Below are 144,179 nucleotides of genomic sequence, written 5' to 3'. Positions count from 1 at the left end.
TCAGTCACATTGTCGACGCATTTTGAAACAGAGAAAAGTAGTTGTGCCTACCCAACAAAAATCTGCTGAGGAGTCAGTGGTGCAGGATTTCAGTTATTTTATGGGCACATTATCAAGATAGTTACTGTATATGCACCTTTATGGAGCATACCGACACTCTATTTGTCACACACAGATGGTCTGCTCCTGCAGAAAGTGAAACCATTGCCACTGCAGAGAAGCATTCACTCCACCAGCAATCGTGACCAACCAACCTGGCTGTTTAAAGGGAATGACATAAGTGGCTTTGCACATGCCCTCACTGCATTTGCATTGCACCAACTTTACAGTAGCTTGCTGCTGTGGAAAAATATTCACACCATGTGCAGCATAAAAAGCAGAATCACAATTACAATTTTGACTGACATCTTAATTAAAAACAACATGTTTGTTTAGTTGCTCTCTATAGCTTGTATATAAAGCTCTATTTTGACGGTATAGCTGCTGTGGGAGTGTGTGGATGTGGATGTCAACCAGAGCAATATAAAAGTAGCTTTGTTCCAGCAGCCATCGCACAATTGAACAAGTAATGCAGTATATTATTTATGTACTTGTCGTACGTCTTTATTCAAGTATTGGTTCAGTGGTTCTGTTATTTATTTGCATTTTTACATCTTAGCCTGGGGCACTTCATTTTTCTTAGTTGTACAACATATTTTTTGTGTGTTTGTATTTTTGCAGTTGTTTTGTGTGCTGTCTGTAATACGATGCAAAAAACTGCCACACAAATCTGTCTATGGGTACAAATACAATTATTTGGCTCAATTTGGACCTCTTTTTGTTTAACCTGTAGTTATTTGCCAATATTTAGGTTTGTTTGTGTTATTTTTGTGTGATAAATAAATAAATATTCCCAAATCTGATTTGAATGAATCACAGGTAGTCCCTTTAGTTTCACCCAGGAAAAAGAAGATTTTTTTTTTTTTTTTTTAAATAAGACCATATGACCTACATTATGATAAACTAAACCGGAGGTGATGCTACTGTGCAGAAGAAGAAACATTTATGTGCCAGAGAAACCCATGCAGAGACTTACTTTATAAGACTTTTACTTTACTTTATTCAGAGACTTTACTGAATAAGGGTCAGAGCAAAAATGAATGGATTTTTGAAAATGGGATTACTTTAAATTAATCCACTCATGGTGACACCGGCTCTGTTGTGTTTCTGTCTGTCCTGTGTCTTTTGCTTACTGTCCTGTCAGGACTTGTCATACCACACCTGTCCACTAATCACCTTTCTACCCTGTGCAGTATTTAAACACATTAGCTCACCACCTCACAATACCAGATGCATCATATTTCCAGGGACACAAGAGGAATGTTTGTTTAATTGCTCTGCATGCCCTGATAACAATTAATTTCTATTACACTACATCAGTGCATGTATTTGTAATGTTATTATTCAATAAGTTTAATTTAATTGAATCTTTGCTTTCTTGAATTTCTTGCTTATAATGTCTGTGCACGCACAGAGTTTTCTTACCACCAAGCTAATTATGATCATCATCATTTGTGGAAATGTATTTAAACCACAAGCTACAGGTCTTGCCTTACATGGTTGTTTCCAGTTTTTGTCGTACTTACTCATAATTGTCAGATTTATATTAGTTTTTTAAAAACAACATGTTTGTTTAGTTGCTCTCTATAGCTTGTATATAAAGCTCTTTTTTGACTGTATATTCTGTTATACGGTTGTACTGTATATGTACAGTTTATGTCTTGTCCAAAGATGCATTTGAAAATCCAGTTCTCTTGCAACAGAAGATTTCTGTACTTTCCTTTTGTAATTTAAAGAAACATGGTTACATATTATCATGGTGTTTGAAGCCAGGCTATTGATATACACGCGATGCTGTAAATGCAGTAACTGCCTGTTATGCGCAACCACATTCAATCCATGATTTTTGATTAGTTTTTTGGATTAGTGTGATCACCACGGACGTTTTAAATCCCTGCATTAGGATTTAGGTTAAGCCGTGTTTATTGTCTTAAAATATACATATACATTTGTAAATTTAATACTGCCCCCATTAAAATGGTACTGTACTAATTTTGTAATATCATTAATACATACAGGGGACTTCATAGACCTAAAAAAGAGGACAGTGTTGCATTTTATTTCCTACATTGGGTCGAGTTTCAAAACATAATGCAACCAAGTACTGCATTATGAGACCCATCTTGTATGTATTGTATGTATTTATATGTCACTCCACAGCCAAAAATGATAATAAATAAAGATATTTACAATTGAATGAACATGGAATTAGTGCAGTGCAACTTAAAGTTATAGTGGGCCCAGTTTTCACTGATGAGTAATTCACTGAAAACCTTTCCAGAGTAATAATAATATAATAATCTCATGATCTGAGAGAGATCAACACTTCACAATCTCAGGGCAGTTCAGAGACAGAGAGAGCATGTGCTCATCAATAACTCTTCCTCCACCACATTAAAGCTGCTTCCCTTAAGTGGAATAGTTGCTTCTCTGTGATTGGCAAAAACTTTGTAGGCTGTATTGGAACAGTAAATGCAATAAACACAAGTCAACATTGACTTAGTGGTTCAGAGACTGAGAGACTGCCTCAGGTGCATCCGTCTGTCTGTGCTCCTCTGATGAGCAGAGCTCAGGACAAAGAGTTGTGATTCACTTTAACAACGTGCTGATAAAACTCAACAATCGACCATTTTTTTTGTGATCCAGTTTACTGCAGCTTTAAAGGCAACAGACAACTTTTGTGTCGCTACTGGTAATATTTTTTATTACGGTGGGAAGACTGTCAGTGCTACACCAATAGGTACTTTCTTTGTAACACCATCAAAAATAAGCAGAACTATAAATTACCAAATGTATTTAACTTCTGCCCATCACTGCTCCTACATTTCTTGTGCAGGGAGTGTTGGGATTGTGGGTCACTCATTGTCAACAGCCTGGCTGTCCAAAGCAATTTGAACAAACACCCTTTAGTTAAAACTGCATGAACTGTTGTAAATGCACAGAATTGGACCCTGATGCAGCAACAAGTTAAAATGGAAAAAAAAAACAGGGCAAGAATACGCTGACTAAGTATGAGACGAATCAAACAGCGTGCTCAGTGTACCAGTGTTGTGTGCACACATGTGCCACCAAATGCAGGAAGCTCCACAGCTTAAATGCAGGAGTAGATGAGCTGATGAGCAGCAGGTGTGTTGTAATCATCCAATCATCTTCCAAGGGCCAGATAGGGGGTGGAGCCAGCAGACACACCCACACACACAGAAAGACAAAGAAAACCCTGATTACAGTGTGTGAACATGAGTTCTTTTTCAACAGGATTTTTTTTTTTTTTATCTTGCAAGTCAAATTGCTTTTGTTAATTCGGCTCTCCTACTGACTCCACCATTTCCATCAATGACAATATACCATGCAATTATCTGCAATGTGTTTTGTGCTGTCATTTTTGTTATTATTATTATTATTATTGTGAAAACATTGGCCCAGAGAACTTTCTCTATGTAATACAAAGCACATGTGGTGTTTTTTAATCACCATTCATTGTCAGTGATAATAACCCAAAAAGTAGTTTATTTAGCTTTAGTAGATTTAGATTTCTCCAATACAGAAGGAGGCTCAAAGCTGAGCCCAAATATAGAATTTGTGTTCTGCACCATTTCAGGCCCTCAGGTGTTATATGTGTCCGTGCCCGAGTCTGGATTCAGTGTCAGCAGCAGTGAGACATCAGCACATGGCGCCATAGCTCGTAAGGTTCTCAGTAAATGTCAAGTGCCAAAATGGGAACTCTAGGTGACATAAAAAGGGACATCCCTTTAAAGAATGACTGTGTACGGATATGACAAATGTATCATCACATCACAGGGTTCATTCATAATTCAGTGTTATTGTGTGCATGAAAAAGGTACAATGTGCCAAGAATAGGAAACGTATGGCGGCAGACAAAGTGGGGCAGTGAGTAGAATGAAATCTGGACGTGCTCCAGCAGTTGTCGAGGGAATGAATTCTACTTGGTTTTTGAACATTTAACTGCTGTTCTTTGTTTGACGTAAGAATATTCTATTTTGTATGTTTGTGCAGTCACACATCATTTGTTGGGTCAAAGAGAGACGGATATTGAAGATGATTCCTGTCGCTCACAAACTGATGTTTTCCTAAGCGGGAGTGGAGGCACTGTCTGCGAGCTTGTCTTGCCTCTTGACTGGGATGTCAATCATTCTTCGAGTTTAAGTTTACTGTTCCCCCTGACTACCAGCATAGCTCTGTAGCGATGCTCTTCTTTTTGTTTCTATTCCTGTCAAATGTGATACAGTACAATAGACAGCAGCATTACATTATAAATGCATACAGCAAAATTAATTATCACATTTTAATTTGAGCAAAGACAAAGAAAAGTGGCTTCCCAGAGAAGCTGTGAGCAAAGTAACATCTCTTCGAAAATATCAATTATAATTCCTCTATTTGATTTAGAGCCTGTGTATAGAGGCAGATAAGCGTTCGCCCACATGTGCTGCAAACTCAATTATATGTTCAATACACCGATAATACATATCACTCTTCTTGACAGTTTAAGTGGCAGAGGATATGAAAAGCAAATGATAGAGAAATATATGAATAAAACATCAGCATTTGGAAAACATATAGACAGGATGGATATGTCTTATGTAAATATGCAAAACAAATAGCATTCCAAGGTATATACATGAATGGAATCTTCTCTAAGAGTGGGGAGCGAGAGGATATGCTTTGAGAAGGGAAATCTCATTAGTTTGATATTAAATAAAAGCAGTTATCTGGAGGGAATTGCAATGACAATACTGTGAGGGAGCACAAGACACAGAGGGAGAGTGAAAAATGTCTTTGAAGTCACTTGTATTCATAAGAGGAAATTTTGAAATGTTTCAAGCTGTTTTTGTCCTGAAATGGAAGCATGGGTATTCTCTCAAAAATATCTTTCCAGCCTTCTCCAGCTTTCCCGCCTGCAACATCTACCAACACCAAACCATACAATCCATTTTTACATCTGCTAAATTGTCTACCAGACTCCCATTAACATGAGCTAACCCATCAAATATAATTAACAACAGTACAGCCTACACAGTCGGTCACATCAAACGGCGTGGCTACAGTAACTCTGGTGTCACAGGGTTTCACAATAAAGAAGATAATTGTATCTGATTTAGCTTCCTTTAATCTTATTTAGATGTTAAAAATACTGCACAAACATTAAAACACATCATAGAAGAAAAATAACTACTGCCACCTTGGTTTAATCTGTCTCTTCTGACCCTAATATTGCCCCTGAGTGTTTTTCACAATTATGGAAACAGAGCATAGCAGTACATGTTCAACTTTTGGATAAACTGTCCCTCATCCTACACTGGAGAGCGCTTAATCATCACAAAAAAAGCATGTCAAACAAACATATTCAAAGTAGTAAGTACTGGATTATGTACCTTCCGTGAAGCAGAATCTGTTGCCTGCATGTTCCCATCTCTCCGTCTTCTTTTGCCTGGGCAATGTTTTTAATGGCAGTGATCCACGTCTGCTGCTTTGGCATCCCGGGCACAACGGCTTTCCACCATCTCCACTTGGCATTGCCATTATTTTGCTTCCTTTCACTGTAGCATAATGGATTGCCTGTTGGATACCCAAGGCACATCCTGGACAGGTCACCAAAATACATAGACAAGCATTTACGCCTCCAGTCAGTTTTGAGCGTCCAATAACCCTAACCTAAATCTGCATGTCTGTGGACTGTGGGAGGAACCTAGGGAACCCAGAATAACCACCCCCCCACCCCCACACACACACATGCGTAGAACATGTAAAGTTGACACAGAAAAGCCAGAGTCAAAGTTGTCATACATGTGTGTCTCACATTAGGTGCTCTGTGCAGTACATTAATGCAGAGGTGATTTGCAACAACAGCACAGTATCCCTTGTAAAGTACAATTGTTAGAGCATCTCTCCAAATGAGTGGTCGACAAATGATGACTCATGTTAACTCTATGTACTTATATATCTTTCATTACATGTAATCACAATAATACATTGTATTTACATGGTGTGGATTTATATTCAACTGTCTCACAGCTTCCTTCGCAGTATGTGCCGCTGATGACAAGGCCATTTGACAAGACGGCCTTAATGAGGTAATCTGTAAAGAAACATTTGCGCAAGATGAGTTAATGCAGATGAGCAGATTAAAATCAATAATTACATCTGATCAAGCAAGTGATTAATGGAAAAATATCATTAGCATTTCCGAGTCATGTGTGTTGAATGAAGATCTGATGATGGAGGAAGGACTTCATCATTTTGCAGTAAATTGACTGAAATAGTCAGTATTATGTGTTTGGTGTCTCTGCTCTGTGTTTATGTTTTCATGTCTTCACGGTGGGTGACAACTGTGGCCTGCAGCGTTATTATAGGTTGCTCATCTGTCCAAATGTCCCATTCTTGTGAATATGATATCTAAAGAACGTCATGAGGGAATCCTTTCACTTTTGGCACAAACAGTTGCTTGGACTCAAGGATGAACTGATTGTATTTTTGAGGTCAAAGGTCAAGGTTAGTGTGGGCTTCCAGGACATATTTTTTGTCCCCCTGAACATTCCATTTCTTTTAAGTCGACATGTTCATGTTACATGAGTCTGGAAAAAAAGTGAATCTGTTGGTCAGAGGAGGCATACAACCACAGGGCGGAAATTCTATTTATTTGATGTGCTGTATTGTGGTTTTATGTCTAAATCCATTTTACGCCTGTAAAATGTAATATGAGAAATTGTATTGTTCCCAGTGGGACGCAGGAAGGACACTAGGTTTCCTGTTCAACCATCTCTTATGATGATTATTCCTCAGAGCAGTAAATTAAAAGGGTCTAGCTCTTGCTGTTGTCATCGCTTCAGGACATTGCATATTCCATATAATACATTATTCACCACGTTACAACCTTGACACAAATCTGAATGATGAGTGCATCTATTTATTTATTTATTTATTAATCAAAAATACTACATACATCGAACCTTAATGAAAGGTTCTGTATTCATTTTTGAGAGCAGCAATACATCAGCCATCATCGTCATCATCACCTCCAGCGGCTAAAAGCAGCGGCCACATCATCCACTATGATAAAGAAAGCCCAGAAAGGGGCGTGTTGTCACAGCCCATGATAGATTCAGGGGGCAACACTGAATGTTGATCAAGGTGAGGCATGGAGGGGGCCCTGTTTGTCAGGGACCCACCAGCATCCCCAGGCAATCTCTGCAGTCAAGAGATGGAAAGAGCACTGCTCTGAAATCCATCATGTGCCACCTACGAATGAGCACTGATAGAGAGGAGACTCAATCTCACAAGTAACAGCATGTGAATGATTTGGGATTTCAGAGCTCTTGGCACAATTTCAGGAGGGATAATTAATTAATGGTGCATGTTTGCTGACACTGGATAACGTCGTTTCCCTCCCCTCCCCAAAATAGTAACAAGCATTGCACATAAATGCGAGGTTGTGATTTTGAAATCACCTCTAGCATATTATAGTGTAGGCTGTAATTCAAATAATCCCAAACCTCTTTCATATTCCTTTCTTTTATGCAGACAAACTCACCTTCAAAAGGGATGGACTCATTTTCTAGTTAGAGTTTTTGTTGTTCGTTGTTCTGTTGTTGTTTTTTTTCTTCCAGTTAGTCATGTGTGATATCACGGAAAACACATCAGAAGAAAGCACCATGGAAACCGGTGACAGCATTATGGTTGTTTATATCTTTCACTTCAGTCACGCTCAGCGGTGAACAATATTTGATCGCAACTTGACTGGTGTGCATCATCAAGTCTCACTGGAAAAGATGCAGCATCAGCGTCGAGACTGCTACAATAAAGGAAGAAAATCTGAAGAAAAAGCACCAGGGTGTGATGTTACCATCACTGCCAAGCGATGTGTGTCTACTGTCAAGTCATTTGAATGCCGATTGTTTCCATCACCATTGCACACAAAGCCAGGTGTGAGAAAAAAGGGAGCTTGGACTGAGGTTTAAGATGAAACTTTCACTCAACAGTAAACATTTCTGCATTAAGTCGACATGTTCATGTTGCAAGACCTTATTACATTGTTATTCTGTTATTCTCATGCAACAGTTAACTACATGTATAGTCACTTCAACATTTTTGATCGATATCAGACGTTTTCATCGCTTATGTTAAGTTTCCCATGCTATGCTACACAATGTGTTGTACAATCTGTTGAATAATTAATTAGGTCATTTACGAGTTAACTGATCATCAATTAGTTTGGTTTTATTTCCCTTAGTCTTCGCTTCTCAGGGAGAGGGAATAAGAACCAGTTTTATGTTATAAAAAACAGAATCTATGCGGTTTAAGATCATTTCATCATGCTGAATGTTTAGTCTAGAAAAAGGTTAATCAATCTATTTAGAATGATCATTATCTTTTATACAGTAATATATGATTGTACCTGATTGTCATGTTCTGTCACTTCGGATGCAATTGCAGGAACATTCAATCTAAATAAATTGAAACAATACACATGGGGGACATCATAATTTTGTTATAATTACTCTCATTAGATTCCACTTAGTCTGATTTATTTGCTGCTTCTATATTGACGCTGAGGCACGGTACAAAGATGTGTACCCGAGGTATAATAGTATAATGCTGCCAAGTCCATCCATCCATCCATCCATGCATCCTTATTTTGTGAATTGGTGAAGCAGTCTCCACTTTACAGAGATAGAATGCTGAAGATGTTGCACTGTATGGAAGAAGGTGTCCAACAAATGCATGTGGCTTGAGTCTTCTGGTTTTGTTGTGAATGTTCCAGTGGGAGGAGATTGTGCTAGAAGCTCCGCCCTGAGCACTGTTTAGTTTATGTGGTGCATTTCACAGTGAAGTATCTGAACATAACAACACAGCTCATTTTTTATCTTGAATATGTTGAATATGTGTTTTCAGCAACGGTGGCCCCAGAAACTGGAGTAGCCAAAAAAGGGCAATGTGATGTATAGGATGATGATGTCAGATAACCTTAGATGACCTTTAAAACGAATGTTTACGATGACGGAGGCCAGAGAGTTCTTGGATTCGGCTGAAAGTCTCTCAAGCAAACTGCAGTGCATGAACCGATGCTGGCTTGTAACGATAAAGTTCTCTTTGTTCAAACAGCATCACACAGTCTCTTTCTGCACCATCATCTCACCATCTGTTGTTATTTAAAGAAGGAAGGCCCGGTAAACGACAATATCATTCATCATCATCATCATCATCATCTGTTGCATGAAAACACTGGCCTTAATGCTAGCAAAAGGAGGCTAAACATGACTGTCTTGTCAAAGCTCTGCCTCCGAAACCCTGAAAGTTGTTGTCTCTAGGGAAATAATTGCTTTGTATTTGGCTTTCCATGACTTACTCACTAACTTCTGGCTAATATCTCAGCTCCAGTGGTTTGTGTCCCTCTGGCTTGTTGTGCAGACTCTGGTTATTATGTTACAAGAGCACTTGCAGTGTGTGTATTGTGAGGGCGACAGATGCCATGTTTTAATTTTCTCCGACAACGTCGTATGTGTATTTCTTTTAATTACTAACTCTGGCTTTAAATGCAAACAGCTTGTTTATTTATATGATAACAACCTGTGTGGGTCAGCAAAATGAGGACTCAGCGGTGGCGTGAATATTCATCAGCACAATCACAGCACATGAAATGTCTTGCAGATGGAACAAACCCAGATCAAAGCATGTAATTAACCATCAAAGGACAGTTTCCAGTGAGGGTGGAGAGCCAGAGATTAATGGAGTAAGTGAAGACTGCCTTGATCGTGGCTGTGTGAGGAGCAGTACTCTGCAGCTTCTTCATTACAGGGTTGTGTGTGCACAAAAAAAAGATGAACAGTATATGTTTTTTTTTCTTAGGTGCAAACATGGCTTGTTTTTCAATAAGTGCATCCTTCAGAAGAAAATACATTTTCTCCTAAACATTGTTTTTAGCCATGAATTATCAAATGCCAAAGTGGTGAATGTCCTAATGTCAGCTCGGCGACGAGTGACTCACTTTCAGTATGAAAAAGAACAAGAAACACAATTCAGCCTCACATGATTTGGAGGAAAGAAAGTTGAGGTGTGTGTGGGGGGCGGGACTGCTGCTCAAGGTTGAGGTTGTCAATAGAGTCAGAGCATTGTTAGGCAGGAACGGGAGAGGAGCCAGCCAGAAATAGCATGGAGTCGAAACCATTGTCATGAAAGTTGTCTCTATTTCCCATGGGTCGCAGAGAGATATAGAGATCTGAGAGGCAGCGCCTTGATAAAGATCACAGATTGACTGGGAAGCCTCCCTCAGGATTTAATTGAAGTCAAACCAAGTCACAACATCTCAGATCTAAAAGATGACCTCAGCACCATTAAATAGTTCATTCTCTTTCTTTCTTTTTTATCAGCACACAACTCCCTCACCTCATGCATTTATTTGTTTATTTATTGGAATATACAATTTCCACAAATTTATTTTGGATTTATCCAAATCTCAGTTCTTGTGCTGTGTGATGAATTATGTGTCGTATATTTAAGTTTCCATGCAAATATGCAACATCATTATTTTAAGAATTCAGGAAAACTCTCACCCCCACATTTTTTCCCCCTGATTTTTAAGTCTGTGTAAATTGTGTGCTTGCACAGGGTTGCATCACAGTGCCAGCAGGTCAAGCACATCTATGTAGTTATTCATTTTAGCAGCAAGGTTTAGTATAATATAGTTGAGGGGGGCTCCAAGAGAGATAAGCCATAATTCCATAATAATTAATTATTTTGTGATTGTTGTTTTTGTTGTGTTAAATCAAGTGAAAGACAGTTTAAGGGATTGCTGCAAACAATCCCACTGTATGTTGTTATATGTTTCTTATTCTGCTGTGTTTGTTCATTAACTAGTTCCACATACTTTTTAACAAAAAGGCTTAATTCAAACGTCAGTGTTCAGTCATTCTTCAGCCAGTGTTACACGCTGTTGGAATGACCTACCAAGCGACCAACAAGAAGCTCTTGAAAACCTAACTCTCCCAAGAGAATCTTCTGTCCTGGCACTTGACTTAACACCCTCCCCTGCATCTCCTTCTGCACTTGGATCCACCTTGGCACTCTCACCCTCTGTCAGACCACTGCTCCTATCTATTGGAGTTATGTTTGACTTTATGGACATAAGACATAATGAGAGTGAGAGTGAGTCGCCATTGCTGCAAAGCTAACCTCTATAATTTACATGTCATTACATTACATTACATGTCATTTAGCAGACGCTTTTATCCAAAGCGACTTACAAAGTGCATTTAAACATTTGGGTACAAATAAGAGCTAGAAGTAAGTAAGAGCTTCATGAGTAAGCCAATAAGACATGGCCATTATCCATAATAATGGATAATGGCCATATGTGAATCTACGTGTATTACAGTGAATTAGTGAGAGTGGTAGAGAGTCGCAGAGTCAGATATTATGTAGCCACAGCATATCCTGCACCAGTGCTCCTAAAGGGACACAGCACCTGTTTAACCACCAGTGCAGTGCCCATGGTCTCTGCCAGAACCAGTTGTAATACAAGGTAACATCATATGCGGTTATACTGTGTCTTCGATAGTTGTGTCCCTCATTTTCAACTTCCTAATAAACATTCAGACATTTATTTAGTAACTCATGATTTTAACTTATTCATACCAGTTCAATGCAGCATGCCAGATTGGCTTCAGTTCTGGCTTCAGCTCGGGCAGAAGGCAGCAATCCCACTGCAATTTCTTCAGAAATTGTCTCCTCTCGTTGTATCATAGACAGAACTTGGTGAGACTTTAGGTTTCAGGCACTTCTGCATTGGCATCACTTTTCAGACTCAGAGCCTTTGTACATTTTTATAAACAGTCTGTGGTAAAATATGTATGTACTCCTTTTTTTGATTATTTCAGTACACTGTAATGCTGACTGGTAACGTGCACACAATTTGATCCGATCCGTTAATCACTGGCCAGCCTTTGTCCTGTGCACAGACATGTGTCATTTATTACTCCAGTGTTGTCCTCTCCTGTTGCGGGTCCTAACACCTCTCTCCACTCATGTGCTGACAGTTATGCCCACTTCATCTATCGACATTGTCACAGCACATAGAGGCCTGACTGTCATTCAAGCAGGTATTGCTGCTGTCACTTATGCAGTCCCTAATCTTAATTACCCGCTGTATTACAGCCTGAGCCTGATTGGCAAATGCAGCTCAGGTTCAAGTGCACACTTATGGTGTGGTACACAGCAACTGTTGTGTCTGATCTGAGCTGTCAGGATGGGACAAGGAATTGGTGATTGATGCATTTCCCTGAGTGGCGGATTGTTCCGCTGAGTTGCCTCATGCACCAATAATGACACATGATGGAAGCCCCAGTGAGCCATGATAGGAAATGAAGATGGATAGCATCTTGGAGAGGAAGTGATTTAGTCGAGCAGGAAGTGAAGAACATTTTTTTTGTAGTGATAATCTAAACTGCCTGCAGTGCGACAGTTTGCGATACCAGGGGCAAGTAACAGATAACATTTTTGAAAGTAACATTTTTTAAGGATTGTCAATTTTCCAAGAATCTTTATACTTTAGAGGAAAGGTATGTTTTCCAGCACTGGTATTCTTGCCTAATAAAATTGCCATGTTTCATGGATATATAAGATATTGCAACTGAGACTTTAACAGAGATCTATATGGGGCGAAAATAAAGAACAGGGAGAATTAATAAGCCTCCTCTTAGGTTTAATAAGCCTGTCACACACATGCTTTTTTATATTGACAGGATCCACAGTGTTTATTATCCTCAATGGATTACTCCTCAATCCGTGTTGCATGCCTGCCACCATCACACACATTTCTACCTATTATGAAAGCCCAGGAGCCTGAGGCGCTAATCATCATATGGGGAACTCCAGCACAAATGGCACACAGCAGAAAAAGGCAGGGTTTCATTAAAGCAATTTAATGTTTATCGTGCCAGCCGGTTACCTTAGCATCCTTAACATGGGTGACACATTTGCGTGGGTTATTGTCTTATTGGCTTACTCTGTAGATTTAGGTGAAATAAACCATTTTGTGGCCACAGCTCACTGAGTAAAGCTGTGAGCGCATTTGGCAGCTGCACAATGTGCACTTGAGGCTGCCTTGTTGTTAGCAAACACAGCCAGCACCCTCCTTCTTCCCTTGGTTTACAGCTTTAGCCTCTTCACTTGAGCTTGGTGATTTTAATTTGTCAAAACTGTTTACCAGCATGCCTCCAGGGCTATTACTGGTATGTCATGAGGGAGTAGATGGGTAATGATAAGCATACAAATAGAAAAAAGAGGGGAGCACTGCAGAGAAGGATAAAGGTGTTGAATGAATAATACAGGTGGAGTGCTGGAGCGTCATGTAAAAGAAGGGCAGCAGTGATTTATTATTCCATCTTTTCATGAGAATCAATTAGGATCAAATGCTAAACAGGGAGAAAATAATAGATTCAAATATGTATTGCTGTGCTCGACCATTTCAAGCAAGCTTTGTCTTCGGGATAATGCAGAACCTGAGGCGGTGATGTTTTATGCCCTCTTTGCACTCACAGACAGGTAATCATCTGTACCTACTTTAATAAAAATAAAGGGGGTTAACTGTGTGCCTTCACCTGCGTCAAACAAAACTGTATATAGTATAGGAATGTTTGTGCTGCGTGCGTGTGTGTATGTATGGGAGGTGTCACTGGGCAGAGAAGTAATGAGGCCACACAGACACACGGATGACAAGGACACGTCTGGCTGGCTGTTGTCATTTAAGTCCCACAGAGCACACCATCACACAGTCAACCCACATTAATGTCACACTGGCTCATCATGGAGAATTAATTACACACCTGTTAATGACAGGCCGCTGGAACCGTTCCCTCTAATATCCATCTAGGTGCGATACCTGATCACATGGTGTTGTCTCACTTGTTACATCTTATAATCAAAAACACCCTAATGTAAACCGTGATTACGTTAACTCTTGCAGACATATGCAGTTCCTAAAGATGCTGTTATCTGAAGTGCCGCAGAGGCACGACTGCATCTATTTAGCATGAAAGCAGGGAATCACACCCCTTCACATAGCCATAGCGATGTTATAACCGCTATTTATACTGTCAATTAACTTGTTTAGTAGTTTATCAATAAACCCAATAACTGGTTTGTTGTTAAAATGGATATTGCTCTTTTCACTATTGCTTGTATAAAGCTTCACAAAATTTAAAAAAACATAGTGGATAAGAACGTCAACAATTTCTCAAATGTAAATATGTGTCCTCAGTTTTATATTGGCGTAAAGTTTCTAAAATTAAGTATTTATTCCAGCATTCCAACAGTCTTTACCTGTACAGTACAGTTAATTTTGTACAATAATTGATAAAGCACTTATTTTAATACAGAGTTGTTCCCCCTTTTGCAGCTATAACAGCTTCCACTCTCCTTAGTAGACTTTCCTCAAGATTTTGAAGTGTTTCTATGGGAATTTGTGCCCGTTTATTCTGTAGAACATTTTTGAGGTCAGGCACTGATGTTGGACGAGGGGACCTGGCTCACAATCTCCGTTCCTGTTCATCCCAAAGGTGCTCGATGGGGTTTGAGGTCAGGTCTCTGTGCGGGCCAGTCAAGTTCTTCCACACCAAACTTGTCAAACCATGTCTTATAGTCCTTGCTTTGTGCTCTGGGGCTCAGTCATGTTGGAATAGAAAAGGGCCTTCCTTTAAGCTGTTGCCACAAAGTTGGAAGCATAGCATTGTTCAAATTGTCTTGGTATGCTGAAGCTTTAAGATGGTCCTGTTTTGGAAATAAGGGGCGTAGCCTCTAGCCTGATTCAAACACCTGAATTCAATACTTAACAGGTGTGGCCAAATACTTTTGTCTACAGTTTGTATGTAACTAGCAGACTATGTGCTTATTAAATATCTTGTTTAATGTTATCCCACTGAACAGAAAGTCTCACTCACTGAAAGTTTGCACCGTTATTTCTGACCACACTCCCTTAGCTGCTTGGGCAGCTTTACTGTCCACTCCTCTGAGTGGACAGCTTTTTTTAGCATTATAAGGCTCTTAATTATAACGGGTGTAAATGAGAGGACTGAAGAGAGTCTTGGCATGCCTGGCCACTGGCCCCATGTGAGGGTGACAAAGCTGAAAGCTTCGCTCTGGCTCGCTCAGCCTTAGGCTCTGCACGGATGAAAAGAGGATGTAAAAAGAGACATAAGGTATGCATGCAAATGTTTTAACTCACGTGAGGATGAATTCAGCTGCTTCATCGCCAGCAAACAGGAGGCACACATATTACTCACTATAATGTATGCATTTCGTTTCAAACATTGTCTCAGATGTTGACATTACATTTTGCCTACATAAACTACAGTCTAGCATTTGATGACCTGCAAACAAAACCAGTCACTCAAACTTATTTCGACAGCAAGGTAGTTCAGTACTTAATAAAAAAAATAAAAAACTATAAGTCATTCTGCAGAACTTATATGTGTCTTTTGGGAGGGATCCAGCTACTTTTTCACTGTAATATATGCAGAACCCCGATAAAAGTAATGCTCCTTCAGTGGTCAATTGAAGTGGACAGAGTAAAGCCAGAGAAAAATCAAATGCATAATAAAAGCTTTTAATTTCACAGCGCATACTAATACGTCATTGTATCAGAAGTCAGGCTAAGGTCACTGTGTAAAGGACACTTGCAGAGGAGTATTTAAACCAGTAGTGCTTGTTTTCAAATACAAACAGATGTTTATTAACTGTTTTCAAATAAGTTTACACAATGCTGAATAAGCCTATCTGCTCGAGACAAGTGAAAGTCCACAGAAATTGAATTATTTGTCACTAATTTCCAATTATTTTACGCTGTGTGTGAGGGTAAATGAGTGTGTGAATGGTTGAATAGAACTTATACTGTAAGGTGGCCATCAGGACTAGAAAATGCTGCATAAATGTAGACCATTTACCATTTATTTCTAACAAAACAAAAAGAAGATTCTCTTCCTTTGAATTTGAAATAGTTCAAGGTGACATGAGCATGTCTGACTGAGTGGACTCAATCACCCACTTTATTGAATATGAATGTAATAGAAACAGGGCTCTCCACATCTTTGTTGTGTTAAAATATCAATCTCGACTTGCAAACACAAAATCTGTGTGTTACAAACTCTTCCAGACAAATGCTGGATTCAAAAGCGTGTCGTGAGCAATAGTCAGTCAGTAAGTGGCTGATGAAAAGGTAGGTAACTGTGGTGGAGACTTAGACACAGACAGAGAGAGTGGGAGATGGAACAATGGATAGATATAGAGATGCAAGAGAGATGACGAGAGACTGAGAATTTAAGAGAAAATGAAATTTGGTCTGGACGTTTTGGGCTGCATGCTACATTTGCTCTCCCTGACAGAGAGGGAGAGTGACGGGCATTGACAGGAATTGAATCAGTAGATTAAACACCCCCTCCTCCTCCTCTCTCCTCCCATCTCCTCTCCCCTCCCCTCCCGGCTCCCTCACCCCCTCTCTTTTCTCCTCTCCACCTACTCACCCGTTGCAGTGACGGGTGAAATGTGGCGGAGATTGAAGGGAAAGATGTTCTTGCCAAGAGTGGCCAAGCAACCTTTGTCACAGGTGAGATTGATTGGGTGATTAAATATCCAGCAGCACAGTATTAGCAGCCACTCTTGACCATTAGTGCCAAGCAGCTGCAGAGATGCATTAAGAAAGTGTCTGTGGCAAAGGCAGAACCTCCACTCCACGTGATCAAATCCTCCATGCTATCATGATTCACTCCAGCTGTGTAGCAGCGAGATCGAAGAGTCACGGTAATAAAAGCATAGTCCTTTAATCGAGGCCATCTGTGAGAGAAAATGATAACCCCCAGGACCTTAAAAACAAATGTGAATATTGATGTGTTGCCAACAAGACGTGGAGATGCTTTGGTTTTCTTTTTCATATGTGTCACCATGAAATATCCGAGCATGTGAACGGTAGATATGAGAATTTCTGCTCATCGCTCACAGAGCTGCATCCCCGCCACACAGCCACTGCACAATTCTCCACCGATTACCGCTCCCTGCAATGAACAATTTCAACCCACTTCCCACTGGCTCCAAAGAAGAACTGGGTTTCTTGTGTTCAAGGGAATTTTGATTCACACTTTTTTACAAGGGGCAATCAATGTTGTCATGCTTACGTATATCTAATCACCAGCATGTGATCAGGAAAAATAAATCATGTCTTAAGCAGTGTTAATACCAATCAATTAACGTATGAGCACTGATTAGTGCATCAATTCTGTGAAACTGCAGCAGGTCAGAGGACATCAGCTGTCTTTAATGTGTCCTGAGGACCTCAGGTTTCCACAGGTGGTACGTGCTTCATAAGCAAGGTGTGGACGGAATTGGAACGACATAGACGTAAGGTGATGCTCTTGTATTTTTGTTTTAAATGTGCTGCTCCTTGCTCCTGTCAGCTCCCACTCTGCTTCCATGTCCTGGCAAGGAGGAGTATGCATGATGACTAGATACAGATATGCTTACTGTGTAAAAAGGATGTAGTCGCTGCGTCGGAAAAAGTGCCGCTAATGTGGAAGTGACTGAAATCAATATGTCCATTAGAGGCGGTGACTCCAGTTGTTGAGCCCCAGCATGTATTTGACGGGAAGCAGTGAGACACCTCTGACGTGTCCAGTCATTACAGCAACCAGACAGTGCTGAAAATGGCTCCAAAATCCCATTTGTTTCCAGCAGAGCTATGAGTCAAAGTGCCTGATGACTGTAATTAAATGCCACAATCCATTCTTCATAACCTGTTAGTTTAAAATGTGTGGTGATGTGACATGTTTGTGTTGACGACAACAATAGGCACTGTGTAGTCAAGCATTTTGTTTTGTTCTCTGCTGACCTAAATCTTGAATTAATTTACTTTTTTTCATTAACAACATCAAATGAATAGATGTGTGTTCATGGCTTTGTGCTAAACCTGTTCCAGACTGAAGCAGTGGTGGATAGAATTCAACAACACTCTGATATCACTGCTTGGGATTTCTATCTGTGAGGTGCAGTGAGAGACATCTAGTTGCAAATCGATGGGGCCATGCTGTGGAAAGTTCTACACTCTCTTTTAACCCTTATTTCACAAGATTTACTTCAAACACAGTCAACTTTACCTGTACATGTTGCCTTCATTCAATATAAAAAGGAAATTAAACATTTCAAATTATAATGTGAAACATTTCACATTCATAAATTCAAATACATTGTGTACTCATTGTCTAAATGAGTTTCACATAACATGAAATACTATCATATGACATGAAATAACATTTTCATGACATTAAAATAGCGATATTTAGTTGAATAATTTGTTTAATACTTACTTTTAAAATGATATAATAAACAATAGACAAAAAATGCTTTGTTTAACCATATGTTAGCTGCAGCAACATTTTCATTATTCATCATTTTCATTATTTTACCATATTTTTCAGAAGACTTTAATGATAAATACAGTGTTTATAATACAAAAAAAGTGTAACTATAAAAATCCTCGATTATTTCCCTTTGTCATATACTTTGGTTAGAAATATATAGGAGATATAGTTTTACTCTATTTAGTTCATTCTGTATCAGTACATTTTCAGATAAATATGAATTCCTCAAACAGCACTTTTTTGTCAAAAGATAAAATATCACTTTTTCTGCAGCCAGCAGTAACTGACTAAAGTGGACTTAAGCCACAGTGAGGTAATATGTCATTTGTCAGGTAGATAAACCTCTTCACCAGACGCTGTCTCCAAGTTATTGTGGACCCTTGATGTTCCATTCTGACCTTTTCTCTGAGGTTGTTACACTGACCCGGAAATTCCACAGTGCTGATTGGTTGAGAGGCCGTAGATCCAATCTGGTGATGAATACTGAAAAGGTCAAGGCAGCCTTTCTGAAGCAGAGCTGGGTTAGCTGATGTCCAGAATGCATCTGATAATAACCCTTCCTCTACCGGTGTCTTTCTTGCTCATTCATTTCTTTTCAATCTGTTTGTTGAACATTGCGTTTAAGGTGCCATGTGTGCATCTGTGGCCTCTAGTGACTGCTAATTTGCCTCTGAATGGAGGATACAGATAATACAATTAATCAGATTTAAAAAAAAGAGATTTACAATACACATTGATTAGTCATAACATGGAAGGTCAAGGGATTTTCAAGCCCCGCTAGTCTACATGCTGATATGTCCCCGGGCTCCTGACGACATGTGAATCGGTGTATGATAGAAGAAGTGGCAGCTTTGAGTGGTCATCAAGACTAGAAAAGCTCTACATAAATACAGACCAGTTAACATTACCAACAAATGAAGTGCATAACACTGAATATCTGTAATGGCTCCTGGCAGTGGGTGGGATATAAAACAAAACTATTGTTTCCTCCTACTGAATAGTCAGGTTTATTTTTAGCAGTAGACTCCACTTCAGAAACATTATGTGGGCATTTTTGATGTTTTTAGACTTAGTGCTGCTGTATATGAACTTGCATTGACTGCTTCTTCATGCCGGACGTTGTGATATCACTCTGTGTGGTGATGGAATGATGCCAGAGACACAAAAATAACCAAACTGACGTACTGAGAAGCACATAGGGAGTCACATGGAGCTGATAAGCTTAATCAGCCATCAATGAGTAATTGAGTATTGATCCCTCGCAATACCAAAATAAATATAATGAATCATTTCAGTCAGACCACATGGAATGATTGGTTGGCCTACCTGTCAGTCATTAACCAACTCCATGACTGCATGTGCTCTCACAGAGCACGAGTCTTCACAAAAAGCAGAGATGCTTCTGCTATTGTCTCTGAAGCAGAGGTAAGATGCAGGTCCAGGGCTTCAACATGTGGCGCACACAAAATATGGTACACAGCCCAAGTGATATGGCTAACAAACAATACTAACACCCACTAGTCAGCTAAACTACAGGAGGCATGTAGTTGCTCACACAAAGTCATCTGTCAATCTTGATGTTTGCCACCTTGACACACACTTAATGTTTTCCTAACATTTACATAAAGGCAGAAAAATTATTCCTCACCATTGGCAGCACATGATATTGATATGATATTATATATCTTACTCTGGGCCTAAATGTCAATCCAAGAAAGTCAAGACATATTTGGTAATGGCATATGGTTGCAAATGTCAGGAAAAGTGCATGGCTGATGACTGACTATTGTCTGGCAATTGGCAAGGCTCTGCAGCAGCCACAACCAGAAAGTCTTTGATGTGGGAGAAATACTGTTCCTTTATGTGATCTGGACAGTATGAAGATGAAAGTTGGTCAGACCCCATACTCTTCATCATATACATAGGCAGGCATTCCAGATGTTTCTCCTCATCTGTCTGGAAATTGACGAGATTGAAGGTCAGGGAGAGAAATATCCCAGATGAAATGAACACGGCACACATCCTCTGCATTCATCAGATTCTGCACATATGGTCCTAAAAAAAGAGTCCAAAGTGATATGAGCCAGTAGATTTGTATTGTACATAGAATTTTCGATTTAGCCTCTAAAAACAAGCACAGACAAAGTTTGAAATAAAACATCCTTATTATTTCTGTATTGTTAATTGAGAAATTAAATACCTAAAAATATCAGTGACATCACATGCAGCTATAGTTTATGTATCTTTCATTAGTCTCATACTGATATCAACTTTAATAATAGCATAATAATGATGACAGTACTACTACTACTAATAATAATAATAATAATAACAATAATAATCACAGCTTCCTATCATTGTGAAGCAGAATTCACCAAGCGTTGGATTGTTCACCCACTAATAGGGAAGGTGAGCTGGGATTAGACCGTCGTGAAACAGGTTAGTTTTACCCTACTGATGATGTGTTGTTGCAATAGTAATTCTGCCCTGTGTGTGGCCCTGTGATGGACTGGCGAACTGTCCAGGGTGTACCCCGCCTATCGCCCGATGTAGCTGAGATTGGCACAGCACCCCCCGCGACCCTCTGGTGGAGGATAAAGTGGTAGATGATGACTGACCTCACAGCTGGATCTGGATCCTGCAGCCCAGGAGTCATGGCTACCTGCAGAATGAGGACAGGTGGGAAAAGCAAGAACAGGGTTAGTTTCAAGTAATAATGTGATCGTCATACCCTGAGTGTGAGGCAGCCCTAACCATAAGCTTTATACAACAAAGGGTTTCCTTTCACTTGTTTCCCAAGCTCCTCCCTCTCATCCAACCACCATCAAAACCGCAGTTTCCAAAACAATGGGTGATGTCACGGAGGGTTGCTACTTCTTTGTAGGCAGTAAACTTGATATATAGTAGACTGAATTATTGTTACAAATTATTACACAATTATTATTAGAATTGTTTAAAATTGCCCAGCACAAGCAAAAGGGATTTTATTTTCAGTGTAACTTTCTTTATTTATTGTCAGTTCTTCAGGCCTTCCACCGTGATCAAATAATTCTGCCCAATCCGCTGTCACATGTGTTCGAGCCCATCTGCCCCTTTTTGCACACCACAAGCATCAGCTTTCTTCTTCTACTGCTGAATGCAGCCAAAATTATCATCCACATAGGAGGAATGATTTTTCTCTCTTATCCTCCCACACCTTATCGCTCTCTCTCCTCACTACTCAACTTGCCCTCCAAGGCCTGAAAATGATTCTGACTTCTGAGGGATATCTCCCCCTCACATCCATGGTGTGCACCCTGCCTATGCAGAGTTAGCCTTTCCTTTCAAGCTGTGCCCCTGGGATTATCATATCAATCTGCGTGACCTGATTACCAGGCTACTGTTGGCTGCCAGAGCATTGGATCAAGTGATCCTTCCATTGCTACCATCTAATTAACACTACTGTGTCATTGCCACACTCCCTCTGTGAATCCTCCTCAAAATCAAGTTTGGCAGCCATTCTCGTCTCATCTGGAGGCTTCTGATGCATCAGAGTTTGCAGCATTGATACAGAATAAGAAAATTACTATGGAGTGGATTACTTTTCCTATGCTCTCTGTTACAGGTATGTGTAAGGATACAGGGATCAGTGGTAGAGTGGGTCATCTTCTAACTGGAAAGTAGTAGCTGTCTTGGACAAGACACTTAACCCCAAATTTAACGAGTGAACGGGAGCTTGTCAAAACTGTAGTGTAAAGCAGCTTTGATCATCAAGACAAGGAAAGTGCAATATGAATACAGACAATGTACAGTGTAATTCCTCTGAAATTATTATTTGATTTTTCTGTAGAAATTAGCCTTGACGAATATTAAAAATGAATAAGCTGTAGAACTTGTGTTATGAGCTCCGAAAACTGTAACAAGCATTTATCATTTTTTCTTGACTGGGCACTTAATCAATAATAGTACAAAATTAACTACAAGTAAAGACTGTTGAAGTCATTTATGAAGGAATACTTATTTAATTTGTGAATTATTGTAAATATTTGATCATTACAGTTGACATCACAGCTACGATACTGCAGCTAAACAGCAACCAGCATATATATAGATATATATCTACATATATATCTATATATATCTATATATATATAGATATATATATAAATATATATATATAGATGTTTCCTCTTATTGTATGTACATTTTATGGGTAACATATTTGTCTTCCATTACTGGGTCAGTGGCAATTGAGGTCAACTCAACAGGAGCAGTTAAAAATTCCACTTACTTCATTTTATATTATACGTTCTTTGACTTGGACGTGGACATTGATGCGACTGCAATTGGATTGAAAAACTGACAAAAGTTTGTTTTTTCAAGACTAGTTTTTGTAATATAGATCATCCACCGTCAACGCTGGGCGATAATCTGTAATCTGCTGCCGCTGGCATGAATTTCATAAGCGATTAATTCCACAGCTCCAGTTCTCAGCAACATGGCCCTGGTGAATGCTTGATCGCTAGCAAACAAAACTTTTTATCCTGAATGATTTATCCACCTCCTGTGAATTGAATTTCCTCTGTGTGACTGAAACGTGCCTGATTGTTAGTCCAGTACTTTCTCGACTCACTGTACATAATTATGTTCACACTCCAAGGACATGAGGAGGATTAGTGACTGTTTTTAAGAGCAATGTTAAGTGTAAAGTTAGGTCGCTCTTCCCTAGTACTGCACGGTGATCTACCAACCATCTGAATATAATACATACTTTATAAATGAATTTTCCAATTTCTTGGCCAAATTAATGCCTAAATATGATAGGATCCTAATTGTTTATGTGCTGTCTTGATAAGCTGCTGGCCAAAGACTTTTTGAATCTTATTGACACTTTGAATCTTGAGCAGTCTGTGGCTGGTCCCTCACATGAATATGGGCACACACTTGCACTTGGCACTGTTGCATGTTTACCCCTTCCACTGCAGGTCAGTTCTCGGTTGCTTTTAATGTTAACATTGCAGGTTTTTGATGTGCAGGCTAACATTTTGTAATATCACATTACTATATCACCAACTTGTTTATATAGAGATCCTATAAGCAGTTGTTAATCTACACACTGAGTGGTTTTAGAGAAACAATTTAATGTGATGTGTTTCTGTCCGTCTTGTAAATGTAAGTCTAGTATTCATGCTGTTTTATTTCTCTTTAAGGTCTTTACCGTCTCCTGGGGAAAATGTTTTGCTACTTTATTGAGCCTGTTACTACTTCCATCCAATCTAAGGAAATGACTCACTTGGACAAATAAATTTAGGACAATTAGGTGCAAGCAGGAAGAATCTTTAGTCAAGTCTGAAGTAAACCACCCATTGTCATTCATCCAGTGATCCACAGGAGAACCAGCAAGGCTAGAGCTCTGTTTCTGCAAATAGTTTAGTGGAACTCAAAGTTTATTAATCCTGAGATGAAGAACAGGGTTGGTGGCTTGTGTTGCAGAAATTAAGATCACTTAAACGCAGGTAACATGGTTACAAAGTATGTGAAACAACCTGCCACCCTGCTCAAACTTCCGGCTCAGCCTCAGTGATATGGTACACCTGCTTTCCAAAAACCGGACCCTGTTACAACACCCCTGCAGGTTTTGACCTTCCTTATGATGACATCGTCAAGAGAGCCAGTACCATAAGCTTACAGAGAGCACATGTGTAAAAAGAGCAGTTGGCAGATGAGCTTTATAACCTTTGGAATAACAACGCTCTTACACAGGCTGGAGAGATCTCACACATTGGAGACTGAAGAGATGACCCATATTTCCTGTAGGAGCACTTACACCCCCTCTGAAATCCCAGCTGAATTGATGATCACCGCTGTGGCGGCGACCTGGTGGATTGAGTATAATCATTCCTGAGAGAGAAGAAGAGAGGCTGTGTCCTCAGACCTCCTTTATCAATTTAATGGGGGGTGTTATTTCTTAAGCAGGTTGCCAATATCCATGTGATCTTTTAAGGGCAGACACAAGGTGATGGAGGTGAAGAAGGAGAGAAAGCACCATGTCTTTGTGGGTGCATATATGCAGAAATACACAAACCCACACATAAATGTTAATCTTGACGTTGCACATTTGAACAATTGAGGGATTAAACACCTCCATTACGCAAATCCCATGTCATTACACAAGTTTGATTAAAATCGCAAATGATTGATTTCATGACGCCACTCAAATCACAGCAAAAAGGTAACTGATCGCTGACATCATCAACACCGTCTGACACCTTTCCCCGGGAGCAAGAATAAGTTCATTCTCTCCTCCACACAACTGTCTGCTAGTGTTGATTTATAATCACAGAAACATCTGCTAATCACATTTCATTTACCTCACATTGCATCGCCATCATTGTCCTATGGTTAACATAATCCAGCACAACTGTAAACATAATAATCCACATGAACAAGCTTCTTGGTTTGATGACATAAATCTATATATACAGATTATATGTATATATATATATATAAAAATAATATATATATTGAATGGTCTTTGTTATTTATTTATTTAAAAATTAACCAGTTATTTGGGAAAATATGAGAAACATGTACAAGCACATGATGTTACATTGCAGACCAGGGTTTACATACTGAGTCTGTGGTTAGTTTTATGCAACAAAAACACACATCAGGTTGACAACATCAATGGAAAAGCTGCAACTGAGTTGTTTAAAATTAGGAGGCACACATATGAGTTGTATTTATTCTCAAAAATCAGTGACAGATGTGTTGCAAGCAGGAAGTTTGAGATCAGAGTGACTTTTGCAAACATATCAAATCAAAGCATCATTATTTAATTGTTGGTAGTCATGTTGTCAGTGTAGCAACTTATTATACATAATAACAGTAGAATTTCCATGACTTCCACGACTGGTGTGTTTAAACTAAACATTCATTCATTCATTATCTACCACTTCCGGTGGGGGAGGGGGCAAGAAAAGTTTACACAATTTTGCATGATGAGAATTAATGCAAAGAGGTTAGTAGATGTGAATTTCACTTCACTTTTATCGGGTGACACGACTTCTCTACACAAATGGATACATTTGAAAAGTTAAAACATTCAAACTTCTGCTTGACAAAAAATGTGTGGAAAAGTTCTGAAAATATGTGTTTTACGTGATTCAAGCTATTGGTCGCACATCACTATCACTGTAGTTAGATCTAGAGAGCACCTTTTGCTTACTCACAAGAGTAAAGAATATGTCTAAAAACAGTGAATCACCCAGTCTTTTTAACTGACCTCGGTTTAGCATTAGACTTAAAGTTGCTGAGCCACAAAGTTACAACATTCTCACAGGATTCCAATCTACTATTACACAACTGTTCCACTATGCAAGGTCAGAGGTCCTGGTGCCAACACTATCCCTACTCATTTCCAGTGACCCATCAAAATTTGAAAGCTGGTGGTGTGAATATTGTTTGTGGAAAATGGAAAGCATCTAAAGCTTGCTGGGAAAAGTCACTTTAAATATCATTAGATGATGTAATGTGGCGATTAGCATATTCATGATGTTGTATTTGCATTCTGCCTTGTGTCAGCTGCTTTCAGCCCTTCAACTCCTACTCACTACATGTGCTCACACAAACTGTCAATTAATACAGCCCCGTTCCCAATTAAGCTGTTCTCATTTACACGTGTTTCAGTTGTCAGACAGTGACACAAACATAAAACAGTGACTGGAACATTACCCATTAAGACTGATGGTTAACCAGCAGTCACTTTCAACCCAACTCCAAGCTGCTGCTTTGCACCGTTGAAAATTCTGATCATCTGAGACTTCACTCCTTCACTGTGTTTGATGGAAAAGCTGTGTTTTTCCTACATGTGGGTTCACAGTATTAAATCTCATTCCTTTACTAACTGGCTCCTGTTCCTTTCGTAGGTATTTCACCCTCTCTTCGAGGTTCTAAAAGGTCCTGGCTTCACTGTGAGCCCCCTGCATGACCTCAGAGGAGATCATGGCTTTGCCCCAAGCTTCTGGAGTGGTTCTGGCCCATCCCCATTAGGGATTTTCCACCGGGATGACTCCAACACAGTTCCAGAACCAAATTTTGAACTGGCCGGCATGTTCAAACACAGAAAACAAATTGGTTTGGAATCTCAAAAGCTTGTTCTTGTTCTTGCAGAAACTCAATGTGATCCACAACTTAACTACATCTACTACTACTCTCCTGTTTACTGCCACCCGTGTTGTGCAAAGAGTAATGCAAACCATGGATGATGGTTAATGGTTAATGTCACATAACTAGGACACAAACAGGAACCATGCTGGTGTCTGTCAGTGTGAAAGGGCTATGTGAGTACTGGGCTATGTCTATGAACAGCCCCACTTTGCTGTTTTGCTCTAGGGCCATGTGCCAGAGTCCCTCTTCTCCATCAGACAGTCCCTTGAGCAGAACCCCCCTCCACCCACCTGCTCTGATAAACAGTTCTAAGATGACCCTTGGACTCTACTATCTGTCTTGAATAGCTACTATCTATTTTGGAATTGTTGTTGGAGTATTTTATTTATTTTACTTAAGCAATTGCCTTATGCAAGACTTGTTGAAGGCTTAGGATATAGAAAGCGGTATATGTGGTCATCAGTTGGCCCAAGTGCCCTTTGGTTTATTGGCTGGGCCACAGGGAGATCTCGGGGGCCGGTAGAACTGTTGTTGAAAGTCACAGCTTCATAGATTGTTGCTTCCACCTCTCTGACCTATACGGCACATGGGTGCATAGCTTTGGGCAAGAAGACTAGAGAACACCAGTGAGTATACTGTGTATAGTTAGAATGTAGTAAACATGTCCAAGCAATGCATGTGTCTTCTTTCATTAATGTCTACTGTATGTAGCATAATTAACAACATGAATTATCCCAAAAGGTTCCATTCAAAATGAACCAAACCTTTTACATGGTCTTCTCTAAAATAGAGACTAAAGCACATAATGACCTGAACATTGAAGCATATTTTGTGCAATGGCCACAAAGAAAAGAAAAGCCTTTCACACAGTTCCTCAAATCATCATGCAGAAGCCCAGCGTCCGCACCCACCCACTGCTCCACTGACTCCAAAAAATGCGGCTCAGTGTGACCTGTCTACAGCTCTCCAACTAAACAACACTTTGCAATCAAATGTGCAGTGCAGCTCAAATTCATTAAAGTAAATCTTATTGTACTCATGTGATTTATTTTATGATGCACGGTGCAATCATTCACATAATATTAAAGGATATAGCATTTCATCAGTGAGCATATTTGTTTAAATTTTTGAGTGTTCTGTGAAAAACAACACCATTACATTTTATGGCGATAATAATAGAACTAATACGTTTCGGAAATGTGTATTTCCAGTGCTCAAATGCCTTCAAGAAACAAGTTTGACACATTCTGATTTATCTTTAAATGTGACTTAAGGCAGTTTGGGATTATAAACAGAGGCAAGGGCATGATGATGTGAAATACATTCATGTGAAGCCTGGTGGCATTTCTGCAGATGTATAATTCATGGCAAACGCCTGTTTTCATGACAGTCGTTGCCCCACCACTCTCTGTTTGCTTGGTATTCCACCATGTGTGTTCCCAATACTACAATTATTCATTACAAGTGCCTTCAATCCACAGTGACAGAGCAGCATAATGATCAAGTGGGCTTTGTTGAACCTGCACAGCTGGACAATTGGAATGTGGGCTAAATCTCTACAGGTTAAACAGTGCTGCATTTCTGCACCTTCTTCTCCACTTCATTAATGCAATACATAACTGAAATGAATCAAACTATCAAACTTACATTTTTGCAACTCCTGTTGGATATAGTCTATGCAGATCATGTAAGGCCCTTTAATCGGCAATGGCTATTCTACTTCTGCAATGCCCCTGCAGTTCACATTAGTATTGCAACTTCCAGACACATTTTATTATGTTCGAGGATGCATTCGACCGGCAAAAAAACAAACGGATACAGGAAACATAAGCCAGCCATGGTCAAAGCAAGTAAATCTCCAGCCTCTGGGTGTTTTCTCAAGTGTTGGTTTGATTTTTTGTTCCCCTACAGTGACAACTTGTTTTCTTTGACATAAATTCAAACTGATTTTTAAAATGCCAAAGCCTTACAAGCCTTCAACGTCTTTGATAATGACAGAAAAAAGAAATCAAAATCTAAAAGGTTGTTATTTAATACAGTCTGCTATTATCCTGTCCTTGCTAGGTTGTGTAGGCCCTGCAGAATTAACAATCTACCACTTTTATATTTTACTTTTACATTATTTAATGTGACTATTACTACTCCACTATAAACATTTAACATTGCCAGATCATTTGCTGAGGCGCACATACAGTAATGACTTGTTTAAACCAAAGTTTAGACTTCACTTTGGACTTCAGAAACCTAAAGCTCAACTTTGTAATTCCCAAAGTCATCATTCTGTTCCACCTGTTTTTATGGTGTAACTGATAACATATCCATAAAAAACATTTCACAGCCCCGAGACAAAGCCAGAGTAGAAAAGTACTGAACACTGGTCCTAAGAGCAAATAAACTCCTTTCATTGTTATTTATTGGTATTCATTAATAGTTAACTTTTTCGAGGTATTGGATTTCAGTAGGGTGCTGCAAGACTTTCAAGTTGATGCACTGTGTCACATTAATGAAATCCAAAATAAAACATCAATTCGACTGACTACGAAATGAGTCATCCTGTGAGAAACTGGAGCCGCTGACGTGTTGGAGAGCTGATAATTAACTGTTAGATTGAAAGAATATGACGGAGAAATCTTCCAGCCACAAACAGCTGAATGACAATCTATAGCTCAAAAGTGTGGCTCCAGAAAAAGAAATCCTAAACTGTATGTTATGTTTATCCTATGTCCACATCTACTTGGCCAAATGACCATCCTTTTATAACAATACCAATATACAATGCACTTCTCATGGGCTTGACAGATATTACAGACTGAATTTATACATTTAATAAAAGCAGTATATAAATGATTAATCTATCACTTGTTTCTGAAGCAAAATGTTGTGATGCACATATTACACACATTCTGTTTATTATTCAGTTATATTATTGTTATAACACTTGTACATTGTTTTGCTTTCCTTATTCTTTCTTTTTTTTCTATCCAAACAATGTTGTACGCTCACAATTCATGTCAAAACTGGTCAGCCTGTTCCAGGCTTAAAACTCCACTGACATTTTCCTGAAATGTCAGTGGCTCCTGCAGAAAATTCCAGTTCTGAATGTGATTCCAACAGTTTACAGAACAACGGGTTAGCTTTTGAAAAATGATGTCAACACAGTGTTTTGCAGGTGTTGGAGTATCAATGGGGGAACAAAAAAGATGATGTGTTCACGCATTTTGTGTGAAAGCTATGAAAGATGATCACTGTTTTCACCGTGGGCAAAAATACATAATACCAAAAACCCCACTCATAAATGAATTAAAACAAACCACACCACACCACACCGTGTATCAAAATAAAATATTGTATTTGTGTATTTTCAAAATACAAAAAATGACTATGTGACTTCAGGTTTTGACCAATGCATGTTAGCCTTATTAAACTGTGTTATTTTTATAGGATACAAAGAAGATTACCCTTAAAATCTAAAATTTATTAAAGATAAAAGATTGTCATTTATGTTAGGTATTATTTCTGACTGAGACATAATTGTATGATGGACTGAGCAGCATGTATGTGCAGACAGTGTGAAGGGATTTGAAAAGGTGGCTTCAGTACTGACAAATGCTTGTTCACAATTAAACAAAAAAACAACTTTAAGTGCTACACAACAGCATACATTCTTCTGAGTCACCAACTGTGTCAAAGGCAGGTGTGTTCGACATCACTGCCAACTCCGTGCTTAGTGAATGTGAGAGGTAATGAGGAGAGAGGGCAGGGTGCAGGAGGTGTAGGAGGGTGATTTGTATTCTCCACAGGCAGCTAAGCCCCTGGACCCTTCGTATGAGGTCACACAGATCAGAGGCTGCCTGATGCGGCTGCTGCTGCTTTGTAAACCATGGCTGTGGTACCTCCATTAAGGCGAGTAGCAACAAGGTAGAGGAGGGTTAATGTTCTAATGGCTGCATATGAAAAGGTTTATTAACTTTCTGTTGGTTCATCAGTGCCTTAAATTCCTCATCTGGGTGGTTTGCCTGGGAGGAAATTGAGGAGGGTAAAATGAGTTTGAAATCATATCAGCTGTGTAAGAGCAATCTTACATTAATGTGTCAAACAAGGCAGCACTGATTACTGGAAGGAACTGAAATGAGTGTGGGTAGTTTGTCTCTAAACCAACGGCAGGGCAACCTGCATTCAACCGGCATTCATGAATGCCCCCGCTTTTAGCCATGTACATCAGACAGCCAGCATGAAGACAATATACAACTTAGTTTTTTTTAAGCTGTTTATGTAATTAAGAGTGAGTCAATGTACAGACCTGGTCTCAGACCACACTCCATCCTCACTGTAACATTTCATCTAAACAGCAGTGACTGACATAGTTCTGTTATGCTCTGTAACTGACGTGTAACACCTCAGTTATTATCATTGTTTCTGCAAATCACAGCTACAGAGCTTACATTTCTTAAACTGTATTAACATGAAGTATTGTATGTTCTTTATTTATATGTCTACAGATATGAATTGATGCTCCCACATTGAGATACATTTTATGTTATTTTATATAATTATTTTGCTTTATTAATCATTTCTTGCTCTGGCTTAAATATTCTATTCTAAATATTTTGACTGCTTGTTGCATTTTTTTGATTATTTTGAGGAAATTAGAGTGATGCTAACTTTTTCCTGGATATGAAAAAACAAAGATGTTTAAGCTGACAGAAACAACTTTTTGGCTTTAACGTGTGACTTTGATGTACAAATCGATTGCACAGTATATCGGTTATATCAAAGTGATGTCATCAGCATTTATAGTGGTCCCCTTTAAACCTTGCTGTCACCTATCTCATTGCCTTGGTGAACAAGAAAAAAACGAAGACCACCTAATACTACCAAGCTGAGAGGAGGCATATCACCACCTAGCATAGTGGAGATGGACACACTTCATCCAATAAATCGATTCCCCACTAGTGCTTGTATACTGGGGGCAAGGACAGGAGCCCATCTGTGCATGGAAATGTACTGATTGAAGAAATAATAATACACCTGGAACCAAAGGGGACACAACCATTGTCTCTTGCTTCTTTTTTCTATAAACATTTCCTTGTAATGTTTCCACTTTTATGGAATGACAATGCTATGAGTAACCCTCAATCACATTTGGACACAAAAAACACCTTGTTACATCCACATCCTCGACATAAAAACACACTCAAACCTCCTGATTGCACGGCAGCACATCATCTTGGTGTTCTGGTTGGTGTCAGACACGGTGGCTGTCTTGTCATGTTTTATATCATGCTCCACCCGCCACGAAATATTGCCCTATACGTCCAGTTACTTGCACTCACGTTCTAATTATCGACTGTAAACAGTATGAGCTGTCAGTTTTCTTATCCCTTCAACATTACTACTCATTAGTACTTTCTGAGCAAACATCTGCAGAGGGGGAAATCTGAGCACCACCCAAACATACCAATGATGTGGCCTGTCTTCCTGTTTCTCTTTTCCCATCAGGCAAGACTCTGACTCTGACCTCATCAGCCAATGAGCCGTACCGAGCATCACATTGAGTTACTTGAAGAAAACATAATCTTCTCAGGGTGAGTCTATTTAATCAATTTCAACATGTTCTGTGGGTCCTTTTTCATCTAATAATTGATGCTTTACACACATGTACCCTTGATTAAAAAATCTGTATCGGCATTTAAACTGCTGTGAGATAAAAGAAAATTGATTAAAAGGGGATAGCTGAAATTAAACACAGAGGGAGGGACCCTTGGGGACATGGTTAGCATATAAATGGTAACGGATGAAAAGGGAAACTTCAGCAAAAGTTATTGGTGCAATTATTTCGCCACATTCCTTGGGGTTTAGTGGTTTCTATTTATTATAGCAATCAGACCTTTTATCACTGACACCAAGACGTCTGTCACATTTTAAACAAGAGTGCTCCAGTGATTAAAAGCGTGGTAACATATTTATTTTATGTTACTCAACGTAATACAGTAATGACCCGTCTGCTAGAGGACCAGAAACATGACGGGTCACTGAACAGCTGACTGAGATGACATCCCCACAGCTGGGTATTAAAGCACTTCCCAGTTCTTCCCGGTGAGTCAGAAAGTCACATTACACTGTGGTGTGATGATGGTACTCAGTCACACGTGGTTTAACGTGCATAAAACCAAACTCTTGCTCTCTGAGACGAATGTCTTTTTTATTTTTTAAAGAAAAACAGCGTATAACAGCCTATTTTAGACAGAATTGTGGACAATGCAGCCTCGGATGCAGCTGCTTCTTTTTGCTTTTTGATGATATGCAGCAGGACTGGTGCGGCTTGTCCTTGGGGTCATTAAGATTCTTTAAATTATCTTTGCAACAGGGGCAATACAAGGCTTTTAATCAGGATTGATCCTTTTTCTTTTTCTTGTTTCAACCGGGTACGAGCCCCAGTTGAAACAAGGGCCTTTCTGCATGGAGTTTGCATGTTCTCCCCGTGTGTGGGCAAGCAAAATGTTCTTACACTGTTGGCAGATTATTTTCTTAAAACGAGAACATTTTCATCAATTTAAGAATATTTGGCTCATTTCCAGTGGGGCTGTTTTTGCGAGACAGTAATGTCCAAGATTAAAAATCCCACTGAACTTTGTAAATAATTAAAATATTTATATTTCTTCATTTGAAGACGTGTCAAAAAAAATTCTGGCTTTTAATACCAGAAGGACTTTAACGACATTTCATCAAAGTCTTGGTTTTATGGAGTTACATGTACATTTGGTTTGTCTTAAGCCTTCTCACCTTTTTTTCCTCAAAGTCAGTTCAAAGGAGACTTGCTGCACCAACCTTCACCGCTCACTGTAAAGCTACCTTGTGTTATTGAGGGACATCCAAAGGACAAACATCAAAGTTGCCGTCCCAACTTGTCAGCAGTGGCTGCACTTGTACCGGCCACTGTATCATTAAAAGCAGAGGGCATAGCGACAGGGACATTAGGACATGCAGGTTACTGCAGACACATAGGCAGTAAAACTCATTTCACCTCGAACTGAAAGTAAGTTTTTCATGTTGGAGCGAAAAAAAAAGGCAGCTACAATTGACTTTGTTATCTGCTCTGGATGCATCTTATATCACAGACTAATAATGTATTTCTCTTTAAGTATGTGGTGACGTTGACAAACTGCTTTTTTATTGGAGATGCCAGTTTAAACAAGAGGATATTAAGTTTAATGGCATATATGACAAAAAATTTATTAACCAGCTAATTTTGGGGCTATAAACGCCAGAGCAGGGGAAAAAACTGAAACTGATTATTTCCATATACAGCAATTAAAATAAAATTAAAATTATGCCCCCAAATAGTTTCACCATTTAATACATCTTTGCTGCTCTATAATTTACCTAGCCTACAGTGACTGGGGCAGTGACACAAGGTAACACAAACATCAACAACAACAACAACTACAGGCTGATGAAAGGCTGGTGAGATGAAGGAGGGGATCGAAGGGATTGATCTGCACCCTGCTATCTCATCCCTGTTTTTACCCTCTGTCAAACAGGTGCCGAGGGGAGATGGATTTTGTCTGCCAGAGGAGTGGATTAATGGCAGAGAGAGAGAGGGAGTTCTGGCTACACCCTGGAACCAGCTGAGTGCAGCTCTCCTCTGGGCAGAATGGGGGTGGCAGAGGTGTTATTGACAAGGCTCCAGAAGAAGAGGAGGTGCCAGTGCCTCAGGTGGAGTGGAGAGAGGATTGAGAGAGAGGAGAAACTCGTACTCGCCAGCCAACAAAGGCACACACGCACACATACATGCACAGCACTGCAACCACCATCCCAGAGTAGCTCCTGCAGGCATAATGATGGATGGTTAAAGAGTTCAGTGTCTCATTCACCTTTGTCCAGACTCCTCGCTCTGTGAATTGAGTAGCCATGTTAATGAATATGCATGCATGTGTAGATGTTCACAAGCTCAGCACGGAGCATATAAATTGCCAATTGCACTGGGTTAATGACACAAACATAACCCTTTGTTCAATTTCCCATTGACTTATTGTGTGTTAAATTAATTGTCTGGCTTCCAGTTACAGTGTATTTGTTTTTGTATCAACAGATTACATTACTCTAATTGAGGGACAAGAGTATATCTCTAAATTGTTCATCACATCAGTGCTAATGGCAAAACGAAAGGAGTGAGCACTTGTCACAATGGACCCATATAAATGTAAAAATAATAACTGAACAATGACAATATTACATTTTACACATTTACAAATATTAACATTCTGTATATTACCATTTTTTTTAATGATTGCCTTAGTTTCATCATCTTGCTCTAGCTCACCATGTTTCACTCCATCACCTCCTTCTAAGAATCTTGCCTCGTGTACTTGAGAGTTACTTAAGAAATATTGGTATGATGTGTGAAACTATTTGCTAACATGTTACATTTGAACATTTTACAATGTGACATTTTTATAGTTTGTTAAGCACTTTACATTTCATTTGATTAAAGGTGCTTTCTGAATGAAGTTTGAATGATTGATGGATTGATTGGACGAGTGGTCACACTTGATTGATATGAGTTACACTGTAAACCGTGAAGCCCAGAGTGCAGAAGCTCTACTTGTGTGAAATTCACCTGCTGGCGAGGAGGTTCAAGTGTTGTGAAGTGGGAGAGCAGAGAAGCTCAGTATGCTACAGGCGTCCGTCTCTCGCTCACTGCACATCTCACCAGTGAAACATCATTGGATTTCTCTATGCTGCAGAAGTGCTAATGCTGGTTTTTATAAAAGATGCTCAGCAAGACAACAGGGTGTGTGCCCTATCTTAGATTAATGAGCACTCAAATGCAAGTAGACAGCAGTGGAATTAACAACCTCATCTCCTACCGCCTTCCCCACCTTCCCTCAGCTTTTTGTTTTCTTGAAACTCTGGCGACTAATTAAAGATACTGTGTCATGAAATGTGTGCTTCCTGCTGCCTAGTCTTTCATCATTTTGTAAACAACAAAAGAGCAATTGCCAATCTCTCCCCTCATACATATCGTGTTTCCTGCACTGACACAACTGCAGCACTTGTCACACATGAGAATTAAAAAGGCTATATGGTCACCCACTGTTATTTACAGGTGAATTATTTAAAATCACTGTTGAAAGAAGTCAAGGTTGTGGCTAAAAGATTTAATGAAAAGGATCATGCATCAGTTCTGCTTAACCATAAACTATAACCCATGCATTAATCATCAATTATAGACAATTCAATTATTTTACAATTGATTTTGTCATTGCAACCATTTTACATTTTTCTTTTTATTTATAAATGTTCTCAAATATTCGATCCAGAAAAGATTCAGAGGAAACCCATAGATCTGATCTTCTGCTGAAGTGCAAGCACCAGTTCACCTGAATGTATCTTCAAGCTCCTCATGCAGAAATAATACAGGGTTGTGTGTCGAAGATGGGCCATTTAGATACGTGACAGAGCTTCAATAAAGTCAGCTTGGATCTGTGGCTGAACCTGGGATTTGGATTTATGCAATTTGCAGACAAGGCACAGACACAAGCAGAGGGGTCGGTGGGTTCCTGATGGATTGTTCTCGGCGAACAGGCGAGAGGTACTTGAAGTACTTTCTCTACTGTCCCAGATTGTCCAATTTGTCTGTGTCAAAGCCAAATACAGATGTGTAACCACAGGAGAGGAGTTTATTCTGAAGTCAATTTCAGAGGAAAAAAGAACCAACTGATTATTTCCATCTGCTACAGGTCCATGAAGAAAGCTCGACCATCTAATGTTAGACTCTCTAGTGGGGAAAGCAAGAAAAGAAACTAGGAAGCGATGCCTCAAACTTATTTTGCATGACAGAGAACGTACGTTTTTTTTCTGTACAGTACAACAATTATTATAATTAAGCATACAAATTAGTAATACATTTGGGATGATGCCTTTTCCAACCATTTCAAATAAAACTCCAATTGTACTACAATTGGACTTAGTTGAAAAACATTTTACATACACTGCTCAAAATTAAGGGAACACTCAATAATCCCACTCGTTTTCTGGTTCATTTTTAATCCAGCCCTCAACAGGTTATTTATTTTGGTTTGGTTGGTGGATGTTACGTTATGTTTTTGTCAAAGGATTTATTTATACATGATAAAGGTTGTTTGCAAGAGTTAAATATATAATTTAATTTATTATCTTTGTTTTGTTTTTTCCTCAGTTTAGCCAAATGAACTGTAAACTTTTCATTCCTCACCCCTCATTTTCTATGTCATTTTTCACCTCCTCAAAAAGATGAACTCTTTAAACTCAGTCATAAGACTCAGATTATTAAGCATAATAATTTACATTAAAGTAAAAGTAAGATTGCGTGGATTCATCTTTTTTCAATGTAAAGTAGTATTGATGGCAGGAGATGAATATTACTAAATGTAAATGAGCACCATGTTGCAAGGCAACTCTTTTAAAGCCCCATTAAATGCAGAGCTGGGGCTCAGCAGTTTAACTGTTGAGTGATCTGCCAACACAAATTCCGTTGTTTTGAAATGAAACATTTCTCTAATGTTCACTTAAACCTGAAGCGTGTGGGGAAAATGTGAATGTAGACTAACCCCCTGCTATGTCTGATGAATGCCTCCTGAGACAGAAGAAGTACAGTCAAGTTTAATCTCCCAGTATCGCTTAAGAAAATAACCATTGCTTAACAAACCAGCAAAATCTACAGAAAACGCAGCAGCAGAAGAAACGACAGTATATACCAGAATGATTTAAAAAAAAAAACATAGTGTCTGCACACATGCTGGTTTTATCAAGGGATTTCTGTCACCACTGCTATAAATCATCAGCATGAACATAACACAGTGCATTTGAACAATTAAAACAAAAAGAGCTACAATTTAATATTAAGATTCAGCAGATCAAGATACACAAGAAACAGTGCTCAAGATTTGCTAAACAGCTAAACTAGATATTATCCAATTGGTTTTAAAATTATTTATTGTTCTGACATTGACACTAAAAATACTTCATATAAATAATGTACGCTGAAGTCCCAGTTTTATAAAGCTGCAGAACAACACATTTCAGTAGCATATTGACATTTATTTATGTATTTATGTGTTTATTGTGAGCTGCAGGTGCACAACAAATTACACAAGTATTAATAGCATATAATATATAATGTTTTGGTTAATTAACTTTTTGGGCAATCACATGAATTAAGTAAAAAAAATCACACATCTGAAGTTGAAAATATGAGCTCTATCCATTTTCTGATAGTATTTCACAAAAAGAGGGCATTCAAATTTAAATTTCACATTTAAACTATTTGATATGTTTAGATTATTTAGTTTTTCCGTTACATTGATGTAATACACTAGTATTTCACTCAAGTGACTCAATAAAATGGAATAATCCAAGTGAAAAATACGGTATACAGTATAAGGACGTGTTAGGGAGGTGAATACTCTGCTTGGATCCAAGTGCACGAGACAGGAGGCTCGATGAAAGATTTGAGGGTTTTTATTGTCCTCTTGGAAAGACAAACGGAATCAAAGAACACTTCTCTCCTGAAGCAGAATTAACAAGACAAAAGCATACACTAGAGCTAACTTAGCAGAAGGCGAAACAGACTTGGACTCTGACGTGTTATCAGGAAGCATAAACAACACACTGGCACATGACAGAGGGACTGGGGACGCTATATAGGGAAGAGGGAATCAAGGGCAGGTGCGAGTGATTACTTAAGGATCCCCAGGTGAAGTGCATGAGGGAATTAGGGGAGATGTGTCAAGACAGATGAAGGGACAACGCGACAGGAAGACATGAACGTTTACCAAAATAAAAGGGGAAGTGAAAATCAAACCCAACACCAAAAGTGACATGAAGTTAACGTGACTTTAAACATAAACTAACACAAGAACTAACTAAATAAGAAAAAAACAGTAAGTGACAGGAAGTTGTACGTAACATACTATAGCGGTTGCTAGTCTTCTCCTGGGCTTCTTTTATATTGAACTACTTGTGTAATATTTCCTTCCCTTTGTGGCTGAGGGCAAAAGAAAAACAAGCCTCACTTTACTGCAGTGCAGTTTACTTCAAATGATCTGCAAACTACAACTGCTGTAGTCTACATATTTTAGTTGAATTTACACCTTTTGGAAAAGTTCAACAGAAGATCATAAACCATAATCTAGTCTTCTCATCGTGTTTTCATTTGTTGCTGCAATTTGGGGAAATGTTCTGTATTCCTCTGACATGTGAAACCCCAACACTCCCACCTGCCCGTCTCTGTAAAATTATGCTTCACGTGAATTACTGGTGAATTATGGGTGAATTATGGGTGCAACTTCCTGTCACTGAAGCAGAACCAGCATTTTCCATGGTAACTGGACGCTAATCACAGAGAGCAATTGTGAAATCGAACATGTGGGAACATCACCTGTTACACCTCAAAAGGGATGCTGTGATCATACCTCTGCTTTCTTCTGCACAGTAAATCTCACAGTGTGAATTCTTATTAGGACAAGCTACAATTGAGCTTTGTGAACAATTTAACTAATTTAATGTTGATATAATGCTGAGAGTTATATCAAGTTAAATTGACTCTTTTTGTGTTACTGCCAGACTGCTTTACTGTGTATAAATATCACATTACAACAATATGATGCAGCAGTTAGTATTAAAAGTCTGTTTTTATTTGGAAGTTAGGACTAAAATCAAGCTAGTCATAGTCGGACTAACGTACCTTCGATTCATAGTCGTATTCATGTATAAACTGCTGTATTGTTGCCGGAAATCATATTGCATATGGCGTCCTTCTTTGGACAACACAAGAGCCATGCTCGATCTAATTTGTATCACGATTAACAAGTACATGAAACATATAGAACCACATCACAAGCCATCTCAGGTCAACAGGAATTCAATGTGCACTAGCTTATAGAGCGATACAGCGCCACCTACAGAGGTACACTGCCAATAAAGCCTTAGCTTGATTAAACTGTGCATGTAAACGCACTGACTGTCTCTGAACAGCACTCAGCTGCATTTCCTTTTGCCACAATTTGCCACGAGAAAGAACAAGCGTATCGCCACTTCCGCGACTACAGGATAAACGTGGATAGTCTTAATTAAGTTGGGTTTGGGAATTCTCTTATTTTGTCATAGGAAAGGTTTCCCAGTCTTTGTGCCCTAGAAGCAGTGTTCTCTCAACTTGACAATTTAAACACCAAGCATGTTTTGTTATATCATAATTCCCCATGTCATAAACACACATTCTTGAGTCTCATTTGAATGCACCACTGACTGACAGTCTTTCTGCCGCGTTTGTGACAACATGCTGATCTTTGCCTAACTGATCATGTTTTTGTTTTTTTTTAACCTTACCTGGTTTCCTTAGTCATAAAGCGGTCATTGGTGTTGTGATTTAACAGATGACTACTGACTCGCCACCTACAAGAGGCTGATAAAGTAATGACCTCCACTTGTCCTCTCTGTCTCCAGCTCAGATCTCGCCTTTCTCTGATCTCTGGCGCACATCAGCTGAGGTGTCCCTTGCACGCCCCATGTCACACAAAATAAATTGCCTCTACTGTGAATGGGTCAAAACAACACACAGATGTCATTATTTTACTACAATTGATCATACCTTGGGAAACACAAGTCAATAGATGCAATGATTGCAGTGTCTCCAACCCCTCACATATTAGTATTTTAATGATGTAATTTTCACCTAATTTATTTTCATTTTATGATATCCTTAAATATCTCACATACTTCAGGATTTTAATTGGACAGTACTTGGACAGTAGAGTTGAGGTTCACTACCCACCAACCTTTATTCTTAGCTATTCTGATCTGAACACTCAATTATTCTGACTTGAGTGCATATTGGGGTTTTTTAGGCTTTACGGTTTAGACTACCAAAATCAGACAGTATTTCAGGACAAAGAGGAGTCAATGTATAACCTATAATACTGCAATAAACCAGTATTTGCATCAGTAGACATTTAATTAGAAAATGCCTGGCTGGTAAAACTGTTTTTTTTTTATGTGTATTCATCTTCCAATTGATATATTGATTTTCAAACTCGTCATCTACTGTAAGATGTTGACGTCATTGATTTGGAATGATACATAGCTTTTATGAACATTTTCATCGCTAATATTATTATTTTCTTTATTATTTTGCTTTTAGAGGTTTTTCCACACTACCATGGGATTACTCTGGGGGTTTATTAAAATGAGTGTGTTCATGTATGTGTAAAAGAGTGAATGAGACTTACAGTGTAATGTAAAGGATAAAAAATAAATCATTTACCATTCAGGCTGAACACAAACCCCTAATGAATCACGCATTCACTGTTGATACAGTGACTATATTAATCGATTTGTCGATTGACAGTAAATTATTTCACAAGCAACAAATCATTTTAAAAGTCACCTGGAATTGAAGAAAAAGGCTAAATCACCCCTGTTTCTCAAATGTAGAAAACTGGAAATTTTAGACTGTCGGAAATCACAAATATGATTTTGATGGTAAATATTTGTAAAGTTAATTGATTGAGATGACACACTAATCTATGACTTTTTTTCACATTTTGGACGACATAATAAACTATGATTTTTTTTTGTTATCACATCCTGGATGACATACTAATCTATGACTTTTTTGTCATTCTTTTGGACGACATACTGAAGTATGACTATTTTGTCACATTGGATATGAAGCCCTCCAGTGTGGGGCCAACCAATCCTTCTGTTATGTGGCAAAAATGTGACATCTTCATAAAATCATAAACACTCCTCTTTAGGATCCACTTTTTGTTCTACCTCTGCAGTTGTGCAACATCAATTATTAGCGATGGATTGTTAAACCTGGCATACTTCTCAGTTAACAGAGAGAGGGATCTTCCTTGTAAAGGTGTGTAATATGTAAAGGTCCCCAATCCAGCATGGTTGCCAACACTGCAAAGCTACAAAATAAGTGCGCAATAAGTGCAATAGAACACATGTTAATATGACAGACAACCCACATAATTTCAACTGTTTTAATAGCAATGTGTGTTTGCAGGACTTCATCTCTCACACACACACACACACACAAGGCAATGGGATATACACACACCATCACTCTCTACCCTAATATAGAGAACATGTAATTTATTCATACCCACGCACAAACATAGATATTTTCACTCCCTGCATTGTGTCAGTATCATCAGTCCCTAATGTAAACATCTGCTCCACTTTGTGTTTCTTTTATGAATAAAATGCTAAGCAACACTTGGCAAGGAGCCCTCACTCACCATCTCATATGCATGACCACAAATTAATGAGTTACCTGAGAGAGAACATGAATAGAGCTTTTGTGGTTGTAATGGGAAATTAAAAATGGCTAACAACCTCAATTCAGCCAAAATAATGAAGAGTGCTGCTGAGGACTTTCTGTGCTGTGCCAGAACTGGAGTTTAACTGCCAACGAGAAACAAACAAAGACGCCTGCACAGCAGTTTCAAAGAAAAAACTGGGAGACCAGACAGAGAGAAGTTTGTGATGAAACGAAGTGAAACAATACTTGGATGAAAACCTGTCTTTTAAACAAGGTTCATTTGTATGCATATAATTAAAGAGGTCAACACGGAATGTCAGCTGTTTAAAAATCTAACAAAGAATTGTGGGTGTTTTTTTTTTTCTCTACAAGATCCAAGAACGTAAGAATTCATCAAGCGCTTTCAGCTAATTTTCTCCTAACAATGTCACTTTAGAATCTTGAGACAAGCCATCACAAGGGATCACAATGTTTGACACAAAAAACAGGAAACTAAATCAAAGGATACAATTAAATATTATTTTCTTGAAGCTGCTGATATTTATCTGTCAACCAATTCTATGAAAAGCCAACTATTGACTTATCCCATGTTTTATCCCTGAGCTAAATCTTTAAAAACTTATCTTAACTACAGACATTGGCACTGTAGTTTATTTAAAGACTAAAATGATGACCTAAAAAACGAAAATATAGCACCTAAGAAATACTGTTTTCACTTCATTTTAAAGTGACTAAAGTACTGGGGCCATTTGAACACTTTTGAAAATAAGAACTGTAGATCTGCTCTTTTTAAAGAATATTATTAAAAACAGAATTACTTTTTGTTGAGCTCCACAAACAAGGTAACACCTAGAGATTTAGTAGTTATAGAAGTGCAACAAACCTTTAGGTTCTGTTGCAGATATATATATATATAGATATATTATGGCATGTCTGTATTTTCCCCCTTGATGGTGTCTTTTGTGTTATAAAAATAATCATGTGAGTCTTGATGACCAAGATCTTTATTTATAAATAGAATATCATGTCGCTTAACATTTGACACCATGGGTCCAGAGGTGCGAGATTGGCAGGGACTTTAACAATCTCTCATCAGGCATCTTTGAAGATTCTTAATTTTCCAACTTGTTTAGAGGAGAACACTGCCAAACAAAAGGTGGTGGTGGTGGTGGCATTAACACCCTTCAACTCCCTCTTTTACACCACCTTTGACTTCACCTCTTCTATCAGCCAACATGGATTAATCCAAAACAAGCCTCAGGTTGCAAACGTCACTCGACATCTTGTCAGTGCAATATTTTCGCTGCCTCCTTTTCCCAGCAGCGATGACCTTCCCGTGTCTCTCTGATCTGTGCTGCACAGACACCCAGCCCACATTGACAGTTCTGCAAGAGGCAGCCAAGTATATCTCAATCCATTCCAGCTCTGCTTTGCTCCGGCCGGGCTTGTGTAAGGTGCGGCTGAAGTTCCCTCTGTTTTCCCAACCAGCCTGTCCATTAGTCCGAATGGAGGATGCCAGTAAAGGTTGGGGAGTGTTAGACAGCTTACAGAAGAGCAGAGCGATCCCGTTGTTCATTTATATAACTAAACTTGACTCTTTTCTCTGGCCATCCTTTCTGAAACATTCAGACGGTTTGTAAGCGTGTTTCAGCTCTCCATGTAAACGCTCTGTTATTTAGTTATTCATGTGCATTCAATGTGCTAACATACTCATCAAAGACAATATTTTAAAGATGTTAATCTCAAATGCTACAAACTCTTTTAATGGATTAAAATGTACCTAAATCAGCTAAATTACATCCCGCCACCCTCCTGCTGACCCTTTCATCAAAGCCTCACCCCAAACCACTAAAAGGCATTGTCTGTGGTAAAGAATGGCTGTACTTTCATTACCATTTTCGTGACTTGTTCACCAACATCTGGCTATTGTTTGTGCTTCAACAATTTGTGCCTCTCCAGCTTGTTGTGAAGACTCTCGACACACACACACTGTGAGAGAGCATGGACATGGAGGGCTCACATGCAGTCTCTGAAAATGCTAAAGAACGAGAAAATATGTTTTCAACCTTATGAGTTTGCGCTTCTGTCGCATCCATTCAAAACCTCTGAGCTGCTGGAATGACTGAAGTTGCTGTGGCTTTAATAAATAAATGAATGCAGCAAACTATGAACAAATCTAAATAAAAGACAATAGCTCACCATCGCCGCTTTGCCCTCATCCAAGCTTTCCTGTCAGGAGGAGGAAAAAAAAATCAGGCCATGTCTGTGTTAATCCTTCACTAAGTGGTTCATTGCTTATTTCAGAAAGGACACCGACCATTTTGACCTACTTCTTTGGCCAGAGTATAAAAAGATGTGCTTTATTCCATATAGTGTTAATAAAATGATTGCTTATGAACTATGAAAAGTATGTCACAAACACCTATCTTCAAAGGGATGTTTGTGTTGTGAGACCAGCAGCTTACACCATGATGCAAATCATTCTCTAACATCCTGCAACAGATGTAGACTGTTGCACTTTTTATAACTCCTTGCCCATTGCGTTTTCCAACAGGAAAAAGGTGTGTTTGCACTTGAAAATGACTGCTAAAGGTGTGTGTATGGCGCTGTATGTTGCTGGTGGGCTTGTCTGTGTGTCTCTGCAGATTCCTTCACAGATGGAGTGGAGTGCCCCAGGTAAGTGTAGACCAAGCCAAGGATATGAAACAGGAATGACCAGGCTCCCTCCGGAAGACAACAGAGCAACTGAGGGATTGTGGGATCTGTGCTACAATAGATAATTAGTCAGGAACATCTGTTTGAGGAAGTTCCCTCTGCACCTCATGGGCCACAGTTCTTAAATCACTTTTTGGCTCAGAGTAAAGTAGCTATTTACTTGGATAAACCATTTGTATTAATCACCTATCCCTAAAACCAGTACAATTCAATGTGACTGTGAACTCTGGTGGGCACTTATGATGCTGAAAATGTTTAGTAATGCTGAACTTGCTGAAGTGGATTTTTTTATGTTCTGAATATCTTAGACCTGATTTAATTTGAATATAATTTGTATAGTTTCATTAAACCTGATGATGGTGTTAAATTTTGAAAGACAAGTGTGCATTTTGGCCATTTTGGCACCATGTTGGTTTTCTGAGAGCTGAGTAAACCTTATTTGGAAGAGCGGGGTCTGGGCTGGAACCATACACCTATTGGATGGCACTACTTGTCATTCAAACAATGTCCACGCCCCCAATACCTGCCATGTTTATCGTATATATGGACCATCATTTTCTGACACAATGCTGTGTTGAACCTGAAACTAGTTATTAAAATATCAACTCCTCCTTGTACAGTTCTGATGTTTGATGCTTTACAAATGTATTGGATTTATGTATTGGATTTATCTGACTTACTGACATAATAAATCAAGTGAGACGTTATTTTCTCAGACTCATACAAATGGGGTATTTTTCACAATTATAAGGGACACAACCCCGTGGACATTCAAGAGAATACGGCTTTCACACACCTTCACAGACAAACGTCAGTTTTTTTAATATTCATTCTATGATAAGAGGCTTGACTGTTTATTACTCATGTTACGAAACACTTTAAATTGTTATTGCAATGTCACAAGTGTCAGTTTTATGACAGCAAAAAAAGAGTCGGTGGATCAACACATTCTCCAGGACTTGTTCTCTGCGGAGCATGAGTGAACAACATCTGAATGGTGATGGATTCATTAGTTGCTGAGACATTTCGCTCAGGATTGCTGATGGTATTCTGACCATGTGGCTAAAAACAAAAGCACTCCGGCAACATTCAAAGCAGTAAGAGACACTCACATAACACAAACATAACGGTGGATCCCTTTTAATAGAATGACAGTCCATTGACCCCACCTGCCTCTAAAAGAAACTATAAAAGAACTCAGCATCAAATCACTTATTCACTGCAGTGGGACTGGCCCCACTCCTGTTGTATAGTGTAACCCAACCATTAGCAAATAAATGGATGCTATTTACAGCATCAAAAATGTGTCAAAAGAAGAAAAAAAATGCACACAAAATAGGCCAAGGAGAAAAAGACAGTTTGAATCCATTAGAATGTAATTTTCTAACTCTCCATCTCTGTCCATCCAGGCAGATATCAGCTCATTGTGAGCCTGACTCCCATTAACCTGTACATAGGTTGCCAAGAGAGAAAGTTGTATTTTTCACCCTTTTATCAATGGTCTCCTGCTTACATGGACACCCACTCACTCCACCTTCCTCTTCTTCTTCTTTCACCCCCCACTTTTGGGGGGTCTGACTATAGGTGAGTTCTACTAAAGATCATTTCCTTTTCAAATTACAGCAGGACTTTTCCTTGACCGGAGGGCATTGTGATAATGCAGTGTGGGAACAGAGAGTGTCTCTGATGAGGAATGAGTGCAAATGCACTGGCCAGCACTAATGTCTTGTCAACACCCCAACTTGGACATTGGCGTCTGCAGGGTGCTGCTCTGCTACAGACTTGCTGAGCATTGCATAGTCAGATTTCTCCACAGTAAAATCTCCGCATGATTTGCTGACACTTGAATCAAGTGTTGGAGTGCAGGACAACAATGACTTGGACTTTTCTTGAGCATACATGATGTGGACCAGGACTTTAATTTGATCTGAGCATTGAATGCATTTGGACGTTTGGAGATGAGCTTTGTCTGTGTTTTTAAGCCATATAAATTTCCCGTACAATATTGATATAATGGGTATATTTGTAGGATCAGAAAGTAGGATAACCCACACTTGCAGGAACGTTAACCCACAACATATCAGTGTGGGTATGTGTTCACAGCCTATGTTAAGATACCTAAAGAAACCTTTAGGTTTTATTGCTTTTATTTTCTAGCTTTCATTTATACTTTTTCCCCCCAGTTTTATGTTGCTTTGCAACTTAGGCAGTGGGTGTAACTGCAGGTATATGGCCCAGAGGCCTAGTGGCAGAGGTCTCTTTCTCTTTCAGATCACTTGATTTTCATCAATCTGAAAGGGTTGTTATTGTATTATTGATTAATAACAACAAAAATATGCCACGTCCCCTGCAGCTTTGATGGTTCACTCACACATATGCTTTAATGCTTGAAGGTGGGCATGGTAACACATGGTGCAGGAGGTGCTATTGTGAGAGAATGGCCTCATGTGACAGGTCCATTTGGACGTGTAATGCTTGAGCCCAAATGCATATGTGATGTTGATTGGCTAGTGCCTGTGCTGGTATAGTACATCATAACAACTCCTGCCACACAAAGCACGAGCAAAGCAAAGTATCAGAGCCGTAATGTAGCTCTGCAATGCTTGACACAGCACCTTTCAAAGTAAATAAGAATTGTCTAGGTTGATGCCTCTACCTGGTTTATCTCTAATGTAGATCTTTTTTAATTCAATGTCATCTCTACACAGGACACTTGGGACCATCTCAGATGCAACCTCAGTGACTCAGATTTGGTTAGAGTTTATGGGGACTTGTGACTCTTTGTTTGGTGATTTAGACTCAAACATGGGTACTCAAGACTCAGATTTGAGGATAACTGACTCAACTACAACACTTGATTTACATAGAACGTGTTGGTTTCAATTGTCAACAGGATATGTAAATGACATGACTGAGGCAGCCTTGTCGGCTGTCATGATATATCGGCTAAGTCCAGTCAGGCATGAGAAGCACGGAGAGAAGGTGTCAGGTACAGCCAGAGATACTTTGAAATTAGAATTCAAGGCATCTACATCTCGCCTCGAGCAGGATAATCCCATTATGCCTCAGGTCACAGCAGTACACACAGAGAAAGAGAGGCATAACTCACTTCAACATAAACTGCTTATGGTTGACGAGAATAACATAAACAGCCATCAGAAATAACATCACATTCCAGCCCAGACTGCATTAGGACATCCAATTTAGGTACAAAGAATACCCCAGATATTGAGAATGTACAACATATTAACACAATTAAATAACAAAAGCAGGAATGTTGTTTTTCTTTTTTCATCCGGACGTTTTACAGTTCTTCCTTGGTGTTTACAGGATGGAGCAGTTTTTAATTTAAGTCTGTCAGCTTTCATTAGGAAATGAGAAAATCTAAATTTGCGTGTTGTATCTGACAGTTTTGTTTTTTTCCATCCTGTTGAGATAAAGCCCAGGCGACACCACCGGATGGTGTTTGTGTTACTCTGAGCTTTGTTTTTGCTGTGCGAGTTATGTAAGGTGCAAGACCCCCTTCTTGATTTAGATCTAAATGTGTTTTACTTTTGGTAAAAGGAAAATTGGGTCCTCGTATCTCTGACTATAATCTTTTCCGACTTAGATAACATTAAAAAATTGATGATTACAGTTATTTTTATAACATACTCTTCCCTTCTACAAATTAGAAGGTTTTTCCCCACAAATTGCTGCTACTGCAGGTACAGCTAGGTTACGGATAGGTGTAATAAAAGAATCACTTTCCAAGATTAGGGGCACCATTACTGATATTGCACCTGATTATTACCTGACCAACTATTAATAATGTACATGTATTAATGGTATTTCATGCTGACCTCCCATGTAGTTCTCAAACTGTATTACAATTTGTTCTTGATTTATCGATCGTTTTTTGTATCACAAATTGCAGCTATGAATCTGGCAGCTTAGCGGAAACAAAACAGAGAAACTCCTTGAAGAACATCTTTCAGTCATAGAGTGGACTTATTGGCAAGGAAACAGGCATAGTAAAGGCTTACTGAACGATGATGCATGATGTTCCCCTGTTAACTTTTATATTCACTACAGATATGACGAATATGTGTTTCAGGTAAAACCCTGTTTGTTACAAACTCTCACAAGGCTTGGATCCAAATGCACAAGGCCAGAAACAGGAGAATGGTTTTAAAGAGCGAAAAAAAATTAGAAAATTTTGTATGCTTGTTATGCGCCAATGACACCAGAACAAATTCCTTGTATGTGCAAATCGTACTTGGCAATAAAGCTCTTCTGATTCTGATTCTGATTCTGATTGCCTCCTTTAGACAATAAACAAAGAAAACAAGGGGAGAGCTGGAATACCTCCGAAACCTCTAAGCTAGACTTGACTTTAAATAACTGAGAAACAAACAAGAACGTAAGCTAGACTAACTCAACAAGAGATCACTGACTTGGTTCAAGACCTGACGTGGCACGGACGCTGACAACACACGTAAGACGCACACAACAGAAAGTGGGAGTAAATGTAGGGAGTGAGGGTAAGGAGCACCAGGTGAAAATAATCAGGGAATCAGGCGAGGCACAGAACAAGGCAGACGAAGGTGCTCACTTCCACATAAAACAGGAAGTGACACTCAACTAAAACACAGCAGACGGTGCATGACACTGTTTGTCCCTTGCATCTTTTATAATTGCATCTGTAGCAGACAGCGTGTTAGGTTAAAAATATGTGTGTTGCCTGTGTTTCATTAATTAAAGTTGGGAAATTATAGACAAGTTATGGTTTATTGTATTGGTTTATTGTGTAGCTGTAATATGTAAATCCATAAATAGTGAGAAAGTCTGGCTTTATTTGAGATTTTACAAAAATAATTCATAAAAAAGACCGAATGATAATACTATATGACTACATGGGCTTGCACAATCATACCACCAATAATCATATGTTATTTAGCAGTAGGATTAAGTCGTGAATAACTAATGCTGTATTCATCATGATGAACAACTCTTGTGATTCAGCATTGGGTGTTTGTTTGTTTTCCTCTTGTCATTTTACCTACGAACTTCCCTATAAAATCATCATTAACACCATGAATAACTTATTGTGCAATACCTTAAAGAAGTATTGTCATGTGCCATCATGAAGTCAGGCATCAGGTTATTCAGTGATGACTTCATGTATGGACAGAGACTAGCTTTGATGTAGCACCATGACTGAATCTATAGACGTAAAATGAATAATGATGTGTTTACTGAACAGAATATACTTAAGTGCATTTGAGGGTTCATGTGACCACTTATACTGCCGAACCATCTGCTCAGTTAACATAAACCCCCATTCCAAATTCCACCATTATTAAGTCTCAACTTTCTCCTCTAATTATGCAGAAATAGACAACTTTGAGGCCTAAATTTGCCATTGTGACATTCAAACTGATGGCGAAATGACACCGCCCATGTTTCCCCTTTTGTACGCCTTGCTTTCACCGTGTTATTCTCTTGGTAGCTGTGATGGAGTTTTCACAGAACAATGCAGACTCCATTTACAGATGGCTGGCCTTTTCTCCTGCTGCTATATCCTGATTTGAACACCCACAGCTGTACCAACCACTGCTAATTTTACTCATTTGTGCTGAGCATATTTCTGGTTTTATGTGATGCACATTTTTATATTACACAATTTACCCCTACAGTCTATGTGCTTCCTTCTCCTCAGTTATCTCCGACGCAGTGTTAATATCTTCCTCAGGAGGTTATTGTGCCATTAAAAAGGACTCCTGAGTGAAAAGTACCCTCCTTACGGAGTCTGCCGTGCTCATTTACATTGTGCACGGTAGGGGTCCTTTTGTTAGGGGTGCCTATTATGGCACGACACCTGCTCTGAGGAGAAGTACCTGTGTCCTTACCAGCGTCTAATGCTACAGTAATTGAAATACACCTGGAAATGTCAGGAAAATGTACGCGTTAAACTTTCCTGAATACATTCATATCATTTAAGCAAGAAAAACTGGTGACTTATCTACAGGGTGTGATCTGTGGCCACTGCCAAAGTGATTCAATGTGCATCCTGCTCTCCTCATTTTGCTGTGGTGAATTCATTGCAGTGACTGGAAAAAACAAAGTCGTCAGCCGAACACAGGCATTGTCAGGCAGACAACCCTCAGATGCTCAACGTGGTTTCCAAACACACACAAGACACGGCCTTTCAACTTTTCTGAGGGTCTTTTATGGCAGAGCAACAAAACCCAGAGGAGGTACGGAATGAAAAGATCTTTCAATATTAATAGAATATTAGCCCTCATAAAGGTGAATGACTGAGGGATTATGTTTCAACACTGCCGGGGCTCTAAAGAGCACAGAGGTTAATTCTCTGATCCAAGGGTAGATTTGTATCATTGTTTGTGGATAGAAAGGGCTTTTCCAGATGATTCGACTTGTGTCTCCTCTCTCTGTTCCTCAGAGCAATGCGGTGGATTGGCTGGTCTGATTAATCTTAATGAATTATGCAAATAGCCTTTATCTCAAATGATTTAGCAATGTTGCTGTATTGTTTTATTAATGCACTTTTGAATTACTCTGTATAATCACGTAGCCACTCGCTGTTTGTAATTCATCGCCAGCTCTTTATTAAATCCATGGTGGTCTCAGGCGAATTGCATGCAGGAATGAGAAATTAGTCATTACTGTAATTTAATGATTTCTAACCAAACAAGAGGCAACCTGGATCCCTAATCATAGCAGCGCTGCTCACTCCTCCCTTTCAGTGTTGGTGCCTCGAGCCTGGTCTTTTGGAGAAAGCCTTCTACATTTTTGCTTAATTAATTTTATTTAGAATATGAGAAGCGTTCTGAACTGAATGCACTGTTTCAATTACAGACAGAAATTGACTTACAAAATGTTATACTCCCCTTAAAGTGGTCTATTTGGAGTCTAGACGTGATACGACTGGCTTTCTCTGCTTCAGTGTTCTAATATAACAATTCTTTTCTTTGTAAAACTGCATTTCCATAAACTCTTTGTCATTCTCCAGATGTCATGTTGATATTTGTCCTGGAGGCACAAAAATAACAACTATAGATACATATTAACACATCAGAAATGGCACTTATTATCACACCAAAGGAAGGGCCCCCATAGTATGTACACAAATGTCGTAAGCAGGTGAAATATAAATACATCTCCCACAGTTCTCCATCTCCTCACACACTGCTGCCTCTGACCAGCTCGGCCTCCTCAGGGGGGAGTGGAGCTGCATGTTGATACCAGTAATTATAGCAACTATAGTATATGTCAGAATGGATGTACATGTAGTAGACTTTGCTGTGTTTGGTTTCTGTCTTTGTTTATTTTCTCCCTCTACTTTATTTCCTGTGAACTAATGGCACTCACTAAATTATTTCCATCATGGGGAATTACCCTGTCCGACAAATAACAGATAAACACATACTGTTTATAATGGCTTACCACAATAAAGCATGAGGCTGATGATAATAACCAGGTTTGTAAATGAATGAAATAGTCTTGTTTTAAGTGCAAGCCATTCATCAGTCTCTTCTAAAGTCTAAATCTAAAGTGGAGAATTAAATAATGTTGAACTTACATGTGCAAACAACACAAACAAAACACTGTGGGATGCTCTCCATGTTATCAATTTTAAAGAAACATGATCTTTTGCATTGCAGTTCCATCATAAAGGTAACCTCATGGCTCCCCTTCCTCTTTTTTGAGCTTGAGATTTTAAGTCGTGTCATGTCCTTCCTGTGACCCCATATATACAGTGCGTCTATACCAGGATAATTCCACCATGACATCACCAGCTGGTTTGTGAACTGCCGTTTCCAAGGCTCGATTTTGGCCCTTTGTGATCGTATTGTTTTTAAAAAACAGAACAGACGGTGGAGCTGGAGAGGAAACAACGGATGAATCTTACTGAGAGTGCTGGCAGATCACTGAACGTGACATCAATTTCAATCACATCATAGCCTTGTCCTAAAGCAAATCCTGCTTTATTGTTTATTTGACTCTAAATGGGACAATCATTTACAAAATGGACATCATGCTGTATGGACGAAGACCTGAAACTAGTGACTGAGACCATTGTAACTGATATAAATTAAGCTAAGAATTCATTGTAATTTCCTCATAGACTTGCATACAAACCGACTTCTCATTACAACCAGTGGGGCTGTCCTCTGAAAGACATTCTAGAGAATACGGATTTCAGTTTCTACTGCACTCGATTCACTTTCCTGACCTAAATTCATCACACAACCTATGACTCATACCAGCTTTAAAAACACCAATATTTTTTTTCCATACAGTGATATCCATTGAGTTAGATTTATTGAGATATTTATGACATTTGTAATCAATGGTTATCACCAGGCATCAAAAACAACAAATACTATTAAAACATTTTGGCAGAACTCAGCTGCATTGACTGTCAGTGACTTGTAGTCAAACAAAGGTATGTTATTTTCTGGGTTGTGTGGTTGTATTGTTGTCTTTTGTCTTTGAAAAAAAGACCTGGCATCCTAACAAATCTAGGAAAGCCAAACACTTGATGGTTTCAAATCAACAACAAAAGAAACAGAAGATATATCTGCTCTGTAAGGCTTAAAGGAATGAAAATGCTTTTGTTTTCACTAGATGTTCAACACAGATATGCATCAAGAGTCCTGGGGTTCTTTGTGGCAGGAAAAATAACACAAAAGTTTTCACATCACACCACTTTTTAGGATGATTTTTTTTTCTAAAATAAACCACAGTCTTGTATTCCAATAATTATCTTTATGATAAAGTCTTCTTGTCCATGAGAACAAAACTATAATACAAAGAGAGATTTGGTGGGCAGTAGAGATCAGAGGCTGCTACTGTTGATGCTGCATCTACAGTACAGAATCATTTAGGATGTGTAGTCTTATATGATGCTCCCTCATGTCCATGATTAAAGTCTTTGTTGGTCCCTGGTTTCCACCAAATTCTCAAAAGACATGATATCCAATTGTCCAATGGTGTCAGTCAAAGATGTCATGCCTTGTTCCAAACTGGGTAAATCCTGGGAAAAAGAAGACTATCGTGTGACCTAGAAAGAAAGCAGAAGAAGAAAAAGATTTAAGAAAAGATCAAAGTTGTGGTCTGAGTAAATACTTTTTTGACATTGAGAACCTTTAACATGGTCGTCCATTCATCTTTTTATCTTGTGATTCATTGCTTTTATCTATTTCATCCATTCATCTTTTATTCCCTTGTACTTGCTCTTGCTTGATGTTGTTTCCTTGTTTTTAATTCTATTTTTGCTTTTATTTATTTTGACATTCTATCTTCTGAAGTTTGGCACTGTGGTTATCTTATCTGTGTCCTTGAGAAGTCTGTTTTTGTTTTTTCCATCAATGCACTTTGTAAACTTGGGTTAGGGTTAGGGTTATTTGTATTGGGTATATATAGGGTATTTTGTATTGTTCTACATAAACATCACCTTCTTGTCTCTTATTCTTATAATATAACTATCAATCAACATAGTAAGTTAGTATTAGCAGTTACACAAAGGACTCAAACAGTGACCACCTTCACAAAAGTGTTCTTGTTGGTCCGCCTGTCCACCCTTTATTCCAGAGTTGGGGGACTAAAGTCGGACTTAACTCACAAATTTTAGGACTTGAGACTTGACTAACGCTGGTTAAAGTTTCAACTGGACTTAGACTTGAAACTCATGACTTCAGACTCGAGTGAAATGACTTTTTGTTTTCTCAAATATTGAGGAGTTAAAGTCACAATTTGCTTTTGAAACATGGAAAATAGGCTCCAAATGTGACGTTTTTTAGTCTAATATGTAAAATGTAATTGTGCTTCTGTGAAAAGATAAAACTAGCAGTTCAAAATGACTTTTTTGCATATTTAAATGTGGAATATGTGGGGAATCATCTTCTTCTATCATCAGACGACTTGACTTACAACTTTCTGGATTCTTGCAAGCATTACTTCAGACTCGTATGAGACATGCTTACACATGTATTACATGCTTAGTTTGTTCAAGAGAGCCTTGAAAAGTAGTGAATACTAGCATGAGTAATACACAAAACTACAAATGCAGAAATTGTGAACAAAAGCAGCTAAATAACTTTGTCCTTGTGCTGCACATCTAGTATCCGTGTAAAAGGTGCGACAGATATTCCCAGCTGTCACATTTAGGTTTCGAACATATGTGAAGTCTGCAGTAAAAGTCAGAAGATTATTCATGACGGCACACTGCTGGAATAAGTATGCTCAGTATGAACATTTGCATTAATATTAATTTGAAGGATTTGAAGTTGCAGTTGGTGTTCCTTTCACTTTTTAAAATAGCTAAAAAAAAAAAAGTTTGCCCTTTTCCCCTTTAAAAGTCGAACAGACACACATAAACACATAGATGCACAGGTTATCATCATCTCATCAGTCAAACCAACGAAGGGGTTGCCGTACAGTATGCAGATTACCACCTTAAAATATGTAAAAATCATAATGACTGGCATTATGACGTTGATAATCTTTGCAAAATATGAAGTCCTAGTGAGGATATAAACAATTTATCACATCATTTCATTCATGATTTTAATGTTTTATTTTGAATGATTGGGTGAGAAAAACATATTTGACAGGTGACAGTGACCTTTAAACGGCAAAAGCTGTGGTCAAAGAGACTTTATGGCACATCTGCTCCGTCTGACAGAGACCACTGTGGACTTCCTTTACATGATTTGTTAAGTGCCTGATACTGTGTTGCTGTGAACAAAATAAGTCCCCAGTTTTGAGATGAATGGATGAATAAATGGATGGATGGTCAAACAACACAAAAATAAAGTGTCCATGTCCCTGTGTGTCATCACCCAGAGGCTGTTTTATGTATGGCGAACAGAAACAAAGTGTGAAGCACAGTAAAACCTTATCAAAGCAATTACCATGCCCAGTTGTTGTGGGAGTCAGCGTGAAGGTGAACAAACACAGAAAAGGAGAACACAAAGCATCTCTTCAAGGTTTGGTACTTAAGCTGAGCACAATTGACTGGTCAACTGTGGGTTCAAAGCTCCACTGACAAACCAAGAGCCAGTCTTTGATGAGGACACACTGAAGCAGTGAGTGCACGCACATACATACATAAGATACAGCTGTAATATTTAACAGAGAATCTACAGTTACAACATACACTATCTATTACAGTTCATACATACTATTCACTGTTTTAACTGCACAGATTTTGTCTGATTGTTTTTGGCATTCAGTGAAGTACAGAAAGTATGAGTTTAATCTTAAATCCTGCTTCAAAATAACAACTAAATGGTCAATGTCAGCCTTCAAGCAATATCTTAATGGGCTATGGAAAAAAAAAACAAATGATGAACAGAATGATTTTGCTTCTCTTTTCAGGCTTTTCATTGACTAAATGTCTGTATTCTCCTCTCAGGCTTTTAATGATGTGTTTCACTCACAAATGTTTTGATTGACAATACACTGCATACACAGCACGCAGACCGTCCCAAAAGATGGTTGATTTTACCCAACTCAGTGTCATATATTGATTTGAAGCATTCATTATTTGCTTTCATGAATATATAAGATATAACTATGCTGCAGTCACTAGAAATGTATATTTTACTGCAGATATCTTTTTGACAGAAAACAATTACTGTGTATTTTGTCTGTACAAAGGGTAGTATTTTTTTAGAAAACTCTATTGGGTTTGGATCCACAAAGATCATATTGATGTCACTGTGTTCTAGTGGTGATCCAGAGTTAACATCACAATTTTGAAACATGGAAAATAGGCTCAATATGTGATGTTTTTTAGTCTAATATGTAAAATGTAATTGTGCTTCTGTGAAAAGATAAAACCCTAGCAGTTCAAAATGACTTTTTTCTCCTTCTATCTTCAGACGACTTGACTTGTAACTGCTGGATTCTTGCAAGCATTACTTCAGACTCGTATGAGACTTGAAGGTTAATAACCTTTTGCATATGTGTGACTAACTCCCATCTCTGCTAAATTCCTTCTAACATATAGACTTTCTTTGAAACTTCTTAGCTTTATCTCCTCATTTACTCCTGCCATATTTACTACAGCCACTAGGGGTGACCTAGCAATGGTCGTAATTACATGCTTACACATGTATTACATGCGTAGTTTGTTCAAGACAGCCTTGAAAAGTAGTGAATACTAGAATGAGTAATACACAAAACTGCAGAAAAAAAATGCAGAAATTGTAAACAAAAGCAGCTAAATAACTTTGTCCATGTGCTGCACATCTAGTATCCGTGTAAAAGGTGCGACAGATATTCCCAGCTGTCACATTTAGGTTTCAAACATATGTGAAGTGGGGCCTTACGAAGAATGGTTCAAAGACCTCAAGCCTCTCCGGGAACCATCACCTTACCGTGGTGGAGAGGTTTGAGTGCCCCTGTGATTCTGAGAGCTGTGTTGTCTGGAGCCTAGTGCTCCTGGTAGGGTCTCCCAAGGCAAATTGGTCTCAGGGGAGGGGCCTGACGAAGAATGGTTCAAAGACCTCATGAAAAAACAACAGAGGAAGAGAGTGACCCTGCCCGGAGGAAGCCCGGGGCCCCCGCCTGGAGCCAGGCCCAGACGGAGGGCCCGTGAGCGAACGCCTGGTGGCCGGGTCTACCACGGGGCCCGGCCGGGCACAGCCCGAACAAGTCCCATGGCCTCTTCATCGTCCTCCTGTGGACCCACCACCTGCAGGGAGATCGACTGGGGTCGGGTGCGCTGCCACATGGGTGGCAGTGAAGGTCGGGGATCTCGACGTACTGGACCTGGGCGGCAGAAGCTGGTTCTGGGGACATGGAACGTCACCTCGCTGTGGGGGAAAGAGCCGGAGCTTGTGCGGGAGATGGAGCGCTACCAATTAGATCTGGTGGGGCTTACCTCCACGCACAGCCTTGGCTCTGGAACCACACTCCTGGATAGGGGTTGGAAGTTATTCTTCTCTGGAGTTGCCCAGGGTGTAAGGCGCCGGGCGGGTGTGGGGATACTCACAAGCCCCCGGCTGAGCGCTGCTGTGTTGGAGTTTACCCCGGTGGACGAGAGGGTCGCCTCCCTGCGCCTTAGGGTTGCGGGGGGGAAAGCCCTGACTGCGCTTTGTGCTTATGCACCGAACAGCAGCTCGGAGTACCCTGCCTTCTTGGAGGCCCTAGATGGAGTCCTGCAAGGGGCTCCGTCGGGGGACTCCATAGTTCTGCTGGGAGATTTCAATGCGCACGTGGGCGACGATGGGGAAACCTGGAGAGGCGTGATTGGGAAGAACGGCCTACCTGATCTAAATCAGAGTGGTCGTTTGTTATTGGATTTCTGTGCAAGTCATGGACTATCCATAACAAACACCATGTTCGGGCATAAGGACGCTCATAAGTGTACTTGGTACCAGAGTGACCTTGGCCGAAGGTCGATTATCGATTTTGTGATCGTTTCATCTGATCTAAGGCCGCATGTTCTGGACACTCGGGTGAAGAGAGGGGCAGAGCTGTCAACTGATCACCATCTGGTGGTGAGTTGGGTCAGAGGATGGGGGAGGACTCTGGATAGACCTGGTAAACCCAAGCGTGTAGTGTGGATGAACTGGGAACGTCTGGAGGATGCCCCTGTCCGAGAGGCCTTCACCTCTCACCTCCGGCGGAGCTTTTCCTGTATCCCTGTGGAGGCTGGGGACATTGAACCTGAGTGGGCAGTGTTCAAAGACTCTATTGTGAAAGCTGTAGTGGAGAGCTGTGGCTCCAGGGCTTTGGGTGCCTCAAGGGGCGGTAACCCTCGAACATCGTGGTGGACACCGGTGGTCAGGGAAGCTGTCCGACTGAAGAAGGAGTGTTTCCGGGATATGTTATCCCGGAGGACTCCTGAGACAGTTGCAAGGTACCGACAGGCCCTGAAGAGTGGCAGCCTCTGCTGTGGCAGACGCAAAGCAGCGGGTATGGGAGAAGTTCGGAGAGGACATGGAGAAGGACTATCGGTCGGCACCAAGGCGTTTCTGGAAAACCATTCGGGGCCTCAGGAGGGGAAAGCGGGGGACCATCCAAGCTGTGTACAGTAAGGATGGGACACTGTTGACCTCGACTGAGGAGGTAACCGGACGGTGGAAGGAACACTTTGAGGAACTCCTGAATCCGACATCTGCACCCTCTGTGATGGAGGCAGAGAGGGAGGCTGATCATCGTCAATCTCCCTGAGGGAGGTCACTGAGGTGGTTAAACAACTCCGCAGTGGCAAGGCCCCAAGGGTTGATGATATCCGCCCAGAAATGCTGAAGGCTCTGGGTGTGGAGGGGCTGTCTTGGATGACACGTCTCTTCAACATTGCGTGGAGGTCGGGGTCAGTGCCGAAGGAGTGGCAAACTGGGGTGGTGGCCCCCCTTTTCAAAAAGGGGGACCTGAGAGTGTGTGCCAATTACCGGGGCATCACACTTCTCAGCCTCCCTGGTAAGGTTTACTCCAAGGTTCTGGAAAGGAGGGTTCGACCGGTAGTCGAACCTCGGATTCAAGAGGAACAATGCGGATTCCGTCCTGGTCGTGGAACAACGGACCAGCTCTTTACTCTTGCAGGGATCCTGGAGGGGGCCTGGGAGTACGCCCACCCGGTCTACATGTGTTTTGTGGACCTGGAGAAGGCGTATGATCGGGTTCCCAGGGAGATACTGTGGGAGGTGCTGCAGGAGTATGGGGTGAGGGGGGCACTACTTAGGGCCATCCAATCCCTATACGCCCAAAGTATTAGCTGTGTCAGGGTTCTCGGCACTAAATCAGGCCTGTTTCCTGTGGGTGTTGGCCTTCGCCAGGGCTGCGCTTTATCACCAATCCTGTTTGTGATTTTCATGGACAGGATCACGAGGCGTAGTCGTGGGGGAGAGGGGTTGTGGTTTGGCGGGCTTGAGATCACGTCGCTGCTTTTTGCAGATGATGTGGTCCTCATGGCTTCGTCGGCCTGTGACCTTCAGCGCTCACTGGATCGGTTCGTGGCTGAGTGTGAAGCGGTCGGGATGAGGATCAGCACCTCGAAGTCTGAGGCCATGGCTCTTAGCAGGAAACCGGTGGATTGCCTTCTCCGGGTAGGGAATGACTCCTTGCCCCAGGTGAAGGAGTTCAAGTATCTCGGGGTCTTGTTCACGAGTGAGGGGACGAGGGAGCCGGAGATGGGCCGGAGAATCAGAGCAGCTGGTGCGGTACTGCATTCGCTTTACCGCACGGTTGTGACGAAAAGGGAGCTGAGCCAGAAGGCAAAGCTCTCGATCTACCGGTCAGTCTTCGTTCCTATCCTCACCTATGGTCATGAAGGTTGGGTCATGACCGAAAGAACAAGATCGCGGGTACAAGCGACCGAAATGGGATTCCTCAGGAGGGCTGGCTTTTCCCTTAGAGATAGGGTGAGAAGCTCGGTCATCCGGGGGGAGCTCGGAGTAGAACCGCTGCTCCTTCACGTTGAAAGGAGCCAGTTGAGGTGGTTCGGGCATCTGGTGAGGATGCCTCCTGGGCGCCTCCCGAGGGAGGTATATCAGGCACGTCCAGCTGGGAGGAGACCTTGGGGTAGACCTAGGACAAGGTGGAGAGATTACATCTCCACTCTGGCCTGGGAACGCCTCGGGATCCCTCAGTCGGAGCTGGTCAATGCGGCTCGGGAAAAGGAAGTTTGGGGTCCCTTGCTGAAACTGCTGCCCCCGCGACCCGGCCCCGGATAAGCGGAGGATGATGATGATGATGATGATGACATATGTGAAGTCTGCAGTAAAAGTCAGAAGATTATTCATGACGGCACACTGCTGGAATCATTATTTGCTTTCGTAAATATAAAACATATAATTATGCTGCAGTCACTAGAAATGTATATTTTACTGCAGATATTTTTTGACAGAAAACAATTACTGTGTATTTTGTCTCTACAAAGGGTAGTATTTTTTAGAAGACTCTATTGGGTTTGGATCCACAAAGATCATATTGATGTCAGTGTGTTCTAGTGATGATCCAGTGCAGGGGGAAAAACAGCAGTGTTGTGGCAAGCATTGCTGCCTTGCAGCAAAAAGTCAAGGGTTTGTGACCCTTTCTGCATTTGTATGTTCTCCACATGTGTGTGTGGGATTTCTCCGGGTTCTCTGATTTCCTCCCACAGTCCAAAAACATGCAGAGGTTAATGAGACACAGGTGTGAATGTGAGTGTGAATGGTTGTTTGTCTCTATCTGTTTTCCCTGTGATGGACTGGCGACCTGTCCAGGGTGTGACCCCGTCTTTCACTCTATGTCAGATGGGATTAGCAGACAATTAATGAATACATTTGTGCAAGACTAAATGTGAAGCTGCTCGTGATCATGATGAGTTACGTGTGTTGTTTTAGACCTATAGAATACTATATTTAAGACATTATGCTGTGAGGTAAATGTCTCTTGACATCTTAAAGACAAATCTCCAACAGACAGCCATTTGTCACTGTCTTCCCCTCTATAAGGTCATAAACCTGTCCAGTGGAAAACCTTGACGATTTTTTTTACCTTCCACCCTCTGACTGATAGGAAGTGAAAAGTAGGAGCTGTTGGGGTTATAGTTCCTGACATTACCAGCAGAACTATAAAACAGCTGCTAGTGGACATGCAGAGATAGATGGAACAACTGGAGTTGTCCAGGAAAGGAGCCTGCAGGGTATTAAGGCATCTGATTCGTTGATGTGATTTCATCGTGAGGTGAAACGACACCATCATTTTTTATCAAAAATGCCACTGGTGGACATTGAAAAAGAAAGGGTTTACAGTGTTGCAGCGAATCAGGCATGTTATGCAACTGAGGAGTTAGTTTGTAAGATCATCATTACAATGCTTTGCTGAGGTGATGTCTTACTAGGGTATTCACTGATAACTTATAGCTATGTAACGTTACAGTAACAAACCTGATAGCCAAGACATTAGTACATCAATGTGTCATAGACTGACACGTCATTCCAGTTCCAAATTACAAACCAAACGGTGAAGATGCAGAAATTCTCCATAGAGTCAAGTGACACTCTCTTCTTTGTGGTTGGTGAATCATGTTTTGTATCCGTCTTTCGGGAGAACGGGAAGCTTATGTCTATTATATTTCACATACATGCACGTGAAAAAAATGCACAAAGCTAAAATTCCCATTTATGCTACAGTGGTGTTGTGAACTGGTATATTATAAAAAAAAGAGTATAATATACATGTCACAAAAATAAGTGGGTCTTATCTTCCAGCAAAAGACCAACACTTCAGCACCTGAGATCGATCCTCAGTGGAGCCCACCGCTCCTGATGTTAACCGTCTGTGCCTACTAGAATACACAGTCTTTGCTCTCCTTTGTGGGAGGTAGCAAGGCCATGAGCATGGAGTGACCCCCGCTGACTCCAAAATCAAAAAAGAGTGGAAGCTCTGACGTGCTCTGGGAGCCACCTGGACCCCCTCTTATCTATGCCTCTGTTTTTGCGTTCCAATGGCTGTGTGGGAGGCCATGAATTATTAACGATGCTAAAATAAAAGGCTCTGATTTTTCTAGGCCTCCTGGAGCCATGACTAATAAAGAGGCAGTTCAACTACTGATGTTTGGTGAGTCAAACACTGTGCTGTGAGGAATGGCTAAGGATCCACTTTAGCCGTGTGGAGCGATTTGGTTTGGAACATATTTTTTTGTGTTTCCATTTGGATTGGTACTAAAATATCCAACCCCAACCGTTCCAAAAGTGTCACTCCCTTGCGACGGAGCAGCTAATTTTGTTCTGCCCAGTGTTTGGGTTATTTCGCATTCAATGTCGATATTTGTTGTTGGCACACCAGTACAACGTTGCGCTGTGTATCTCACTAACGCAGCTATTGGGCACAGCACACATCCGCCTACCAAGGAAAGGTATGTCGGGGGTTTACCATTCCATATTGCACCAAACCAAACTGTACATGATGGAAACACGTCATCTGTGCCCCACCCATGCACCTTAAAGCTACTTCAGGTTCACCCAGAAACTGAAAACATGTGAATTTGTTCTCTGAAGGACTGATACCTTCTTACCTAACTGGAAATACTCCACTTGTTTCCTGGAGGGATTTGTTAGTTGTTTGATATAAGATTTCTCTTTCCTCTATGCCAAAACAATGATAATGATGTGAGCAAAATGTGACCTGGATATTTGCTCAGTCAAAGAGACTTGTTATTTCCGTTCATAGAGGCTGAGTTTTCCTGTTTGTACCAATGAAAGTCACTGGTGTGCAAGCACACGGTGTGGTACAGAAGTGATAATTAATTTTCCATTTGCAAAGTTGTCATCTGCTCTGTGCAACCACATTTAATCTCACAGCTATGTCACCAAGTGAAAAATGTCAGTGTTATGGTGACATTTTTGTTTTAATATTAATTTTTATCTATTTGTATGCTTTTCTTCTTCACATACAATTTACTTTGGGTCTTAATATGCAGAATGGTGCGGCAACAGCGGTGGATGAAGGCTTGGACTGACGGACAGGAAGCCTCCTTCTCCAGTGCAGGAAAAAGGGGAGGCTGGAACCCATAGACGTACTGGAATGGGGACAGGCCTGTGGCAGAGCTGGTCAGGGTGTTGTGAGCATATTCTATCCACGGGAGTTGCTTGGCCCACAACAAGGGCTCTTGGGAAACCAAGCAGCGAAGGGCTGTCTCCATCTCCTGGTTCATACGCTCGGTCTGTCCATTGGACTGGGGTGAAACCCGAAGGACAGACAGACAGACAGTGGCCCCAAACAGAGCACAGAATTCCTTCCAAAAAACTGAAGTGAACTGCGGGCCCTGATCAGACACCCCATCTAGGGAGACCATGGAGACAGAAAACGTGGAGCAGGACCAGTTGGGCTGTCTCTTTGGACGAGGGAAGCTTGGGTACATTACATGTAATATTAGCAGACACTTTTATCTAAAGCGACTTACAAGGGAACTGAGTACAACCAACCAGGGGTGGAGTTGAACTTGCGACCATGATGTCTTTGCACACAGGGTACAGGTCTTAACCACTGAGCCACTCCACTGGCTTTAAGTCGGTCCACTACAGTCAGGATGTCTGTATTACCCTCAGAAGGAGGGAGGCCAGTGACAAATTCCACAGAGATGTGAGACCAAGGATGATGAGGAACAGGGTGGGGCTGCAGGAAACCAGCAGGAGCCAGGCAAGATGGCTTGTGTTGCTTGTAGACCGGACAGGCATTGACGAACCCCCGGATGTCCTCGTAGAGAGCGGCCCACCTAAAACGTAGCTGAACCACGTCTCTGGTTCTCTGGATTCCCAGATGACAAGAAATCTTGGAGGCATGAGCCCACTGGAGGACGTCGGATCGCAGAACCGGAGGAACAAACAGGCAATCGGGAAGAATGTTGCTGGGACCGGGCTGGTCCTCCATGGCGGACCTCACACTATTCTTGATCTCCCAGGTAAGGGTAGCGACCATGCAAGGGTCAGAAAGGATGAGAATGTGCCCTGGGGTTGCATCCTCCCTCTCCTGAAACTAGCAAGACAAGGCATCAGGTTTGATGTTGCGAGACCCTGGTCTGTAGGGAGAAGTTGAAGTGGGTGAAAAAGAGTGACCACCGGGCTTGTCAAGAGTTGAGTCTCTTGGCTGTGCGCACATATTCCAGGTTTCTGTAGTCAGTCCATACCAAGAAAGGAATCTTGGTGCCCTCCAGCCAGTGGTCCCACTCCTCCAGGGCCAATTTGACAGCAAGTAACTCTCTATTTCCAAAGTTGTAGTTTTGTTCAGCAACCATGAGTCGATATGAAAAGAAGGCACAGGGGTGAAGCTTCTGGTCAGAGGTCAAGCGTTGGGACAGGACAGCCCCTACCCCAACATCTGATGCATCCACCTCAACGACAAACTGCTGGTCAGGATCAGACACCTGGAGGACGGGAGCTGATGTGATGTTTAGGGTCTGGAAGGCCTTATCTGCAGCAGTGGTCCACCTGATGGGCACCTTGGAAGATGTGAGACCCGTAAGAGGGGCTGTGATGGAGCTGTAGCTGCAGATGAACCGACGATAAAAGTTGGCAAAGCCCAGGAACCTCTGTAGCTGCTTGCGGGTGTTAGGGAATTGGCCAAGACAAGACTGCTGAAACCTTGGCTAGATCCATCTGTCTTGCGCCAGGATGTACCCCATGAAAGAGACAGAGGAGGCATGAAACTTGCACTTCTCTCCCATGACGAAGAGAGAGTTCTCCAGAAGTCACTGGACGTGGTGAACGTGTTCTTCATGGGACTGGGAGAAGATAACGATATCATCCAAGTCGACAAACACATATCTGTTCAGCACGTCTCAAAGCATGTCATTCACCAAGGCCTGGAACACTGCCGGGGACAATGCAGTTCAAAAACATGCTTAAACACAGAGTTTCTTGGGGCTGAGTAAGTCCAGTAAGTTGAGGAAATCCAGCAGTGTAGCAGCAGGATGCCACACCGGCAGGCGAACACCAGGAAGGGTTAAGACAGAGGTCGTGTTTGGAGACAGAAACCTGAAAAGCAGGTTAGTCAGAGGCAGGCAGGGTCGGCAACGGGCAATCAATCCAAGGGAGAATGCTGGAGAGTCTTGCATGGAGGCTAAGACCAATCTGGCAGTGAGTGTGTGAACCAGAGAGGCTTAAATAGTGGCTTCATTACTGATGAGGAGCACCTGAGTGCACAGGTGAACAGTGTTGGCTGATGTGGGAGTGGCAGATCAGTAGAGGAATGGATGTGACAGTAAGCTGTGCTATTTAAATATATATAAATAAATATAACAAAAAGAGGGCTTCTTGGTCAACACTCGACTTAACTAACTAATCAAACAGGAAATAAACACTGAGAAACAACACCCTTGGATGAGTGGGCTTGATAAAACAAAAGAAGTCTGCACACAGGCCAAGGGCTGTAACATTTTCCGGAGAACTTTATCCATTGATGGCTATCAGGATACGGAGATAATTTCAACAAATAAAAAAGTGTTTCAATAACAAAATAAGGACTCAAGTATTAACAATGCAGGTTTAAACACGTTTGTGTATCATGTGAAAAACTTTTCAGCTTCATGAGTGGATGACATGATTGATTTTGGTTTGAGCCGGTTTGCTCTAAAATGGGACATTATTAGCTCATGGATTCTTTAATAATTGTCTAGTTGCTCTACTAGGTTTAAACATTAGTACAGTAAAAGTGAATAGCATCCATTGTGAGATGTAACTAAAGAGACTGTAAATCAGAGACACTTTATTTCTATCTCCTCAGATTAACTAACATTTTGACAGCATTCTTTTGGGTTTCTTTTGTTGTCGTTTTTATCACTTACCATGTGCCCTTTCATTACTCTAGGACTGTTTTGTTAAAATGCTAAATACTAAATGGTTATACAGTCCAAGGATGATCAATCTGCAGCTCTTTCTTGTATGGCCCTTCAACTTCAAAATTCTTATAAGCACGATTATATAATTATACCTAGCATTGGCTAAATAACAAATGTTTTTTTTTTTTTTATTATGAGTTAAACCCACCTTGGTTGTCTTAACTTTGTTCCCTGTACTGCAGCTCCATCCTTTGAGATCTGGCAGCACTTTACACTCTTCCCCGTCCATACAGGGATGCATCTGGCACCACCACTTCTGTGCAACTATGGATGCTGTGAGGAAAAATATACAAAGGAAAATTGTAATGATAAAAAGTCACCGCAGGTAATCAATAACATGCTGTTTGAAAGAGTATTGTGTTTTGACTGGAGCAATAATAAATGTCTTTAGGTTTTTCGTTCACAGTGATTGCAGAGACTGTCCTTTGATCTCTGGCTGGCTGACAGTAGAGACCTGTCAGACCCACCTGGTGTGTTTTCAGGTATGAGTTACTGGGCACAGGTCAATGTCAAGCTAGTGAGTGTTGTGAGCAGGTGTGTTCAGTGTGAGGAGGGTAGATGTTTGTATGAAGGCAGGGTAATAAAGCGTGCAGCAGAGGTTGTGCATCAAGGTCTTGAGGCGCTCCGGGGAGGCCTACGGGGGAGAAACAGCTTCATCTCTGAAGTGAAAAGAGAACTGTCAAAACTGAGGAAGCCCCTGTCAGAACCATTACAGTGAACGGAGAAGATAAGGATCAATTCGCCTGCACAGGCCACTTTTGACATAATATTAAATGACCTGCCTTTCTGTCTGCTCTGCTGAACACAAGGTCTGCAAATCTCAAAAGTAGACAAAGAATGAATGAACTGGTGGGCAGTTGGATTTTAAAGCTAAATTTTTAAACCCAAACAACACAAGGACTGTGAAAATCTTAGTGAAAATCTAAGTTGTTCTTCTTTCCTATAAGGAACCTCTTATACCTGGTTTATCACTGAAATAAACACCAGGGGCACAGTGACAAGTGCAGCTGTTTTTTTTTGTGTGTGTGCCATGTGTCTACTTTAATCAGTAGTCAGTTTTATTTCATGAGTAAAACTGGAAAGACAAGTTTGTCTTACCGTCTACACAAGACGGAGCCGCTCTTGTTGTTCCCGCCACCTGTCCAGGGAAGCAGGAGCATTTGACAGTCTGAGATCGCTCTTCAATCTTGTTCTTGTTGCAGCATCGGTGCGCTGCAATTACCTCGCAGGTTCCCGCTTTCACATGAACTGCAAGAACAAACAAAGGGAACAGTTAGAAAGCACATGACGGCACTCTCAGTGAAACTTGAAAGCAACAATTAACAGAGGCATGTGTTTTGCTTTGTTTTTATATGCTCAGATTTAAGGGCCTTAGCCCCAAGTGTCTATGTAGTATCCTAGGAATCTACCATCTCTCTCTCTCTCTCTATCTATCAATCTATCGGTAAATTACCTGGCTTTGACAACACAAAAAACACCTCTGAATCAGGTTAATTCATTGTTGTCAGGGGATAGCCAAAAACACCCACTCATATTATGGGAAATGTTCATTTTTATTCATTTTTTTTATTAAACCTTTATTATATTATCCTGGTAAGGATAATATTCCCATTGGGATTGTAAATATATTTTCCAAAGCCAAGAGGCAGTAGCAACAAACACATACATCAATAAAGACAACTCATCCAAATTACAATACGACACTGACCGACATTAGAGAGCCTAATGACAGAAACCTAAAAGCAGTGACAGACCAATGATCTAGGTTATATGTCCAGAATGAATACAATTTGGAGTGTGAGGGAGTTCTGTAGACTAGTTCTTCTAGTCTTCTTCCAGTCTGAAGGAGCACAATAGTGGAAACGCTTTGTTACCGTATTGTTTTTTTTTGTCTTCCTTGCAGACTGGACATATAGGCGTTCATAATGCATAGAACATTCACTGCTGAGATTGTTCTTCAAGGGAGAGAGACCCCTGGTTTGTGTATTAACAGCAAGTGGTAAAACTTAACTTGGTATAAATGTAGCACAGCAGAAGGTCGAACAAGGTTTCCCCAGCAGTGTGCCTCCATGTCTCCTTTGTAATAAGGAAAGCTCTATGAGAGCAATCTTTCGACACAGTCTTGCTCCTAACATCCAGATGAAATGCCTCGTTGAAATCCAGGTCATCCCCCAGGTGGAAGACCCTGCCTTTGAACCCTAGTGCAGCCCCAGTGCTGTCTCACCTGTCCATGTATCCTTGAGCAACATGCTTAATACACTGACCCTGCACCCTAACCATGATGAGAGGACGAACAGAGCACAACTCTGTTGGGACACAGCTACAAAGTAACATTAAAAATAACACATTTTCCTTCACAAACATCGTCAAGTACTGCATGAGAAAGCATGACTGTTTACACAACAACAACAACAACAACCAAAAGCATTGAGATGGATCATTGGACTGATACGGCTCTCCATCTTATATCCATTACTTTCTATGTGGACTCATCACTATTCTGGGCATGTCTGTGTATTTACACATCGCAATAAGAATTAGATGGGAAAAAATGTTAAAAGAAAAAAAAAAGCAGTGAAAAAGTTTTGACATTCCTTACAGATAAGCCTTAATTATGCCCACAAAGATTTTCAATTTGGAACTTGACTTGAAAATAGATTGCAATGAGCTTCTATCTTCCCATTAGCTAGCAATCCAGAAATCTCATCTACAACATTAAAAACATTTTGCTTCCAATCAATAAGGTGCTATTCACATTCCCACAAAAGGCAAGACAACAATTGCCTATCGAGTGCTTTTCACGGAGAAGAAACCTACTGATGCAAAAACAGGTCAGGCTCCGTGCCCTTGATGTGATTATCTCTAAGCCACCAGCACACCTCCTCAGTCAAAGTTAATTTCAAAAGTTGGAATAGCTTTGATAGAATATTCACACTTTGTTTAAGGGACAGACGCATGTGAACAATAGGTAATCACAAGAGGTGAGACGGGCAAAGACTATCATATTAAATCACCTGATTATAAGGGAAAACAAATCGTGTGTGTTTGCAGTCAGAGCTGAGAAAGAGCCCACTAATTACAGCAGGCCGTTATAATGTCATACATAATGTATGTTTTTCTTTCTTTTACAGGAATTAAATGGACTGTTAGAACAAAAAGTGCCATGAGACAGACCTCCTAAATGAGATGTGCATCATTGGATATTGTTTTTGCCATATACGTGCGCTCTTTGCTGTGATGTGAAAAAGGCGGAAAGAGAGCTACATCCTGCTCTGCGAGCAGGGACTCTCAACTCATTAAGGTGCAGGAATTGGCTGGCCCAGGCAGCCCGTGTGGAAAGAACTGCTGATTAAAAGTGGAGCTGCTGGCGAAGGTCGCTGACTCTGAGGCTGGACCCAGAATCAACGCGCAGTGTGTTCAGGATGAGAGGTCAGAGACCAGGGCTCGGCGGTCAGCCTCAGCTGGTAACATTCTTTATACGAAGAAACAACCATGAACTGTCTGACTGTCTCTACTGAGAGTGAGAGGCTTTTATGGAAATTTCAACAAAATCACACTCACTCATTGTCTCACACTTTGTCCTCCACACGAGGGTCACGGGGACCAAATCAATCTATTTTTCCTTGACTATTTATGACATTTGTCTTTGCAACAATTACACCCAGCAATAATCTTTCCTCCCATCTTCCTGTTCTATTTAGCATTTAAATGAAGGCTGTCCGAGTCATTACACAGTCGTTTATTGTGAAAACCTTTTAGCCACATCCACACTGTATTCTGATTATTTACATAAAAGAGACATGGTATGCATGTAATCCAGTGCAATTTAATCTCACTAACATTAGCCACAATCCTTTTCTCTCTCTTTGTCCTGTGTCACTGGTAATTAATGTTCAAGGTGATTTATTACATCAATCAGTCACAGAAAACACAATGCACTTGTCACCTCAATTAGGTGATATCTTCAGAATCAGACATGAACATAATTTGATTGTTTGTAGAAATTATACATGACAGTCCAAATGTTTAAGCAGTAATTTGTATTTGTAATGTTTGGACAGCACGTTGGTCACCTGAGTTTGTTTGTTTTGTTTATCTATAGAAATACACTTAAAAGTGTATTGAGTAACTTTTAAATCACAAATCATTCCAACCATTGCCGAATGGGTTTCCGAGTTTCAGCCCTCAGCCCCATGCTACCGTCTCTGTGCTTCTCAAAATAGCAGTGTTAAGATCTCATGACGCCCAGGGACATTCCCAGGCTGCACACAGGACGTTTTATGTCAAGACAGTCAGAAGCAATAGTAACATTGTACTAGTAAAATGAGACGGCTGAAAACAGGATGGAGTATGACTGCAAAACACAAAGAAGCACCCATGGAAACTATCAGAAGTGAATTTTACTGCTCAAAAAAAACTGGTCCATCAGCAGTTCAACAGAATGAAAGCATTGTGCCCCCATCTGCTCCCTCTGATAGTATTGCTTGACACAGTCTGTTTTTAGATGAAGAACACAGAATAATAACAATGTTACATCCTGTTCACAAAGATCAAACATTGGTAGAATAATAACTAGGGGTGTAGCAAAGGAGTGTGTGGCAATGCCCACGATGATTCGTTTCGTCTAACATCCTCTCAGTCAAAACATTAACAAGCAAATACAAGTTGACGTCAGTACTGCAGCTCTGAGCAGGTAAGAGGTCAATGTGTTGCACAAGGACATATTGTCATTGTAGGGACGACCATTAAGACTCTGATTATGTGGTTGTAAAATGGTTTGTTTAACCACTAGTGAAACCCTGCTGTCAACCTGTTCATAATACAAACCAGCCCTTCGTACCGTGTCAGCCTACCGAGCGCCAGGGTCGTAAAGTGTAAAACACACGTATGGAGAGACACAAAGCTGTGTACATGGCTCCATCAAATCTGTAATCAATACTTTTCTATTTTAGCGCTGGAGGAATGTGATCAGTTAGAATCACCGGGCGCCCGTGTCAGCAGAAGGTAGAGATGAGAGACAAAGAGAGGTGAAAGGACAGAGACTGCTAACTAGAATTGGCATCAGGCCCAATCCTTCAGCCAATCAATACCATTCTGAAGCAAAGCACTCAGCGCCACAATCATATTCATTGATCCCTGACAGATAAATGTCAACATGAAACCTAAACCTTCACAGAGCTGAAGAGGGGAAAAAAAGAGAGAAAATGTCTTGTTCTTACTTTTTATTTGCACAGACATGATACTCAGTTCATCAGTTTCACTATAGCATTACAGCGGTAAAGGCCGTAAAACACTTGCATCAAATAACCTAGGGTTGTCTACAAGCTGATATTAAGTCATAAATAATTTGTTACCATTTTTTATTTAGTATTTAGTAGTAAGGTTTTATTCTAGCATCTACTACTGTATATTATATTTGCTTTGGGGTGTCCCATTATGGCATGAACATAACCTATACATACTGTTGCATGTATAGAAAAGGTAATGTACATTAGTAAATATGAATAAGTATTTAGCTTTATACTACACATTCACATCCATCCCCACGCTGTATGTAATTTAACTGTATGGAATTTAACAGTGATTATCATATAATTGACCTATTTAGTGTCTTTGAGAAAGGGAAGGTCTACAAGATGGTCGTCAGAGACTATGATGTATGGGTTGGTGACAGTGGCACTGTCTAAAAGACAGGAGGCGGAGCTGAAAATGGCAGAGCTGAAGATGCTGAGATTTCTTTTTGGGGGGGAGGAGTGACCAGGATAGAGAGTCAAAGGTTAAGATGGTCTGGTCACCTGCAGAGATGATCTGCTGTGGTGACCCCGTAAGAAAAGGTGTCTTAGTTGGGAAAAGTATTGCTTTATAGTACTATTTATTTATTAAGTTGTAAATATTTATTTAGAGAAGTAAAAATAACCAAACCTATATGTTTACCTAAACATAATGTGCTCAAACCCCACATTGCTATTATTGATGCAATATGACTCATAATTGGAGGAACTATTATTTGTTCTTAACTTTAACACTTTCTAAAAAAGTAAAAGTCATGATGATTTGACAGTTTTTGCAGTCTGCCAAAAAACAAAACATGTTTTATCATCTGGAGAGAGCAAGGTTTTGGGGCCCATGAATTCCTGCAGCACTGCAGAATTTCATACTAATGTTGTTTTTTCCACACATTTATTTTCATCAAATAATCTTCCGACGTGGATATTGCGCATAGTCATATTGCGTTTTAAATTATTTCGCAATTAACTGTGCAGCCCTAGTTCACACTGAACTACTATGCTCAATGCCACTTCAGCACAAATTCTGAGAGAGACCCACTGCCCACTGTAAGTTATATTAAAACAATATCCACTATTATCAGTAATACAGCTAATTTAATAGGAGTGATAAACAGTTTGTTGCCAGTCTGTTTTTATGTAGGGCTTTTATAGTCTTGATGGTGCTTTACATTCATCCATCCACACCCACACACACATTCATCCAGCTGATCTATACGCAGTGCTCTCACACAAAGCTGCCAGAAGCAATTTGGGTTTAAGCCCAGGGACACATTGGCATGTATATAGCTGTTAGCTACTGAGCCACAGCCACCCCATCTGTATCTGGTTTTACTTGTTAACAAACAAGCGCAACCACGGAACACGGCAAATGTAGGTCAACGTAGAGTGACGAGCAGAGGAATCTTATCCCTGTGTGCGTGGGGATTTTCCCCATGTACTCCAGTCTCCTTCCACAGTCAACTGGAGACTGTCAATTGACCGTAGGTGTGAATGTGAGAGTGAATGTTTGTTTGTCTCTGTGTGTTTGCCCTGCGATGGACTGGCAACCTGTCCAGGGTGTGACCCACCTTTCGCCCCATGTCAGCTGGGATTGACCGCAAACCCCACCAACACCACCACCCCAGAGATTTCTTCCAGAGTTTTTTCTCCCCACTGTCGCCAAGTGTTTCTCTAATCAGCAATTTAATTGAATGGAATTCTGCAAATTTGTTTGGGGACCCAAAACATATGTGTGGGTCCTGACTCAGCATTTGGAAATCACTGTTTTACTATTATGAGTTGTTATTATTGTATTGTATACTGTAATCGAACCTGTGTAATTTAAATTACATTTTGTTAATTACTGCTTAAGTGAACAAAGTAGAACATGAACTTCAAAAAACATATCACCAAGTGTGTTTAAGTGTTGAAACGAGTGTATGACTCTTGTGCAAGTGTAAAAGAATAAGCTAAATTCAAATAGTGTTATTTAATTCTAACAGGCAGAAGGCTATGTTTATGACAGGCCATCAGTTATTCGATTTATATAAACTACTGTGTATCAAGCATTGAATTACACAGTACACTGTGCATTCAGTGGCGGTAAATGGTGTGGAGCTTCTAAAAGCAGAAAACATAAACCCATCATTAGTTTTATGAGGGTAGAGGGCATTTATAAATAATAGTGTGCAACGTGTGCATCCTCCAGCTCAAAGAAGGAAGAGCTGACAGTTGCACTCTCCTTTCAATTTGCTTATTATACTTGTCACATTGCCCACTGCACTCTCTTTTGACTTAGCAGCATATGTGTCATGCAGGAGTTTGTGAATTTGAATAAATGCAGATAGGAAAATAGGAAACCACTTTCCATGAGTTTATTTATATTAAAAAAAAAACCTGTCTTCAATGGTTACCAAGGCCACATGTCTTTCTTTCTCTCTCTGTCATTCTCTCTCTTTTATATCCATCGACATTACATAAATGTAGCTATACAGGTTACATTATACAATATACATATATATACAATATACATATGATCATTGTCATTGTACATATATATACATACATATATGTATGTATACACTTTTTTTTCTTTCTTCTTTTTTAAAGTTTGATATTTGCTTCTAAAAACTGACTTAACTTCCAAAGTCAGTCAGGTCAGCTATTTGGTATATTTGAAGGGGATCTGTGCCAAATTCCCTCACACACATTTTCATAAAAATTTGGGTGTGCTTTATTCCCTCATTCACAAATGGCAGGTCCAAACCCGGGACAAACATATGGGACAGATCTGCACATGCAATCCTCCACTAAAGAACATTGTCCTTATCACGGGAACAACCACACAGGTTTGGAACAAAACCACTGGTCTTGTTACCATTTTTCAGCAACCTAACAATTGATGTCAAGTACTATTCCAACTGTCAGCAGCATGACTGGCTGTATATCAGCCTCAAATGGCTAATCAAGTACAAAATCGTTGCATGCCAATTTCATTTCATTTTTCAATTGATGTGGAACTGTCACAAAACTGGGTCAAAGAGGAAGGACTCAAATGCACAAAAGAGTTAAATCAGGTCCAAAAGGTGAAAGACAACATTCAAAGTCCACAAACCAATTTGTGTCATAAACACACAAGAAGAGAAAAGGCTGGAACACTGGACGCACAACACTCCAATGAACTGACAGCTTAGGAGCGCAAGGGAAGGGGTTTATATACACAGACAGGGGGTAAGACAACTGGGAACAGGTGAAAAACATTAGGACGGGGCAGGCGCTGATTACAGGCGGGACACAGAACAGGAAGTGAAGCTACCTGAAACGAGACATTAGTGCACAATAAACAGGAAACACGCGGCCATCACTGAATACCATGAATAAAAATGGATGTGACAGGAACAATGTCAGATGTTATTTTGTATATAAGTTAATAATTACATATTCAAGAAAATAACCTTATACTCACTTAATTTAAGACATCAACTTTTTCCTGGGGAGTTCTTCTTCAAAACAGCTTGATGTACATTTTGTAAATCATGGCTCCATTCAGAGTCATATAGAAAATCAGACATGGTGGCATGGATTGGGGCCTGGACATTGTGTGATTGACAGCTAAAATTGTCCTATGGTCGCATGTGATAGAAAACATGCAAGAAGACAATATAATAACACCAAAGTACAAAACGGATTAAGCTGATCTATGACTTAACATCCAAAAAGCCAGAGCAATTAACGTCACATTTGCAAACCCTTTTCAACCTTTTTCCCATGTGCTTTAACACCATAATGTCAATGCAATTCAATTATCTGCAGTATAGATAAAGTCGGATCACATCAGGTACAACTTGTAAAACCCAATTAACACTTCTCTACAACAGTGTGTTACTGTCTCTAACAAGATCATATGTGCTATTTCATGATGACAAAGCCTAAAATAGACAACACAGGGGCAAGTATCAGCTCATCACGTGTGTTTTATTATAAGCATACATGTGCAGGGTGTACCCCGCCTTTCACCTTATATGTCAGCTGGGGCATACACCAGCGACCTCCGCGATAAAGCAGTATAAGATGGATGGATGTCAGTTGGTAAGAATACCTATATCCTGTTTGATCACCACCATGAGGCCAATATTAAAATTCAGCTATTAATTAATCAATTTAAGAGATGCTGATAGACATTTTAACAGAGGCTAGCCAGTCTTTATAGTGTAATAAAGAAGCAAGCTTTGTTTACATTCAAAAAATTAGGACAAACTTAATGTTCATTTAACATTAGACTTCTCTGTCAAATTACTTCATTTTGTAAAAAAAAAAACATGTTAATATCAAAACTTTTTTTTAGGCCAAAAAGTACCTTTTATTTGAATGTCTGGCCCCCAAAGTATTTTTCATGATATAATTCTGGCCCTTGTTGGTGACCCTTTTTCTGTATGGACTGAGCTCATCTTCACTGGTTCCATCTTCACATTCAACATTGTTCCTGTTTAAACTCTCTCTATAACAATCATAAATTGTGGTGTAATTTTCTACAGAAATGTGTTTAGATTAGGAATTCTTAAAAAACTGTCATTGGTAGCCTTTTTCAATGTATTTCTGTCTGTAGCCAACTCTACACAATGTCTTGACAAACTACACACTTTCTCACTTCAGACATGTCAATGCAAGGCAAAAAAAATAAGAAGGAAAAGCGACATGCACCACTGACTTTGGATTTGTTAGTTTCAAGGGACTGGCACTACAGTAAACCAGCATGCACAACATCAAAACAGTAAATCTGAAGCAGCTAAATGGAATTCAGACATTATTTATTTCCATCTGTGCTTCTCTGACTCTGACATATCAAAACATCTGCAGTGAAAAACGCCTGACTTTTTTTTTTCCACCAGATTTTATCAGTGTATTTTAGTGTTCCCATATCACTGCAACAGCTGCTGACAGAATAGCTTCAGACTTGCGGCAAAGCCTCCAGAAGATTTCCCTTACAAAAAGGCATTATATATTCACCTTTCTTTTGCCAAAAAGACAACTTCTATCATGTTTGTGCCACTATGTTGTCTTAAATCTTTTATGGGCTCATGTGGGAGCATTGGGCAACAGGTAAAAAATAGAAAAAGGACCATTGTGGGGGATGTCTGTGCAAGAGGACAAGACTTTTTTTCCTTTTGTTGCATGTCATAAAAGTGTGGATGACCCAAAGAGTGAGGAATCTCTCAAACAGAATCAACTTTCTGTTTTTATGATACTTCTACCACCTACATTTCTCTCCCTGATATTTAGGTCCATCAAGGGGATGCAAGAATAAAAGTTACAACCTTGAAGAAGCAGTCTCAGGATGTGTGGCTGTCCCTAATTTGTTTGTGCTCTCCAAAAAGGTCATTGCATGTATATAAAGACCGGGACTCTGAGGTCCACTGGCATACTGTAGACATAAAGATTACTATTATGATTACTATCATGCAGAGGCACACTCATTTGAATCTGATAAAGGAGCATCATAACCAACTATGTATAAATGTATGTGCAAAAAAAACACAGAAAGGTGTTGGGTTCAGACATCTCTATTATGAAATAACTTTAACTTTCAAATCAATATGCTGACTTTCACCTTTTTCAAATGTCACATTTCAATTCATGATGTTTAATGATGCTGTACTCTGCAGTACACTAGGTAAGGGTAGAATATTTCTCCACTTATGGAGTTTTCTAGAATGGGTCTTTGTGAATGCATCATATGAATGAGTGGATTTGCGCATAAAATATATAAAATAATACGGTATAATCATTTCTCTCTTTATTGGAAAATATACAGGCCATTGCCAATTTGAAACATTTTTCTTTTTTTAAAAACTAAACAACTACAGGTGTCAAGTACTTAGTGTGACCTACCCTTACACTTGAACAGTAGCACAACACTGTCTCCCTTAAAACCTGGGTGGAACCCTTATTAAAGTTATTGTAAACCCTGTGTTTGTCCAACTAATTCATGTTGTGAAATGTCTGCTGTGAAAAAGGTCTATTAACACATGTATGAGTTAAACTCATTGACAGCGTGCTGATATATGAACTTTCAGTCACATCATTCCAATCTAACTGGCAATGATCACATGATGTGACATAAAAACAACAAAGTTGGTGCTGCCAACATACCTCACACTATCAACAGCAGATGAAACTTGGCAGCTACAGTTTGACACCTGAATGGAAAACTATATTGTCTAACTTGAGCGGGACCTGCACTTATTAAATGTTAAAGATGAATCTAGTTGCCAATCCTAGCTGTACTCACTGCAAAAATCTGGTGCCAGCACCAGCTTTCTTTCACTGCTGTCAAAGGATCTACAATTGTACCTTGTTACTGCCTTGTCTGCTCAATGATCACTCATCTCTGACTTTCAATCTACAGTATGTAGAATACTGCTGGCAGGCCTTACAACATCACAGAAGATTGTACTGCCATTCAGGTTTAATCCCAGTCGTCCATTGTTTTAATGCTGAATGGCATCCTATCAGCGTGTAACTTTCCTGAAATAGGAAATAGGGGCTGAACTTGCCATTATTTAGGCATGGTCGAATAAGTGATCGTTTTGTCACTTAGAAACCACATTTGAAGGTGGGTTTATGCCGCTCCCCCACTCTCAGTAATATTGGACTGCAGGCAGGTTTGTCAATTAATGGAGGTGGGTGGGCTCCAGTGATTTTGCATTATCTAGCCATCCATCTTCTACCGCTTTATCATCCACATGAGGGTTGCAGGGGGGAGCTGTGCCAATGTCATCTGACATAGGGCGATAGGCAGAGTACACCCTGGAGCATATAGAGACAAACAACCAAGCCGGAGAACCCGGAGAAAACCCACGCACACACAGGAAGAACATGCAAACTCCATGCAGAAAGGCCCTTTCTTTTCTTGCTGCAAAGGCAAGAGTGCTAACCATGACACCAACCGTGTGGCCCCAATGTTGCATTATAATTCTCATAATTGTTTGATTTATTCTTGTTTTTTTAATATTTTTAGAAGAAAAATAACATCTTGATTTTGGATGAATGTTTGTCATGTTAGTTCCTTAACAAGAAATGGTGTTTAGACAAAGTATGGATCCTGGGTAAAAGGTATAGCATTAAAAGTTATATTACCTCAGACACAAGGAAAGCTTGTGCTTCTTTATTTCTATTAATTTTTTTTAACATTCAGTGTTGATGCTGATTAAATCACATAAAACGCTTTAAAAGACTGATCGGCTAATTTGTTTATTAGCTGCTAAAACACAGAGAGGAATCAATGCATGGAAAACCAACGATTAGGTGACACAACAATCATCTGAGGACTTACAAACAGCCCGGCTTCTGCTCAGAGAGTTGAAATTGCTTGGATGAAAAGAAACGTTGAATCAGCACATCAGTTATAAAACAGAACTAATCAAGTGCAGAGATTAAACAAGGCCACTTGACACACAGAACGGTGACGGGAGGTCGCACTGAAAGATGTTCAGTCGAATTAACGTCAAATCAAACGCTACTTCTCAACTGCTTTGTTGATATGAGTGGATGTATCAGCCTGACAGCAAGCAAACTTCTTCTCTCCACTGGGGCGTGACGCAACAAGTCCCGCTTCTGTCAGCTTTCACCACAGAAGGACATGAGGGCAAAACATACAATGTGTATTTTCTGTTTCAGCCTGGCCTCGCGCAGCGTACTGTCAACCAGCCTTTTTCAGTCAACAAATGCAGAGGCAGATCAGAACAGTGAAAACAGCCAGGCTGTGACTGTTAGGCCATTCAATAGAGACACCCAATGAATGAGTAAGGATTCAAATTGTACCCTTGTTTCCACAAACAATAACCCATGCACAGTAACTGCAGCATATTGTACAGGTAAAAGTTGAGCATTTTATGCTAAACACCACAGCGGCCAATTTATGTGGAGGTAGTAATTGAGTTACAGTCAAAGGCTACAGTTTCTGATGATTCTGCTTGAGCTGGGTCAGCCATCTCCTCCCCTGGAGAGGATAAGCTTAAACAGGTTGCACTGGTAACACCTCCAGGGACTATGGCTGAGAGTGACAACCCTCCCGCTACTCTGCATCATTTTGAGGCTTTCTGCCCAGAGCCCCATGGATCCAGTACTGATCACAGACTGAAGGTTTCGCCTTGCTTGCCGTCAGCTAGGCACACAGGAAAAGGCGAGGGTGCGTAAAACAGATTATGACCTTCAACTGCAAGTGTGTGAGCTTGAAATAGAAGCTGAAAAGGAAGTTAATTATGACAGCTTGAAGAAGAAGAAACACTGAGAATTTCAGCTGGGCAAACATCACCAGGCTCTGCACCTTCACACGCATGGTTTTGATGTCAGTAAATATGTAGCTTTGGTGCCAATATTTCAGGAGTCATGAGTTCATTCCTACTTCCGTGCATTTGAGAGAATTGCAATGGTGTTACATTGGCCCAAGGACATGTGGCCTATTTTGCTTCACTGTGAGCTAGTAGGCAAAGCAGAGAGCCTGCAAAATTAAGTGCTGATAGAGTAAGGCAGATTTGGGTAAGGAAGGTTTGTCAGTTAACTTAATATGATAGAGATATTAGTGAGTTCCTTTAACTCCCAGAGCTTTAATAATTTCAGCTTTCACAACCCCTGATAATTTCCTCCAGTACATAGTCATTTGGAATGTGTAATGCTCCTTACTTGTCGCTTCCTGGCTATAGCCTCACTAGCTGCTTTAACTAGTCCTTCCAAGCCTTTTGTGTGATCAGATGAGTGTCAACATTCATTTGAGAACCTGTGTTAAAGGTGACATTGAATGCTTGTATCACACATATATGTTAGTTATGGAGGTCTACTTACATATATTAACTTGTTTTCATGGTTAAAAACCTACTAGTCGCTGCAAACGAGCCGATCAAAATATCTCCTCACTGACGCTCTCGTCAGCCACGCTGTTTCAGACCAAAATCACACCCCCAGAACGTGGACTGTGCTGTGATTGGCCAGCCAACGAGAGCTTTCCCACTGTCCTGTGATTGGCCAGGTACCTGGAAGTGACGTAATAGATAGGCCAGCTCTCAGATACACAGCTCCCCCTCTGGCACGGTGGATGCTCTGCATCTCAGCAGCTACAACAAGAGTAGTTCTTCTTCTTCTGCGGTTGAATGTACGCAACCGGATGTGCCCGGGCTAGTGCCCGCACCAGGAGGCGCTACGATGGTGAGAGGAGTGGTGAGGTATACTGATGACAACGTCAACCGACGGAAGTGCCGATCCGCTTCGCAGAGCCCAGGAAAACAATAAAACCCTATTTTCTCAGCAGTGGCTGAACTGTTTGTTCTGAAAAATGTAGGGTTTCTTAAATGAGGTAATGACGCAGATACACACACAAATGCAGCATTAATTGGAGCTTCTGGTCTATGTGGCCTTTAAAAAAATCGCTTGCAAATTTAACAGATTCCAATTGAAGTACTCCACCAGTGACAAAGAAGCTCTCGTGCTCTTGTTGGCCCTCCAACATTTTGAGGTTTACCTGGAGTCAAATGTAAAGCCTATCAAGTGCAAAACCTTTTTCTTCTTTTTTTAACAATGACTCATTCCAGCACTTGATTGTTTTACTCTCTTTAAAAACTCCCAGTTCCACCTGAAGGGTTTCAACAGATGGGTAAAACAATTCAATGGCCATATATACAGTATATATATACACACACACACACACCTTTTAATGTGGCAGAAAATACACCAGAGACACAGGGAGGTACTGGCTTATGAAACATTCATTACTTTCTTCTAGCAAGAAACACGAAGAGAAGTCTCACAAGACCAGTGTTTAAATGGATTACTGTATTCAGAAAAGCCTGACTCATTTCTTCCCAGGTGTAAACCTGCTGAGCTGACAATCAGGACCAGCAAGACCCATGAAATAAGCTCATGTGTAAAAGACATTGAAGAAGGAGTTCAGTCTGAAGGGAAATTAGTACCTCCACAAGGACATTTTTGCTATTGACACATTCTTTTGTCCTTTTTGAATATCGGATATAATTATAAATAATTACACTTTACCTACTTACTCAGGTTAAGAAATGAAATCTGAAGTAGGTGACATGTTTTGTCATTACTGATCTACAATGCCATACTAACCTTTCAGCACAATCTAAATTAAATGATCTGAGAGACTCTGTTTTCAGCTTTGGACAAATGTGACATGTGACAGGAGACTTTGACCAATCACATTTGAGAGAGAGGGTGGTCCTATTGGCTGTTCTACAAAGCAGCTGCAAGTACACAACACTTCACATCGGCAACAAATGCTTATGTTGCAAAGCAACCGAAAAACGCAGTAAGTCATGTGTCTGTGCACCTCTGGTAGGAGGGGCTTAGGACAGAAAGCTGTGATACCAAAATATGTTCTTAACAAAATATGGACGAGAATCAACAATGACCTTTTTCTCTATCAGTCCATACATACAACAACAATGAAGTAATGTGTAATGTGGTAGGAATCACTAGTGATGTGCCCTTAGAGAACTGTAACAAATGTAATCCGTAAGGGTAAGAACTGAGGAATCAATAAATAAGTTGAGGACTGACCCCAAAGACAGTAGGGGATAGGGGTTGACGTAGAAGATGTAAGCACAGCATATGATTAACTTATTTATGTATTACTTTATAATAAAAACTGTAATTTCATGTAAACATAAAATAATGAATAACACATTCCTTGGCTAACAAAGGGCAAAGTACAAGGATTATAAAAATACATTAACAAAATCTAATTACAAATGCCAAGAAAGACTTACAACGAAATGTTTATAGAAAATAAAAATACTGCAAAGGGTACTTTTGAAGAGTGTACTAGAAAACAAAGCTTGCCTGGTTACTTTATTGGTGTGGAAAACAGGGTCTTAAATAAATAAATAAATAAATAATTAAATATCAATTGAATTTATTCTTTTTTTTCTAAACTCGGGGCCTTACTTTGCAAAATATATGAAATTATAGATGAATGATTATAGATAAAGACACTGTCATGGAAATTATATATATATGTATATATATATACATATATATATATACACATACAATATATAGAAATCTGTTGGAAAATACAACCAAAACAACATTTTCTTGGGGTTCCTGCAGGGGTCTTAGTGACCAGATTTAGGTTTCCTGTAAAGTTAAAACAATAAAGCAGGGTAGGCTTCAGGGCGTGGCAATGTTCTTGCTAGTGTCCCAGTTTATTCAAATATATAACAGGAGAAAGCATGAGGGAAAACTAATGCTGGCAAAACAGCATACAGTTTGCTCACTTGCAGTAAGTGGTGCTGTATTATTTTTAAAATTTGAGGTAACAGCAGAAGGGAGCAGCATGGAGACTTTTAGTTACCAAAATAAAGTGAAAATGTTGCTGGGTCATCAGTCTTTAGCCTCACAGGCCTGTTTATAGTACAAGAAAAGAGAGGTTTCCTTTACTTTTAATCTTTTACTCACTGAGTACAGTCTGCAGAGAGGAGGGATGCAGAGACAGATGAGTGGGCTCTCACATTTCCCTGGTGTAAGCTTTAGTGGTTTAGATCAAGTCCATGTCAGTGCCATTCATCTGGCTGCCACCATGTTAGAGCAGCCACTGACTGATCAGTTGGTGTCCCTCAAGGAATCATACAGCCTTATAATAGAAAGGCTACTGAAGTTATTAAATCCAGGGAGCAGAATACAGACTCAAAGTCCTCTGTGAAGAATGTGTTGTTGTAACACGGTTACTCAACCTGAGAGTCACCAAAAATATAGATCATGGTGTCCTTTCCATTTAATCATATATGGTTTTCTGTCAATTTGAGCATGAGAATGGATTCACCCGTTTTCAACAATGAAACAATCCATATGTCGTTTTGTTTTTCATAATTTTATGATGTAGTTGGTGACATCCTAGTTATCACTGCAGGTATTTGGATGAACCTTCAGATGTGGGGATATTCTCTGGCTGGTAAGTGCAAAACAATATTATAAAGCAATATTTACTTTTATAAAGCTTGAGACAAATTGACTTTAAGGAAAACATTTCACAAAACAAAGATGCAAGATGCGAAACAGTCCTGATGGAAAGGGAATGTACCAAAATCTACGAGTCACCCAGAAGTGAAACAGTGAGAGTTCAATAATTGTATTCCTCTATGGAGTTTCTCCTGACTGAGCTTGGACTGTGACTTATGACGTTTTGCCCATTTTGTGGAAAACCCATGAACCACTTTACAACAGCTGGATAATGCTTTAGTGAAAAGTACTATTGGTCATTTAGCTTCTGCTAACGTTCTATTTTGAGATAAAAGTCCATTCATTGCAGCAGAACAATCATGCCCATCAAACAAACAGTTCTTGGAGGACAGAAGCTTAAAGTCAAATGAATGAGTAATTAAACACTTCAGTACAATAGGAAAGATATTCAAAAATTCTAACTTCAAGGATTAATAATAATCCCCTCTGTCTGCAGTAGTTCTGATCTTACAAAATGTATTTCCCAGTGCAAAATGGCTGTGTATTATCATTACTTTCTATAAAAAGGGTTGTAGTGGCTGTACAAAAGTCAACAAAACTTCAGTGCAGTGTGTACAATTCTGATGAAATTGATTTAATTTGACAGAAACCCAGATATAAAATAGTTATGCTTTTTTATTATTTAGAAGAGCACAACCTTTTGTGTGTGTGTTCTGATGTTAACTGAAGGCTACATAGGCTTCCCAACACATTTGGAGGGGAAGGGTGAGGTGAGGGAGATTCAGCTGCTTACATTCAACTTCACCAAAATTCAAGTTAGTATAATGAGCAAAAAATACACATGTTCTGATAAATATATTATAAAACTCATGTATTTCTAAAAACGTCATCAAAACCTTCCATGCTCAGCTTCATCACATCTGCATTGGGCTCCACAGAGGCAGACATGAGAGGAGACAGAGATCCTCCACTGTCTCTGATGTCTTATCCGACATGCACACTTGCAGCTTATCTGTCAAGTGGATGTCATGTCTGCTCTAAATGGCTGACATCTCCACTCGCCAACTGGATCCCCTTGTTTTTTTCATCTCGAGCTGATTCCACCAACGCCTTTCAAAAGGTGAGTGACAGGCCCACTGTCACGAAACAGAGGACTGGTTTAACTGAAAGTGGAGAGGTGAGGTTTGCCACAAGAACTGTACAACTCTGAAACAATGACAGAGCCACAATGATTTCCGCTGCAGACAGATCCATCTTCATTAGATGGAGGAGACAACAGACTGTGGTAAAAGTAGAGCGAGAAGCGGAGTCTAGAAAGAATATTTGAAGAATGGTCCACTTAAATTACTCATAGCCGAGCATCAGAGATCCTTCTCCTCTACATCAAGCTGTCATGTAATCACATTAACAATGCTGGTAACAGAGAGGTATATTTAACCAGTGGCTCTGAATCAACCCTTGCCCTAGAAAACAATATTATCTCATTAGTGGTGCGGCGGCCACCGGCACTGATCCCCATGTTGAATTGCAGGCTGCCTTAGGACACTATTAAGGAGCGTCTGACCTGTCCAGTCACTGACAGCTCAGTATATATGTTCCCCTTTTTAATAGACCATCTTGCTGAAAAATATGTCGACAAACCTTTTAAAAAAGCCATTTCACTAGAAGTCCAATGGTTCCACCCATTACATTTTATGCTCCAGTCCATTCACATAAACTTGATGCTGAGGCTCAGTTGCCATTTTTATGGTCTGATATGGACACTCTGCACTGCACTTTATTCGTGGGGAGATGTGAGCCAGAAGGCAAAAAGTCATGGAGCGCAGCTGGAAGACGGAGGTAAGCAATTGATAGACTGCATTTTAGAAGCTTATATTTCACTTGATTCAGTCAGCATCCAGACTGGTGAATAACCATCAGGCCATAGCTTAGAATTACTTTAAAAGAAAAGAGAAAACTGTACTCAAGGCTGAACAACTGACGAGTTTGCCTTCCACTTTCTACCCAAACATCACCTGAATACGAATGAGCACCCGTAAATGTCTGTTAGGATTATGTAATTCCCGATCGGGGACTACAATTTGTAGTCGTAAGTAAAGGGAGTTAGCGTTTAGGGAGGGCATGAAACTTTTCTGACATGTTCTTGGACATTTTGAAGTAATACACAAATATACAGACAGCTGCTGTTTGAGTCATCACTTGTGTCGATAACAGCAGAGCAACAAGCAAGAAAGAAAAGAAAATCCCTTGGAGGAATTTACAGATTTCAGTGATGACATTATGAATTATAAATGTGTTTCCATGCACATCTGAAAGATGACAAAATCAATAAATTGACCAAATGTTTAATGAAGCAGCTATTAATAATATAACAGATCAATGGTGTGCAATCTTTGAGATCACCCAATTCAGCATCTTACAACTCATTGTTTAGTTTTTTGGGTACTGCTGTTAGTTCACACTGGGTGAGAATTGCAGGCAAACGCAATGCTACACAACATGCAACACACGGTCCACAATAAGAATAGTATCATGATGCAGTTATTCTGCAATAACTGATGTACTGAAAGACAGCCCTGTGACAGTGTTGCGTAGTAGTGAAGCACCGATAAATAAATCTCCCCAAAAGTTCTTCAACACATTCAACACAAGTTTCAGCAGGGCACAGAAACCCCAGGATAAAAAAACTAAGCTGTGGCAAATTTGAAAGCACTGTACCTCCTCATGTTAAGCTTCAACCGAGCATAGACCATTAACAGCAATACAATTGACTAACTTTAAAGGAGGTTGCTCTAATTGCTGGGTAAGGGCAGGCTTTTAGTTTGGAAGAACCAATTACCGCCATGCTGTTAGCACTCAACCACTAATTGCATTCATCAACTCAAATCGCTATCACCGGGCTCTCCTCCGATTTCTATCAAAATCCAAAATATATATATATGTATCCTCATTTCTTTGAGTTTTACAATGGCTAGAGGTAACTCATAAATGGTGCGAGATAATGGTTCTACATGTGAGCTGTAATTTGAGAGGAAATGGAGATGGACAACTGCTGGCATATCTGATTCTGACACAGTGTGGATCTTCTGTGCTGCAGAGACACACAGAAGCAGATTCTACTGTCGTCCCAGTCAGTGTTAAGACTGAGAATCACGATGTTGCATTACAACAGTTTCTAATCACTAATAAACACTGCTTTGTGCGTGTGTGTGTGTGTAGTCGGCTGTGAGGACACATTTTGATTTGAACCTGTTTTTGTGAGGACATTTTGACATAACAATGACTTTAATGGACTTTTACAGGGTTATGATTTGGTTTTAGGGTTAGTTGTAGAATTAGGTTTAGATATAGGTTAGATTTAGATTAATTAAGTGTTAGGTTTAGGCATTTAGTTGCCATGTTTGAAATCCTATATTGTGTTACTTTCAAGGTCCAGCATGTAACCATTTCTAGGATTGATTAGCAGAAATTGAACATATAAATATAGGTATATAGTATAACTTATTTGTTTTTCATTGCCTTCACAATATAAGCCTTTTAAATCATTAAGGCAAAACCTTGCTTTACAGACGTGGCTATCGTATTCCTAGCCCAAACAGACAAACCAGACAAACACGGCCATTAGAAGATGCAGGTGTGTTGCCAACGAAGAAGAAAAACATCAAATTGCCAGCATACAGATACCAGACATGCTTGGGAAAGGGTTAATGGAGGAGGGGTATGTTTAATAAAAGTACATTTTAGGAATGCTTTATGAATACAATACACTAACATAATATTGCATATTTGTGTCTTTCACATGTGCAGGCAGCCTCCATCATCCACACATGCTCAGGCCAGACATGGTCATAAATTGTGCGCTGCACAATCGTAGACAAGGTCAGATGTCTTATGTTCACTGGGTCAAAGCAAAACAACAATGTCAATAACTGATGTTAACAACAGACCATCTTTCATCAGTCCATTCCTTTTTCTTGACACTTTACTTGAGGGCACTGTTATCATCTCCGACAACGTGATCTATGGAAACTAAAATTCTCAGTTTTCTGCCTCTGCATTTATTAGATGTTCTTTTCTATGACAAAACCTACAGTATATGCCAAGTGTGTGAATACAGTGAACCTATTGAAATTCTCTTAACACATCCACTCTCCCCCTGCTCCCATCTTTTGGCTACAAATCGCATATAGAGAGGATACAACCAAGGCCACACGCAACCACTCATGACTCATCTATACAGCTGCCATTCAGATGTGTATAGCAGAGGACGTTTGATGGTTTTCTAATCTCTATAGCTGCCACCAGGAGATGGGACAATCTGACCCCTATCATCCCTGCAGCCCATCTCAAACAGCCTAACATCTCCATCTCAATCTCCCTCTACTTGCTGTCTCGGGCAGCCAAAGTGTCGTCCATCTGCTCTCCAAATGTCAGGTCGAATGCTTGCCTGCAGCATCCCAGCACATCCCCAGGGTGGGGGTGACCTGCTCTGCCGCTGTTTGGTATAATGTCATGCTTTCCCAGGGCATGGGTTCCACACTGACCTGCTGTCTGAGCATGCAAGCTGATGTGTATGCTATCACATAACAACAGAGATCCACATACAGAATATATTTTGTGTCCTGGGTCGGTAAACTGGAGGAACACATGCACCAAAGCCCCTGATGAAATAATGAGGTGGGAAATGTACAAAGTGTGCATGGGTCCAGTGGGTTAGGATCAAAACCTTCCAACAAATTCTTTCTACATTTGAATTTATGCCCATAAAACCAAAAGTTTGTTCTGCAGTGAATAAATGCGTAAATGTGAGTACACTCACTTAAGACAATTATACTATTTAGTATCAAATAGACTTTTATTTTTGATAAAATAGAAATGTCTGTTAGACATTTCTGTACTGCACACTCAAAACAAAAATGAACAATGAATGAAAATGAACACATTGTATTACATGTATAAATACAACTATATTTTATTTTTAAAAGTTTATTAAGCATTAAAGAATTTAAATGTATTAACAATGTCACTGGTTTTTGATTTTACCATTGTCTTGAGCTCTGGAGAATCCTAAAGTAAAACAGTGGAGAGGGGGGAGAAGGTAAAGCCAATTTAGACAGAATAGGAAGAAAAAAATCCCCTGAAGCATGAAAATCAGCTTGAGGACGAGCTATTAGAATGCATCACACCGTTTTTAGAAAGTCTCTACCATAAGCAAATATGGAAATATTCCACTGAATTCAAATGAGAGCCACTGCATAGTTTCATCTCATTAATATGGCTGCATGTCCCCTTGTGTGCGTGAATAAAGAAAAGGACCTTGATTCGAGCAGTGTATACTGAATTTTTGAGTTATCTTATATTTAAAAATGTACCACAAGTTCACGACACTGCTGAGACCATTTTTATATCATTATGGTGGAGCATCAAAAGGCCTTGGTGGGGAAAGTGTGCCTGATTTAATACTAACCACATTTTAGCAGATGCCATTACAGACAATGACCAATGAACCACAGAGAGCTTGATTTTTTTTTTTTGGTGGGGAGGGTTTTATGAGACAGAATGAGTTACAGAATGAGTTTAGACCTGGTTGCATCATCGTCAGTCTAAATCCTATCTACAAGACCTAAACAAACTGCACGGGCAAAGTTTTTTGTTTTTTATTTATTTAATCCGTCCTGCCCAGTACCTAGGACATGTAATATGGTTGACTGCATGCCTTGTGGTATCGGACAGACCCAGTGCCCGGCCAATCCCCAGTTGCAGGCCGGTAATGATCCAGGTGCCTAGGTCGCCAAGCATCCCTGGACCGGCTCGGGGGTCAGAGGCCTAAGGGCTTGCCACCAAACATACAAGAGTGCTGATGCCCACCGGTGACCCCACCGGGTAGGCAGACCGCCGCCCACCACGGCACCTTCAGGGAGCTGCTATGCTACCCGGACACCCCCCAGGCCCAGCGTACGGGACCAGATTCCCCACGTCCAGTGATGCCCCCCGGCCACTACAGTCGCCCCCACCCAGACTGCCAGCCCCAACACGGCTGAGGGGTGAGCAGGAATCGGGCACCCATGAGACCACTCACCACCACCCCCTGCCCCAGCCTACCAGTGAATGATTTGGTGTTGTGTGCATGTGTGTGTGATGTGTGATAAGAGGTATGTTGGTATCTAGTGTGCAGTTAAAATGGAGGGGGAAGATGTGGCACGAACACACCACTGCTGGCAGACATTGCCCCGCCCCCCCCAGAGCGCAGGCCCCAGGGGGGATCAACCCCCCCGCCAGGGTCCAACCCCATCCCCCAAGCACTCCGCGGGCCCTAGTGTGCCCGAACTACATGGGCAAAGTACCTGTAATTGTATTTGCTAACTGTCTCATCAGACCACTCTCCTCTTGTACAGTCTCTCCATCACCACTCTTTCATGACTAGCTAATGAATGTAGATGGTGCTCCAGGGGATGCAGTGGTCTTATTACAGGGGTTATGTGTGCATGCTGCAAGCCCAGCATGCTCCAGTCAGGCTATGGTGAAAGGTTCAATTGCTTTGGCGAAGCCCCCACCTCAATACACAGAAGGGCTAAAGAGGTTTGTTTATTGGGTCCACCTTGATCTGACCTCTGTAGCTCAGGGACAGGCTGCGTGATTACCTAAGCGTCAGTGCAGCACACGGCGAATGGGGCCAGGGGACTAGTGTAGAATGTCTCTCCCCCTCTCTCTCTCACCTAATAAATCAAAGGAATAAGCGCACATACAAAATAAGCAGGGACAAATGCAAAACCAAAGAGAGAGAGTCACGTTAGCCTGAAGATTAAATGGTCTGTCCAACATGTTTGCAGTCAAACGAGTGGGACTTACTATAGTCCACAGTCAGTCTACAGTGCAATCGTCAAATACATTCAGGAAATATTACATGTATTGATTAGATGAGAGGGTGAAAAGTAAACATGATGCTGTATACTCCAAGAATGATGAGTTACAGTGGATAAAAAGGCCATTCAAATATAATAAATATAAATAATAACAGACTCCGATCATAGGTGCTGGGGGAGTAAAGGTATAGTTTGGATTTTTGAGTTGTATGACACAGAGAGAGAGAGAGAGAGAGAGAGAGAGAGCTTGTGTCACAGAACTAACAGGTTATAAACCACAAACATGCATGCATTATTATAACATGTTTAAACAATAAAACTGCCGCCCATCTTTTCTCTCTCCTCTCTCTCTGTCCGTTCTCTCTCCGTTCTCTCTCTTCCTTATATGTGTAGGAAGACGATGGTTCATTCCATGTAGGATTTTCCCTACACGGTTCATCTTCATCAGTTTCATACTCGTGTTTGTTTGTTTCATTTCCCTCACTCTCTCTGACTAACAGGCAAGGAACCTCGTGTTTCTTGTGACTTGCACGGGTTACCTGGTTAACCTGTGATGCTCTGTTGACCTTCCCTTCCCCTCCCTCCTACCTCATCCTTCACTCTGCTCATCTTCACGTACAGTACATTTCTTCATTCCCCATTCCTTTCTCATCAGTATGTGCACACCTCTTTCACATCTCATTCATCTTCTGGGGGTTCTGTGATCAGCTAAGGTTGAACAACGCTGAGAAAAATACCCCACTCAGAAAGTCTCACTTCACCCGATCTACGTCCCCCCTCTAACCTCCAGACTAATATCCACCTAAGTCCCTGCACTCAACATCCGATGCATTTATTTGAATTAAATCCTTTAACTTGCATACTGATATAGTACGGTCCTTCCTAGTAAGCATCAGAAGACATTTGAGTTCTGGCTTAAAAAAACACCACAGCATGTTGAAATTTGCAGGAGATGGGTATTTGAACAAGCACCGCATACAATTAGTGCACAATCTGCTCATCGCACTCCATCGCCAAAGCCAAAGGCATCAAAACAGCGTTTGAAATATAGTTTTATTTTTCACTGTATGTATATTGTATGTGTCCCAAATCCCATAACATAAAGTATACTATATGTACACAGAGCACAGCATCACTATATATATATATATATATATACGATACATGAAGGCAACAACATAGCAGACATTATATTCTACATACTGAGTTTCGAGTATAGTCTGGGGCAAAGCAAAATAAAATTAGATGCGGAGGTGCCATCAGGATAATTTAAAGGAAATGTAGACTAATACAATATTATACTCTAATACATATATTAATTGTATTAATTTAATAAATAAATGTTTTAATTAAATTGGAACACACCTAATAAGATACATATAACATACAATGTCCCTGTTTGTGAGTAATTTGTCATGTAATGAGATTTGATGCTCTTTCAAAGTTTGTTTTGTTTTCAGCTAAAAAGGAGATATTTCCCTGAATTGAGTGCCATTAGTCTTCCAGTGGCGTAAGGCTCATTACTTCAATGTGTAGTCACAGTTTCTGCTACGCCCAGGGATCAGGCCATCTTTCCATTAATGGAAATCATTTTGTCCCATGTCACACACAAACACAAAAATGAACCCACACACATACTGTACTGGTATACCTTCCCCGAGATGCCTGACTTGCTGACGGCTTAATAGTTGAATTCCCATGTGCATATTTTTTGCCAATGAGAGGAGACGGCGAGAAAGATCAGCCAATTGTTTCAGTTTCATTTGCAAATCTCAGTGAAGTTAATGTTGCCAGCACATGTGACATACTGTGACTCATGAATGAATTTATACAGGATGCTGTTGGTGCAGCTTAATTGTAACTAATACAGAACACAATACATGATTTTAAAGTTTACTAAAATTACAGAAATTAAAAGGTTTAAGACTGCTGCATCTTTAAGGACCCCATTTAAATCTACAGTGCGCAAGGTGTCGAGGGGTTGTATTTGTTGTCTACATTATTTGTGGATATGTTTCTGCTGTAACATCAGTGAAGCCACTCAGAATTTTGCTTGCCATTCCTTTTTAACTCCACCCGCGCCTGTGCTTGCTGCACTGCTATTTAAATGGTGAATGCAGGAGTGAACAATTCCCTGCTGAGGAGATGGAGATGGAGATGGAGCTGCTCGTGCGCATTCTTGGTGCACTGGTTAGGCTGATTGGGCAAAACAGGGGAGACAGAATGGAGAATAAAGAAATGCCTAATAAAACGTCAAAGCTGAAAAAGCAGTGTTTAAAAGAAAAAAAAACTCAAGGAACTTTATTATTATTAACAATAATAATAATAATAATAATGAGCCAACGTCAGGTTTGGAGTTAAGAACAAGCCTCAGAAGATGATTGTGATGAGACAGGAGTGCACAGTCTCACGCGATGTGCAGCTGAGACACAAATAATTGCTCTGTTAAATTCAAGACGATATGTAGTGTTGGCAATAATGTGTAAAACACTTTGCTCATTATTTTGATTCCCAGCTGAAGAGGCAGTACAACAGTTTACTAATGGAGGTGGAAAAAGAGAGAACAGCAGCCCATATGGTTACTGTAACCTCAGTGTTGAGATCTGAAGGATGCGCCTGTGTGTCTGTGCCATTTCACTCACATTTTCTGAAAATATTACCAGGTAGAGGATGAAATGAACTGTACCCGGGACAGAGCCCTGAGGAACACTGGAAATGACTGGGGAGTGCTGTGATGTGTAGTTTCTGAGTTGAACAAAGTGATTGTAGAGCAGGATGGTATGGGAAATAGAGTCTAGAATCAGCTGCCATTAACCAATGATACGTAATTTTGGTTTTGTGCTGTGGGAAGGGCAGAACATAGATAGTTATTGGAAAGATGAGAATGGACCAGTTTTTTCAGGTACTTTTGAGATGTTGTTCATCGGTCTGTAATTATCGAAGTTATGGGAGGCAGCATTAGGTTTTTCACAAATGTTCATACACCACAAAAGTGGGTGGATACTAATTTCCAATGACGCAAGATTGAAATCACCATGGACTCACAGTGCAGTGTGTGATGGCGAGGATAATTGTTATTAGATCATACCAGTACAATGTCCATCCACACAAAGGTTCCCAGACTTAGTTACATTTGATATTGCATGTAAAATGCTGAATTTTGTTATTGTTTGTTATAAGTACAACAGTAATAATAATATACAGCAAGATATTCTGCACAGGATTTCTTTTCTTTTTTCTTAAAATTGCTAGCAATTAATATTTACACGTTTACATTTTTTCAGTGCACAATTGCATTGTATCGAGCTGCTAAAGGGCAGGGGGCTGTGTGTGTAGGCAGTGGGTAGAACCATGCTGTAAAGAGCTGAAAAGGTGTGTAACATCATTTAGGTAATCAAGATCAACAGGGTCTTGGCTGTAGATTAAGGGGAACATAACCCTTCTCTCGTCACCTGGCTCTGTGGAGCTGGTTTGTTCAGCTGAGGAATGAGCACTGGCTCAAGTCTTTCGTCTGATTAAAAAGAAAGAAATGTCTATGCTGCTAAGGAGCGGTGTTATAATATATAATAAGTTATATATATAAGTTATATATAAGTTATAATATATATTATATTCAAATTATTCCCACTCTGCAGATGTGTGTTTCTTGTGAATGAGGCCATCATCTCAGACAGAGAGGGTGCGTCTGTGCTGTGTGACAGTGAAGGACACCCCCTGCCCTCAGCGCTGTCTCAGTCTGGGTCAGTGACAGGCTTAGGTCTGGCTGAAGTGCAACAACATGCTTTTTGCTGGCAATTTTGAGGTCCGATCAAGCAATACGCTTTGATATATGACAACTTGTGCAACACCACGAATGGATAAATTAAATATTAAAAACTCAGCTGAACTTCTCTTGTCAACACCATCGCTGTCGAGCGCTGCGGTGATTTTGCTCCACACTGTTGCTTTCTGACTTCCTTTGATCCCCCTTTTAAGGCTGACAAACAGAATCACCTTGTTATTTTGGAAATTCCTTCCTTCCTTCTGAAGCCTCTCTCCTTGATCGTATTCCACATCTCAGTGTCGTAAACTCAGGGGGTGAGGTCTCAAAGCCATAAATGCTGGGAAATTTGGGTGGGATGCACACATTTCATGAATCACATGCGAGACGTGGCGTGCACTGATTTCCGCATGTGAATCTGCACCAGTTTCTTGATAAATGTGAGCTTCTTCCATCGTGCCTACTCAGTCGTGACTTAAAACGTGTCACTCCATGTGCAGTCATGTGGAGCTGAAGGTATGTGATTTTATATTTAACCATCAATTATTACAAGCTTCAGTATCAGGATAAAAATATGTGCATAATTGTGATCACCTGCTGCAGACTTTGTGTTGCAAAATGCAAAATATTTTATCAAGGAAACCGTATTGTACCTATGTGGCTTCTGTGCGATGATGCACTGGTCAGTTGTCCCCAGAGAGACATCATACAGATGGTCAGCAGCAGCGCCTTTCTGCACATATTCTGCAGGTCCCTCTTCCGCATTCTGGAAAAACAGTAAAGAAAAGAATTAGGAATTTTTCACTTCACATAAAGACTGGAGCAGCTACTTATGACAAGTAAACATTTAGCAGTAAGACACAGTTTAAGTGGGTTCCTTATGTCAGTTGTTGACATTTTTCCCCATATGTGTGGGTTTTCTCTAGGTACTCCTTCTTCCTCCCACAGTCCAAGGACATGGTGGTTAGGGTTAAGTTAATGGAGACTCCACACTGAGTGTTGGAGTGAATGTACGCATGAATGGTTATTTATCTGGTCCTTTTGTCCTTTGGTTCTTTTGGCCACGTAACAGCAATATTTTAGCTTGCACACAAGCAGCAAGGTAAATCTGTGTTAATTTTCTGGGTCAAGTTGACAAAACACATCATTAAAATGATACATCATTCACGTGATATATTGCATGCCGATTAAACAAAGTCTTAGACTGCATTCATGTGTAATTATAATGGCATGCACTGCATGCAGTGCAGGTATCTTGCAGACACATTCAACAATAATTTTATGAGCCATAAACACACTGCAATTTATAAGACCAATTTAGCTCTTGAAACAGAACAAATGAAGACTGTTTACACTCTCTGTCTCGGCTCGCCCACTTGTTGTCAAGCCTGCTACCTGGGAGGTGAGTAATGCTGTTTGTGTGGTCTGTCTTAATGTGCTCTGCTCGGTAATCTTCTTGTACTTTCAGTTGAGCTGTTGTTCAGTAATTCTCTCCATCACCATCCCAGAGGCCCCCGTGGAGAGCGAAACAAGCAATGCAATCAGTGGCTCATCTGACTGCCAACAGAGCTGGCCTCCTCTCTCGTGAGAAACCAGTCACATATCACAGCTCTGCTTTGAACTGCGTTTCAGTGCAGCCTCTTGGTTTTGTGCTTATCTAGCTGAGGCTTACATATGAGGGAAATGCTTTTGCAATGACTGCCTTTGTACTGACAGCAGAATATGGGTGAGATCTTAATGGGATGTTCTTGTTCTGTGCTGTCTCAGACATCTGACACAATCAAACTGTTATGAGCAAGCAAACTGAAGACAGACATAGGCGCAGTGTCTTTAACAGCACCCGCAGATTTATGAAGGGACTATTCAAAGCCCGTGTTTTACATCTACACTCATCACTGTTGTAAGGTGAGGCAATAAAGACAAATAATCCAGCATTGGATTAGAAGGACAATAAAAAAAAATTTTAATAAAAAAAGCAGCAGCCATTTAAGACTGTGATTGGCTGAGACACTGTTTAAAATGTCAACTTGAGGATGCCCATGCATTTTTGACCTGGAGGCATTGTTTTGTGAAGCAACCATCACTTAATCTTCAATTTATCTAAATATCTAAATAGTTCATCTGTAACTGCAAATTTGATTCTCTTGACGACGACAGCTTAACCACGGGCACCGTCTGAATTGTCTGGCTCCTGCAGAATATTATGTCACAAAGGCGGGCGGCGTCAAAACAAAAGTGTTTGATACGATGATTTGAATTGTTTGTAAGGGACAGGCCGGCTAAAGTCATAGTCCCACAGAGCTAGAGAACTAATTTTCACCTGCAGTCCCTGAAGTTTGATTCACTACCTCTGAGTACAGCCCTGACATGTAACCAGTTTAACAGGCTATGTGATTTAAATGTTGCTGGGGGTTTTTTTTTAACCAAAAACAAAGCAGTGCTGTAAATATGTATCATGTATCTCTGCCCTGCTGAGTAATTTCACCTCACTTTTAATGTATTACTTTCATGTATAATGTTTCCTCTATTTTTGCTCATCTTACAGAAGAAATATTAAATCAATAACTATATCTATAATCTATAATTCTGTCTGCTGAACTCTAAGTATATCATATTAATATTTGGAATCTCAGTACATATTGTCCTGCTTGAAAATGAAATGCCAAGCACTGAGTCATTGAGTCTTTAATGATTTGTTTTTGGTTTGGACATTTTGGAGGCCTGGCTTGATTCATAACTAGATTTAAATGTATGCTAGCATATCCACACTTTCAGATATGAGCCTAGTGGTGTTCAGGTGATTTGTTGGGAAAAGTGCCACAGAGAATGGCCTCATCAGTGTAAACCTACTTAGGAAAAGTCTGCTTTCTACATGCAGAAAGCAAACACTGAGGTGCATACACACACTGTGGTGGTCAACTTGGATGAAGTTCAGATATCAGTCTGTAAACCTTTTGCGTCATTTCTTAAATCAACATCATCTTAAAGCTGTAGTGTAAAACTGTAATAATATATAAACAAATGTTGTCAACCATTGTCAAATGAGTTCATACAATTCTGATGACACTGAGCAGCTCCACATGACTCGCTCTATGTTCCTCAACATAGCAGTGTTTACTATTTGTGTCTGCAGTGATGTGAAGGTGGAAGCATAACAGTTACGCCAGTAAAGCTAGATGGCAGCAAAGTTTAGGTGAAGGAATTATTCCCAACATTAGTGAGATGACACAAATGTTGAAAGTGAATTTTTGATTAAGGAATGGGTGAGGTAGTGAAACACCAAAACAAATGTTGAAATAGAATATTTGGAATATAGACATATATGGGTAGCAGTATGATGTTTTTGTATTTGCAGGTACTCAAGGCACTAGTTTGGAGCCTTAATATTAGCTCCATAATATGAGTTATCTCTCAACCAACTAACCATCCAGCCACACGACCACTTCACCAGTGTTTATTTCTTACGTGCATTCATACACTGGCTTGTGTTCAGGATAGCAGCTGAAACAAAACTGTGACTCAGCACTGTCCATGGTGCTGAAATGAAGGACAGTCAAGAGAGGCTCATCACAATTAGTACATGGGACAATGCTCATATTGTGTTACCTAGATACAAGAGGAGTCAGCTGGGGATACTCATATTTGGATTGATACATCACTGTGAAACAGAAATAGCCCGTTCTCTTTTCCTGTGATATTTGTGGATTGGAGCTTAACTGAATTTATTAGCATGACATTAATTGTAGGAGACAGGCTGATTAAATACAGGAAGATCATGAAGACCAACAGCTGAGGCTATCATGAAAGCAATAGCGATCACTGACATTCTTTTAGAAAAGGATCTTCATTGTCATTATGCAACTGAAATTGCACAACAAAAGGAAGAGGTCCAATGGAGGGTTGATCAGAGCCGCTGCGACTGAGTGCGCCGCTATAATGGACCAACCTTAGTGATATGTGTCTAACATTCATACAGGATGTGATGTTTGATGATGGGAGGAAACCGGAGAGCCCGAAGGAAACAGACACGGGGGGAACCTGCAAACTTCACACAGACTGTGAATCAAACCAAGCACCTTCCTGCTGTGAGGCAACAGTGCTAACCACTAAGCCATCATACCACCAGAGTGAATTAGTATAGAAAAAGCTACCACGAGGTGTTTTACTTGGTGCTTTCTAGAGACTAAGGGGCAGCTGCATGAACAGTCATCCATCTTCTAGCACTTTATCCTCCACATGAGGGTCGTGGGGGGAGCTGTGCCAATCGCAGCTGATATAGGGTGTTAGGCAGGGTACACCCTGGACAGTTTGCCAGTCCGTCACAGGGCCAAATAGAGACCAACAACCATTCTCTCTCTCTCGCATTCACACCTACAGTCAATTTAGAGTGTCTACTGCAGTTAATCCCCATATTGCACGTTTTTGGACTGTAGGAGGAAAACGGAGAACCCGGAGAAAACCCAAGCACACACAGGGAGAACATGCAAACTCCATGCAGAAAGGCCCTTGTTCAGACCGGGTGGCGAACCCGGGTCCCCACACGGTTAAAAGCTGCTGCAGAAACTAAGACGGATGCTGATGTTGTGACTTGTATTCCTCTGCATTTAAAAAGAAAAGGAAAACTGTGAGTCAAAGTGCATGCCCGTTTAGTGGTGTAAATTAAGTTCTTAACTTCAGATGTAATTCAGGTGAGCATTTGATTGCATGTGTACTAAGTTGTGGAGAAAACTGCAGCAGTCATCACAGGCCGAGAAGACAAGCTGAGAGGATTTTCCCCACAGTGTTTTTCTATGGTTTGTAAGTACTCATTTTATCTGTAATTCTCACAGCTGTTGGTTGCGAAAAAAATCCTCAACGATTACAGTCAAGATATAACTGACACACAAAAGTGCACATGCACATTCACAGCAGCGACTGCCCTGAAGCGATAACACAGAGGCGTGTGTTTTCACACAGTGAACAGACAGTAGACTGGTCTGAGGTGACAACGGTGCTGGTCGGAGGTCAAAACAAAACCTGTGTGCTGTTGTTCAAGTTAGTCATTTTTAACTCTATAATATCTAAATGTGACAAGCTGCCAGGCATGCTCTGCAGTCTTACCCAAGGCCAGGCCTTCCCTCACTTAACAGCCATTATACTAACACAGAACATGGGGAAATCAGTCCAGCTGTAAAACCTTCAATTATAGCAAAGGTCCATGGGCTACAAATGCTGGTCCAGCATACAATACTCAGTCAAAAACACACTTTCATTTCAGTGTAAGTTCACTACGACGTATTAATGTCCGGTCAAGTGTAGACATCTAGGACGTGCTGTGTGACATGATATTGGACTGCTGTGAACCTGAACTTGACTAAATGACAAGCAAGAGAAGTTATGACAATTCAGAGAGAGAAAGAGAAAATGACACCATCAACCTAACATGATCTGCTGGTCTCTGTCTTCTGAACGTGGCATTATTTCATGGAGGGGTGAAATGAATGCTGACAGCAGTCTATTGTCATATTTACTGTATTACAAAATGAAGAGTATTAGCAAAGGACATAATTGATGTTGTGTTTTAAATTGTTACTGGACATGACATGATGAAAACATAATGGGTAAATTGCAGTCTTTTCAGTTTGATGATTGTGTTTTTTTTTTCAAATTGCAATTTTCATTTGAAAACAACACATTTTTCAGGCCTTCTGTTTTTCCTGCTGTGGTTTCTGTTTCACCAATCTCCCACACACTATATAAACTGCACTATATAAACTCTACAAGACTCTGCCAGATTGTCATTCACCCTCGTGGTAGAAGTGTCTGCCAACCTTTCTGCGGTTTGTTCTTCTGAGATCGGGTTACCCTGCCCGTCCGCCTGAAGCTACCTGTACCGAGGATCACCGACCAGCCTTTTTGTCATAGCCTGCCAGATTCAGTTGGCCACATCTGCCACACTGACATTGGTCTGGCTATCTGGATTCGAACACAGTGCCCCTGTTGTAAATCTGTGTGGTGCAGATGTGTGACCTAGCCAGGACACATTGAAAGACCGCCCAGCAAGACACCAGAGACGCATGTTAATGTCACATGTAAATGCATGAGGTGAAGTGGAATCCAATCACTACCTGAACACAGAAAAACTGCACTACTTATTTGCATGTCTACAGCACATCGACGAAGAATGATCACAAGCGTGAGGAAAACTTGGTTATGCACGTAGATAGTTTTGGGCACTGTGAGTAACCTCTTGTAAGGTTTCAGCACAAAAAGCACCTGGTCAGGGCAAGAAAAATAACATTTTTTTTATTGCATTGCAACATCCACTCAATAAAACCACATCACAATATCTTTATAACACCGTAACAAATCTTCCTGTGTGGTGTCTACAACTAGTCTAAAACTGCTGTATGCCACTGGGTGGACATCTTGCAATTGTCAAGCTTCACATCCCCATCAAATCCTCCTGGTAATATTTGCCTCAACATATTTCTGTTCCTTATTGTAAAATGTGTTTTCTGCTCAGGTGAATACGAGCTACTTAAGTCTCTGGATAAATGGACTGAGGAATTCAACCACAACATGATGGAATTTGCACCAAATGTATTTTTCTACCCATAAATCCTGAGAAATCGTACAGATAAGTGGAAAAAAAGGAAGAAGAAGGAAAAATATGCATTACTCACAAACAACAAGTGCCTGCCGGTGACAGCTTTTGCTCAGCAGGACTGATTACCTGACACAATTATAATTTCTCAGGGAATAGTGCATTGCACGTAATCGAATGCACAGTTAACACTGCAGCATATGGCTCAGTTGGTGCATGATCTTATGAGTATGTAACTATGACAGTATTATACAAGAAAGTCAATACATTTCACCTCATTTATATTCCTTTCATCAAAAAAATATAATCAATTTAATTAAATACGTATTTGTGCAGCTTAAGACTTATTATTATAGTTTCAACAACACTGGTTTTCATGCTGTAACACCTACAGAAGTGGAGTGTAATTAACATTGCATTGTTTTTACTCAATTTTATTTAGATGTCTTGTTAGTGCAGAAGTTAACTATACCAAGTTTGACTTATCAACCAAAACTTAAAGTTTCCCCCAGCAAATGCAGAGTTGATACAAAAAATAAGTCATGTTAAATTATTATGGGTTAAACACAAAAATGTGAAAACATTTGGATACAATCATGAACTTGTGGTTAAACTGTAAAAATGTCATGACAACAGGAAATTAAACTGACAGATGAGATGAAAATGCCACAAAGTTGGTCTAGTCTTTCCTGAGGACACAAACTCTGAACAGATTGTGTGATCAAACAGTCCAAGGCAAAAAAAAAAGTTCATTCAGATTCAGAAGGACATTCAGTCACAAAAGCCAATGAGAGTATGTGAACAAACTAGCGGATGATGCTATCAGTCTGTATCCATGTGTTTATTTAGAAATCTTGGGACTTTTAGTAAGATCCCAAGACCCTGAAAAATCACCAGCCATGGTCATTGTCAAGTGTCTGCTCCTGCATCTTATGTGTGCATCTCATTAAAATCTGCCAAAGAGTGTGGCTATATGAGCACTTTGGTATTTCAGGAAATCACAATGTTGCTTTTCTCGAAATAAATCTATAAATATTTAATTGTATTATTCCATTTGTGTGAAGCTAAATCAAACTAACACCAATGTTAGTCAGTATGTGGACGTGCATATAGTCCACGTACTGTAGACAAAGAGAGGAAGGTGCTCTGTGGCTCCTGACTGTGGCTCCCAAGGCAACACAAGGTAACACAAGGTAACACAAGGTAACACAACCAAGGTGACAGCGTTTGAAGACCTATTAGTTTGTACTGTTAAGCAATGGCCTGTCCACATCTGTGGAACAAATTGGCTTCCATTCAGACTATCAATACGTGTTATAAACATACAAAAACACACATGTAAACATAGCAACATTGTTTTGGGTTTTTTTGGCTTGAATAAGTCACCTTCTACCATGCCTAATGACAGAGAAAATATGAGTTATGGAGGAAAGTAGAGGAATCTGATGGCAGGTCACGACTGCGATTTTTGGCTTTTGTTTCAAGGTAGTTAGACTAAGAATAACATCATTGACAGAAGGACAAGGAGGAAAGTTTTGTTGCCTTGCTGTGGGACAGCCCCACTGGTGAGGAGGCTGTGTGCTCTGGGACTGCTGGTTTAGCAGGTAAGTAAAGTAGAGCAATAGTACACACGTGTACAGGTATACTGTATGTGTGTCTGCTACATGTGCATCATGTACTTGATTGTTTTTTGTGGTAATGGTATATTTATTTTGTGCTGTTTAGTGTGTTTGGAGAGTCGTATTGGCCTGCAGCACGTAACATTGTGTCAGTGTTGTGTGGACAAATATGGGGGGGATTTGCTGTATATCTGGTAGGTGTAGGTGGATTTGGGGTATTTTAAGTAGCATTTGAGTGTGAGTCTCCTCTGGCACTGGGAATTAATACTGCTGTCCTGCTAAATTGACGATTTAAGCAGAACAATGTAATTTCTCTTTGCTTTTCCTGTTGTGGACAACAGCTGGTGCCAACTTGTCTGTGCTCTGTCACTGGGTTTTAATGTATTTTAATGTATTCCATGAAAAAGGATAATTAAATAAATAAAACTGCTCAGGTCGTATCAGCCTTCACGGTGTTGCTACCTGTTTTAAGGGGCTACAGTAGTAGAGGTAGTGCGTAGAATGGAGAACTGCATCCATGTGCCAATGTTCGCTTCCCACCAGGCTAGGTGTAGTGATATTTTGGAAGCAGCAGACCAAAGGAGACCGAGCACTTAGTTCCAGAAGCCAGCATTAGACTCAAGCCTATTGGAAAACATTCCCCAGGGTGCAGAGGCAGAGGTCATCTCAGTGTAGCTGCAGTTCTCTGACACACTTGGCTAGTCCCTCTATCTCATTCTGTCCGTCTCTATCTCTCTATCTCCCACTGCGATACAGTGTGGTCTACTTGCTTCTGACTCATCCTGTGTCCTCGCAGCATGTTCTGTGCCACTGGACACACAGTACAACACAGCATGGATCAGATAGTTGTCCTAGAGCATCAGCACACGGCACAGGGAGACAGAGGAAGAGTCTCACGCTGCAGGTTTATACAAGCAAGAGGTATAATTTGTTTTTCCATTCAGGCATTATTTTGTGTAATGAACCAAACAGATTTCTGTATCTGTATCTCCACCCAAGCATGGTGATGACAATTGCAGTGACAACTAATAATGTGCAATTCAATTTATATTTGTTATATACTGTATACATATATACATATATTCATATATATATATGAATATAAAATGAGTCACTCCTTATAATGCTGGTGACAGAAGGTGTCATCATTTCACTGAAGAAGACAGTGATGATGAATGACAGGGAAAATAGTGTTAACAAGTTCACATCAATCCATTCTATTTGCAATTAAGTTGCAGTATATTAGGTTTGTATAACTATGTATTGTAGTCACATTTTAAAGCACTGGCGCATTTTTCAAAAATTAGAAAACCTACACTGGTACAAAAATAAATAAAAATAATCATTGACAATATAACCTTTATTCAATCACCTTTACTTTATATGAATATTAAGTGAGTATTTACTGTGAACATTTCCATTACCACTAAGAACACTTCAAAATACCAGGGTTTTTTTTTTTTGTATTATTTGTTCTGTAAAAACTAAAGTCTGTGAATAATATCTCATAATACAGTATTAGCCAAATTCTGTTGGTCAAACTCTGGTTTCATACAAATTTGCCAGTAATAAATAGGTTTTATGTTTGACAGTTTGTTTGATTTGTCAGCATCATCAAATCTTTTGCCAATAATGTGAATAACCTGAAACCCAGTTACAGTGATAAATGTTCGTTATGTTGTGGATACGTTACAGTAATTTGCATTTTATGCTGCAAGTTATTATTCTAATTCCTTTGTTTTTCTTATTTGAGCTGTTGTCACATCTGATAATAAGCCAGTTACAAAATGCTGTTTAGGGCATTGTGTACCACTGACTTAAACGAATATTCAAAACCATTAGAAGTGTGACATATAGCGAATGCCTGAGCTCTACTATCAAAGTAATTGCCAGGTGGATCTTCAAGCTTTACTTCCACATTTCCTCCAACAATGTGCCTGCTGAGGCAGAAAATTATTCTGCTGCTATAAAGCAATATAAGTCACTCCAGAATACAGTGTTCACTCAGGTCCTCATACAATTAAGCTCCAGTGACTGATATAGAAGCATCAAGAAGTGAAAGCCAAGTGAAATGAGTTATGGCTGCACTCAAATAAACCAGCAGATCAACATTAACTCCACACAGAATTTCTCAGAATTTAGCAGTGGTTAGAGGGGCAGATATTTGTCAAACACACCCACAGAGTTTACAACTGGAGTAATCATATTTAAGCAACTGTTGGCAACTAGTAGCTCAGGCCACGTTTCTTTAAAGTTACCTTTCTAAATGTAATTATACTGTGCTTTACTAAGGAAGGATGCGGATTTATGTACAGATTTAACGCATATCCACGACTTCAGTCAGAAAACCAATGTGTCTCCGAACACCTCCGCTAGTACATCTGAGCCTCTCAAAAGGCTGAAACTAATGCTGTTGTGTATTATCAAATAACCACAAATCAGAAAAAGTCTGTGTAGTTTAACCTCATTATACAGCAAAATGACACAATACAATATTAACCTAGGTCTGCTCCCAGAAATGGACATGTTTAATAGAGCTGAAGCAGTTGAAGCCTTATAATATGATAATAAAAAAAACACGTTTTGCCATCTCTCATCTACTTCCACAACTTCTACGACAAGTGAGAGGAAAACCACACTTATGTGTCTGACTGTGAAACCCGGGAAAGTAAAAAGGAAAGATTAAGTTCAGCACATGATATGAGAGTGATCAATGTGAATGTAACATCGCCATCATCTCTGCCACCTCCAGCTCCGCCTGTCTCCAAGTCATACATCATATCAGGTCTCACTGCCGTCTTATAGACGTTCCCTTTCACTCTGCCGCTGTCCTTCTGTCACACATGAGCCCTGACACTCGTCTCCACCCTCTCTGCACTTTGTTCTGCTTTGAATGGTTGACCACAGGTATTTAAGCACATCCACGTGTTTTAACGTCAAAAACACGGCAAAAATACATCACAAACCAAACTACTGCTGCAACAATTAAACGATTATTAATGGATGACTAAATTAATCGATATAACAAATAAATCATAAAAACTATATAATTTTGATTTGTGGACAAAAAAAGTAATGTTTCAATATTTTCTAGCAATTCATATACCAAATAATCAACAGATTCATCAGTTATGAAAATAATAATGTGCAGACCTAAACACAGCAAATGCTTTGTGGGCCAAAGCTCCACCATATTTTATCACAATTATTCTAACCTGGGGACAGTTACTGAGTCAGTTTTGGGTTGAAGATAAGTGTCTTCAATGTAATTTCTTAGAGTTTGTTTTGTTGTCCTCAGTAGAACTATTCAGTGGTGTTGAAATGTTTATGGCTTTTGGCTTTTTAGGAAAAACAAGCCACTCTTGCTGGTGCTGGTAGTACTTGAATAATGAGTCTCCTGCTACTGCTGTTGCTGTTGGACTCTGCTGTTCTGCATCATAATAGGTGTAGGGTAAAAAAATAAATAACTTGGAACTAATGTACTGCACCTCATTAGCCCCCCTTTAGATCAGAAGAGGAGTTGCCAGGGCCACTAAAGGGCGACACTTTAGGATTTGAGCCAGTTTCCACGGGGTTGTGAGAAGATCACGCTGTGCTCTAAAAGTCCACCAATACTTTTGAAAGACTGCAGGTTCGTGCAGAATGCATTATTTAGACTAGAACGAGGAGGAGTTCTCGTTCCATTTGCTTCAGCAGAAGTAACTCTGCATGCATTCATAAATAATAAACGTGAAGCAACACGCGTGGCAACAGGGAAGAACAAGCATGAAGGCCAGTCACACAGCATGAAAGAGAACAAGCCAGCTTAATCTAGGCTTGGTAAAACACTGAGTCACCCAGAAAGGGGATGAACACCAGATGATAAAATGCAGAAACAAAAACAAGGGGCAATCAGGCCACAAAAGAAAAACAAAATTTGCATCTCTGGCAACATTTGGGCTCAACGCCATTGTGCTAAACTGATCTAATCACCATCTGGCAGGAGGAAGAAAGCAGGGTTGACTGCAGCTCAGATGGATATTTCATGTACCATAACATACTATTAAAGGCTTTCACTGACACTTGACGAAAGCTTAAATAAGCAGAGACATGGTCTACTGCAGGTTTTCATGCCACTATAGCTGTAGAGTTCTACACACACTGTCATTACTGTCATAAGAAATTAACCCTTGAAAAGGGATTAGACATCAACCCTACTTATTAGTACTATAACTACTATTAGTACCAGAGGTGATTGCTTTTAAGACAGCAAGGGAGGCTCTGCTTCCCCTAAAATGTCATAAAATAAATGGTCAAATACGTACTGTTGCAATTTACACTTTATTACTAAAAGAGCGCTCAACTATATGACTAGTTTATTCAGAATCAGTTGTTTTATCACAGATTGTCTGACGCAAATTTAGAGTTTATGTATACTGTATACAATTGAATGTGAAATGAGCTTCCCCTGTTTCAAAAGAGAGCAACCACCACTGATTAGTATCTTTAGTAGTGTTAGTTATGTGGTCATTTGTGCATTTTCATACAGACAAATAATTGACAGTTTTGATAGTGTAAGAAATACATCTAATTATCTTACACTGTGGGAGTAATAAAAATATAATAAGCCCATTCTGCCTCTTACTAGGCCTAATTCTTGTCAAGGCACGCTAAGCTGACAATCACCACGATGAGCGTTGAAAAGCAAAGTTGGGCTCTGTGTCATCAGCAGACTGGTGGTGGCTAATTCGGCACGTTGAATTGGTGTGATACAGGAATCACACCAACCAGAGGTGAGTGGGTCACCTTAATGAGAAGAAAGATGGAAATGAAGCAACCAGCTGCGAGAGTTTACATCTCTTTTCAAGTTGTTGATGTTATTTCTCTTTAATTTTAGTTTATTTGATCTGTTTTCATTTTGTGGTTTATTGTTTTGGTTGTGTGAGCTTCTACGTCTATTATTTACTATTCTGTACAGCCTTTTGGTCCACTGTGGTTGTTTTAAAGTGCTTTACAAATAAAATTGGATTGGACTGGATACAGCTAGAGTCAAACATTTTCAAAAGTGCACATACAGGGGGGTTATTCAAATGTTTCATTGATCACCTCAAAAAGCTTTTTACAAAATAGCTTTTGTCTTCTAATCTGATATTTTTACAATTGTAGCTGTACTGAGTCAACTGTGTGGTGGGCAAACGCTGCTTAGCAAACCTTTTAGCCTCTGCCATGTGGAAAATAACTGCATCTCACACACGCGCAGAGTGTACGAGCTGGAGGATATTGGCTCAAGAGATGATACAAATTGGGCCGAAACTGTGTTCATGTGAGGTATTGCTGTCATTTGTCCTCTGAAGTGAGCTAGGTGTGTGTCAGCACAAAGAAAAAACAGAAAAAGGTGTTTTTCATTCAATTCATGGTGTTGATGCAATACAACAAGAAATGAACATCACTGCTGGTGTTGGAATATGTTAGATGATGTTAGTAACTAACTGAATGTCTGTTGGTTTACCGTGTATTTTATTACTTCAGATAGAGTAAAGAGCAGCACAGAAGTGCTAGTGATCACAAATGGTCCAGTTACTTAAGTCACCTTGTTTTCATGAAAGACACTCAACTGGCATTTGTCTTCCACCACATTAAGTACATGCATTTTTTTTTTTTGCAAACATCAAACACATCAAAAAGGAGAAGAAAAAAAACCTAGAAAAAAAGACCATGATGTTGAGAAGTGCCAGAAACATCCACTAAAAAAGAAGTAGGGTACAGCAACACAGTCCAAATTAAATGGAAATTAAGCCACAGATTAAACCTTTTTATTGGAAAAGGGGGGGTGGGTACCAGTGGTAGTACCAGTGCTTTGTTCTGTGGATACCAACCAAGGACATTGCAGGGATGATAGCAGCAGTAACACCTCTGACCCTGTTAACACTTTTCATGCAAAGCAAACAACAGATGACACCTTCAATCAATATGCAGGTTGGATGATTGACTCAAAAGCTAAAAGTGCGAGATACAAGTGATTTGGTCAAGGATGAACTTGACTGCACATCTTTTGTGTAAGTGTCCTAACAGTGTCTTGATTCATTCCAGAAAACAAGAAAAAACAACCATTTACACTCACAATGGCAGGATTACGCAAGGAAAACCACCCAAACACAGTGATGACATGCAAACTCCACACAATGTGACTAACAGGATTCAAATCAGGAACCTTGCTGTGAGGCACGGCACTAAAAATCTAAAATCTGGCAAGATTAGTGCATCCCTGAAGAAAGATGTACATATATGTCATTAAACATTTATATAGGGAAGTCATGGACTGGTTTACCACAAACTGAAGCCAATAGATTCTGGATTTTTTTTTTTCAACCGTTTTATTTGGAAGATAATAAGTGGCAATAACAGACTCTGTGTGAGGTTTCCCTTCATGGCAGAACGATTTGCAGTGTGGACTGCAGTGTCTTGGCAGGGCCCACATATTCTGTGAGAGGGACTGACAAAAGAGGCAGAGGAGCAAAGCTAAAAGAATCCCTTTTCTAACCAGAGCCTGTTTAAATTTCTTGACAGGCCTGCTTAATTCCCTTTAAGAGTGCCATCAAAAGATTTTGTTCTCTGCTGCTCATTTGTGCCTTTCCAGCAGGGAGAGTCTTGTGGTTGTGTTTTCCGGGAAGTCTACAGCTTATTTATGCAAGCTTATTTCAAGTATAAATGAGGCTGCATATTTGGCAAGTGCATAGGCTACTGCAAGCAGGAACTATTTACTATTTACCTAGTGAGAAGAGCAAGGATACCTTGTCTACTGTGACTCATTCGAATACAATGAAATCCATACGCTTATTTTTTCTTTCTTATTTTACTTAGAGCTCCACTACGTTAAAAACATACATTTTGAGGGTCAAGGCTTTATTTCAGTAAATACTCATGTGCAACATAACATGTGCAAAAATGAAGCGGCTCATGCACACATTGAGGTAGCTGTCCATAATCACAGTAACAGCAACTGCAGTAAAACCGACAGTGTTTTAGAACCTCTTCTTTTTTTAGCCAAAAATATCACTTTTAATGGAAATCTGAGGCAGGCAACTCCTATTATAAGTTTATTTTTAACAAGTCTCACTTTTGAAAAGAACACTCTTCACAGGCTCAAAACCTGTGCCGCAACACTCTATGATGCAGCTGTTAGGTGATGCATTATGTAAACAGTAGGTGTAACATCTGGAGTTGAATTGACACTAACTGAGAGGTACTTAGCCAATTTTACATGACTGAGTTTCTTTGAGAGGACACATGCTTCCATAAGATCAATAAATCCTGAACATGATCATGTATAATAGTGTTCTCTTGTCAGTGTTGTCGTATTTTTCTTGCTGTGCTTCCAAGAATGGATCAAACTTTTCATTATCAGGTTAGCCAACAATTTCCATGAAGGGAGTCCTTTCTTACAAATGTTATCACCTCCTCTGCCCTGTTTAAAATTCAGGCCCAGTATTCCAATTCCCTCCAAATAATATACAGGAAAAACAGAGCACAAGTCCTAAGTCTCTCAGGTCCACCATTCGCCGGTTTATTTTAAAATGGGGTTTTGTTAAAGCACCTCTTTTGAATTTGTCTTCTCTTTCTGAAGCATCAACATTTGTTCTGGTTCTATTTTACTCCAATATGTCCTGGAATGTTCATCAACTCTAACACAGCATGCAGAAATTAAGTCAAAGCTGGCAGGATTTGGCGGCCTCCTCAGCTCACAGCAACATGTGAGGGCCATCACGGAGGGATCTAACAGCTACTTCATCTTGGCTTATTCCTGGGGATTTCAGGAGGTTGACATGTTCTAATGTTCCACTTCTTGAGCACCTTGTAGCATGGTTAAGAATAGTATTACATTTTAGAATTGCCATGGCTTAACTCGCAGAGGCCGTCTGCATTAGCTAAGGCAACCTCATGAGTCTCAACCTATTGATTTCCAGAACTTGTGAATTTTAGAGGAACAGCTGGCTCCACAGACAGGACTTTGGCTCTTTGGGTCAACTGCATGTCAGTGTGTTATCACGCTAATGGTGTGAGGAAGCAAGAAGGGCCTAGGAGTTATCCATATGCTGCACAATTTGCAGTGAGGTATATGCAGGTGGTAGTAGAGAGACAAAAGAAGTCATTGTTTTCTTAAAATCTTGTTGATTTTTCTACTGATTCTTCTTTAATCTTAAACCTAGCTTTATCTTTGTATTTTTGCATTCTGTTTTGATATCCATGGTTTGCTGTTTTCATATATATCTACCTATAAATAATTATACCTCCACATTTAGCTCCTAGTCATCTTCAATTTAAAGCTAGTCTATTGATTATCCTCCGGGGTTGGAGGGGGTCACTGGACCCGATCCCAGCTGACATAGGACAAAAGGCAGGGTAAACCTTGGACAGGTCGCCAGTCCATCACAGGGCCAACACACAGAGACACATTCTTTGTAAAAACTAGAGTAATGCAGTCATGGAAAATGGAAAATGACAGAAAAAGTGCAGCCAAACTTTGTAGTTTGACTACAGATAACTTGGGGGTGGAGCTCTGACTGGAGGGTGGACAGGATGAGTGGGATTTATCAGCTACATTTTTTGTAGCAGGCTACAAGTGTATCCTGCTATTACAAGTTGTGTGTTTGTTTGTTTTTTTCGGATTTACTAGTCCTGGATTAAAAAACTCCCAATAACAAGCAATGATAACGTAAATCTACTCCATTCATAAGAACCTGATGGTGTTGCTGAGCATACACATGCAAATGTAGTGTTGTGTTTCCTGCTTTCTTGTTTTTCCCTCAACCACTTGTTTTTTTCTTAATTTCATGTTATTCAGCCTCTGGAACCAGCGTCCCTGTCAATTTCCTCTCCAAAGTATCTAAATACTGCACATCTCCTGCTCTCCGGTGTAAGAGAAACCGCTCTCAGCTTATCTTTCAATCCTTCTCCAGGGAACTGATTAATTCATCATAGCGAGCTGTTTTTAATTACAGAGTCAAATGATCTGTTAATGGACAAAGTGAAATCTATTACATCATTCTATATATAAGTGCGTTTTCTGTGTCTCAGCCAACAATCTCTGGTCTCCAGTGGCTGAGGTCATACAGGATTACTGATATATGAAACTGTATTCGGATGCTTAAGCAACACTTAATTAGTTCCTGCCTGCTCACTTATATACTGTAGCTAAAGCACGGACACCACTCATCACCTTTTCACTAAGGACATTTACTTTAATGCCTCAAGTGCATATCAAAGCGACACGTAAAGGAACATAAAATTATAATATCAAACATTTAAGTAATGAAAATGGAAGGTATTAAGTACAGTGTTGTTTAATTCGAGTAGCTTCATAAGCTACAACATCAGCATGGGGAGGTTCTCAGAATGTGGAAAGTACTGCAACCTTGACATTGTGGTGAAATAATTGGTGGTGCAGTTGCCAGCCTGCAAGGCGCGCTCAAGGCCCCTAGGTTGAAAACTGCTTTCATTGCATTTGGCCCAAAACGATAGCACAGCACATATTATAATGGCATTCTACCTCACGTCAGGTGAATGTTGATATGTGCTATGTTATCATTTTCACTGAGACACTTTGAAGGCTTTTTCTCAGCTTTGTACTTTATTCATTGAATGAAAATTTAATCTCGAGATCAAGGACAATGCACCTCAGTTATCTCTTCCTCCACAACTATGTCTAGACGGTCTTTTTTTAAGTCTTTTTTTAGTTTTTTTTATGATGCGTGGTTTGGCTAATATGACAATTTTGATGTGAAATGTTTAGATGCTTTCCGATAAAGGAATGTGAGGAATCCTTGAACAATGCTCTCACAGAACTGAAAGTTTCATTTCATGAAAAGAATCTTTATCAAGAATAAAATAGCACTGTATGAAAGAGGGCATCTGCAGAGGAGGACAAAATACCGCAACACAATGTCACCTCTTACTGAGACTGGATCAGACAAACAATGGCTACTGCACCGAGGGCTAAACAGGAAAATTCCATCGCCACAACAGCTCTATGTCTTTGTGATCACTAGCATGCAAAGCCTTAAATATGTTCTGCATATAAGGTAATTAACTTGAATTAATATTAACATTGGCTTGTGGTCCTTAACTACACCTTAAATTTCAAATGGTGGTCTTGATGATGTATGCTGAGATTTCCTCCAATAACAATATACACCGCTTGATTGAATGGATGCAAGAGAACTGTTGACCAGAAAATACAGTTTGGTACAGTAAGGTACGGTTTGGCATTTCGACTGAAAACAGTACCTTTACTTGGTGTGGGGTGTGCTTGATGGCAGATTTATACTGCGACACCACTGCAAGCAACAATATCTGTGCTGCATACAACTATCGCCACTTTCTTTCTGCTTCCTTTCCCTTTTAACCAAATATTACACTCTGTTCCACTTGGTGTTACCCTAGGGACGAGCCACACACATGTGAGAGAGAAGGTAGAATGTGGGCTATTAAACACAAACTCTGGATTCAACTTTACCTCACATCTAGGAACTAAGTCCTCTAACCACCAATCATGAAGCGTCAAAACTATCAGTATCTGTAGAAATTCCCGGCTGTCATATTAGTATCATCTCAGACCCATAAATTGTTCAGCCCTAAAAATATGACTAATTCCTAATCCCCTAAATCCCTCACTCCAGTCCAGTTATAGTAGCTTTTCCTCTTTAGTGAATGCAACATGCATTATTATTTGGCATATATAGTTATTTACACATATACCATATACAAATAATCAAAAATATATATACAGTACACGTTTTCCATACGGCAGTATACTGTAAACACAATGACACCACATTGCTTTCACCAGTTAAAATGATTAATAATGTGATGTAGTACAATAACAATAAATGTTTTCCAATTTAGATTTTCTAAGAAGATCCAAGGCAGTGAATCATGCAGCAGGAATCACAGAAGCTATGTTAACTTAAGTACAGTGACAGAACGCACGGACGGTGCTTTCACATCACATTGATTACAGATGAGGGGAAGTCAGGCATATATGACGCCTTAATAATTGACATTTTTCTGGGAGCATGATTTTTAGTGGGAATGTAGATGACAAACATCAGTCTTTCCGTTGTTTTAATGACATGTTTATACTAACAGAACCTGCACATTGTTATCAAAGATAAATCCTCCAATCGCTCCTTGTTTCTGAGATACACATCACATTAGATCAAGACTGCAGTGAAACAACGGGAGGCAAACATTATCCCTCACTCAAAACAACGTTCAAACCAAGGTTGCTGTCATTAATTAAAGAACCAACAAAGCGCCGCCTTTGTTTCTGTTTCCTTTCTCATTCAGTGACAAAAGAAGTTGTTTGTTTTTTGTATAGTTGTGGGTTTTTGTTTGTTTATTTGTTTGTAATCCCAGGATTTATGTAGCCTGTGACTGTGCATGTGAGTAATTTATTACAGCTGGATTGCTAAAATGATTGTATGAACTCATATATATATACATATATATATATATATAATATATATATACATATATATATATATAAATACCTGTGTGTGTGTGGGTGGGTGGGTGGACGGATGTGTGTGCGTGCGATACTTTGATATGTTGCTGACTGCAGACGCAAAGGCTGGCAAAATGCCTCCCCTTTCCTCATTTCATCACTTCTCTGCTCTCATCTTCCTTTTTCCTCTGTTGTATCCCATGCCCTCTCTTCTCTGTCATTTCCTTCTCCTGCTTCTCTTCCTCTTTCCTCTCTTGTTAAGCGATACCTGTGCAGTATTCCTTTTCCAATGTGCACTGTTTATATATGTTTTATATATATATAAATGTGTGTGTGTATATATATATATATACATGCATATATACATATATACATACATATGTGCTTTCAGACAAAGCAGACTAACAACTATCCTTCCATTTCCTCTAATGTTATAAAAAGTGCAGTGTGTGTGCAAAGTTGTTCTTTCTTTTAAAAAAGATCCCTAAAGAAATGAATTATTATTGTTCAAATATCTTTGCTCTGTTTCTTTTGTGTTTGTGTTCTTTTACAAGACTTCACTTCATCACATATATCATAAATGTATTCCCACCCAATATTTCTTTCTTGTTCCCACAACATATTTGTCTGCTGTAAAAAGAACACTTGCAATCATCAAGCAATGTGATGATGAGTAAACCGCACAAAAAACGAATAACACTGACTGAGATTTGTGAATCTGCCAATACAACACAACCAAAGGTTTGATTTTAAACAAGCAGAAGGATATGCAACAAATCCACCATAGTGCAAGGTAATATTCTTCAGCGCACAGAAAGAAAAGTGTTAACAATAATTTTCTTATCCATCCAATTTTGGAGGTCTCTTGTCATTTTAGCAGTGTTGTCAAAATATAATATTAATTTGTCAAACCTCTGATAAAACTATGGTTTTTCTAAACTTATTTGTCATCTTCTTTTAGTAAAACAATAACCTGATGACTACAAACATCTGATTAATTTAGTGCAAGGGAGACTTTTACCAATCAAGAGTTATTCAAATTGTGTAACATCCTGTGAGGGCCACACTAGCCACACACTTTTTTCTTTAATAACAATTTTAATGTCAGATGGATGGTGATGATGGTGATGATGTTACTCACAGCTGGTTCTCAGTCAAACAGTCTTTAATCAAATCCAGTCCTTGCCAGACTCGGTATAAAGCACTACAGCAGCAAACAAGCAAGAGGTCTCGTTGACAGAAGTTGTGCCAGCTTTGACCACTTTCTGTAAATAAAATGCAGTTTTGACTCGATACACTTGTTCTTGCTACAGCTTGCAAAAAAGCAATTCCTCACTTGTATCCAACTTGTCAGTGATCAGCTTGATCACCTGATACCTTTTCATAAAAGTGTCCCCTATCGCATATTATCTTAAGAACAGACAGTAAACATCTACTAAGACCTTCTCCCAAGGCCACTTCATACAACCATCTGATCAGTCAGATTCTTGGTACTTTCTCTGACAAGTGGAACTGAGGAGCGATCGGCTATTGACATCATCCTGCAGCCCGAGAGGCTTGTAACATTGAGCCCTGCTCAGCTCTGTTTGTGCATTACAAAGGACAACTGAAATGTGTCACCTGACAAAGTACAAACACAGATCTGCAAAGCAGGTTGACTTCAGTGTCTCATTGAAGACAGTACAGTGACACAAACACAGATAGTCAAGGCCATTCCTCTGATGTGCATTCAAGTATAGAGCTATTTTATTGTTTATTTATGTTATAGCCAGTAAAGTTCAATAAATGACATGACTTTTGTAAATATAAGCCTTAAAGACAAAAGATCAGACATCAGATTGGTCTTGCCATAGCCATATAGTTATAGCAATGTTATGTACATACATATACCCAACCCTACTTAACAAACAATTGTAAATTCACTATCATTTTTTGTTTTTCTTGATAAGAGCATGACTTCAATCATACATCTAAATCAATATTTACTTAAATATTCTCCCACGCTGAAGGCACCATCCATGAATGTCTCTGGTTCAACCTTTGCTGAATGTCACTAATGCAGACTTGATGTCCACTGACGGTGGTGCCGAGCTGAGAAATTTGCTTTTTTGGCTTTCAAAAACATTTTCAAAATTCTTAACACTCAACAAAAAGGAAAAATCCTTAAACTCAAAAAGACAAAGAATATATGACATGATCATGAAGTATCGTGCTGAAGAAGGACACAGAGACACAGACTTATGCACATCTGGACAGGGCTGAGTTCTTATCTTTTGAACAGGCAACCTGATTTGATGACTAAGATGATGAATGGTGATTTCTCCATTACTGTTTGCATCTCGTGAACGGTCCAGGGTGTTCCCCCGCCTATCGCCCCATGTCAGCTGAGATTGGCACCAGCACCCCCCGCGACCCTCATGTGGAGGATAAAGAAGGTAGAAAATGGGGCGATGTTTGCATCTCTCTTTTTCCCTTCGTGTCACAGTCAGCAGCGACAAACCCTCTTCACCATGTCAATGTGGCTCTAACTTATATGCTTGATGTAAGTGAGATGATATCAATCTGCTCAGCAGCAAGACAACTTCGAGCAGAGAACAGGAAACAATGGTGCTCATGGAAGTTTAAACCCATCGACTTTTGAGGATAAAACAAAAAAAAATAACTTTCACTTTCTTTTCTGTCTTAACTTTGAATTGATTACAGTTGTCCTTTTAAAATGAATGGGTGTTTTGCATGTGTCAACTTGTAATTCATATTGCAGCTATGATTTCTTCTCAAAACTATTTCAGTACAAACTAATTTGCAGAAACATTAATATCAACACTAAGCCACACCAACAAGAAAATGTACCCTGTTAACCTTTTTGTATCACAGTACTAATGGTCCACTATTAATCTATATACAATTTTTTAATTAACAACAAATGAATAACTTTGACACTGAACTATAAAAAGAAAACTACTTGAACATAACTACACAGTATATGTTATCCATATTAGCTATCATTAAGGGAGACATTTGAGACTAAGTGTATAGTCATTGCAGAAACTCAATACAGGCTATAATTATATAAGGTCAATAATTACGCAGACCAAAATGACCATCCCAGTCCTTCCAACACTGATCTGTGGACACAGAGTGGTTACAACAGCAAAAAACACGTCTGTTTTTAACCAAGATATCTGTTCAAACTTCATGCACTGAGCTAAGAGCTAACCTTCCATTTCTGCAGACAAGGGAACCATCCTCGATGAAGCTCTCCTCAACAATCGTATACAACAACACACATATATTCTCGGCAGGAAGCTGAAAAAAATCCCCAGAGGGCTGTCACTGCCTTCAACCACATTTTCATTGATCCAAAACAAACCCATGTTATCCCCCGCCACCTGAATTCCTAAGTCTGTGAGACTTTTGTTGATTTTGGAGTTTGTGTGGGTTGGTGAGACTCTCAATACTAACTAGTAACTTTTTATTCCCGAGCAGAACCTAAATGTGTTTTGTAGCAGCTGATAAACCCCTCCATATTTCTCAATTACACTGAATTTTCCATCAATGTCTCAGCCTGCGAGAGCCAAACACAAACATAATAAACAAATACACTGCAACACATAAGCACCATGTTATCACCCAAACATGCGGATGAGTGACAGGACAAGTAGGCAGTGTTTTGAGTGCTGTCGGAGACGGTGTGAAGCCCCCTTCCCAGACTGGATGATGAATTCTGGCAAAAGCCCACAGAATCCTCTGCCAAACAGCAAAGTGTCAACAATGTAGCCCTGGCATCAATTCTTCAGCCAGGAGGGCCCATACCTACTTCCTCCTTTATTCTTTTCTCTTTTCTGCTTATTCTTCATCACTTTTTCAAGATCTTGTTTTCTCTTGGAAGAGCAGTGTGTTTCTAATTACCTCAGGGCCATTCATTACCAATGACACCTTGCACATTGCACGACAGAGTTATTCAGAGTGCAGGAAAAAATGGGGTTCGCCTTCACACTATGTTCTTCTGTATTGATGAGAGGGGAGATGGAAAGTAAAGGAAGCTTTTATCTTTTGACAAAATGCTACACCGGGGCATGAATATCTGCTTTTATTGTCGCACTATCTTCAGTGTAAAGAACCTGTTAAATGGAGCCGGTCTCTCTCAAGACAGAGCACAGAGGGACGGTTTGATTTGCGGCAATGAATCACCTGAAGGAGGAATCCACTGCACAATTGACGTGATAAAGATTCATTAGCCTGCACAACAGGATCAAACCCACACAAAGCATTGCATCTATACAACCACAGTACAAGAGCTCGGCACTTCTATTTCTGTCCCTGCCTCGTCTTTCAGGGGACACTGCAAATCTCTCAATATAAGAATCATACTTTTTCCGGTAATGGCTCTGGTGTTCACACATCTGACTGCCATGCTTCTGCACAAAATAAAGTAAACACATTCAATCAGCCCCCAACTGTGCATGATATTCATCTTTTGCACCTTTAGCACTGGGAGTGTTTTTTTGTTCACAATTACAATTCATAAGGAACATGACAGAAGTGCATATCAATGCAATCATGTTTGAACGTCGTGCATCATGTGTACATACAATCACAGCAACAAGTCTGTGTTACACTTCACCACCAACCCCTCCATCCTCTGATTGAGAATCAAATATTCAGATGCTGGTCGAAATACGTGTTGAATATAATGTCAAAAATAAACATAACCTGGGAGAAAAATACATTCATTACCAATGGCAATGTGTAAATAGTTGGCATGGACAATTAGTGTAAATGAGATCTCAATAGAAGCGCCGAACAATTACTCACAATCTGAAACAGTGCGGTTCACAAAGTGCAAGGCTGCAATTAAATTATTCTATTCAGGACTTTTCTTATCAAACATGCAAATGAATAAATGTTTCTAATACGTGTTTCTCAACACTTCATATCTTAAAGTTCTCATCCTTGTAACAGAACATAGAGTAGTTAACGTGTTGGTGTGTGGTAATCATATTTGAAATCTGTTACAGAGCGAATTAAAAAAGAAAATTGTATCACAAATCATTTCATAATGGCAATATCCGTCGGATAAATTGCAAATACATATTTCGCCCCAATCGTTCAGCCATCGAGATGTTCAGCAGTCATCACCCCTGCAGCCTCGAGACACGAAGACACAGGATGGCGGAGAAATTGCTTGGCTAAATACTTTCTTTCAGTTTTAATTTGAACAGACTCTGATAAATCTCAAACATCTGATGCTCACAGCAGGTTCATCATTATTGTTAAACACTATTTTCCTGCCTGGGCTCTGCAAATGTCCCAGGCTGCATGATGTTTTTCAATATGCCATATCTTGAACATTACTTTTAAAGTTATTTAGAAACAGTGAAAGTACAAGAATGCACTTGGGAAGATGTTGTAATGCTTATTCATTAATTATTTGCCAAGTGAACACACACCAGATGGTGATGTGTGATGAGAATGAATGAGAAACCAGGCATCCAAGTGTTATTTCCTGATTTCTTTTTCTCATTAACACCAAACAAAAATCCAATTCTCACCACATTGAGCTGCACTGGCAGTAAAAAGGGTAGCAACAAAATGCTTAAGCATCACTGTGTGATTATTTTGGTCTTGGTCTTGGTTCCTGGCAAAATGTAAATGACATTGCACTTGAATATTTACAGCTATCAACTCAGTTGTCGGGGGGCGGGGGAATAGTCTGTTTGGATTCACTAAGACCTCACATTTGACACATACACAATGCTACTGTAGATAAGGCAGATATGCTATAGTGTTAATAGTGGCCCTCAAGACAGTTTATCTGAAACCACAAGACATGAAGATTGAACTAATTATTGTGAAAATACCCTTTTCATCAGGTAAATGTGTCCTGCGCAGTCACTGAAGTAAACACTGGATATCATTGACTTAAGGAACTTCTTCTATTCTATTGATGATTAAATCTCAATCTCAACTGTGGCGTATGCCATGAAGTAGAGCTCTGTAGTATGTAGTAGTAGAGCTCTTCTTGTGGCATCGACCCAAAACCAATAGGTCCATAGAGCCAATACAGACAGAGGTGCCCTACTGTAAGTTGATGTACCATCAAAATTATCTTGGAGACATCCTACATTGTGTTGCTTTGACCAGAGCTCTGAGAACAACACAACGGCAAGTTTTATTTTCAAAGTGGGGCCACATGGTTGGTGTAGTGGTTAGCACTCTTGCCTTTGCAGCTAGAGGACTCGGAGGCCACCACCCAGTCCGAACAAGGGCCTTTCTGCATGGAGTTTGCGTGGGTTTTCTCCAGGTTCTCCAGTTTCCTCCCACAGTCCAAAGACATGCAATATGGGGATTGGCATTTTTGACCATAGGTGCAAGTGTGATGGTTGTTTGTCTCTATGTGGCTCTGTGATGGACTGGCGAACTGTCCAGGTTGTACCCCGCCTTTCGCCCCTATGTCAGCTGTGATTGGCACCAGCAGCCCTGTGACCCTCATGTGGTAAAGTGGTAGAAGATGGATGGATGGATGGAATCTGAACAGATCAACAAAACACAACTGATAGATAAATTAAAGTCCACTGTCAAATATGCAATATTTTGTCTCATAAGATATAACAATTATGTGATCATTTTTCTCTCTAATGTAACTTCATAATTACTTGCAGGTGGCATAATATATACAGTAGTATCCACCATCAGTGAACAGTAAACACACTCAACAACGACCAGAGGACCGTCTGTGGTGCCTCTCAGTGACGATAGGTCGGAGAAGCTGGAAGAGTGGAACTCGAAAGGGCATTAAGAGAGAGGGAGGCTGACCAAGCAAAGAGGGGGGAGAAAAAGCTTGGGAGCTAAAGCAGAAAATTAAGAATTACACAGAGGTAGAGAGAGATAAATCCAGTGAGAGACACATACATTTGGGGATGTAAGGGATGAGAGGCTTCTTCACAGAGAGAAAGGAGTGCTGGCTTAAGAGCAATTTTAGGGAAGTATAGAACAACTTTGAGAAGGAAAACTTGATTCAGGAGGTGAGATTGATAAATTAGCTGATAAAAAAAAATATATGAGTGATTAAGATCAATCAATGTATGGTCAAATATTGATAATATTATTATTATAATATTATGAAACAAAATAAAGTTTCAATATTATGGAATGCACATCCCTGATGAATAAGTAACAAGCCATACTCTAAAAATCAAAACATTGGCTACATTATTGGAACGAAAACCAATGTTTCCAACAACTCAATTAACTGACAATCCTAAATCTATTTTAACCATTTGACCCCAGATCAAACACTTCTTTTCTACGCCGTTTCCCTTTGTTGGTGCATCATACAGTTGTTGTCATACATGTAAAAGGTCCGATAAGATACAAAGTCCAAGGTTTGCAACAAAGGAAGTCGTTCTCTCCCAGAGAAATATCTTGTTAGACTTTTCTTTAGATTTGGTCACTTGTGGCAACACTTTGTCCTGCAAACCTTTACACATTCTGCCCTGGGAGAGAAGAAGGGAAGCCTGTGACTTGATGTATTTCATACATTAATGCATTTCAGAGGCAACTGAAGAGGTGAGAAGATGAAAAGAGGTGCGGGCAAGGAAAGTAAAAAGGAAAGAGAGGGACAGGAGAGGGATGGATGTGGTAAAATGATTGTAAGGGGGAAATAGTAATGTATGAAGGGCACAAAGATCTCCAGCAACAGAGAGAACAAACAGTGGGAGCTCAATTATCCACATTTCCCACTGCTTCTCTCACTGCCCTGTGATTGGATGCTGTGAATATATTGAATCTCACAGTAAACTCATTAGTGTTCAGGGCCATTATTTCAAACAAAGTTAAATTCTCCATGTTTATTGCTAACAGCAATCTGAGCTGTTAGTTCACTGTAAACATTTGATTAAAATTAATTGAGCAGAGGGGAGCACTGTCAGAGCACACACAAGTCCAATAAATCTGATGATTTTTGGACAGACTCTGTTCACAATGCCTTGAGAGATGATGTCATTTAGGGCTAATATTAACAGGAACAACATGCTTCTTCATTCGCTTGCACTCGGCTTTCGGGTGGATTTTTTCCTTGGCGCTCAGTAAAGGCCGAGCAAACAAGGCACACCAACGTACACAAAAACACACAAGTTAGATTGAAATCAGTGGAGAGAAAGCTCATGTGTCTTGAGCTGATGGGGGCTGCAGATCAATAAAGCTTTTGGATATTTTAAGAAAATGATTGAGGAGGCACGCAGACAGCCCTGAGGAGCACCGCGGCTTCAGCGCTGTGTGTATTTAGAGAGCTAATCCTGAGGGGAAGGCAAAGAGCAGCAAAGCTCAAATAGAGCCACAGAGTCATTATTTTTAGTCCTGTTTGCTATGGGTTTGTACAAAACGCCCTCTCTTCTTTCCAGGAATAAAGCGCCGCAGCATGAGAAGAGAGATGGGACAGGCACACACATCATTAAGAAATGAGAAACAACTATAATTAACATCAGTTAAGTTTTATTTATTTTTTTACAGGTAGGCAAAATCACTATTGTGACAGGTGAACTGCTACAGACTCTGAGCTGGAAATCACGTGAGTGCATGAGCATGTTGTACATCTGACTAAAACATTTTCCACATCAAACTACATTCCACTTTGGCTCTTTGTGCTGATGGACTTTTACAGGTCATTAGAGAGTAGGAAAGGTCTGACACTGTGGCACTGTGGGATTATACTGCTGAAAATCCTCCTTAATCATGGCTGGTCTGCTTTCCGGCAGGTGCACATGTTTGTGTGACCTACCCTGGACCAGTAGTCCTCATGGAGACCAAAACCTGGTCCTAATGAGGCAGAACCTAATTTCTGAGGTGTGTGTGTGTGTACTATTTATATCTTGTGAGGTCCAAAAGACATACAAACCTATCTTTGTGAGGACATTGACATGGGCCCCACAACTTTACAGGGCTTTTTCAAGGTTAAGACCTGGTTTTAAGGTTAGTGTTCAAATTAGTTTTAGGTTAGGATTAGGCACTGCGTCGTGATGGTTAAGGTTTGAGGTAAGGAAAGCTAGGGAATGCATTGTGTCTAGGAGGAGTCCTCACTAAGATATACAAACCAGAATGTGTGTGTATGTGTCTCCATTTGTACATCCATACCTGAACCAGTGAAGCACCAAAAGACGGGAACTCATTCTGCTTGTACTAATACAGAACAAAGCCGAGCCAGCGATGACATCTATGATCTATCACACCGCTATCATACCACCACCTGGTTCCCAAAAAGAAGGCCATTTAAATGCCACATCTGCTCCACTGCACCTTCATTCTCGAACTGCAAAAACACCCCAAAAAAACACCAGTACACTGCACACGCAGAACACTGGGAATAATTCTTACTTACAAATACGTACACTGTGTGTGCACAACGGGGAAGGATTCATACTGAATCCTGATAGCTATGAGAAAATTGAAAAAAATAAAATAAAACTGCATACAACCTAATTTGTGGTCCACAGAAAACCCACACGTAGAGCCAAATGATGCACGTGCAGCTGTCGTGTGTTTCAGAAATGGCCGAGGATATCTCCAGAGGTCATTCAGGCCGCACACACCCACCGGGCACCAAAGCCTATTGGTCACAGAGCCAAATGAAGTCCAACTAAATCTGACCAAATGTGTTTGGTTCACTCGCTGTGTGAACTGAACTGCACTGCTGTGTGCAAGAAATAAAAGAGCTGTGCTGCAGAGTATGGCCAGCAATTGAGGCGCGGAAATGAGTTGAGCAGCAACTAACAACCACTTTTCTGTAATCTCTTCTGCCATGACAACATCTGAATTTGTGTTTGGCTCTCAATGATACCTGCTCCTGGATATAAAATACTGATCCAGATGAATGATTTAGAGTATTTGTACATAAAAGGATGTAACATGTTTGACTTATTCTCTGCATTTAACCCATCCTCTGCTAGAAACATTCCTAGAATTAGGAGCACAGCGCGGGTACCTTGTTCAGCCTTTTATTGACCTGGTGGGGACTCAAACCGTACTTAGTATATTATTACTAATATGTAATGTAAATGTGATGTTAAGTCTTTCGTGACTCATTGTATAGTATTTTATTATTGCCTTGTAGCCACTAGGGATGGGAACGACACGGTCAATTTTTGTCGAATTCTTGGCCTTTTTTTTTTGTTTACAGCAGCAACAGCAGCAATGCAGAGGGTGGAAAATATTCTTCAGATGCGCAGATCGCCTAGGTCAACTAAATTCTGTCTGATGAAAAATAATGTTCTGAAAATGTTCATTTCAGATCTATTCAATATGTTTACCTAAGTATTATTTCATTAATTATTTATTTATTTCAACCGCGACCCGCCCACAATTCTTTCTTTTTTTTTTCCACACAATCCACCCGCCCCGTGGATTATCCGTGGTGTCCGGATGTCCACGTGTTTGGGAAGAAGACGAATTTGGAGTCTATTCACTATTAATCCCGTGGCAGTGAAAACTCTCTCCACTGGCACAGATGTGGCAGTGATGCAGAGTTAGGCTTTTGCCAGATGGCTCAGGTTTTTGAACCTGCGCTCGTGTCCACCAGAGTGCAGGATCCTGACTGGGTCAGATACGTCTTCATTTGTGTAGCGCACTTTATGATGTTTATTTGAACTTGAAAGACAAAATGCAATTCCCAAATACACATGAAAATCCTGCAAGCCCCGTCCCCCGACATTTCAACTGTCTATTTTTTTTTTTGTCGAGGTGCGCATGTGTCGATTGTCGGCCGTTTTGTTGAAATACAGTCCCATTCCTAGTAGCCACTCGGTGTTTTATCATTTTTCCTCAGCGTTTCCATCACATCAAACATGAGGATGTTGTCTGTGCCGTATGTGAGAGCTGTAATTAAAATGACTATGCCACAGTGGGCCACATCCAGTGTATTCCAAGTCCAAATAAATGGGAGGGTTATGTCAGGAAGGGTATCCTGCATAAAAAAATCACTGCCAATTCAAATATGCCAAATACTGAAAAAGCAGTTGATGCAGTATGGCGACCCCTAGAAGCGAAACAAATTAAGACAATGAAGTGGGCAATTATCTCTGTTAATATTTGGCATCCAAAATCTTTTCTACATATATGTATTATTATTATAAACCTTCTTATTTAATATGGTGTTGTTGTTACTGTTGAAATCACTTTTTGACCCTGTTTGTTTAGTGATGGAGCCTGGCTGCGGTTCAGGAGGCACAGAGGAGACTGTGTGGGCTATTTTAATGAACTCTGCGCTTCAGAATGATGAATAGGTGTGTCTGAGCTCAGTGTCTGCTCCACCCCTTCAGAGAGCTTAAGTGCCAGGGCACTCGTAAGCAGAGCCTTGTGCTTCCCACACATGCACACACACACACACACACACACACACACACACACACGTATAGTAATAATGAATACAAATCAAACATCGACATACACTACCAATGCAGCAAAATCAACAGCTGACATTCTTGGCAAGTGCTGCAAGATGAAAGGGTGAATAAACATCACCCTGAGTGAACTGCTTCAGTACAAGAGAAAAACAAGCAAACAGCTAATGTTAACAAAAACACATCAAGTACAGGATCTGAGTGTATCTTTTGAATGATGACATAGAGACATTTTGGAGATTACACATGAGGGATAGATGTCAGATGGAAGTAGACGCTCTGTTCAAATTTAGGTATTTAATTCATTCATCCATTATCTACACTGCTTCCATGTCTGCGGAGACGGAAACAAGGGTCTGCATCAGTCTCGTGTTCCACTCACAGGTACTCAATCTCACATTCTCTTTTAGTAGTGGTGATTTCTCACCAGGAGTTCATCCTCTTTTCATCCTTGTTTTCTTGGAGCAGGATGTTCTACAAGTGTGGGTATCAGAGGATTTTCCCATATGACCACAAGGTAGTTTTCTTTGTCGCCACTTTTGACGAGAATAAGAGCGTGCCGCCTAGTGGACTACAAAGTGTTGTACTACAGTCAGCATCCACATGATGTTTACAGTTTAATTTCATGCAATCTGCAGCAGCTACGAGCCAACGAGGGTCAACAGACAGCGACAGATGACCATTCACTCTCACATCCACACCTATGGTCAATTTAGAGTGACCAATTTGCCTAATCCCCATATTGCATGTTTTTGGACTGTGGGAGGAAGTGGAGTAGCCGGGAAGAAACCATGTTCACACAGGGAGGACATGCAAACTCTAAGGTTTACCCCAGGATCTCAACTAGCAACAATGCTAGCCACTGCATCATTAAGGCTTGGCGTCATCAAGTGTTTCTCCCCGCACGCTCAAAACCCACAAAACCGCACAGGATGTTGCTATGAACAACAGTGGCTCAGTGAGAAAAATTCGACAAAATGACAAGATACAGCAGGTGCAACCATCCAGCCTGCATGCAGAACTATCTGGTGTACCAGCTCATTGTGCCTTGCAGCAACAAGATCAGGTATGCAGAGCTATGGACCATACTCCAGCATAGTGGATGGCTGCCACGGGAACTACACTGTCAATGCTTGTTGCCATCCGCCAACGTAAACAAGTCACTTACAATCAGCATAGTAGTGATAAGTTAACCAACAACAGCAACGCAGGAAAAGGAGTATTGCACATAATGCTCTCCAAAATGACAAAGACGTTCATGTGGTTTTATTATGTCGTGGTGAAAAATAATGATGCATGGCAATCTTGTTCCTCAGATAATAATCACACTGTCATAATCTATAATCCCTGCATTCCTACTGCTGTATATGTGATGTACAGCATGAGGTTTTCTGTCTAGAAAAGGCTGAATGAATTAACCTTTATTTATTGACGGTAGAGTTGATGAGCGGGTCGTCTTGTGTTCTGAGATGCACATTCACCAAAAAATGCCTGACAGGAAGAATTAACTCGACTCACATACAGCAGATACCACCACCGCAGTCGCCCCCGCCCCCCTCCTTTCTCTGAGACTGAAAATACGGCTTCTATAACATATCACAGTTCATTAGCAGTGAGGCAGAACCTTTTCATTTTCCTCCCATTTCAGTGAATATTTATTCCTCCTCTCACAGCAGTCAGGACGATGTTCTGTCAGATTCTTACAGTTGTGTCACAGAACATGCTTTTCCGGAGAGGATGTGCTCTGTCTGCAGTCTTTACTGCAGCTCTACGAAGGGAAACGCTGTTCCATTCCTTGATGTAATGCAAATGTCCAAGTCCATGTCTATGTCTGTAGTCCCAGTGGAGCCCAGGGGGTGTTTAGGCCAAGATATGCCATATCTGCATTCCAAAACCTTGTCTATTAGGTCTCACACCATGAATTCTACAGAAACTCCACAAAGTGTTGACTGTTGAAGCTATCAACTCTCTCCCTCTCCCTCTCTTTCTGTCTCTCTCTGTGTGATTACAAAGCTCATTTGCAGATAATAGGCCATACAGGGGGATTTTAATTATCCCAAGGATTATGAGGTTTGAGTTGTTCCCAAATGCTATAGATTGCACTCGCAGGTGTGCATCTTTGCATAAGGAGAAGTATATTACCCTTCTATTTGGCCTCTGCTGCTGATGGCTTACAGCTGATCTTTGCACACTCCATTTCACGAGAAAATAAGAGACTGAAAGTCTCTGCATGAGGGACCCGTGAGCATAATGAAAATCTGATTTTGGGAGTAGATGCCAGAATTCCAACAGTTAGCAACAATAATGAACGGTGGATTCAACCAAGGATTTGTTTTGGATTACATGAAACCCTGATGAGGATGATTTCATGGTACAAAGCAGAGTCCAATCGATGTGATTTTTAGGAGCAAATGTTCTGTACATTAGAGCAACGACAGTCATATGGCCCAGCCAGAGGTGGGCAAGATATATCTCCTAAAATAACATCATAACATAAGATATTAAAGATATGCTCATCTTTATGAATTTATGAAATGGTTTATTTATAATGAGAGTGTACCTCACTGAAATACAGAAAGAAAACAAATACAATGAATTTTTACATTACATTACATGTCATTTAGCGCTTCTATCCAAAGCGATTTACAATAAGTGCATTTCAACATTTGGGTACAAACAAGAGCTAGAAGTAAGTAAGTGCTTCAAGTATGCCAAACTATAAAGTGCTACTCATAAGTGTGATGTACTAGTAAGTAAAGCGTAAATATATGGCACAAAATTATATCAAAATAAGGGTGCTTTGACCAAAAACTTTATTATGATTAAAACAAAGTCAAATCAATCAATATCATTCAATCATTGCAATAAAAAGTCCGATTAATAAAGATTACATTTTGCTCCTTTATGGACAGAAAACAACTCTCTGAAACAATTTCAATAGCAATTATGTGTTGTATCTCAAATTTTGCTTTCAAAGTGCATTATCATTATATAGATTTATAGTGAACCTTTGCTATGTTAATACTAAAGTAAATTAGCTTGCTGTGTATCTATATTGAGTTATTGCCCAGCCCCAAGTAATATCAATAAGCATGTCAGCAAATGATCACGTGATCAGTCTCCAGTAGTGAGTCAAATCCATAAATCAGAACGAATGATCGGAGCAGAAACTTGATTTAATTCACAGTACTTTATCATTTTACTACCTGTAATGTATGCTGTTGATGTCAGAAGGACACTCAACCGACTCTCTAGTTGTCGCGGTAATATTTCAAAAGTAACGTCCTGCAGTTTTCCAAGAATATTCAACCAGCCAGCAACAATAAGGAGCTTAAACAAGAGCACTCTAAAAATGGGGCCCTATTATTCAAGGCCCTATTACAGAGCACTGACTCTACAGGTAAAATGACTCAAAAGTACAGTTGAAAATGAAACAAACTGTAAATAAATAATTTTTTTTAAAAAAAACACTTTCCTGACCATAAGGTTAGTGCTTCTCTGAGTCTATGTTCCATCTATGTACGATTGAATATCAGTCCAGCATTCAGCAAATCAATAACATTCACAGATCTCATTAATTACAGAGCTGCTTTGCTTTGAGGTATATGATCTCAAATCACCCACATGTTCTCTACAGTCCCCAAACCCAACAACACAGACTTTATTTATTTTCCACTCCTTAATTCTGTATTTTCTTCTTGGCTCAGTTAGCTGCTACTTTGTCAGCGTATGTGGGAGACAAAATAATTGCCTCTATATTTCCTGAATTGATTTCTTGCACAGGTCTAATATAGTGGTCAGGCAGGCACTCAGCCATCTACGACAGGCTGCTGTAGTGCAAGCTCTGTATTGCAGCAGCGGAAAAAAAAACAAAAAAAACAACACTTAGGTGTCCAAAATTCAGTTTTGATAATTTTCTACAGCTTGTTATCAGGGTCAAGCATGAAGCACTCAAAACAGAAATGTTACGCCACAGTCAAGCAATTATTGCACATGCAGTTAAGGGAAACAGCAGCCTCATGCTGTCACACAAAAACACTAAATATGAATATGCCAGTAATTTTCCAGCCTGAGGATGAGTCACACGACTAATTACATGGTAGAAAATGTATTGGCTGTCTTCAGGTCACTAACACTGGGCTTGTAATTAAAGATATGCAGTTGAACTTGTGTATGAGTTTGAATATGTACTGTGCTTTAAGGTAATGTTCTCTTTTGTTTCAAGACTTTCGTTTTGGGAGTCACAAACCAAAATGTCCAACTGAAGACATCCAACTACAAACACGGTCAATACAGCACACACATCATGTCTGTGTGTCTCACCACCATCCATACATTCTTCATGTACCACTTGGTGGTGGGGAAAGCTGGAGCCAATCCTTGCTGACACTGGTTAAGCAACAACAGTCTGTTTTATATGATTTCTTTCTTTTCAGCTCTTAATTACTAAACTTTTCATCTCGTTTTATCCTTCACGTCTCGTTCTCTGTGGTAAATGTTCAGAATAATGAGCGCCTTGAACCTTCTGTTCCAGACTGCTCTTTAAATTAAGCAACAGCGGAGGAGGTAACCACCACCCACATACTGAGCTGAATGATGGAGAATATGGGACCAAGCATTCGGGAAAATAAAGTGAGCACAGAAAAAGGCAGGTTGTGGGAAAAAAAAGAGAAATGCATGCTATCCACCTCCTCCAGTCCTGACTGCTGTGGTCTGGCCTTGAACTGACTTTTCCTCCAGATCTAACCCATTGTCTAACATAGTCTTGCCTCTGAGCAGGACAGAAGGGTGAAGACACCTTTTGAACCTTTTTAGCACAAACTCATGACATCAAGCCTCCTGTGAAAAAGCTCCCGTGTCCTCTGTGCCAAGAAAGGACATGCTAGATCGACAGAGAAAGCAAGCGGAGAGTGAAAGTGCATTAGTGCTCTGGCGTCAACTGAGGCATCAATTAATGAGCAGCCTGGGAATGTGTCCATCCAGACACACTCTGTGCCACAGTGCTGTGAGAGGCCAAGCCAGGGCCACAGACGGTCGGGGACATCAATAATGGAGGTCGCGGTTTTAAATGTTTAAATGAATTAGAGCCAGGGGAAGAGGTGTTGAGATGTTTAAGACGGACAAAAGGGAAGAGCAGCAAAAATATATCCATTAGGTCTCCAATCATGAAGCAGAAACGTGTTCTAATGGCTCCAGTGCCAGTGATAAAACCTGCCGTCACATCATTAAAAGGGTGAAACAAGTGCATGTGCAGCCCAACACTACAGCTTTGACAGTTGTACTCAGTGGGTTGGGCAGTGCAAGTAAAATTCATGAGCACAATGCCTATAAAAACCAACCGTCTTCCTGTTAACTACTCCTAAATGCATTTCTTTGGTCTCATTTATAAAGTATTTCGCACATTAAAGTGGTGATTCTTTTATCAAACATCTTCAACATCGCATTAGGTGTTACAGAAAAGGCAGTGAAAGTTCTGGCCCTGACGAAGAAGCTCTGAAATGATCAGATCTCAGCGGGAACATTGGCGACATACTATGAAAGTAATTCGGTTCAGGATCATATTCTATATGCAATCTGGATACAGGAAACACTCTGTGGAGTCAGTGATTACACTGACACAGTCCTATGCACGCTGGGTGCTCTGGGCTCTGAGACAGAACAGACACACGAGCAGCAAAAAAAAGGACGATGAGAAGAGATGAGAAGAGATGAGAGGTGGTATCAGACTCCGTCAATGTGGGCGGCTTCCTCCGAGCTGCCAGTGCACCACTGCTTCTCCTCTTTTTCATTTTCTCCTCTCACACTCTCCCCCTCTCTCTCTCACACACCAAAGTCCAAAGCCCAAGAGAAATTAGTAACCTTGCAGACGGTAGTCAGAGAGTAGTGTGTGTCATGCTGTGTGTGTGTATATGTGTGTATGTGTGTGTTCAAAGGAACAAGAGAGTTTTAGGATGACAAAAGAGAACAGATTGAGAAAGAGAGAGAGTGAGAGAGAGAGAGAGAACACAATTGTTTTCCGCCTTATCTGAAAATTGATGCTGATCTAAAAAAGGCATCAATCTAAGAGTCAGACACAGACCGCTGTACTACAGGGAAAGAGAAGTGAAGACACGCAGACTGGTACTTTGTATAAAACACAGCACACTTTTAAAACAATGATGTCCCTGTCACAAATAAATCACCCGATTTTCCAGCTGTAAAGGACAGCTTCAATGCATTTTAAAAGGATTCCTTTCCACTATAGACTATGAGTGGAACGGTTCACATATGATCCATGGTTCGGCTCATATCACGATTTTCAGTTAAGTTTGGGTTTTTTCACCCTTGAGAAACATCTTGCATCAGCGTCAGATCTATAGATTAATAATCCACCATTTACACGTTCTTTAATCAGACATTCATGTCGTGCAATCGTGCAAAAACTTGATTGGGTTCCCCCCCCACCATGATTTCTGATGTTACTTTCCCTTTTCTTTGTCTTTCCTTATCCTCATCTGTAAGCCGTCAGAAGACGAGCACAAATACTGACAAAATGTATGCAGGAGGTTGACAGAAAGCTCCGTCTGTTGCTGACGAGCATAAATGATCATCACCGTTATTATCATCAGTATTCTGTGAGTTAGACTGTGCTTCTGCACTGATAATCAAACATCTCGGCGAAACGTACACTCAGAGGGTTGTTATGGGTAACCATCGGTGGAGTCACTTCCCTTCAAAAACACATTTTAACAGACGTGAGCATGCATCAAGCATGGTAGAAAGTTCTGATTACATTCACACTAGACATACACCGCCTGGCCAAAAAAATAGGTCACCACCTAGAAGATGAAGTGACGCACCCATCATGCCGAGTGCCTACTGTACAAGCCTGTGGGGGCAGTGCTATGATCTGGGGTTGCTGCAGTTGGTCAGCTCTAGGTTCAGCAACATTATGTGCCCAAAGAATGGGGTCAGCTGACTACCTGAAGATACTGAATGACCAGATTATTCCATACGACTTTTTTATGTGTGTGTATAAAGTAATGGGAAAACCTTTTGGGAAAACTAAAACTTAAGAAATCCATTACCTGCCCTCTGTCCTTTTTTGTTTTTGGAGTGACCTTACTCCAAATTCAAATCCATTGAGCTTTATTTGAATCAAATTCAAATGTATTTGTCTAAATATGTCAGAATATGTGGATGGTTGTTCGTCTCTATGTGGCCCTGTGATGGACTGGTGACCTGTCCAGGATTGGCACCAGCACCCCCATGACCCGATCGCTGCATGTAGCAACTGCCAAGCCCATAGAAACCATCCCCAGCAGCATCACCCTTCCCATTAGATTCCGAGTGTACAACTTTAGAAGTATGCTTCGTCCCATCTTAAAAGTGTCAATCGCTCTGCCAATGTTTTTTTCTTCTTCAAAATCACTTGGTTTCATTCATGAGGCTAATATTTAGCAGGTTATACATCACATATTCCTTTTTACTTGTTTGAATAACTATAATAATTCAGTAAAACCCATAAAATGCTGATTTGCACTTGTGATTTTCGAGTGCAACCCTGTAAGATAAAGTTTTTATTTTGTCTCAAAGTAAATTGATTTCATTCCGCACCAACCCCCCGCTTGGTTGCTCCGCTCCCTCGCCATTACCATTACGCTAAAATAAAATCCTGACAAGAACCCTGAGTAAATTAACCACTACAGCAAAGTAAAGAAATCTCCCAGTCATAACATTAAAATTAAACATAAAAGTGAAATATTCCGTGTGTATTTGTAGTGCAAGTACGGACAGACGGAGGGAGCATGTCTGAATAGATGAGAGTAAATCCTGAACTTGCATTGAGCTAATTCAATAGTGTCAAGGAGATAAGTAAAGTACCCAGATTTGTCATCCTCATCTTATACGTCAGATCATGGCCAAGATGCTGGCTTCTGCAAACCCGTTTAATGACACATTGTCTTTGAAGATAGGAGTCTGCTTAAACGAGACGTCAGTTCTTCCATTGTTTGGATTTCATGATGACCTCTCATCCATCCAACCCCCACTTTTTGCATGAGGGCCAGAATGATTTAACACACAACCAGAGAGTGATTGCCGTCAAACCTTCAATTAAATAAAAAGCCTGAACACAAGCCCTCCTCTATAAAGCAAAAAGAGAGATGTTTGACATAAACTGCCACATTTATTGTGTCCTATTTGATTAATCACGAGTCACAAAAGAGAGGCTTGTTTTCTCAACAAAGGAATAACAAGAGCGGAAAATAACAGGCTAATTTTTTATTTAAACCTTGTAATTGCAATTTTCTACTTAAATTGCAGCCTAATGATTACAGGCATGAGGTGGAGCTTGACAACAACACCAGAAAAGAGTAGCACAAAATAAAACATGTTGCTATGGAGCCTCAGGCACCACAAAAGAGAGAAACACAAAGAGCGAGAGAAAGAAAAAATTACTGCCACGAAAAAATTGAGAGCTCCCCTCACTTCCAAAGGAACCAGAGTTTAGAAGTGGGGCTCCTCGAAATCTACTATTCCCCAACCTTCTCACTGGGCCACTGGTTAAGACCTTGGAGGCTTAAGTTCCATGTTGCTTTGCTAGAGAAGGGGTTGATGGGAATTCAGCACAATGGCACAACATTGAGAGTGAAAGCTGCCAAACACAGACTAACTCAAGGAAAGGGAACAGAGAGAGAGAGAAACTGTCGGAGGAGTGAGAGAGAGAAAGAAAGGGGAAGAGGAGGATCAAGTCTGATGGCTGACAAAGCTGAAAACCACCTCCACGGAAGAGTGGATCCTTAAGCTCTACTAAGGCTCTTCTCCACTCTTACCCATGGGCTCTATATAAAAATGGACAAGTCCCACAAGTGATTTCAGGTCGACTCACCTGTCTTATTTATTTATTTATTTTCCCTTCCCCCTATGGTTTCCATGACGCGGAAAACAGGAACGGAATCACGAAAATTGAGCAATAAAAATGGAATAGAATTAATAAACTATTAAATGCAGGATCACATGAAAACCTATAGCTAAATGTGGGGTTTTTCTCAGACATTTTTGTTTTTTTTCCAGAGAGATCTGAAAAAGATGTGTTTGTCCCTTCCCAACAATGTCAAATGAGCCATCTGATACAAACACCACGTCTAAAAAATTCAGAACAGAGTCAGGGGATATGTTGTTCTGTGAATTCTTCCAGCGCATACACACATTCGACACAAGCATCAACTAGAAGAACAAAAAAGGAGCAAAGCCTGAACATGAGCGTAACCTCCAACAAACTCAATCCTGGTCCTGGGGACCCACTGACCTGCATGTTTTGGGGTTGTTTTTATGTTCAAGGGTCAAGTCCTTCAAGACAAATTTCCCAATGAGCACAATAAAGTATCTATCTCTCGGAAGTCTGTGCAGAAATCCCTAAAACCTATGAAAGGTTAAATCTATGAAAAAAAGACCCTACTTCTCTCTTGAATTACAAGGTAAGTGATCTGATCACTTGTGCACCAAGTAGGACTGTTCACACCTGCCATGGACATATATCCTGGATTTGTCTCCTGCGATCACATACAATCGGATTTGCTTCCACCATCCTTTTATCAAATATGCACTGATGTCATGAGTCAAAGAACAGAACGATGCTTTGAACAAGTCTGAATGTACAGATGTGCTGTCAGAGTGTGTGCAGCTATGTGTGTGAGTGAGTGACAGAGGTAGGGCGGGGGAAAAAAAGAGATAAGAGAAGCTCAAGTGAATCAAAGCTGTACTGCAGCTGCTATAACATAAAACAAGTTTAAACCATTAAACCTAACCCAATACTGCTGGTCAGATGACTTTAACTGAGGGTATGGTCTGTAATGTGTTCTGAGAACAGATTACAGCATTCAAGCAGCTCAGGGATGTGGTCACATGCGTCCTCAAACCAACTCCATATGTGGTTTCGGTGATGGGATCTGAGGACGCATTCAGGACCTGATCACATCACTCAGGACAGATGTTAATAACAGGTGTGATGCATCCAGTATGACACCCCTTTGTCACGTTGTATCGCTTCACATTCACATCAAAATAAAAACAACACAGAAAAGTTGAAATACTAGGTATGTTTTATAAATTTTGGCCTCAACCAAATTACATGCGAGATCATATTATTAGCAACACATTCATTTATTAGTTTGAAGAGTCACTTCCTATAATCATGTTCACCTTGTTGCAGTGAGTGATGTACAGGTGAACTGCCATGACATGACCCTCTGACATCACAAGTGGGCATGTTTACAGGTGCAGACTTAAAACTGACAGAGCCTGTTGTTAAGTGACTCTAAAAGCACTGTGACTGTGATGCTTTTTACCAAGCTGAGTCTAGGGAATTGAACTTAAAATCCCATTGTTCATCCTGCTCAGCTGTTGTCACTATTTGTAAATAAGAGACGTAGAAGCATTTTAATCCAAGGAACTAGGGGAGCCTGAAATATCTCTTCCCATTTTAAGGAGAATGTAATTTGGCAAAGAAACCTTTAAAAAGACATATCAATTAAAAAAAACTACAGGACTTTAAATTAAGAAACAGTGGTAACACGCGCAGACATATGAACATGAATAAGCCCAGCATGATCACAGCCTGTACTGCAGTCGTGTTCACTGAGTGAACAAGAGAAAGTGATGACATATTACAATGAAATCACAGACACATACAACAGTCACATTCACTTGAGATTCAGGGGCCTTGTTTACACGTACATGTGTGAACATGCATCTTTCACACACACATACACTCACGACAAATGCTTGAAATGTACACATTTACTCACTTTCTCTCTCTTACACACACACACACACATAAAGGAAAACATGCACACAGCAAATCAGCATGAATAAATAAGAGATGGAGATGTGCTTCACAGCCTAATCTCTGAGGAAAAAACAGCTTGCCGCATCGGCAAGGATCAGCCTGGGCGAGTGAGTGGGACACTGCTGGCTTCTAGGAAACCAATTTGCTTGTTTATTGTCTTGGTCTTTTGTCGGTGGTTACAGTTCATTGCAGCCAACCCATCTTGGGCATGCTCCTTTAAATAGCATCTATAAAACACGGGATGTGTTCTCCCCACATACCACTCCTCCTCTTCCCCTGTACATGATGGAGCGGCACACGAGTATCACGATGCTGCATTTCCTCCGCTACAGTGGGGTTTTGTATTTCCCCCTCTTTAAACGCGCGATGGATTCACCCGAGCAGCTCGAGTTGGTGCTCTGAAAAGTGGAACAAACTGTGCTTTCTAAATGCGCGTGATGAGCCCATGAGCTCGCTGAACAGCGATCTCTGAAATCAGGTGGAATTATGTAGATACAGTAAAATGGTTGATCTGTTCCACTAAGCCAAAATTCCAAGACCAGTTGTGGGATACAGCGTTTCTGAAATGATGCAATACCCAGGATTATATGGCTAACTCACAATGCTGCAGTGCTGTGTTCTCTGTGACAAGACACTGGGCAGGCGATCACATGTAGTATATTTATCTGGCATAAACTGATATGTCCAGCACACCCACACCACACAGACATTTCGAGGCACTGCAAGTCTTAACTGGTGATCTCAAAACCACAACTACCAGCACTGTGCATACATGTAATGGAGTAGGGGTGGGATTCACAGTCCGCGATACCAATTACATCACGATACAACGATTCTGTGATCTATTGCAAGACAATCATACGCCGATACATCACAATATCTGTCTGACAGAAGAAAACGAAAAGTTCAAAGTGCAGGATTTCTCTATTTATTCACAAAATAAAGAAGTAGTAGAGCCATTTGATAATATGAACATTTTAAGCACATGTCCTTGTCAGTGGAGGTATTATTGCGATAATTGGAAAATAAATGTGGAATAAAAGGGAGGCTAAAGCACACTGAAACAGTCTCTTAAGATACATATTTTTAGTCAACATTTAAAAAAAGAAAAATCTTAAAGCTGCACATAGTGCATAACTTTTAAATATAAACAAAAGTCTGTTGCATTAAAACCACAGTCAGTGAGCCCGTCAGCTCCACATGACTCCATGTGTGTTCCTCAGTATAGCACCATTTAGGTCTCCTGTTGCCCGCCGCCGTTCCTGTGCTGCACACAGGAAGTGATTTGTTTTATATCAAGACAGACAAAGGCAACAGCAACACTGTGCTAGTGAAGCAAAACACCTGTAAATGGGCTGGACTGGGACTGAAAGCACCAAGAAGGGCCCACAAAAAGATTCAGGAGGGAAGTCTACTGCTCCTGGTCCTTGTGTAGCTTCATGGAATAAATGCTTCTTGCAACCACCCACCCCTGCAGTGTCGGCACACACACACACACACAAAACATTACCTCAGTCATGTCTGATAAAGTTATATTGTCCATGAATACCAAACAGAGGCAGAAGCATAACTTGAACAAGCACAAAAGTTGCTCACTGTGGCTTTAAATAATTTAATTAATCACAAGGTCCTGGAATGACTGGAAACATGCAGGCTCCATTTAGCACTAGGGCTGTATATTGGTGTGTTATAAAGCATTTTCAAGTCATTCTTGTGAAACATTATTGATTTCCCTTCATAAGTCCTTTTTATCGCAATACGGAAATTAAACTGCATATCATCCAAATGAATGTCAAGGCAAAGTAGGTTTGCAACAGCACAACTTAAATTCGGTGGGATTTGGGACATAAAATCAACATTTTACACAGTTTTCTAACATTCTATATAGACCAAACAACTAATCAGTGAATCAAGGAAATAATCAGCAGATTGATACTGAAAATGTATAATGTTGCAGCAACAAAAGAAGATGCAGGTACTGTTTTGCCACACTTTCCTATTATTGCCTATTGATCTGACAAAAGGAGTAAGAAGCCGCCAGAGAACACAAATAGTGCCTGAGGTGACTCCTTAAAACCAGAGACAAGCCTGTTATCCGTGGTGTTCTCTTCCGCTGGAAATCACCAGGTGGCTCATGCATATCAATTACTCTCAGACTGCGATATGTCTTCTTCAGGCTCTGCTGTTTGTTACATTGTCTGCCTGAGAGTGGCTTGTTAGAAAAAAATCTCTCACACACACACACACGCACACAAAACTGAAATTGCAAGGTGATCTAAACTCAGAACAGAACAGAACAGCAGAAGCATCCATGGTTGTTTCACCACCACATAACGGAAATGCATGCCATGGTGCAGTACGGTGAGGTTATAATGACACACATCATTTTATTCTCAGCCTTTAGTGCCGCAACAAATTCCCACTTTTTTTGCGACGTCCACTGACGAGCGCAAAGATTCTTCAAGTCCTAAGTATCCCGTGCAGTGTTGCTGTCAAATACAGCAGGACTGTCGCAGGGATCCCATCTCCAGTAGTCCCAGGGAGGCCTTTGCTCTGCCTGTCAGCAATGCCAACCAACAACACTGCACAGTAAAACCCTTCAAAACAACAGTGGGCTGCAGGCTGCTTCAAGGGCTACTGACGGCAATCTATAAAACAATATAATGGCTTGCCAGTCAGTGAGTGTGAAAGGCAAGATTTACACCTCCTCTGACTCTCTGAGGGGACTTCAATTAATAACAGCTGAATTGTATCACCCCGCAATAGGGAGTGTGAGGCTATTGCCGTCCCTGTATTCCACAGGATGAAATGTGATGATAGCACTAATTGAGGGGAAGAGGAAAAAACAGCTGACCGCACAAAGCTTGTCAAGGGAATGAAGGGCAGACAAAAGACAGGAGTGAACAAGGGGATGGACTGAAGCTAAGGCTATTTCTGTGTTATTATGGTTTCATTTGATAACAGGGTTTTCACTTATCTGCGTCCACACTAATACAGGGTTGTTCAGTCAGTAACGCCAGGCATGTTTGCTTAGTTTTGTAGAATGTACTACAAACAAGGGACAACAACGGTGACAAATATGAACAATTGAGACTAATATCAAGGTGACGTTGATGCATACGTTTGTTCATAGTCGGTGGTCAAGTTGTGTTTCATAAAACAAACCAATCGTGGAGGTGGACGTGGGTAACTGCGTCACCGCTTTCAAAGGTCTCCGTTTCGCTCCATCCAGACTAAAATGCAGCACTGGAGTTTTCAAATGAAAACACAGCCTGCAGCCTTTTGAAGCTTCTCAGTTTTTAAGGCTTTAAAATGCCCATAGTGTGGATGGAAGGGTTTTTCAGAGCAGAATTTATGCAAAAGAGTGATGTGGATACATCTAAGGCCTGAAATGAATCCCGAGAGTTTTCAAGCAAATTAGAGCCAGCAAAGTTTCTTAAACTTTCAAAATTCCATTGGGGTCATTAAAGTAACCGTCATAGTGTGGATGACAGATAAATCAAGAGCAGAATTCATATGATTAACTTTTTATGGGGGTACAGGTAAGTTGACGGGTTGAATTTGATGGAATGTACTTCATCAGATGGATGAATCAGGATAAAAACACACATAATAATCTTTCTAGACACAGATGAGGCCACATACGTCACCCACCTGTCTTCAATTGGATTTTTATTTTTTTTAAGTTTGAACACAAAGAAAACTTCCATGAATCCACTGAAAATAAGTGGGTAGATCTCACAAGAGCTGAACCTGGATATGAGTCTAGTTTAAGTTTGAATCAACATGAACATGAATCCCACAGTTGCACCAGTTCACCAATATAAGTCATGCAAAAGGTGCTGACATGGAATAAATGTATCCTATTCATCACAATAGAAAATATAAATGGAGAACCTGTATGGGTTTGGCTGCTTGTATGTTTCCAGCACATTATATGCAATAAGATTTACAGTAAACATCGTTAGCAGTGAATAATTTATGCCTATTTAGGAGGTATATACAGCCACATTTTTCCAGCTCAGTGTACAATGGAATTGCAAACCTACCTGTCGTTGTGCAGTCAGTTATTCCCTGGAAACTCCATTTCATTTATTCTCCGGTGTCAACCACAAAAAAACACAAGAGAGCTCTTCTTTAGAGAAATGCCATTTTTCCCTTCATGTGGCTTCAACACGACCCCGACGGCACATACACACCAAATGTGTCAATATGTCAAATATCTGCACGCGCACAATCCACGAGTGAAACAAGTCTCAGCTCGGACTGCGGGTCACTTCGCTGCTGGTGGACTTAAAAGTCTGTAAAAGTTGCTGGTCCACAACTTCCCGTCTGCCTGAGCCACGCAGCAGCTGGACACACCGCGGCACCGTCACTCATAGTTTCTGGAATCACGAGTGGATGTGATTTGTTACAACCTCCCCTTTTTTTTTTTCCAACGCGCTCGCTACATTTGGGGTTTGGCAGCAGCGTCTCCGCGCAGTTGGAGGAATGTATTGAAGGTGTCCGAGGGATGAGAGCTGGAGAGAGAGAGAGAAGTGAGCGTGCAGGCAGGTGCTGCCGCTGCTGCTGAGCCGGTGTTATAGCGCCATCCTGTGGATCCTGTGTGAAGCTGCTCTGTGGCGCATGTTGTTGTTGTTTTTTGCCTCAGCCAGTTTCAGATCATGGTGGTTTTAAGCCTCATATATATGCGGCTGCAAACTGGAAAATGAAACAATGAGACTGATAGATTATGATTATTGTTAATTTCACACCATGCATTATCTCAAGGCACTTTACATAGTAAGACAGAAACCTTACGATATTAAAGAGAGAGGAGAAGAGAACCCCAACCAGACTCAAAGATGTGCAGCATCTGCCTCTGCCAGGTTTCCCTTAATGATTTAAAAAAAGAGGTCTCAAACTCATGGTCCGTGGGCCACTTGTGGGCCGCCCAACCAATTTTATGCGGCCCTCCACTTCATATAAAGTCATAATTATAATTATTTCTGTTGGTTTTGTTATTTAAGTAACATAAGTACTAAGCTTCAGCTTCGGCCCACACTATTTCATTTTTCAGAATGTGTGTCTGCTCTCAGTGGCAGGGAAGTAAAGACAACAGTGGACCCACTCAGTGCTGAGCAATACTGAAAGAGCATATGGGAAAAAGAGGCATCACATACTGTAACACACCAATGCCCAGTGTGGCTGGCGGACCTCAAAGTTGAACCACAGCAACATCCCAGAACAAGACCCAGTAAAGGTAAATCACAGTGGCAGACTTCCAAGAGTGTCTAAAATGACATCACCACACGCTGACATGATCCACACCTGCTGGCTGAAGAAGCTAACCTCACTGTGAACGTCTGGCAGCACAGATGAACCAACTGCTGCTGTTCTGGACCCGCACAGAATGGTTGACAAAAGGCCGGACAGTCCTCATCACGACAGGGAAGAGTATCGTCCAACTACTGGCCTATAACCTGCGTCAGCACACCATGGAAGCTCCTGTCAGGCATCATTAGCTAAGATGTTTTAATACATGTGCAGAGCACAGAAAGGAATAAAACCAGGGGACCTAAGCACCAACTACAGGTCAACAGGGCAATCACGAAGGCCTGTAGGACCAGGAACACCAACCAACTATGAGAAAGTCTATGATTCGATAGCACACACATGGATACTGGGATGCTTAGAGCTGTACAATGTCAACAGGACTCTAAAGAACTTCATCAAGAACTCCATGGGACTGTGGAAGACAAGGCCAAATCAAAGCCCATTGTACAAGTGATGAAATGCGCAATATACCAAGGAGATGCTCAAAGAATGGTTTCAGACAGTGATTCCGAAGTGGGACATCAATCAGCCACCTCTTTTACACGGTTGGTCTCAACCTGTATGCCAAGAGTCAGCAGGACATTGACTCACTGACTCACCAAAAGAGGGAAGATCAGAACTGTGGGAGTGGAACAACTTAAAGGCAACATAGCAGATGTTCAAGGCAGCTTCAAATACCTTGGGGTCCCACAAGCAAATGGGAACCATGCAGAGGCCACAAGGCCAATATATAGTAGACTCCCACCAGCACCTAATAGCTCATCTCCAGTCTCCAGAAAAACTGGCTTGATAAAACATACATCAGACTCCTACCTCATCACAGAGGTTATACTATATCTGTTTGTCTCTGACATTCAACTTCTCTCCTCAAGCACTGCTGCCGAGTCTACAAAGGCTTTCCCCTCAGTAATTGCTTTATCATCCCTCCATTTCTTAAGCACTGTCTTACGTCTGTTGCTCAGAAAAGCAGGATGGGTGGAATAATCAATACCAACCTTTGAAATAGCCTGTGGAGATGGCAGGCAAGCATTTGGATTTGAATTTGATTGATTTCGGACACCCTGAGAGAGTGTTATCATCATAAAGGCAAAAGCCATCTACTAGACAGCACTTTAAGCACATACACACTCACACACACACAGGCCGTATACACACATGTGAGCAGGATGTTCAAAATACAAAAAAAAATCCAGGCCATTATTACTGTAGGCTGAGCTGTAACACTCAAAGCTGATATGTAGACCAGAGGCAGGCTCCACATCACTTCATAATTGCCTATGAATGGAGAGGCTGTTATTTTTTGATTCCAGTGTCATCAAGTTATTTTTCCTCACTCACTCCCCCTCGCGCTCTCTCTCTCGCTCCCTCTGTGTGTGTGTGAGAGGAGGGAGAGACCTCATTAATCTTTCCTGCATTGTATGGACCACACTGTCACACCCCTGACACTGTGGCGTGTGACACAGCTCTGCTCATTAAATCTTATGACAGGATGAGATCAGGCGTGAGGTGAGGTTTTTCAAGCTGTGCGAGAGCAGATAAACCAAGCACAGTTTGTGTGTGTGTGTGTGTGGGGGTGTTTAGTTCTCATTTGGCAAAATCTATTAAAAGTATCTCGAGTTTTGGGATCTTGAGGTCACACCAAAGAGAAGCTCGCAGCCTCTGTGTCTGAGGTGTCAGGCACTTCACAGAGCAAACCTCTCCGCTTTTTTGAGGTTGTGGTGACACCTTACGTAACAGCCATGATTCCCTTCCTGTCAGCTCGTGATTACTTTCACTTCACAGTTGTAGGTGCTGCTACTGTGCGGCCCAACATCGATTGCAGTGGTTCACTGTAACATAGCAGCACCATGTGGGAAGCAGTGCAAGCCCTCAGCCTGAACCCTGACTCACTGTCACCACTGAAGTGTGTTTGAAGACAGTGGGACGTCTACCAGAAAATTGCAAGAGGAAAAATAAGAGGCATAATGGCCTCCGGAATGGAGCCGGCTATCAATAATGCAGAGGAAGTTGCTGTTAATGCCCACTTTAATTCAACAGGTCTTCAGACAGTGGGCCAGGTTTTCTTTCTCAGCTGCAGAAGCTCAGTGAGAGGCAGCTACATCAGAGCTTTATGGCTTTGTTTGCTCTTGCACTGCCAGAATTACTCCCCATCCTGATTGTGGAGCCATTAAAGGGTTTTCATCAGGGCCCTGCCTTAATGGAGTTTCCAACTTCACAAACTCTCAAATACCAGTGGGGAGTTGTAGCCACATGATAGAGAGAGAGAGAGAGAGGTAATGTCCACACAAAATCATTCTGTTCGTCCGAACAGTCAGTCAGAGGGTTTCAAACTGCCAACCTTCTGGTTAGAGGACAACCAATAATTGAAGTCATTGTTACAGTAAACAGTGAAGACCACAAGTTACTTTACTGGCTTTGGCGTAGTGGTTAGCTCTCTGTCTTTGTGGCAGGAAGACCCGCGTTCAAGCCCCTGTTGGAACAAGGACCTTTCTGCATGGAGTTTGCATGTTCTTCTGTGTGGGTGTGGATTTTCTCCAGGTTCTTCAGCTTATATATATATATATATATATACATATATATATATATATATATACATATATATATATATATATATATATATATATATATATAAAATATATGTTTACATATATTATTATTTAAAATGACAACATCATTGTTTTAAAAAAAATTTAAATGCATCTAATAGAGTTTTGTCTCCATCTAGTGGAGAAAACAGGTGCAACATTTGTCTGTGTTAACAAAAATACAGTTCCCACTGCGTCACAAGTGGTTTCACTGCATAATAATGTTTTTTCAAAAATCAGCAAAAATACGAGATGTATTTTGGAGAATTGTGCTAATGTTAATTTAGATCTGCTGGATCGCTTAATCTACAACTGGCTTATATGGTCAGAACAGTCACTGTGGTGGAAAATGTTCAATTTGTCAGTATCAATAATTGCAATAATGTCACGTCATCAAAGGTGACACTTAAAGAAACGTTTAGAAAAACATTCCATAAACCTGAGGGGGAAAAAAGATCAGGGTGATTGTGCAATGC

General features: G+C 40.3%; 1 protein-coding gene across 1 annotated transcript; it reads right to left on the bottom strand.

The window, feature by feature from the left end:
• Positions 1 to 52,997: 52,997 nt before the first annotated feature.
• tafa3a (TAFA chemokine like family member 3a) lies at positions 52,998 to 140,298 on the bottom strand. Its single transcript, XM_044023180.1, has 5 exons — positions 139,852 to 140,298; positions 94,548 to 94,660; positions 67,130 to 67,279; positions 66,180 to 66,304; positions 52,998 to 53,758 (listed from the first exon to the last, which is right to left on the bottom strand). Exons 2-5 carry the CDS (start codon positions 94,657 to 94,659, stop codon positions 53,747 to 53,749), a joined length of 399 nt encoding a protein of 132 aa, XP_043879115.1. The 5' UTR covers position 94,660; positions 139,852 to 140,298; the 3' UTR covers positions 52,998 to 53,746.
• Between the last annotated feature and the right edge of the window lie 3,881 nt (positions 140,299 to 144,179).

This window comes from Solea senegalensis, linkage group LG4, assembly GCF_019176455.1.
Source record: "Solea senegalensis isolate Sse05_10M linkage group LG4, IFAPA_SoseM_1, whole genome shotgun sequence".
Classification (NCBI taxonomy): Eukaryota; Metazoa; Chordata; class Actinopteri; order Pleuronectiformes; family Soleidae; genus Solea; species Solea senegalensis.
Note: the sequence above shows the minus strand (reverse complement) of the source record. Positions and strands in the feature narration are given on the sequence as shown.

Excerpts from the sequence above, each read along its gene's own strand:
- tafa3a (XM_044023180.1), bottom strand. The coding sequence starts at position 94,659 with ATGCGGAAGAGGGACCTGCAGAATATGTGCAGAAAGGCGCTGCTGCTG. Across the intron at positions 67,280-94,547 it reads ATCGCACAGAAGCCACATAG|TTCATGTGAAAGCGGGAACC; the intron begins GTACAATACGGT and ends TTGTTCTTGCAG. Across the intron at positions 66,305-67,129 it reads GGCTCCGTCTTGTGTAGACG|CATCCATAGTTGCACAGAAG; the intron begins GTAAGACAAACT and ends TTTTCCTCACAG.